Consider the following 144,179-nt stretch of genomic DNA (forward strand, 5'->3'; position numbering starts at 1 on the left):
TTTGTAAATATGTCAGCAATTTCATCATGAGTCGGGACATACTGAATAAGTAAAGATTTTTGAGCCACTTTCTCCCTAACAAAGTGGAAATCAATCTCAATATGTTTTGTTAGAGCGTGAAACACTGGATTTGCAGAGAGAAATGTTGCACCGATATTATCACACCACAAAGTCGGTGGATGGATTGATGAAATTCGTAATTCACTCAAAAGAGATTGAAGCCAACAAAGTTCGGCAGTGGCATGAGCTAAGGCTCGAAATTCAGATTCAGTACTTGATCGAGCAACAACATGCTGCTTTTTGGAGCTCCACGAGATGAGGTTATTACCAAGAAAGATACAATAACCTGTAGTGGATCGGCGATCATCAGGACAACCTGCCCAATCAGCATCAGAATAGGCCTCAAGGGAGAGGGATGCCGATGGACGAAAAACAAGCCCATAGTGTGGAGTATGACGAAGATATCGTAATATACGTTTGACCGCAATCCAATGGGTAGATGTTGGAGCGTGCATGGATTGACAAGCACGATTGACCGCAAATTCTAATTCAAGACGAGTGAGAGTTAATATTGTAGAGCTCCCACAATACTTCTATATAAGAAGGGATCAGAAAGGGGATCACCATCATATTTAGAAAGTGAAGAACTAGTAGAAACGGGGAGAATTAAGTGGTTGGAGTATTACATGTCAGCCCCTAATAAGAAGGTCCTGAATATATTGTGACTGACTCAAAAGAGCCCATCAGATGAGCGAGAAGCTTCAACACCGAGAAAATAATGGAGTTGTCCAAGGTCTTTAAGTGGGAAGTTGTCTTGTAGGCGAGAAATGATTGTAGACAGATGTGAGGCTGAGTTTCCCGTAAAGATAATGTCATCTACGTACACAAGGATATATGCAGTGATTGTAGATGTATGATAGAGGAATAAGGAGGAGTCATACTTAGCTTCAAAGAATCCAAGCGACAAGAGTGAGGATCGTAGCGTAGAGTACCATTCACGAGGTGCTTGTTTTAGACCATATAGGGCTTTATGGAGCTGACACACATGATTAGGGAATTCAGGATGAACAAAACCAGGAGGTTGAGTCATATATACCTCGTTGTGTAATTTTCCATGAAGAAAGGCGTTGCTAACATCAAGTTGGTGAATAGGCCAATTTCGGGACACAGCAAGTGCAAGAATGGTCCTTATTGTTGTTGGCTTAATAACTGGACTAAAAGTCTCAACATAGTCAACACCAAGTTGTTGATGAAAGCCTTTCGCCACAAGACGAGCTTTATGATGCTCAATTGAGCCATCCGCTTTTCGTTTGAGTTTGTAAACCCATTTGCAACCCACAATATTTTGTCCAGATTTAGGAGGAACTAGAGACCATGTCTGATTTTGAATAAGAGCAGTATATTCGGAGGTCATGGCTGAACGCCAAGAGAGATCTTTATTGGCAGAGGAGAAGCATGTCGGCTCAAGGGTGATGGCTGTGAAAAGGGCGGAAGAAAAAGGGAAGATGGACTTGGCACGAGTGCGCATAGGATGATTGGAGCAAGTAGGGGATTTGAGGATTGGAGTATGACGTTGATTGATGATGGGTGAGGGGGGGTAGTAGGTGGTGAAGAATATGAAGTGGGCGATGAAACATTTGAAGTAGAGGGTGAATTGCTTGGGTTAGGTGAAGGTGGAGGTGATGAAAAGGGTGAACCGCTTGGGTTAGGTGAAGATGGAGGTGATGAAGTGGGTGAACCGCTTGGGTTAGGTGAAGGTAGAGGTGATGAAGAGGGTGATGTGGTTTCTGGTGGACTAGTGTGTTCAGGTGGACTAGGGAAAGTAGATGTGATAGGTAATAAAGAATGAGGATTTGTTGTTGGTGATGTATATATAGGTTGTGGGTTTTGTGGGGGGAGAGATGAGTTGTAGGGAAATGTGGTTTCATAAAAAATGACATGGCGTGAAATAAATATGTGTCCCGTGGGGATGTGAAAACATCGATAGCCTTTATGTGAGGGACTATAACCCAAAAACAAGCACTTTTGGGATCGAAAGTCAAGTTTGTGTTTGTTGTAAGCTCGAATAAGAGGATAGCAATGGCATCCAAAAGTGCGCAAAAAGTTGTAATTGGGAGTTTGAATGAACAATACTTCATAGGGAGATCGATTACCCAAGACAGGAGTAGGTAATCGATTGATAAGATAGGTACTTGTGGAGAAGGCTTCATCCCAAAAATACAGGGGCATAGATGCATGAGCAAGTAGAGTAAGAGATGTTTCAGTAAGATGACGAATTTTTCCGCTCGGCTACCCCATTTTGCTCGCTTGTATGAGGGCATGTGAGTCTATGATGTATACCATTAAGAGAGGTAATATGTCCAAAGGTACGATATTCGCCTCCCCCCATCAGTTTGTAGAGTTTTTATCTTTTTACTGAATTGGTTTTCAACTAATGCTTTAAATTGAATAAATACTGTCAACACATCAGATTTGCGTTTGAGCGGATAGAGCCAAGTAAATCGACTATAATCATCAATAAAAATAATAAAGTACCGAAAACCATTAGAGGAAAAAATTGGAGCAGGTCCCCAAACATCTGAGTGAATAAGCTCTAAAGGTGCAGAAGATCACGTTTTGGATGATACAAAAGGAAGTTTATGAGCTTTCCCAAATTGACAAGCATCACAAAATTCAATATGCATATTACCTAACAAAGGTAACTTAAAATGAGACATAACATAAGTAGAAGTTGCAGGAGACGGGTGACCCAACGAGAGGTCCAAACTGATGCAGTTGATCGGGAACTAATAAATGCTTGTTTGGGTGCACTATTTGGACTAAGTAGTCGATATAATCCATTATGCAAGGTTCCTCGAAGAATTTCCTTCTTCGTGACCTGATCCAGTAAATGACGAATGTCCAATATTAGAAATATTTAGTCCATTTCCATTCCCAACTAGAATTTGTTGCTCACCATTGTAAGGAGAATGAATGGAGAGATTGTCCAAGTTAGCAGTCAAATGATCAGTTGCTCCAGAATCAGGGTACCAAGCTGAGTCAAATACAATAGATGGAGTTGTCATCATAGCTGCCGATGAGGAAGATGAACAAAAGTTCTGGTCGAATCTGCGTCGACAAGTTCCTACAGAATGTCCTGGAATATTACAAAGTTGACAAATTAAACCAGAACGACACATATTAGAGAGATGTCCAAAACGACCACAGTTTGACATTTAGGCCGATTTTGATTTTGAGAACCACGATAGGGACGATGAGGGCTGAGATGGACCAGTCCTTGAATTAAAGAAATTTGATGGCTGGCCTAAAATAGAAGATGTAGTAGAGGCACTCTGTTGTGAGTGAAAAGAGCCACCTGGTGTCGATGGACGAGTAGCAAATCCAAAAGAGGGAGAAAATACACCTTTATTAGTATGATTCGTAGTCGCTGAAGTTCCGCGACGGCTATATACAACATTAGCAGTTGGCGAGTTGGCATAGAGAGACTCAAGTCTGATTTCATGTGTGAGGAAGTAATCCAGAAAGATCGTCGACATTAATAGAATCTGGACGTGTAGTAACTGCGACTAGAAGGGATTCATACTCGGGTCCAAGGGCCACCAAGAACGTAGAGAATAAGATCTTCGTCTGCAACTTTTTGCCCCGGCAACCGCAAGGTTATCAGTTATGACCTTGATAGCTTGGAGATAAGACTCCATGGATAATTCTCCTTTTTGTAGTTTGAAGTTGAAGGCGGAGCTGCATTAGTCTAGCTTTGGATTGAGTAGCGAAACGTCGTTCAAGTGTTTCCCAGAGGTATGAGATGAAATACAGTTTTCACCTGCGACCTGTTGCAAAACACTGATTCAGATAGTGTTCCGAGTAGCCAACTTAACAAACGTTGATCTTGTTGTTCCCAGGCCTGAAGCTCAGTGGAAGTCGATGCTTCTTCGGTTTTAATAGGAGCTGGGAGATCTCCATTGACAAATCCAAGAATCCGTATCCTTTGAGAGCAGGTACATCTTGAGAACTTGAGTTTCGGTTGAGTGTAATCGAGTTCTAATTCAGTCTTCCTTTTACTAATGTAGTAAATAGTCATTTCGAGTTTATCCTTGTTTTTTTGAGCCAACAGGCTTCCCATGGTTTTTTTGTTACCTAAAGGTATAAAATGAGAGGGATGTCGGGTCTAGACAGCATGAGTATGGAAGAGATTTTAAATAATCTTTTATTTTGTCAAACGCTTGTTGACAATTGTCATCGCATACGAATTTCCGGATTCATGGCTCGAAGGGTTTTGCTCGAACATTGGAGGATGTATAAATGTCAAAGATTTAAAGATTTCCGGATTAAAAAGTCATGATTGCCATATTTTACTATAGTATCTTATTTCGCTTGCGACACGTGGTTTACTTGAGGATAATGTATATGAAGCTATTGTGGGCCTTTCAAAATTCTTTCAAAAGTTGTGTTCAAAATCACTATTAAAAGCCGACTTAGAACAACTTCAGAATAATATTGTTGTAACATTGTGCAAGTTCGAAAAAATATTTTTTCTCGGATGTTTTGACATTATGATACATTTGCCTATTCATTTAGCAATGGAGACTTTGATTGGAGAGCCGGTTCAATAGAGATGGATGTATCCGGTAGAATAATATATGGAAACTTTGAAAGGATATTTTAGAAATAAATATCATTCTGAAGCATCAATTAGTGAGAGTTATCTGGTAAATGAAAGTATCAGCTTGTGTGCTACATATTTTCAAGATTCCTCGGTCCACATGTCCCCAACCACCGAGCTCTCTTACCATATTTTCATCTTTTGAGGAATTATTATTAGGGAGAACTTACATTTACGAATCAGATGAACGAGAATTGGCTCATTCATATGTGTTAATAGTGATTTTGAACACAACTTTTGAAAGAATTTTGAAAGGCCCACAATAGCTTCATATACATTATCCTCAAGTAAACCACGTGTCGCAAGCGAAATAAGATACTATAGTAAAATATGGCAATCATGACTTTTTAATCCGGAAATCTTTAAATCTTTGACATTTATACATCCTCCAATGTTCGAGCAAAACCCTTCGAGCCATGAATCCGTAAATTCGTATGCGATGACAATTGTCAACAAGCGTTTGAAAAAATAAAAGATAATTTAAAATCTCTTCCATATCATGCTGTCTTGACCCGACATCCCTCTCATTTTATACCTTTAGGTAACAAAAAAACCATGGGAAGCCTGTTGGCTAAAAAAAACAAGGATAAACTCTAAATGACTGTTTACTACATTAGTAAAAGGAAGACTGAATTAGAACTCGATTACACTTTAACCGAAAAAATATGTTGGGCAATAATATGGGTCACCAAAAGGTTGAGACATAACATTCCATTCCATCAAGTTGGTATCAAGGTTGGATCCAATCCATTTCTTTTCCAACGAAACTCTTCTATCGCCTAGACCAGCCAAGAGGATGATGATGATATCCGAATACAATATAGCCTATACGATACATAAATATATCAAAGGAAGCATTGTTGTAGAGTTCCTAACTGACCAACCCATCATCGTTGAGTCAAAAGATGAACTCGAATTCTCCGATGACAAAATTATTAGTATCATCCCATCCCCGATCAACTAACACTACATTTGTTGAATCGCAACAAAGCTCACGGAACGCAACAGAACCGCGATGAAATGCTAATGGATCACTCCCCGTCCACGTTCTCACCCAAAACAATATTGTTTCGTCCCTCAATCATATTCTTCACGCGATCGTTAGAATAATAAGAACAACCGTCATTTTTTATTTTTCAAAGTTGGAACTCGGCTGTTTTTCAACCTTTTCGACTAATTCGAAAGGTGAAATGATCATCCTACTTCAGTGATCATTTTTCCTACACATCTATGCATAATCACTACATATTCCGGTAAGTTGATCCAAGAACAACCAAAATGTCATTAATGGCTCAATTCATTTGGATGGATTAACCGACTATAAATAGCCTCCCTCAACAATTCCAAAGCCGAGAGAATCTATCTCCGGCTTCCAATCAAAAGATTTCAAAAATCTGCCATTGTAGCTGAAAGCTTTTCATTTTTCGAAATTTCTGTATAAGGCTCTGAAACTTAGATCTAGGCATCCCAAAAGTTTCTCTAAAGCCTAAGAAGTGTTATTCAATCTCTTTTATGCTTATAATCAATCTTTAATTCGTACTACTAATTTTGAATTTGAAATTTTATATTTATGTTTTCATAAGCTTGTATGTTGCATGGTTGTTGAATCTTTTGATTTGAAATCGATCATAGGATCATCTATAAGCTTTCTGTGAAATCCAAGATCGATAAAACGATCTCAAATAAAAAAAAAACTAAATTTGAATTTTAAGAAAAAAATATGAGTTTTCTGTTCTTGGGCTAATCCTTAAGAAAAACAACTTAAAAAGCTTCCCAGCATATTTCTAATGATATTGGACAACTATTTGGATCATTTTGATACATCCTAATCATGTTTGATCAAAATCATAAATTTCAAAATAATTAAAAATTTCGAGTTCTTGAATTGGTCCAAACGAATAACCAATGTTCATATTTTGGTACCAATCATTTATATGAATTATAAGAAAGCTATGGGCAAGCTCCTTAAACTTCAAAACAACTTTAAAACCAAAAACCCAATTTTTGATCATAAAATGTTTTGAATGAATTGATCATCACCTAGGTCGATTGATACATTGGGATGATGTTCTAAATATTCATGGGAGCTTTGTGAAGCTATATAGGCCCTTGGATCAAAGAATCCAAGCCTCCATCAAAATTGCAGGCTTTGCAATTTTGATGTTCTTAAGAACCTAGAGGTCTGACCGAGAAATTTAACCTAGGACTAAGAGACCCGACAAAGGCTTTTCAGCTAGGATCGAGAGGTTTGACCGATGCTCTTCATCTTGGACCAAGAGGTCTAACCGATGATTTTTACATCCGACCGAGGAGTTAAACTTATGACCGAGGATTCTCGCATCCGACCGAGAACTCCCAAACCTAGAACCGATGACTTCATCCAAGACCGAGAGGTTCAAATAAGAAGTATGACCTAAGACAAGGAGTCCCACACCCGAACCGAGAACTCCGGAACCCCAAGACCGGTGACTTCCACTTAAGACTGAGGTGTTCGACCAAGAAATCTAGCACCCGACCAAGAATTCTAGCCAAGGACCAAGAGGTCTTAGCACCCCGACCGAGGGACTTCTACAGCCCGACTGAGGGACTTCTACACCTCGACCAAGGATCCTAAATCAAGACCGAGGGGTCTCCAAACAGGACCGAGGGCCTTTTATCCTCGACCAATAAAATGAACCTAGGACCTAAGACACCGGTCCTAAGACCTGTTTGGTTCTGATTTTCAAATTCAAAATTATTTTTATAATTTTTGAAACCTTGAACCATTCTCTAAAAATTCTAAAAATTAGGAAAATGATTTCAAAATATTTTTGGGATATTTTCATAAAAATTATTTCGACAAAGGCATGTTTAGAATTTATTTTTAAACCATAATGCCTTTTAACTGATTGTTCTTTAGATATTTTTCCTCCATAGTCGTCATCCATAACAAGTACCACATATATATTTGTTCAAATGTTAACCTACTAAATTAAAAAAAAAGAAATAAAAAATATCAATATATTAATTTTTTAAATAATAAAATAGTTATATATTCAACACCATTGTAAACAATAAACTAATAAGACATTTATTTGAAAACATTGAAAACACAAATATTGAAATTACAATTTGAAATAAAAATATAGTGAAATTGAGAATATAAAATTACATTGGGTTAAAATTCAATTGAAATTCAAATATAATTTCAATTCTTAATCTTAGATGGTCTACCAAACTTAAGAATTAAAATTTGACTCCCCAATTCTAATTACAATTCTAATTTCAGGGTTACCAAACATCGAGTGATTAAGATAACCCTTTCAAATTTATTTATTATTCTAATAAATAAAATTATGTAAATTTAGAATTGACTCAAAATTTAGAGAGAAAATATCAATTATCATATATTTTTTATTTAATTATTATATTTAGGCTATTTTGGATCTAAGGAGGCTTTAAACAATTTTTTAAAATCTGAAACAAATAGAAAATAATCTAGAATATTTTTCTACATTTTATAGCATTCGAATATTTTGGTTAGGGGTAATTTGATCATTTAACCCAACATTGTTTATCACATTTGGATGGAGACGAACGCTAGAGCCTTCTCAGGAGTCCGCAACAATATGGATACAGTCTGGAACAATATTATCACCAACAACAACTCCTTCATGTAAACGTGGAGGCGTATTCCCACATGCAAGAAAAATTAGTTAATTTGTAAAAATTGAAACATCGCTTACGAGAAAGTCACATTAACCATTGATTTCATTGCACTATAATTCTCAATTCTTATTTGTCATCTTTTATCTTTTTTTTGTACTTCATTCAGTTTTTTTTTACTCGGATTTCCTTTAAACTCGTGTAACTCATTTCCTTTTTATGGCTTTTATTTTATTAACGCTACGTCGTCTTTCACAAAAAAAAAACTTGTGCTAAAAGTGTCCGAAAAATATGAGAAAAATTCTAGGATGATTTTGAATTATTTATAAATTTTTGATGTACTAACATTAATTTTTGAACACATCGTAGGTTTAAGTCATTTCTGACCCGAATTATTTATCGGTTTTTGTTTCATATCTTATCACCTATGCTACATGTACTTTTACTCAACTGAAATGAAATCTTACTACAAAAATGTCTTATTCTAAATGCATTTTATAAATGGAAAGAGTGTAAAAAGATTAGGTTATTCATTTAAATAAAATAAAATATGTGTAACTTGTAATGATAAAACAGAAAAGCCAAATTTATTTCGTAATAGATACTGTCCATTTGGATGGGTATGTGGGACATAGCGTCGAAAGATCTTTTCCCACATTAACTAATCACCGAGCCCTAAAGAATTTCTGACTTTTTTCTTTCTTAGTTTCTCTCAAATTAAATTAAGTGACGAATCTTAAAATGATCCAAAAGTATGTCTAACTATTTCTAAGTTTTATTTTCGGTTCATCATCTTATTTTACGAGATTCAAAAGGAAGGTAAACCATGAAACTTAATATGTAATGAACTAAAAATATTTTCTAAGAAGTGCACCGATCGAGTTTACAATTTCAGTTCTTCATCCCGCTTGAGATTCGAGATAAAGGAAAAGCATGAGGCCGACCAAATTCTGATCACATGAACTGCCCTTAAAAACGAAGTTTAAAAATTGAATGGAGAAAAAAACGAAAAATGGCGTACAATTATATTATATCATATTATATGAAAATTAATAATAAGTATTAGAAGGTATTTAATAGTAATATTAATAAAAATGTTCAAAAAAAAGAATAAGATAACTTAATAATAAATCAGATTAATGTTTTAAAAATTAAATAAAGTAAGTTAATTGAGAAAATTAAAAGTAAGTTAATTTAGAAAATTTGAGAAAGAAATTGGAGAAATTTATGTGACTAAATATTGAGAGAACATGTTTTAAAGAAATATTTGAAATTTAATTGTAATGTCACATATATTAGAAAAAATAATGTGAATGTATCAAAACTATATATTACTATAAGAACTTATATAGTGTTTTGATACTTTTATTAATTAATTAAAAAAACTTTTATAAACTTTTTTTTATAAAAATATAATACTTTTTCTAAACAGATCCAATCTAATAAATTATATATATATATATATATATATATATATATATATATATATATATATATATATATATATATATTTGTATGTGTTTTGAAAAAGTAATTATATTTTTATAAAATAAAAAAAAGTTAAAAATCATTTACTTTTTTAAGTATTATAATATTTTTTAATTAATTACTAAAAAGTAATATATATATATATATATATATATATATATATATATATATATATATATATATATATATATATATATATATATATATATATATATATATATATATATATATATATATATATATATATATATATATATAAATAAGTACAGGCATAGACTTTTTTTTTTTTTTTTTAAATGTTTGATTTTAAAATATATTATTACTTCAAACTTAATGGACTAAATTAAATGATTTAACTTTTTTATAAAAATATAATTACTTTTTTCAAAACACATCAAAAATATATAATTTATTATATTGCATAAAAAATTAATTTGAAAAGTATAAAGAAAAATTATTTAAGTTGTTATATTATGACTTTTTTTGAATGTTTGATTTTAAATTTATATTTATTAGTATATATTATATATAAATATATATATATATATAATTAATAAATATATTTAAAATAAAAATATAATTTTAAATGTAATAATTATTAATAACTTTCTAATTTGATGAAATGAACGTAACATAATAATAATAATTTATATATATATATATATATATAAATATACTCTTTTTTATTATAAAAATAAATAATATTTACATTGATAAAAATAAAATAATATTTACAATGTTACAACTTGAAGAACATGAAAAGAAATACTGGGTTAAACATGGCAGACGCACATGGCAACACGTACACTTCTTTGGTTGAGTTGATGACTCCCGGATATTGGAGAATGATGATTTTAAATCATAAACAATAATATGTCACGGGTATAGTTGTGGAATTCTAGTGAACTATGGATTGTTCGCATATATTCATTAGAGTAAATCTGCTTGAAGAAAAAAACAAAATTAATTTCAAGACTTAGTTAAATAATTGGCATTAATTTGTTCAAAACAATAAGAAGAAAACTTGCCTTGCATTGAATCTAGTAAGAGTCCAACAAGTTTGTTAGTCATAATCACTATTTCTCAACTCTAATCTCCGACAAACTCCAATGGGGAGAATACCTATAATAAATCATCCATAATAAAAATTGAGTTACAAGAGTATTAATATAGAAAAAATATTGAAAAAATATTGAAAAATCAAAATTTTAAAATCATGGACCTTTCAATTTTTTCATAATGAATCATTTAAACGTTAATTAAAGAGTGCACAACATTTTATACCTTCTATCGTTTGATTTAGTCTTGAGTGTGAAAAGCTTACGTAGATTTTGAAAAAGCGGCGATGTGTTAAACAACTCATAAATCTTTCATATCTTAGATTTATCATCAAAATCATGATACATCTAACTGTATCCATGTGAAACCTCAAGTATCAAACATTAATACATGAGAATCTTGCTAGCACGACGGTGATAACTTGTGGTTATGACTTCTTCACTATTGAGTGTGTAGGAGAAATAAGTTGGTAAGCCTTAGAGAGGCGGCGTTGGTGGTGAATGGGTGATTGTACTTAACATAAGTTAAACACCTATTTATATACCATATTAGGGTTTTCTTTCCCAATATGTGTATTAGCTAATTCAGCCCAACACTAGGCGCATGGGTCTTTTCGGCCCAACACTAGGCGCATGGGTCTATTTTGCCCAACTTTTGGGTTTAAGTTCCATTAACTATATTTTTTCTCTTTTATACTATTCATATATTTAAACTTATTTAAATGGGAGAAAATGCTTAGGAGGCTACATGTTTAAAGGGTGTAAGTTACATTTTATGCGTAATCCAGAAAAACTATGTTGCCCAATAAGGTTGTTATATAAATATTTTCAATATAAAGAAGTAGTTGAAGAATAGTATAAAATTTGTTCTCTAAATCTTTTCAATACAAAATATTTTAAGAATAAAATATTGTATTTATTACCCAAACTAGACTAAAAAAGAAGGTGGAAATATTTAATTGTGATTTAATCATGATTTATGTTTAATAATGACTTAAGACAATTATAAATAAAATACCCCAAAATTTCCAATAATACCAAAAAATAAATTATGATCATAATTGTTATTATGATTTCATAAATTTTTTTTGTGAAATTTTTGGTGAAGAAATGGATTTTAAAAGGATTAAAAATCGATTTTTAATAACCTTTTAAATAAAAATTAAATTGTATAATCCTGTGTAGCATAAATTTTGTTAAATCTTTGCAGCAGGATTCTGGACCATCAGATGAGCGCCCAGATCTCATCCAACGACCTAGTAATCGTCAGACCCCCGCTACACTAGATTCAACGCGCAACCGCCCACACCGGATCAACTAACGGGACAGACTAACCACGTTAGTCAACTAGGCTGACCGTAGACATAACCAAACAGAACTTCGACGTTCCGTTACTCAAAACGACGTTGTTTCTTCGTCTTCTTCACTGGAATGCAGGCCTCACTGGAATCGCGACCTCGTCGGCGTCCACAGGAAATCAAATCCCTTGATTTTTTCGGCCACGTGCTCCTCTCGTCAGCGCCTACGATACCCCTCTATCAAGAAGCCTTATCCTGCCCTGAGTAAGGCTGTCAACTTCCGGATATGATTTTAGGGATAAGCTCATCGGAGGTTAAAATTGTTTGAAATTAACCATTCTCAACTGACCTTCCCCTACTATAAATATCCCCTTACCCCTCCACTACCAAATCATCAAACAATAACTCATCAATCACCGGATTTCATCACTTGAAATCAAGATTTGAAGATTTCGGCGAACTGGTTTTTGTCAAACACATGTTCCGACGATTCAAGTTTCAATTCAAGCTCTTGAATAGCTGCCAATACACCCCATGACCATGAATGTTCTCCAACTGTTGGTATGCATCTATTTCGTTTGTATCACGATTTGTGATTGAAAACTTTGAATTTTTTCAAATTTTCTTGTTTGATCAGTTTGATCATGTTCTTATGTTTGAGTATGTGATTTCTTTGTTGAGAATCATTATATATATCATGTATGAACTTTCTGTTGAAAGAGAATCGATCAATTCAACCTGAATCAAATATTTTGAAAATCTTTGTGTTCTTGGTTTAAATCTGGATTTTTTGTTAAAACTGATTTTTTAAAATCTTTGTGTTCTTGGTTTAAATCTGGATTTTTTTATCCAGATAGTTGCTATACATGTTTATTAACATGTTTGAATAATTTCTAAGCAATTATAATAATGTTTGATCAAACTAAAATTTTAAAAATAAAGCTTGAAAATTGGATTTTTTAAATTCTATATTCTTGCTTTTAATTCAGATTTTTTGATCCAAATAGTTGTTATACATGTTTGTTAACATGTTAGGATGAATTCCAGCAACTATTTCATCACTTTGACCGTGTTTGATCAAATCTTGTTTTTTAAAATTTTGGGTTTTAATTCAATCTTCAAAACATATTCTAATGATGTTATGATGTTATTGTTTTAGTTTAGATCAACTATATTCATCATTTCAAAGTTAATGGAACGAAAATTATGCTTTGAAATGGCCTAATTTAAAAGATTCCAAAATTTGACCTAAAAGTGGTGAAGAAGAAGATCGAGAAAGAGACAAAGACAGAGACAGAAAATAAAGGTTGGAAAAGGAAAAGGTTGATAATGAAAGGTTGAAAGAGGTTACTAAAGAATTAGTATTAAGTATGTAGAAGGATCAAGATAAGGAAGGAAATTCAGAACAGGGTTTTAAAGAACAGGGGAAGGAAGATAGAGTGGTAAGAGATTCAAAATCAAAGGCTGAGAATGAATAGGTAACAAAGAAACTTGAACTGAAAGCAAGAATCAATACCGAAGAGGTTGTGGAAAGGGAAAGCGTAGGAGAAAGCAAGAAAGGGGAAGTGGGTGAAGGAAATGTGAAAGATAAAGAAGAGGCAGCTGAATCAGTTGAAACTATACAATCTTCAATTCAAAAGAAAGTTGACCAGAGAAACACAAAAATCCCAAAACAACAAGGTAAACAAATTAAGGAAAATACAATTCCTTATAGCTCTGCTATATGGGAAAAATAGAAAGGAAGAAAAAGTAAAGGAAGGGGAAGTAAAGTTGGAACATCTTTTTTTCATTAATGAACTTAATGACATGGAATATAGAGGGTTAAATGACCCTATAAAAAGAAGAGAGGTTAGAAGAATAGCATAAAGGAATGAAATCACAGTATTTGGAATTATTGAAACAAAAGTCAGACAAAGTCAAATAGAGAATGTTGCCTAAGGTTGCTTCAAAGAAGAATGAGAATTTATTCATAACTCTGATGGGGTTAAAAGTAGAATCTGGGTAGGATGGGATAAAAGAAGGGTTGAAAACAAGAAATTTTTTAAAGCAAGCAAGTTATTTTGACAGAGGTTATCAATCTGGTGACAAGGGTAAAAATATTCTTTGCGATAGTCTACACAAGCAACTCTGGGATAGAGAGGAAGACACTTTAGAATGATTTGAGAAGAAGCATTACGGACGACAAACTATGGGTTATTATGGAGATTTTAACGTTACAAGATTCAGAAATGAAAGAGAGCCTGAGACAAACATAACACAAGACATGTAGGATTTCAATGAATGCATTCGAGACATAAGCTGCATTGAACCATCTTCCTCGGGTAATATATTTTCATGGTCAACTACAAGAGGGGTGGACAACATGAGAAAGATAAGAATTGATAGAGGCCTATTGAATGAAAAATGGATGGAATTTTACCCAAGAAGCCAAATTCAGGTTTTGCAACCTGGTATCTCTGATCACTGCCCTTTGAAATTCTTTTGGGAGAAAGAGAAAAAACAGAAAAGACCATTTAAGTTCTTCAACTTCTGGATTAAAGATGAAGAAATTAATGAAATCCTTGATGAAACTTGGAACATCATAATTAATGGAACAAAGATGTTCTGAGTTTGTGAGAAACTAAGATTACTGAAAGGGAAGCTAGACCAGAAAAAATATAGTGGGATTTCTAATAGAGTAGAGGAAGCCAGAACGAAACTGGAGGAAATACAAAGCAAGGCACTAAGAGCCCCAAATCTACCTTATAACAGGGAAGAGGAAAAAGAGGCTCTTACACGATTCAAAGACTTATGTTCTAAAGAGAAAGTTTTGCTAAGGAAAAATCTAGAGAAAATTGGCTTTCATTAGGAGACAATAATACTTCTTTATTTTATAAAAAATGTTCATCAAGAAAATTCAGAAATCAGGTCATAAGGCTCACAAACTCAAATGGATATGTTTTACGGGGACAAAAGGCAGTTCATGAGGAAGCAATAAGTTTCTACAAAGAGCTAATTGGAACAGAAACGAGCACAATAATAGTGGACAGCCGAAGATTGCTTCAGCAGATTGTGCAAAAGAAAATCAGTGAAGAAAGTGGTAACCAATTGATTACAAGAGTCAGTATGGAAGAAGTCAAAAAAGTTGTGTTTTCGATGAAAGGGGATAAAAGCCCAGGGCCAGATGGTTTCAACGCGAACTTCTTCAAAGAAAATTGAGAAATAGTGGGTAAAGATGTAAGCGAAGGGGTTTTGGAATTCTTCCAAAACAGGAAAATGTTGAAGCAATGAAACGTCACAATGTTGAATTTGATTCCTAAGAATTCAATTCTGGAAAAAATTCAGGACTTTCGTCCTATTTCATGCTGCAATGTTATTTACAAAATTATTTCGCAACGTTTGAAAACAGTTATTGATAAGCTTGTAAGATTAGGGCAATCAACATTTATTTTTAAACGCTCTATTTCCCGTAACATCCTACTCATGGAGAGCTTATTGAATGGATATGGCAAGAAAAACATATCGCCACGTGTGGCTTTCAAAATTGACATTAAAAAAGCTTTTGACTCGATCAGATGGGGATCAATCCACGAATTCCTCATTGCTGCAGGTTTTCCAATTATTTTCATTGATTGGATTATGCAATGTGTTTCCACTCCTCACTTTGTTATGAGCGTGAATGGTATTCATGGAGGCTTTTTCATGGGTGAAAGGGGAGTAAGGCAAGGAGACCCTATATCTCCTTACATATTCGTCTTAATAATGGAAATTCTTGACTGCATTTTAAAAATGCTTATGAGAAGTCATCATTTCAAATTTGAACCGTACTGCAAAGAAGAAGCAATAACCCATATATGTTTTGCATATGATCTATTTTTTGTGGCTTATGCGGATGTTGAATCTGTTAGTATAATCAAAGAAGCTCTAACAATCTTTTCGAGTATTACAGGTTTATACATCAATGAGGACAAAAGTCAGGCTTTCTATGGAGGGGTTAATGAAGAAAGGAAAGAAAACATATTCAATATTATGGGAATCAAGGAAGGTGAACTACCAGTGAAATACCTTGGAGTACCTATGTCATCAAAACAACTCTGATACAATCACTTCAGATAACTGGTAGAAAAGGTTAGAAATTCTGTCTTGGGTTGGGCTACGAAAAATTGTCTTTTGCAGGTAGAATCGAGCTCATTAAAAGAGTTATCTTTGGAATCATTGGCTATTGGGCACAACAGATAGTCATCCCAAAGAAAGTAATGGTTGAACTCAATAGAATTATGAGAAACTACATTTGGGGAACACAAGGCAGGGGAGGAAAAAGTCAAATGGGAGGATGTTTGCACTCTCATAGAAGAAGGCGGGCTAGGAATAAAAAGTTGTGTTGAATGGAACAAAGCCCTCACTATCAAGAGCTTATGGGAGTTAGAGCAAAAAGTGGACTCCCTATGGGTCAAATGGGTGCATACAAGATTTATGAAAGAAGAGCAGAGTATCTGGACACGAAGCATCAATGAAAGAATGGCATGGTCATTGAAGAAAATCCTAAAAACAAGAAAATATGCATTTCAAATGGTAAAAACCACAATTGGAAATGGAAGAGGGGTACTATTCTGGCATGATCCTTGGCTAGATAATATTCCCATTATATTCAAAGAAGAAATGTAAGGAAACAAAGTTAGAAGAGAATACATCAAGTATTCATTTAGAGACGTCTATGAAGGTAAATGTGATTCACTTTTGAAACGTATTACAAAAGGTGATAGAATCATAAACCTAATGAGGCAGAAACAACTCAATGAAAGTAATGATAAAATATGCTGGAAACAGAAAACAATGAGAATTTTATTACAAGAAAGGCATGGGAAATGGTTAGAACAAGAGGACAGGAGGTAGATTGGCATAATGTGGTATGGTCTCTAAAGATTATTCATCGTCACCAATTTATTCTTTGGCTGGTATACAGGAAAAGGTTGACAACAAAAGACAGAATTCGAAAATACACAAAATTCTTGATATCAATTGTGTCCTATGTTCAGGAGTTGAGGAAAGCATAAACCATTTATTTGGGAATGATCTTTTGTAATATAAATTTGGAGGATGTATGCTGCAAACATGAACATCATCAACTTTCTAGAAATATGGGAAGAAATCCAAGAGTGGATGAAGAATAAAGCAAAAGGAAGATCCTTTTATGTAAGTATGTTGAAATGCTACTTTGGAGCAGTAATCTACAATATCTGAAAAGAAAGAAATTCAAGAACTCACAGTGGAAGAAGTAGAACCGCTGAAGATATTTGGAGAGATGTAACTTTAGATGGAAATGCACTCATTCAATCCTAGAGAGGAAACGAAAGGAATGAAGAGAATAGAAAGTTCTGTCAGATATGAGATATTTCGTTTGAGAAGGTCATAAGTAGAATAAAAATAAAAATATTGTAGGTGTTAATTGATTGTTTGTTGTCTGTAATTCAATTATTGTTTTATTGTGAAAAATCTAGAAATTGTCTATATCTGATCTTAAACTTTTGTATTTTTTTTCTCTCTTTTGAGTTTTTTTTTAATGAAATGGCACTAAGCTGTTTTCCAAATTAAAAAAAATAGTGTTTTAAAATTGATCATTGTAAGGACTTCAAAGTCGTGATTTATGTCAGAGCTTTTGTTCTTCATGATTATATGAACTTATTGTAGCTTACGGGTCATGATTTAACGATCCCAATCAAAAATTATGGATTTCTGAAATTTTGGACCAAAATAAGAACACTGGTCTTAAGGTTTTAGCCTAAGACCGAGAAAATAGACCCTGGACTGTGGGTCAAGACCAGTGATTTTCTACCAGGACTTTGGAGCAGGACCGGTGATTTTTTTCCATGATCGTAGAGCAGGATTGGTGTTCTTTAGCCAGGACTGAGGGCTAGGATCGAGGGCTAAGACCGAGCACTCTAACCTTAGGACCAAGGACTAGGAGCGATAAACCTAACCCTAGGACTAAGCATTCACTTAGCCTAGGACTAGTAAACCTAACCCTATAATCGAGGACTAGGATCGAGCTTCCTAACCTTAGGATCGAGCCTTCACTTAGCCTAGGACCAATAAACCTAACCCTTGTACTGACCCCTCACTTGACCTAGGACTGATAGCTACCTAACCTTATGACCGAGTACCTAGACCAGTAGACATGACCTGGGACCGAGCCTCCCCGGTCTTCGACTGAGCCACTTAAGTTAGGGTTCGAGCCTCCCGAGCCATGGTTCAAACCACACCGGTCTTGATTAAGCCCGACCGAGCCTAGATCGGTCAAACCGAACCCAGACCCTAGGACTTTGATCCTAAGGCCTGTTTGGTTCCCTTTTCAAAATCTAAAATTATTTTTGTAATTTTGGAACCCGAACCCATTTTCAAATAATCCCGAAAGATCATAAAATGATATTTTTATATTTTCGGGATATTTCCTAAATCAATGTTTTGGATAAGGACCCGTTTGGAATTTATTTTTATATTATGACATTCTCCTTTGATATTTTCAGGTTTTGTTAAATCTGAACATCGACGCAACAGGTACACACACCTTTTAAATAATTATTTTTAAATAATTTTGTACAATTATTTAAAGTCTATCCTCATTTAGGACCCCTAGACTACGTACTAATTAAAGATAAAGAATTTTATAATTGGATTTATGAAAGCAAGACTTTGTTTATTTTAGAAGAATTTTGAAAATCGTCCTTAGGCGGGCGTGGAGGACATAGCGCGAAAGCCCTTTCTCGAGCGTAAACAGACAATGAACCACCTTTTTTTCTTGAGCGTAAACACTTAGTTGATTTTGATTTTTTTAAAGAGATTAAAGCCGAAAGATATAGTCTATATCTTTCGGTATTCACCCTTCAAAAAAGATTGTTTTTTTGAAGTATTCAAAGTCGAAAGATAGAAGATATATCTTTCGGTATTGTGTTCTAATACTGGAAGATATATAGAACCTATCGGCATCTTTTCTCATCTGCGACAGATTTCTTCCTTTCGGCATCTCTACCGACAGATATATAAATTTGTCGGGGAAATCTTTCGGTAAAACCCCATTTTTTTACTTGTGGAAACTCTGGTATAAATATATTTGTACGTGTATCATTTTATTGATTTTCATAAAATCTCTTGGCGACTCTGATTTTCAAATAAATAATTTTTAAATTAATTATGTTTAATTAATATATTTATATATATATATATATATATATATATATATATATATATATATATATATATATATATATATATATATATATATATATATATATATATAATGTTTAATTATTTATTATAGGAGTGAGACCTATTTTGTGAAAATAAACGTGTTAGATTGTAAACTTGCGGTTTAACCTATCCACAAATTTAAAAGAGGTAAATCACAAAAATAATATTAAAAAAATTAGATATATATATATATATAGGTATTCCATTTGACAATATTAATTATAAACCATAAAGGAACCAGTAATTAGAGTTTGAATTAGGTTAAATTTAACATAATCAATTATATAATATATATATATATATATATATATTAAAAGTTGACTATATATATTATAATATTCTTATTTAAAAAAAAAAAAAAAAACTCATCTACATCCTTAACTAAATCTGGTTTAATATAAAAGGTCAAATAATCAGTAAAAAAATCATCATTCATTTTTTTAAAGTCAAGTAAGGCTCCTCAATAATAGTGATAGAAATAAAATGTCAAAATAAGATGATCAATTTAATCCACTTAACATAATTAATTGATCAAACCATCATTTATTAAACTGACGATTCTAATTTTAAAATTTTCTACTCGAAATTTGATGAGAACGTATAAGATAAGAATAGGCAGTCTGTAGACAATATTTTATTTGGTCAGGTTAAGAGACATCATTCCATACAAACTCATGTTCTTCTTTAACCTATTGAATGACGGATCGCACGTGAATGTCAGTTTTCTAATGAACCGGCTGATATACAAGATCTTACCGAGGAACCCTCTAACCTCTTTTTTTATTTTGGCGTACTAGAATGGTTGTAATTGCCTCGATTTTAGCCAGATCTTCCTCAATCCCTCGTTGAGTGATAAGAACATCTGAAAATATAAGCCCATTTGGCCGAAAACTTAACATGTTTTCAACTTTACATAGTCATAACTTCCAAATCGCCTATCCAAAAATATATGAAATTGATATAATAGTTATCACAAAAATATTTCCAAACCAGATGTGGATTTTCAATTTTTTCTGGGCAATTTGATTTTTTCTGACTTTTTCCAATATGACTTCATGAACGTTTTGAGATGTTAAAATTCAAATACATGTTTATGTATGTAAATGTATTATTCTATACTATATATTGTAACTATTTACTTATATATCTTGATTTGTCACAACATAAAAAAAATGTGTACTAAAATTGGAATCTATAGGGACGTAATTTAGCGAGGGTATAATATTATCATCGCTATTGAATGGAATACATTGAGGATTGTGGGCAACCAGTGTTTTATACCGTGACTAAGTTATGAAAGAAAACTAATTAATACTAATATTAAAAAAAAAACTTAGATCAAATCAATTCTATTTATTTAAAAGAAAAGTAAGAACCCTCATTCATCTAATCTAACTTGACCTAGATTAACTTCTAAGGGTGAAAGTAGACTTTATCTCTCAAAAAGAGGACGACGTCAACTCCATCTAGAGATAAAGTGAACTCAGCCGCATCATCGAGGATCTGGACACTCGTGATCATCCTCCACAGCTTCACTTTCGACGCCTCCAAATTCACCGATCTAACCAACTTCTTCACCTTTGTATCTGATATTCTAAATTGTAATGACTATGCATTTAGTATATGAATTAATATCAACAATTAAGTGTATATGATTTATATTAGTTTCCGTTACATCACCAATTCTCTATGACTACATTTCTTGTTTATTAAAGTTAGGTGTTTACCTTTCTTGTAATATGCATATAAATAGTGGTAGTCTATTTAATTTGTAGTCTTGTTTTTCATTTTGGTAATCTAATGCCATCAATATATTAATCTCTCTCTTCATATATTCTTTCATGTATTAGTAATTTTTCATATATTTATTATTGATCATCGTTTTCTTTCATTCTGCACAACAATATTTGGTATTAGAGCGGTTAAATTCAATCAGTTAATTAATATTTGTTATCTGGAAAGAAGATGTCTTCAATAAATCTGAAAATTGAAATTTCACAGAAAGAAACAGTTATGGTCTGTGGCAGGCATATTAATACTCTCATAGGGTTTGGGTAGCTTCACAATGCTCTCAGAAATATGTTGATAAATCATCTTAATGTATCAATCAACCTGGATAATAATCAAATCGTTCAAAAAGAGTTTATGATCAAAATTTGGATTTGGATTTTAAAAATGTTTTGTGGAGAAATGAGTTATCCAATAGTTTTTTTGTATCTCATATACTTGATTGATACCAAAACAAGAATATTGGCGGTTCGTTTTGACTAAATTAAAAACTCAAAATTTTCAAATATTTTGAAATTTTTGATTTTGATCAAACAAGATGGGAATGGACCAAACAGTTGTCCAACATGATTACAATCATGTTGGGAAGCTTTCTAGGCTGTTATTAAAGAGAATTAGTCCAAGAACAGCTAATACGTTTTTTTGATTTTTTAAATTCAAATTTGGGCTTTTCTGTTTTAGGTTGACTTATTGTTTATAACCTATCTAGAAAGTTTATAAATGATCCTATGATCGATTTTTAATCATAAAGCACCATAAATAGTAAGAATATAAGCTTATATAATTTGAAATATAAAATTTTCAAATTCAAACTATAAATATTAATTGGAGGGTAATTGAAACTTTACCAAGGATTGGAGAACACTCCTAGATCCTTATGAAAACTTTTGGTATTCTCATATCCAACCTTTAGAGCCTTAAACATAAAAATTGAAAAATTCGAAAGCGTGAAGCTTTAATGGCGGATTTTTGATTTTCTTCGATTTAAAGGTGGAGAGTGCATCTCTTGCCTTGAGAATCACTCAGGGGGAGTATTTATAGCATCCCTAGGTCAGTTGAGGCTTCAAGTAGATCGAATCAGTCAAAAGCCATTAATGGCCTTTTGGCTATTCTTTAGTCAAATTGGCGAAATATGGATAAATCATCCTTATTGAAATAGAAGAAATGATCGTCGAAGTAGGGTGATCATTTCAGCTTTTAAATCAACAACAAAGATGGACTGTGAAAAAAGTTTCATCTTTGAAAAATCAAAGATGAGTCTTTGATGTTTATACCTCTAACGATTGCGATGAAGACGGAGGTGGCGCATGAAACGACATCATTTCATGCACGTTTGGGCATTCTGTCAGTGGTTCGTCCAATGTCGTTGGCGTTTGGGAGTTCCATTACCGATTCAGCTAACGGGCGTTAACCGATTTGGTGCCTCATGAGCCCGTACTCCTTCCGCTAAAACAGGATACGTGGGCGCGCCTAGAGCATTGAATTAGAATCCAGCGTTGATCCAATAATGTTTCAGTTGTAGAATTCCTTTCGGATTTCGGCTATACCCGATTACTGATTTTATTTTATATTTAAAACCTTAAGGGATTGTGTAACCCCCGGAAAAACCCTTTGCATCGGTTTCCGTGAAAAGCTCAAGGTTCGAGAAATTAAACATCGGTTATGTGTCATAAATTTTCTTTTAAAATATAACTGTTGGATTAAGTTAAAGAAAGAAAAATTAAAAATCAATTAAATTAAGATTAAAGAAGAAATCTTTAATTATGGTGAATTAAGAAAACGCTTTAATTGATTAAAATAAACTTAGGATAATAAAATAAATACGACATAGTTTTGATGATGCGTTGATAATTGAATAAAACTAATTTCTACAAATGTTAAAATGCGAATGTAAAGCTGAAGACGCGTTGGCAACAGACTTGCTCCAATAGTAGAGTTGTCTTCAGCACGTTGGCAACAGACTTGCTTCAACAGTAGAGCTGAAGAAGCACTGGCAAGAGACTTGCTTCAACATCAGAGCTGAAGAAACGCTGGCAGCAGACTTATTTCAACAACAGAGCTGAAGAAATGTTGGCAGCAGACTTGCTTCAATGGTAGCAACCTTGCTTCAGCAGCAGCCGGAAAAAGCACGCTGACAACAGTCTTGCTTCAACAGCAGCCTAAAAAAGCACCAGCAGCAGCCTTGTTTCAGAAGCAGCCTGAAGAAGCGCCAACAACATCCTTGCTTCAGCAGCAATTTGAAGAAGCGTTAACAGCAATCTTGCTTCAGTAGTAGTCTAAAGAAGCGTTAACATCATAGTAGCTAATAGCAGCCTTGCCCCTTTAGCCCAGCTGTGTTGCGCTAACCGTATATTGTCACTTGGCATTCAACCATTGACACGTATCTACGAACGAGAGTTGACCATTGATATGTTTAAATATAAAAGGACAACAAAGTACAACGTCGAATCCCTGGATATTTGAACGAATTATCCCTTGATTTATGGACGGCAGATCCCTGAATATCTGGCCTCTCGGTCAAATCACGTATCCAAGAATCGGATTCGACCATTTTTTCGACTCCAATATAAAATAGTAGAGTACAACGAAAAAACAGTTAGACCGTCTTCTGCAATTCTTGATCTCAAAACTCTCGATCAATTTACTCTCTCTCTATAGCTCATCTTTCATAAGTGCATCTCTATATTTAATTACGCCAAGTTGGGAGATAATTTACTGTAATATCTGAGAGTATATTCAGCATTATAAATTGAACATAACGCTAAAACCTAGAAGCATGACTAGGAGTTCAGAATAGGCAGTTGTTAAGTCCTGAGTTTTGACTGGGTTTGTGTAGACGTTATACAAATCAAAGTCTTCTAGTGGAATCCTTTTGGAAACATAAGAAGGGGTGACGTAGAAGTTTTATTACCAAACATCCATAAAACTCTTGTGTTATTTCCTTTCTGCAACTCTTAGTCCGTTATCTGCCGCTTCAAATCTAACAAGTATTTCCGTACTTGAATCCGTTCAAGAGTTTGCAACGATTTGTTGAAGAATAGAAACATATTTTAATCTCAAACAAGATTAAAATCGCATTAAAAGTACTAATTAACTCAACAATATTCAACCCCTCTTCTATTGTTGAAGTCGATCCTAACGATTACATTATTTTTAAAAGATTTCATTGATTCTTGACAACTTTTGAAATTAATTAAAAATAATTAATTTCAGAGTTCAATTTTAAATAATACGGGGATTTACGGTAATTAAATCATAATTTGATTTTTTAGAAATTATTTAGTTTAAATTAATTAAACATAATTAAACTAAAAGATTATTTATTTTGAAACAGGGTCGCCAATTGATTTTTGAAAATTAATAAAAGTTGGCATACATATACAAACTTATTGATTAGAGTTTCTTTTAGTTCGTAGTTTGGTGATACTCGGGAAAGAGTTTTCTGCAAGCTTCCTCCTCCGTACCCATTATAAAAATGGTCTCTACTTATAAAGTTGGGTTTTGAAAATCGGTTGTATAACGTTGAGTTTAAACCAATTATTCGTCAGTCCTAGTCATGCTTCTAGGTTTTAGCGTTATTAAAAATATTGAAACAACAATATTTAAAATGTTGGTACATATTGTTAATGATAACTAGGGAGGATTATACCTGAAGAATATCGGTCATTTTAAGGGTGTTAAGGTTTAGAAATAAACACCAAACAGGCCTTAGTCAAACTATTTTTTGGTGGAAATATCCCAAAAATATTTCAAAATCATTTTCAATTTTTCGGGATTTTTTGAAAATGGTTTAGGTCCTAAAATTACAAAATTAATTTTGAGTTTTGAAAATGGAACCAAACAGGCCTTAGGATAGGAGTCTTAAGCCTTGGGTTCGTTTTTTATTGGTCGGGGTTCGAAGACCCTCGGTCTGGGTGTTAAGGACTCTCGGTTTTAGGCTAAGATTACTGGTCTGGGTGTATAAATCCATCGGTCCTAGGCTAGCTTTAGGCTATGTCCCTCGGTCGAGGTGTATAAACCTCACGGTCTTGGGCTAACTCTAGGGTAAGCCCCTCTGTCCTGGGTTTAGGAATTCTAGGTCCCAAGTCCGGGATTCTCGGTCCTTAAGAACACCGAAAGTTACTTTTTTTTAAATTCATTTATTAACTTGGATTCTTTGATTCAATGGTTTGAGTAGTTTCACAAAGCTATCAGGAACATGTTGATCGTCATCTCAAGGTATCAATCGACATAGATGATGATCAATTTGCTCAAAATATTTGTGAAAAAAATAGAGTTTTTGATTTTAAAGTTGTTTTGAAGTGTAAGGAGTTATCCAATAGTTTCTTTATACTACGTATACTTGATTGGTACCAAAACAATAACTCTGGTTGCTTGATTGAACAAATTCAAGAACTCAAAATTTTCAATTATTTTGAAAATTTTATTTTGATCAAACATTATTGGGATGATAAAATATGATCCAGACAGTTTCCCAACATCATTACAATCATGTTAGGAAGTTTTTTGGTCTGTGATTTAACAGAATTTTAGCCCAAGAACGGCAAACCCAATTTTTGGATTTAAAAAATTCAGATTTGAGTTTTTATTATTAAGATCTATTGATTGGTTCTATCTTATCCAGATAATTTCTAAATGATCATATGATCATTATTCAACCATGAAACACCATAAACAACAAGCATACAAGCTTGTGAAATTTGAAATATAAAAATTTCAAATTCAAACTATAAATATGAATTAGAAGGTGATTGGACCTTAGGGAAGTTGTTGGGATGTACAGATCTGAGCTTTAAGGCCTTATCTAAAGTTTTCAAAAAAAATCCTAAAGCTTGAAGCTTTAATGGCAGATTTCTTAAAATCGAAGATTGAAATATGGAGAGTGGATCTCTTGCCTTCGGATCAACTTAAGGCTATTTATAGCTGCCCAAGGTCGGTTGATCCATCCAAGTGGACTAAATCGGCCAAAATCCATTTATGGTATTTTGGTTGTTCTTCCTCAAGTTGGTCGGAATATGGATGAATCATCCCTATTCTTGTAGGAGAAATGATCACCATCGTAGGGTGATCATTTCAAGCTTTAAATCATCTGAATGGTTGACTAACGAATGAGTTCCAAGTTGGCAAAATCAAAACGGATCTTCATTCTTATCTTTAAGGAATCACGATGAAAAAGAAGCTCGGAGGCCAAAACAGTGTCGTTTTGTGCGCGTTTAGTGTTCGTGAGGCATTCCGTTAGCGATCCGTCAAGGTCTAGTGTTCCGTTAGCGTACAGATGGACAGAGCTAACGTCCGTGTTAGCTGATCTCCTACGGATCGGGCGTGCGTTGCTTCCGCTACAACGGTCTACGCGTGTTGTTGATGGGCATTGGATGTAAATCCGATGTTCATCTGATGGTTGTGGTTTCAGCGGTAGCCATTCAACAGAATTTCGGTTACACCCGATTACTAATTTAATTTTATCTTAAAACCTTAAGGATTTGTTTGAAATTGATTTTTCTTTCACCTTTTTGCCTTTAACTTTGATCTTTTCAAATACATAAAATAATAAAATAAATATGGCAAATATTTTACCAATTTATTTTATTTATTTTTTATATTTTACGGTTAATTAAATAATTTGGGGGATGAAATGGGTACCTCATTTCATCCTAAATTATTTATTTTAATCCCTTAATTTTTTCTAAAATTATTTTAAGATAAATGAGTACAACATTTATTCTAAATAATTTTATTTTTTATTTTGATAATTTTTCCTTATTATTTAGGTTTTAATTATCACAATAATTAGTCTAATTAATTATTATAATTGGGTTTTGGCTATGGGATTAATTATTTTGCTTTTATTTATTCAAAAATAAATAAAAATAATTATTTTAATTTTATAAATTGATGTCTAGATTTTTAGTGCGTACAAAAGGATTCTACATTGCTTAAATATCAACCTTCGTCTAAATCTAACCAAAGCTTATAGTCATCTTTAAGTGAGAAATATGGCCAATCCCTTAGATTAGACATAGGGTTAAGATATACACAAGCAAAAGAATTTTGAACTTAGAATACAATGTGTAACGAACCTTCACAAACAATTGACCAACTACATTCGAGTAGTGACTATCCATCAGGATAGACGCATAGGACATAGCTGCTCCAGCCATTTCCTAATGTGTAATCAAGCATCAACCCTTAATCCATGAATACTCTGTTTTCTTTTTTTTAGTTTCTTTGTGAAGAAATATAAAGTGGTGACTCTTAAAGTCAATTATCTTACTACGCTTCCACGCGTATTAATCTAAAACATGTACAGGTCAATCCCAAAAGTCTATGATATAGAACTCCACTTTAGTTAATCATCTCAAAAGATAGGACAACGTCCTATACGAATAGTCTTCTTATCTACTTTTTGTGAGATTCGAGAGAAAGGTAAGTCAATGGGTTTTATAGCATAACTTCTGTAGAAACATCTTTTTCTAAACAAGTGCATGGGTTGCATCTACCATCGAGGTCCTTCGTTGTGTTCCCTCCATAGGCGAGCACACAAACGGATAGGTAAGACATGGGTCCAACCAACTTCGGATGGCACAAATAGTCCTGGAAAATGGGGCATTTTGAATGGATAAATGAACATAGATCTTAGGGTAACACTTCATTCCTTTCCATGTTCAAAATCCGGAGGAAGCGTTGCATTTCTGCGTGTTAGGAAAAGAGAATCGTCGAGACCGAAGTCCTTCGCTCAAAGGGACCATAAAAACATCGTACAACCCCTAAGCAAATCATTAGGCCACCACAACCCAAACTCAAAAGGTACCCATGATGGGACGGATCTACATAGGGGCTCGGGTGGGCTAAAGTCTACCTCGAAAAAAATTACAGTTCAAATTTGATAATACCTGCTAATTTCTTAAAAATTTCAATATAATTCACTGTTTGTTTATTTAATTAATAAAAAAATTGTAAAATTTACATTTATCCAGTCATTTTATTTAGAATTTTCTCGTTATTTTATTAAGCTCGCTCCAACCCTACTCCTAGGTCCATCCCTGCCCATGAAGGTATTTATAATCTATTAATATCACTCTTATAAGAAGTTCATATTTAAGATGAAGTTGAGACTTAAGAAAGATAATAAAAAGCAACAAGCAAAAGAATGATTTATATTATTATTGATGTGCGTTGAGAATTAATGACCAATCTATTTATATGCATGAATTTAGAAATAACCTTAATTAGAATATATATATATATATATATATATATATATATATAAATTGTCCTAATATTTCAATAAAATAGTTCCTAAATAGATAATGTCATAATATTACTATTTTCATAAATATATAAATAATAGTTATTATTTTATAATTTTAAAATTTATTATGTATTTTAGTCCTCTTAAATTAGTTAAACATCTAAAATTTTAAATCTATGATCTTATAATTTTATGATTCTACAAGATTTTATAATAAAAAAATATATTTATATTTATAAATTAATTTGTAAATATGATTTTTTTTAGTGTAACTTTTTATTATTAATTTTATGTTTAATTATATATAAAAAAAATAATAATATATAATTAATATTCTTTAAAATAAATTGTTAAATTTTAAATAAATTCTTGATTTTACTAATTTAAAATTGTGAACAATTTTTAATAAAATTTTTGTTTTAGTCCACTTAAATATGGACTAATAATTTGAGATCATACGTGCCAAATTAAAATAATTATATATTGTAATTTGATATATACATATAAAAAAAAGTTGTAATTTGATTATAGAAAAAAAAATGTTATATTATACAATAAAGCACGATCGTGTTTATTTATATTTTATTTTAAAAACACGTTCAGGTAGAAAATAAAATGTGATCTTTATCATAAAGGGCATGCTCGAAACTATTTATATTTTATTTTAAAAAATATTAAGTAGTCTAAACCATTTCTTAAATAATTCAAATACATAAATGAAAATTGTTGTAATTTGAACCTAGGCCAAATTCACATTCAATCCTGTTTGAAAACAAGTTTTTGTTAAATGAAGCTAATTTAGATGGGTCCAATTACAATTACAATGGACAAAAATATTTTACTTTTAATATATATATATATTAAGTTTTTAAAAAACAAATTTCCACAAAATTTATTTGTTGCCAAACTAGACCATTTTTTATTTTTGTCAGTTTTGCTTTTCCAATTATTTTAAATAAGTATATTGACATATTTGATGTACTTTTGATAATTAATCTTCAAATTACTTTTTTTTTTTTTATTTACAATTATAAGTTTGGATTTGTCAAAAAGATAGAGAAAATCACTTTGCTTTTTATTTTAAAGCGTTTTAAACTCCGTTGTGGGGTTGTTTTTTTTTTTTTCATTTTGTTGGTTCATTCTTTTTTTTTTAAATCTGTTTAAATTTTAAATTCTTGTAATCATTTACCCCTTTTAGTCTTTTTATTTAACGACACACTATGTTGTTTTCTAAAAAAAATTGAGTTTGATCGGTTGATTTTAATTTTTTTATTTTTTGAATTTCATAGTTTTTAATACAATGAATTTCAAAAAAAAATAATTAAGAATTAAATATTTTAAAAATTAATTTTTGTTTAAAATTATTAGTTAATTATAAAAATGGTATGTTTATATAATACTTTTTTAAATAAATTGGGCATCTAAATCATAATATTAATGACACAATATTTTCAAAAGTATATATATACAAGAAAAATAAACATTATTTAATAAAGTTATACCAGATTAGAAAAAGAGTGTTATATAAATATTATCCTTTTGTTATTGATATATTATGGATATATTGAATAGAGTAATACAAAATAAAATAATAATAGTCTAAAATGAGTAATAGAAAAATAAGTATATTTAAACTAAAAAATCATGTTTAAAGTTATTTATGTCTCATTCAATTACACTGTTTATACTAAATGTAACTGAAAACATATTCAAAAATTATTTTTGGATTTTTCAACAAATCTAACTCCAACTTAAAATTTAAAGGTGTTTCAATAGTACTCCTACCCTTCAATTAAAACTTGATACTATTATGTTCCAAACAAGTGTCAAAACTATATAATTTGTCCACTCAATAAAGATTAAACATTGAACACATTAAGTACACAAGTTTGCCAAGAAAATGCAAATTTGAAGTTGAAACTATATGAAAACACTCCAAAATAAGTAATTTTCCAAGGTATGCCACCACTTTACTAGTAACATGAGTACAATCATATTGTATAACATGAGTTACAAGAATCAATAGGGTAAATTAAAATTGTATATATTCCTTCTCTCCATTCATTTGATTAATTTAAGATGTCAAATTGGATTCAAAAGTGTTGAATCCCATCATTTCCGGAGTTACAAGAAGATGAACAATATTCGGCATTGGGATCCTCATTGACAATGAACTGCATCCATGAATCGTCTTTGTCTTCTAAATCTTGTGGTTGTTGATCAACCACTGCTTCTACTTCGTCTTCTATGAAGCTGTAATTGTTAACGTTATAGTTGGGATGTGAAAATGTTAATAGAGACGTTGAGGGTCCTGTAAGTGGGAGATCATAATTGTTGGGGGTGTACAAAAGAGAGGGTGAGTTGGAGGTCTCATCGTTTTCGTAATTGATCATGGCATTCGCAACTAATTGTTGAGTGTTGCATGGAGAAGGGGCATTGTCAGTTGATGCATGCTCAGTGCTTGCGATGTTGTTTTTCTTCATGACGCGACATAACGCGTAAGAGTCCTACATATCAAAAGTAATATCGAGATTTCTTAATTGGATTTTGATCATCCTTTTCTTTTAAAGAAAATGTTGTTGGGAGGGTTAATTGTTTTTACTCTAGTGGGATAGGATGAGGGGCAAATAAGTTACAATTAGTAAGGATAGATACTATATGTATAGTTTTAAGTTCAAATCTAAAGGTTAAAATTTGATCTCAATTTGATTACTCCTATGGTTATTTTATATAAATAAATTTTAGTTTTTAGAAAAATAATTCCTATTTTTGAGTGTTTGAGTGAACATTGTACAAAATATTGAATTAATTTGTAGAAAGTAAAAAGTAGACACTTTTGTTCTTATAAAAAAAATTGAGAACAATGATATTTTCCATTGAAAATAAAACATCTTTAAGAGCATAAATATAATATTTATGTAATTGTTAGTAAACTATTAATTTTATAATCTATCATTTAGTAAAAAAAAAAGAATAATACTAAATGAAAATAATTTATAAAAGCAATAGTTCTGTTAAAAGTAATATAAAATAATAAACCTAACAAGTCATAAAAGTACAATTTGATCCCCCAACTAAAGTGAGTGAGCCAAAAGAATCTAATAAGATGATGATTATACTTTTGTCTCAATACAAAAAAATAGGCAAAGGTGGAGCCCACTTAACTTTGTCTCATACAACTATAAAGAATTGAACAAGAAAGGAATATTTATGTTTCACCATATTATATAAATATATATATATAGTTTTATTATAGAAATATCAAATATGGATAATAAAATTTACATGTATTATATCAAATAATTTAAAATTTAATCTATATACAAAATGAAGTAAGAAGTTACCTAATTTAAATCATCAAATAAATTAATTTTATAACAAATAAATAAAACCACATTATTCTATAAAATAATTTGAAGACTAATTTCAATATAACTTTAAAAACTTCATAATTAAACATATAACTTAATAGGTTAAGAAATAGCAATAGCTTGTATATTTATACTTTCTTTCTCCACACTATATTAAAATGTTTTTTATTTAATTTTATTATTATTTTATTTCAAATTTAATGATTGTATTTGTAGAGTCTCTAGTGAATTTAATTTGTAATAATATAAAATTGTATTTTGTATTATTAAAAGTATACATAATAATGAAATGTTTTACCCTTTAAATGTAAATATATCATTATAACTACAACATGTTAAATATTCATAAAACAAGGTCTAAATTTTAAATAAATAAAATTATAAAATAAGTGTAAGAACATTAAGTTGTATATTTGTGATATTATAAATTTTATTATATGAGGATATATGATCCTTTTAGTGTTGATTAAAATAATTCAAGAAAATTTCAATTTACCATTCTAACCAATATAAGTAAATATTGGAATATTATTATATCATAAAATTGGGTAGTCTAATTTCTTTATAAAAGTCACAATTAAAATAAAATGGAGTCCAAACAAGATACAACTTAAACTTCATGATAGTTAACAAACAAATCAAAGAGAAGGAGTAGTACTAATGTTTGGGTTATTTATGTAAAAGATAGTGATTTTTTTCTTATTTTTGTGAATTTCCAACATCAAATTATCCTTAAAGTGAAAAGAAAAGAGGGAAAAGAAAGATAACCCTAAAAAAAGAAATTGGTGCCTTTCTTGATTATCATTATAGCATGTGATCAAGTAAAATTGTTAACTTTGCTTTAGTTTCTTCCTTTCTTTAGCTTTATGTTGCTTTTAAGTTTTAGGTTAAGTTATAAACTAATTCATATTAGGGAAAAGAAATTGCAATGAAGTTATAATTAGACTCCTATTATTACATAATAATAATTGAAATGAAGTTATTTTAATAAAACCTAATAGTTTAAATTAATAAATTCACTTTATGTTACAATTGAGTTGAGTTATACCCCTAATTAAAGAAATATTATATTTAAAACAATTAAATATAATTAGTTATTTATATATTGTCCATTCCATCAATTAAGCATCAATTGGTTTTTTTTTTCACATGAACTTTTTTTTTTTGTTGTAATTTTTTAAATAATCTCAACTTAGTAAATCATTTTTTTCACCTTCTCACATCAACTCATCACTTAATTAATTAATCAAAATATTAAAATATTTTTTTTCTTTTAAAAATATTAAACAAACATTTTTATACAAAATATCACACCTTAAAATCATCACTTATTGACCAATAAATTAATGTGGGTCTTTATATATTATTCTTATCAAATTAATTGGTTTCAAATAACAATTGATTTTTACATAAAATTTTCTTTTCATTGTTATGATCCCACAATTATTAGTTTTGAAAAAATTATATGGGGGTATCATTTATATATATAGAAAGCATTGGGAATCTAACTTCACATCTTTTATGTTTTAAGTAAAAGAATTATCCCTTAAATATTTTAACTATTTATATATTATTTACATCAAATTACTTATGACAAGCAACAATTATCTTTTTCTATGCTAAAAACTACTTTTTAAGTAAAATAATTTATATTATAAATAGTCTAGCAAATTAAAATTGAATTATAATCCTAAATATTTTTATTTTTTTTATCTATAAGGTCTATACACATTAATCCCCTCTTAGAATACATTGTCCATTATTCCATCAACTTTTTCACTTGTTGTAATAAACAAAAACAACATTATCAATGTATTATCTTTTAATCATTGCTTACTTTTATGAAATAACTAATTAAAGACATGAATGAGATCAAATATACCTGAATTCCAGATGCATCTTGATCACATTCCTTATCATCAAGTCTATATTCATGCATAACCCAATCTGTTCTTATTCCTTGAGGAGCTCTTCCTCTATAATATACAAGTGTTTTCTTCATTCCAATTGCTTTACTTTGCTGACCTTGCAAATTACACATTACCCTTCTATCCTTTCCAGTCGACTTCCAATACCCGGCTCGAGTTGCCCTATTCGTTCTGAATCCGTTTGGATATTTTCGGTCTCTTGGTCCGAAGAAATACCATTCGGGGTCTCTACTTGGTAAGAACGACTTCTCTACACGGTTTACAAAGAAAAAGATCACAAATGTTATGACACAAGAAATAGAAACTATTACTAGTAGTGAAAGACATTATAATATGAACCTGATAACTCCCATGGTTCGCATTTGTAGAGATCAACTTCGGGGATGATGTCGAGTTCGATTTCTAGGCCATGAATTTTGCGTTTGAGATAGTAACTTACGAGTTCTTCGTCGGTGGGATGGAATCTGAAACCGGGGGGGAGTCCGACAGGTGACATTGTTTGATATTTTGTTTATTTTTTTCTAAACAAGGCTGTCATGATCCATTAAATGCATGTGGGTATTCTCTAAGAATGACAAATTGTTTGATCATAGATGAAAGGATTCTCAAAGGGGAAGTATTGGGTGTGATTTTGCTTTACACTTTCTCTTTTTTAGATTCCCGGACAAACGTTTCTTTCAAGCCCTTTCAATTACTAGCTATTAGTGTTACTATTTTATAATAACTCTTATACATATATATGATATGTCTACATCATTAACTCTTTTTGTACTAGAAAAAATGGTTGTAATAAACTATTTTGAGCACTCTTTTTTAGAATGGGTGGTTAGTTTATGTTGCTAGAAAAAAATGAGAAAGAAGACTCGGTGTAAAATTCTATTATTGATAAAATATAATAAACTAAATGTGAAATCCTATATAGTTTTTTCTTTTTTCTATGTGTACCAAAAATTGTCGGGTTTAAAATTAATTTTTTACGATTTTATTTTGTAAATTTGAAAGGGGAAAATTTTGGTCGTTATTATTTATAAAGAATTTGATAACTTGTTGCTATCTTCCAAACTCTTTATTGCTTTGTCATCATTTTTATATTTTTTTATATAATGTTTTGTTTTTTTCTAAAGATAATTCAAATTATTGTCATACTTTTAGTATTATTTGATAGGAAAATGATAGAGATCGGGAAAGATAGGACAAGAATTTGTAGGAAAATGAAGTGGCATGTAATCTGACAATTCTCTCACCTATTTGATTTAAAGATTATTTTGTAAAAAAAATAGCTAAATCTATAAATTAGATGAGTGTGATTTTTAACTAATATAACATTTTTCATGAAAATAAATAAATACATACCCAAACAATCTATTATGATCCCATTATACTATGATTTAAATATTTTGGTTTCTTATCTAATATAGTTTTATTTCATTCTAAACAAAAATAAGTAACTAATTATTTTCATCTCTTAATTTTCTAAACTTTTAACCCATAACACTTTTGTAGCAAAATATATATTTTTTAATTTAAAATATTAACACGACTTGTAAATAAGTAGAAAAATATGGAATTTCATAAGGAAAATTGAATCCAAGGACAACTGCTGTACAAATCAACAAGACTATTTTTCATTTTTTTTGAAGATGAGAAGAATATAAATTTATCATTAGCTTAATCAAATATAAGATAGATTGACTATATTTGTTACACCTTTTTTTATCATAAAAAAATATATCATATTTGAATATTGATCTAAAAAGTAACTAGATACTTGCCCTAAAAAATAAATCAATGATCAAGAAAAATATTCTATACTAAAGCAAACCAAAAAAAAACACTAACTTGAATAATGAACTATACAATAATTTTATACCCAATAAAGTATTAAAAATCACACTATAATCTAATTTATAATATCAATAATAATAAAATAAAAAACCACTATTAGTGACTTTTTAATACAATCATTCATAGGAAAATTATGACAAAATACTAATTCTCTCAATTGACCTAGCATCCACAACAATAAAAGACCAATCTCCAATTAATGGCATATTAAGAAACCTTATTCAATAGTTAAGATTAGCACACTAAGATTGCAAGTTTTCGGAGGGCAACCGAGGAGGCGTAGGAACTCAAAAAATAAAAATTAGTCGTTGAACATAACCTAACTTTCGGCCCGATAAGGAACAATGGTACAACCTATAATATAAGAAAATAGCAATTTTATGAAAGAAAAGTGGTAGCTTATATGATTCATTAGCCTTCCTTTCTTCCATACTTGCATTTCACTTCTTCACCTTCTATAAGCCTCTCAACTGCATCTAGAGGTAAGCCAATCATCTCCATTGTCTTGTCCCACACTTTGTATGAAGTGTTTAAATTGTGTGCTTCTTCCGAAGGATTGGTGGGCCGACAATCATGAGATATAAAGGCACAAACGGGCCATTCATCTGTTTTCAACAATTCACAGTATTCCGGTACTTGAGGATCTGTGGCTGCAAAAAGTGTGCTTCTAGAACCTGCATATTATCAAACACCATCACATTACAAGATTGTGAAAGTTAAAACTCAAACTGATTTTTCTTTTAAATTAGGGTTTATTCCCAACAGGAAACTGGCACGACCCCTAGAGCCATGAACCCCCACTTCAAAATGGGCGTTCTTAGTAGAGGGCAACTTCATTTGGTATAAATATTATTTTTTGGATCATGGTTCAATAATTGTGTGATATTTTTGGCTTCATTTGATATATAATACTTAAGTGGAAAAAGGAGGATTGTGATTGGTATACTAATTAATAATAATTAGTTATGTAACAATGGATTAAAAAATATGCGACAAAAGTACCCAACAAGTGAAAATGGTTAACAGTGTTGTAAGACTTACCTTCTTGAGCATTAAAGATAAAATAAGGTATCAGGTTATAACCAGCTTGAACTATTTTCGGAAGATCCCTTGCCTGTATTAAAAATTGGCAAACAATATTATCTCAAGATGAAACAAAAACTTTAGTGACAAAGAAAAAGTAAACTGTCAATTAATCATTAACAAACATAACTTCACAACTGTTCATAATACTTCAATTTAAATAACCATTAACTTCTATAAAAAAATAAAAAATAAAAACAAGTCCTAATAAAGATGTACTTGTGTCATTTATGAAGGAATCAAAATGGAAGCACCCCATTAGTGCATAACCTTTCAAGTTGCTTCATAAGTAGTACTTCATTCTCACATTATGAAGGAACCAAAAGAGATAGTTAGGTATAAGAAAAGTTATCAAATGAAGAATATGAATCTTGGCCTCTCACATTCCATTCTCAATTAACAGTCATCTACCATTCTCTTTTGACTCTCACCTCAACTTACAACCCTAAAGATTGTAACAAAATGTCAATGAACTCTAATCAATGAGAGATCGTCTTTTCCTTTTCTGGAGACGACGAACATTAATACTAACTGGAAACATTGTAGAAAGTTGATTTCATTCAGTTTGAGGCTTGTGAAGGGAATGGAGATATATTTTGGAATAATTTGAGACTTTAATGTTAAATGAGATGAGATCTCTCAAGAAGAAAATGTTTGAAATGCTTCTCCATACTTAGTCATGATCAAACAGGAAGATTGGAACGAATTTCTGGAGTCTGAAACAAATGGCTGAGAGAATAATGTTGAATGAATTCCACTTAAGGATGATTTTAAAAGTTGAATTTGATGAGAGCTCATATGGAAATTGAGAGAAAAGAAAGATGACTTCTTCTGTTTTGGTTAAATGTTAAGGTTTGTATTAGAGTTGTAAAGAATGTGACTTCTAAAATATTACAAACAACATATATATCCAGTCTTCAATGAATACATGACCAATTGACCATTCATTGAACAACTCAACCATCAAGTTACAATGAGTTCTACTAGATAACAAATGTTTTTTTTTCAAAGGATCCACAATACTAGGAAAGTCGCAGTTATTGTGGGGCAAAACCCAAAACAAACCATACACAATCCAAGTCATGACATCAAGTGCCATAAATTAATTAAAAAAATGTCGGAAAGAAAAAGCAACACCATAAATCAGAAACTCGAACCAAAACACATCATATAAGCTGAAAAATAAACTAAATGTTTTATAAACCAATTAGTGGTGCCTAGTGAGTCTATAAACCAATAGTTTTACATCACATGAAAGAAAAGAAGAATCAGCATATTGGTGAATAGTAGCAGCTTAATAACTTACAACATTGGTATGCACAATTCCAGGAGATGCACATAGTACATTTATGGAAGCTTCAGCAGGAAGCCGCTTGTGAAGAACACTGCTGAACATAATCTGCAATTTAAATATTACCTCAGTACTGCAAAAGATTATATTTGGTTCTTTCCTCTTTCCATAATAAAACCAAGCACAAAGCACAGAATCATGAACAAAATGATACTTATTAGGGTATAAGGGTATTTAGTAAATAGTGATGAGGTTGAATTGCAATTAGTGTTAGTAGGGGAAGTTAGAGAATTGTAATAACATAAATATAGTTGTAAAATGAGATGTATGACAGTTATGAAACAAATGAATTGGTATTCTCTGGTTCTCTTATCTAAGGGGGTCGGTCATTCTCTTCCCATCTCATCTCAATTTTCTTCTCCTCACCGAAATCTAATTACAGATTTGGTATATAACACAAAACATCAATTTCCCAATATGAGATGCACTTTTCACATGGTGATTGGTGAGATGTTGGCAACCCAAACATGTCAGAATGGGTTTAGGGGAACATGATTGAGTTCGTGGTATCAATCCAGCATCATAGAATTGCAAATGAACAATATAATATGATGCAATGTATTATTGCATAGCAAAAAAGAACAATAGAAAGGACATGTAAAAAGCACATAGTTTCGAGAATGGAGCCATTTTTTTTATTTTCCAGTAGCCTTGCAACAATTCTGACACCATTAAAAATACCATTCTTATAAAGACATCTTGGAAGAGTATCTCATCATACTACTAATAAAACAAGCATGACTATATGTAGTCAGACAACCATAATTTCATAGTGAATGTCTCCAGTAGCCCAAAGATCTTGGAATCATCCTATCATAAAACACAATCCAGAAAATTGATTTCTTCCTGGAAATAGATTTTAAAAATTTTAAATAAGTTTTACATTTCATTCATTCTGAATCTAATGGCCCAAATGTACTTACTGTCTAAAACAATTATTGCTTTCCTATTTTATATTATATGTATAACTCTATCTTCATCATAAAACCACAACCAAACTCCAAAATCTTTTTGGAACAAGGCCATGATCTTATTATAAGTAATGCCATCAAGAAGCTTAAGGTAAAAGGCAAGAACCAAATATATCTTCAAATAGTTGTCACTTGGAAAAGTTTACTAAAACATAATCAAAGCAATATTCAACAAGGGACAAACAAATCTTTAAATCCAACAAAGAACAGACAAGGAATTTGCAATGAGATGGTGAAAAAAAAATAGATGACCACAACTTAATCAATAAAAGAACAACACCACAAGCATATCAGAAGTGTGACCTGTTTATCAAATCTGGAAATATGATACTCTCCAACTCAAAAAATATACATTTGACTGCGACACTGCTAATAGAGTAATCGTGCCTAGACAAGGTGGTGGAAATCTCTGATTTAACAAAGGGGAATAAGAACATAAAATATGTTCCATGAAAGTAAATCTAAGGACATGGCTTTCCTAGTTTGGCTACTAACTTCATTCATCCATTCACACTAAAACATGGTTGAGATGATGAGAAAGTGGCTGAGGGAGTTTTTGTTAGAAATTAGATTTGGGAAGAGAGGGATTAGCATTTAGAAGAAAACTCTTTCTTATTTTATTTCTTTTCTATCCTTACAATGGTGGGGTTACATCCCTATTTATACATAAACTTATAGTTTCTAGAAATCTCTTTAGAGTTCCATATATATCTATGATTTCTAGAACTCTATGAAATCCTAAAGTGTTCTACTTAAGATTTCTCTAGAATCTTCTAGAGTGTTCTAGATAAGATTTCTCTAGAATCTTCTAGAGATTATATATAAGGATATTTGAGCTATATAATATTAATGAGCCCAAATTTATACTAACCCAAAACATCAAAATCCAAATCAAGTTTATATTTCAACAGTTTTCTGACTAAGGCGACTAGAGCTTAATTAGCTAAACAATAAACTACGTTTATAGGAGGCAGCAGAAGACGGTGGTTTCAATGTAGATAAAAAGATTTTTGCTATATTGTTTCTCATAATAGGTTACACCAATTTATACAAATATTAAAGCTCATTTCCCTCAATTATTATCAGCCTTATTTATTATAATATATATCTAGGGAATAAATAAAATCAAGGAGATAATTAAGCATAGATTGCTATTTTTCACAACTAGGGGTTGGAGAGGGAACTATACCTGTGCCAATTTGCTACTTGAATAGCCAATCAAACTTGTGAATTTTCTTTTCCCAGAAACAACATTCATGTCTTCTGCGTCAACGAATCCAACATAATGCATCTGCATATATAACAAATATATTACTAAGATTTCTTTCTTATTTCCAGATAAATAGAATAGTGTAAATAAGAGATGTGCATATATTTCATAACAAGGAATATGTCATGATCATTGATTATTTATTAGAGACTCAATTCAGAAGATTTAATTTGAGCTATTATCAATATGAAAATCTAGCTGCAGGATATGGTAACATTTGTAGACAGAAAAAAAAGACATTAACTTCTGTTTAACAGGCTATCAAAGCTACTTGTTAGGTATGAATTAAGAGGGCTAACTTTAGTCTTATCTCATAGATCCTGAGCAAATGGAGGAAGGAACCAGAGGCACACCAAATACAAATGGTTGGGAAGAAATGGAGAAATCTTAATCCAAATTCAATTCCTTCTGAGCCTAGAAAACGTACAGTATAGAGATGAATTTTCACTCATGACTATGTAGCACAGAAGTCTGTCAATTAGTGAAAATTTTATGTTTTTATTTATCTGAAAACCAGGGTTTCTTCCCTCAAGGAAGCTAGCACGAACTCCCCCCACAGCCATTACTTCTCACTTCCATTCAAGGCGTTCATAGTGAAAATTCTATGTAAGAAGTAAATAAATATCTTTGATGCTTAAATAACAGTTTTTATCTTTTCATTCTAATGAAGGAACATATTGACTATCTAGGGAACAAGGATAAATTATCTGAAACAGCTAAAGGGCAACAGTATTCACTTTGTGAGAATTTATGGAGACAGCACTCGTCAACAAAAGACAGAAGAACAGTTAATCTCGGTTCTAACCAAAACTTAAAGATTAATTACACTTACAATTGAATTGAGGTTAACTATCCGGCTGGGAGAACCTTTGAGAAGTGATGGCAAAAGTAGTAATGAAAGCAATGCTGGAGCAAGGTGATTCACTTGCATGTGTTCTTCATAACCATCTTTAGAAAACTTTTGTGGTTCTGCATAAAAGTAAAACTGAAGTCATAATACAGACAAGGATCGAAGAAAAAAAATCCAAAATGGTTCTATCAACAGCAAGCTAGCTGGTATCAATACAATGGAATGCATGGAAAAACTGAGAACAACACTTTACTAGTCCATAATTTCCTTCACTTGCAGTTCAGAATAACCAAAGGGTGACAAATAGAAGCCAAATCCTACATTCCTCATCACAAGCATCTGAAGATTGAGGATCTTAGCCTCAAAGCTACGTTAAAAATTTAAAATAGAGGGGAATAGGTCAAGTATCTCTATTATGTGCTAGCAAAACACAAAGTGTAGTATCGTCTTCCCAAAAAACTGACAACTATACATTTGCCGCATTGCATAGCTGGAATGTATAAATAAATAACCCTGTGGAAATATTAAACTAGACTTTATTCCAAACAACTCCTTTGCCTTTCCAAGAGACATTAACTCCAATTGCATGGAGTTGTGTCTTCCCAACAAAAACCTCATTTGTTTGTTCCATACTTTATTTACTCTCTTCTTGTATTGTCTATAAATAGTCTCCCATTGTAATATTTTAATAATTCTAAATATACGAAGAAATCTCATTCCTCTTCAAATTTTTTCATCGAATTAGCGCTCTAGGTCTCTTTCATGTAGTATTCCTCTGCTTCCGCCAATGGATGGTGTAGTCATTGGTGATGTTACTTCACGTCCTTGTAGGCTCACCTTCGTCGTCAGAATCGTGTTTGGCTTTCATCTCTTCGGCCATGGTTTATTTTGTTCTAGTTAAAACAAATATGGTTACTTATTTCAGGACTCCCATAGATCCAGAAGAAGAAATCGTGTTTTCTGTGGCCAAGTATTAGTAACCGAAGTTTTGATATCGACCCGATGTTCAGCGTTTGTCTCCCATGTTTGACATCGACCCACTGTGCCCCGTTTGTGTCCAATGTTTAAAATCAACCCACTGATTGGCGTTTGCCTCCAATACCAATTTTTGTTGAATCATGATCTTCCAGGTCTCCTTGTTTTGGCTGGAATTTACTGCCTAGTTTGAGGGGGAGTGTAGAAATATCAAACTAGGCCTTATTCCAAACTACTCCTTTTGTCTATCAATAAATGTTAACTCCAAGTGTTTTCCCAACAAAATACTCATTTATGCAATATCTTGGAAATTGTTCCATAATTTATTTTCTTGTATTGCCTATAAATTGGTCTCCCATTGTAATAGTTTAATAATGCTAAATATATGAAGAAATCTCATTCCAATTCGAAACCCCAATAACTACATTCAGTCTAACACTTACATGAAAGTAAAAACAATCAGAAAAAATTGTTCAGTCACCCCCATAAAAGAATTTTTACATATTGCTATCCCAACAAAGTTAGACAAGGTGGAGCTTGAACATTTTGTTAACACCAAACAGTGGGGTTCCTGGTAGAACGCCGAGACTAAATGCTCAAATCAACTCCTCAAAGGCTTTCAATTCTTATGATTGAGGTTATGTTTATGAATGTAGATGCAAAATAGTGTTTGTAATACGATTAGGATTAAGGGTACTTGAGTCTTTTGTGTATGTCAAAATAAAGACACTGAAAAATAGCATCCTTCTAGGAAAGGCATGTCAGGTGGAACTTTAAAGTCATACTAACCCAAACCTTGAAATGAATGAAGAATGCCTAACCTCCAATAGAATATATCCCAGCATTATTTATGAGAACATGCACTGGTGCTGCACGTGCATTCCATTCTTCTGCAAATTCCGCGACAGAATCCAAGGAAAGAAGATCTACCTTCATAACCTTAAATCACAATTTGGAGCATTCAGAAAAATCAAAACAAACCATTAGTGGTTGAAACATAATAACGAGAACTAAATTAAGCATATAAATTTGAGGGATTGCCAAGAGATAATTAAAGCTTACATATTTCCTAATCATTTGCATGATTATACCTCAATATTAAGTGGAATACCCATTCCTGATCCTTCCTCCTGCCACTTTCGTATCAACTCATGAGCTGCTTTAGGGTTTCTCACAGCCATTATAACATGAGCACCATTTTCTGCCAATTGCCTATCAAGATTCCAAAACAATGAACAATCATATCACAAACCTGCATAAACAATTGGAGTGCCAACATTTCCACAACAGTAAGGGATTCAAATGGAGAGGAAACTTCTTTCAATCAGACTGAACCAAAAGGTGAGTTGGATTCAAGTAAGATGTTTAGTAAAATTGAGCGATCAGATATATATAACACATCAATCGGAAGCAAAGAAGAAAGAAGCGGATTTAACAAGATAAAGGAATCAAATAAAGAAAAGAATAACCTGGCAGTTTCTTGGCCAATACCGCTGGTAGATCCAGTGACAATGCAGGTTATATCATGAAGAGAAGGAAGAGGCATCGGATTGTGCAAGTGGCTGGCGGTAATCCTCTGGAATAGCATCTCATAAGCAAGGTATAGCCAACCACGGAGCCATTCCATCCATCCTAATGCCTCCTTTTTCTTCATTTCTGCCTTGTCGATGGAAGAAGTTAACGATGCCGATGAGTCTGAATTCGAAGCCATTTCTCTCTCTTTGAAAATCCGTCCTCAATGTAACTGTGAAGAACGAAGTGGTTGTTTAGTTCAGAATTTCAGATGTAGAAGATTCCCTTTTGCTGCTATGTGTTGAATGAGCTGGATGATTGGAAGAATCAAAATCAGGTTTTGGATCTTCTTCAGATTTCTCCAACCCGCTCTCTTATGTATGAATACTCTTCATCAGACTGTGAGCTGCCAACTATATCAAGTCAAAATCTGATTTTCCAGTGAGACTGATATTTTTTTTTTTTGGGATTCTGTTTATTTTTGAATGATAAAATAATGAAATTATGAAATAATTTATCCTGCAAAAATCATTTTTAAGACATTTTTAGTGGGATCGAAACTTAATATTTTATTCTCGTTTCTTTTTTCATTACTTAGATTTGAATTGGTGTTATATTTTATTCGGGTTTGAATCATGTTTAGTAAGACTGGATTTTATGTCTCAATTTTTTGTAATTCAAATAGTATATACTAAATTGTTAGTGGATCGTTTGCTACTCATACTCTTCAATTGTGTTGGTCATCATTTCTCGAATCTGTGTTCGTCCCCTTCTACATTATCCTATTATAATTTGTACGTGTTTCTTATTATTTTGGTCATATATGTAAATGATCAATTATCATTAGGCATGACTTTTTTCAGCGTTATTTATCAACTCTCTATTAAAGATAATTTAAATTACGCTCCTAATATTTTGTAGAGATTTTTTTTGACATTTTTCGTTGATTCGTCCGACTTTATCTACTTCAACCCTCATTGTTTATGAACTCAATTATGTTTGTCTTTTGATTTGAGCAACCAATTGTATAATCGTTAAATCTTTTCCATTGCGAATTTATTTTTTATAAGTTATTCGTACAATTTCACATTTAGATTATTATTGTTTATTTTGATTTGATAAATATTATCTTGTATTATTTATTAATCAATTATATATAACTCATAATTAAATTTAACAATAATTAATTTCTTATAAAATATTAAAAAAATATATAAATTTAAAATTATATTTAACTTTATTAACAGGGAAATTTGACGAAATAACCCTGATAATAGGGTTATTTCCAAATTTAGCATAGGCATGATAAATTTTGAAAAAGTAACATTTTGCCATAGGAAAAAGACACTTCTACCCTTAATTAAAATTTTGGGTTATTTTCGTTTCTTTTTCCTCCATCTCCTCATTCCCTTTCAATTTCTCCCCCGACCGACCCTTTGGTTCCCTTTCTCTTATTTCAGTCTCCCCCGACGATCCAAGTGAAGCAACGAAATGAAAGAAGTTGATCGATCAACTCCCCGAGGCAACGCCGGAATGCCTTCATCATTTCAGGTGAGTTATGCCCGTTTTTCCGTCGTTTTCCTTGCATGCATACTGAAATGAAAGAATGGTTTAGGATTTTAGCGTTTGGTTTAGGGTTTTAGGGGGTGGTTGAATGGTTTAGGTTTAATATGCATCTGTTGTAGACGAAAAATGCATTTGTCACCTACGAAAAATGCATTTGTCGCCTTTAAGACTTCGTGATTATGATAGGATTTAATCCTTTGTCATGATTCTCATTTACATTCAAGTATGCATCTCTTTTCTTATCTGGTAACAATATAATATTGTTTCCTTATGTCATCTCTAATTACTGTGTGGATAATTCAACTTTTAGATTGGTTGTGCATTGGTTGGATCTGTGGGAGCATTGTCCAACGAAGTTTCGTTGATCAATTTAGCAATTGGACTATTTACACTTGTTGCAATTGAAAGTAGTAGTCAAACCCTAGCTATGCAGAACCTATGATGTTCTTTTATTCTTCTTAATCCTACTCGACGTAGTCTGGTTCACGCTTTTTGCTCATGACATTTGATAAGTTTGTTATGTTCTGCTTGTAAGGTGTTTCTGATTGGATTGTGAAGTTTGTATGCTTGAGTTTGCTGGAACATTTTTTCTGAAATTTATGGGGTCCTGCAGTATTTTCAGTGAAGCTGACCTTATTGATGCAGATTATATGGATTGTTTGTTAGACTGTCTTTATCATTTTTATGGGTTCAAGTGTATAGATTGGGTGTTTCTGGTGTAGATCGAGTTGATGGTGAATTTGATGTTCGAAATAGTTTTCTTAGTCCTGTAACTCCTGTTATAGGTAGACATACATATGGTTCAGATGATTCTCTAGGAAGGTTTGTCTATGATCCAACTTATTATTCTTCCCTCTTTGAAGATGTTAATAATTCATAAGTGGTGGTATGTATACTATGTTTTATTCTTAAACTTATTTTATTCTTAAAATTTTGTATAAAAATAATAATGGTTAGTTGTATTCTTCCTCTGGTCTTTAGAGTGACACAAATGGCTTAATCAAAGGATTGTCGGTTGTACAATTGTGTTAGAAATAAAACTCTAATGACGAAAAAAAGTAATCATAATCATGTAAGGTATAACAACCCAAAATGAGTAAAATTGTGTTTTTTTAGTAACTAGTTGTAACAAAAATTTTAACCAAAACACATGCAAAATGTCTAAACACAACACAAACAGAAAAAAAAGATCTAAACAAGTGGTCGCGCTTTAACTTATCAGAAAAGTGGATTTCATCTCAAAGTCCTAAGCAAAGGAGAACAACCGATTTCCTAGCACTTCTTTTTGCTTCTTTTAGCACCACCAGACTTTGATGGGGTCACAATCAGGTATACAAATAAACCCACAAAATAGATCAACGAAATCAAAGACCCATATTTAACCAACAATCTTTGCAAGATTAGCCAAGTGAAAGAATGTTAAGAAAGTTAAATGACCTCACAGCGCAAAAATACATTTTTCGCAGGCGATTTTTTTTTCGCCTCCAAAAATGCATTTGCGTAGATGGTTTCAAACCATTCACAAAACAATCTTCTCCCTACAACCTAAACATAAACCCTAAAATTATTTCTACTGAACACTCATGTTAAAGATAAACGACAGAAAAACTCACTTGAAATGATGGGAGTTGTTGCCTGCGTTGATCGAGGAGTTGCTGCCTGCATTGATCGGGGAGTTGCTTGGTCGATCGACTTGTTGGTTGTGGGAAAAGAAGAGAGAAAGAAGAGGGAAAAGGTCGGAGAGAAGAAGAGAGGAGAGAAGAAGAGTGAAAGAAAAGAAATGAAATGGAGAGAAAAAAAGAAAAAGAAGAGAAAATGTATTAAAGGGTATATTGGTCTTTTGTCATGGACAAAAGGTTAGTTTTGAAAAAATTAGCTTGTCTCTGTTATTTTTGGAAATAACCCTGTTATCAGGGTTATTTTGTCAAATTTCCCTATCAACATATTAAAATTACCTAACAATATATTTTTACAAACAAAAATATGTATTCTAACATATGAAAATTACAAATCTGGAGGATGTATGCTGCAAACATGAACATCATCAACTTTCCAAGAATATGGGAAGAAATCCAAGAGTGGATGAAGAATAAAGCAAAAGGAATATCCTTCTATGTAAGTATGTTGAAATGCTACTTTGGAGCAGTAATCTACAATATGTGGAAAGAAAGAAATTCAAGAACTCACAGTGGAAGAAGTAGAACCGCTGAAAATATTTGGAGAGATATAACTTCAGATGGAAATGCACTCATTCAATCCTGGAGAGGAATCGAAAGGAATGAAGAGAATAGAAAGTTCTGCCATATATGGGATATTTCGTTTAAGAATGTCACAAGTAGAATAAAAGTAAAAACGTTGTAGGCGCTAATTGATTATTGTTATTGTCTGTAATTCAATTATTGTTTCATTGTCAAATCTAGAAATTGTCTAGATCTGATTTTAAACTTTTGTATTTTTTCCCTCTTTTGGGTTTTTTTAATGAAATGGCACTAAGCTGTTTTCCAAAAAAAAAACATATGAAAATTACAATAAATAATGTAAAATACTTCAATAACTTGTTTAAATTAAAAAAAATATCATCAAAATTCATAATTTCATAAATTCAAACTACAAATCAAGAATTCTTAAGTTCATTCTCAATTCTATACATGATTTATTTTTCAATGAATGAAGATACACAAAAACAATAATCTCAAATTATTCAGATATGCTTCTCTTTTAATATGATGCAATTTGAACCTTAAGATCAATTAAATACAAAAACATAGATCAAAGTTGTTCACATATTTTCTTATATTTCTTTTTTTTTTTTGACTTAAAGTACTATTCTCCATCTCAATTTTCTAACAATAGTGTAATTTAAAATTTTGAGTTTGTACTTTTGAAACTATAATTCTTAATACTTTGATTCAATTTAGCTTAACTTTTTTGAGATGAATTTCATTTCAAAATACTTACTCAAACATTTAATAAGGATACATATAAAAGTATAACTAATTCAAGTTAATCCATAAGATCAAATACCGTAAACTTACAGGTTCAATCAATTAGCAAGAGTTCTGCAGGTTGATAAAAAGAACCTAGTGCGGAAAGAGTTCCTTTCAGTTTTAGTGTTATATTTATAAGCTATCAATATTCATTCAACCAGGCAAAAAAAAAAGAGGAAAGAGACACGAGCTTTAGCGTGAAAAACCCTTCAACAAGAATAAAAAACAACGGGACTATTAAGCTGCTTAAACCATTCACTATAATATCGTTTATAACAAATAATACAGAGTTCTTATAAAATAAGATTTACAATATGAAATATTGTCTAAATCTTTAAAACTATCTAGAAAGAGAAGTGAAAATAATTGAAGAAAAATGAGTTTTTTTTTAACGCATGTCTTCGTCTTGCTCTTTCTGTCTTGTTTCCCTCAAACTTGTGTGTTGTGACTAAAAACTCTTGATGTCTATTATATAGTATAGAATATTATATAATAATATAGAATACTATATAATAATATAGAATATATCATTAAAATATAATATAACATATAATATATCATTATAATATAATATATTATTAATCTAAGCCCAATGGGTCGGATATCCCAACAAACTCCCCCTCCGGCTCATATAGTGGGCTCCAATAGGCCTGTTCTTTGTCGACAAGCTTCAAGCTTTTCACTCGACAAAGTCTTCGTTAACATGTCCGATCCATTTTTACTAGTGTGCACTTTTGCCAAGTGCAATTGCTTTATTTCAAGCATGTCTCGAATCCAGTGGTATCACACATCAACATGCTTTGATCTGGAATAAATGACGAGTTCTTGGAGAGGTGGATAGCGTTCTGGCTATCGCTAAACACAACAAATTTCTTTCGGTTACAACCCAACTTTTCGAGAAGTTTATTCATCCACAAAGCTTTTTTCAACCCTCAGTGATTGCAATGTACTCAACTCTAATGGTGGACAATGTAACACATTTTTACAGCTTTGATTGCAATGAAATATCACCCCCTACAAAAGTTATCAAAAATCATGAAATAAACTTCCTAGAATCAACATCACTTGTCATATCTGAATCTATATACCCAACTAGCATAGGATCACTACTGTCAAAACACAAATACACTTTGTAAGTACCTCTTAGATATATTAATATCCACTTCACAGCTTCACAGTACTTTTTACCAGGATTTGAGAGAAACCGACTAACTATTCCAACAGAATAAGCAATATCAGACCGAGTGCAAATCACGGCGTACATCAAACTGTCGACAACAAACGAATAAGAAACTCTGCTCATATCTTCTTCCTCCTCACTCTTAGGACATTACTCAAAAGTGAGCTTAAAATGACATGCAAGTGGAGAATAACCCGTCTTGGCCTTACTCATGTTGAATCTTTCAATAATTTTATCGATGTAGTTTTTTTAGATAACCAAAGTCTCCCATTTTTCTATCACGAGAAATATGCATGTTGAGTATCTTCTTCGTCGATCCTAAATCTTTCATCGGAAAAGATTTGCTCAACTCTCTCTTCAGCATATCAATCTTGGTAGTATCATGGCCGATGATTAACATGTCGTCAACATATAAAAGAAGTATAATGAAGTCATCTTTCGAGTACATTTTAATAAACACGTAATGATCTAACGATGTGTTATTGTACCCATGACTCATCATAAAAGAGTCAAACTTCTTGTATCATTGTCTTGGAGTTTATTTGAGACCATGCAAGCTCTTTTTCAATTTGCACACAAGATGTTATTTTCCCTTGACTTTGAATCCCTCTAACTGCTCCATATAAATTTCATCTTCCAAATAAACATAAAAAAATGCAGTTTTCACATCAAGTTGTTCAATCTTTATGTTCAAACATGTTGCTATACCAAGAGCAACTCGGATCGAGAACATTTTCACAACTAAAGAGAATATCTTTTCAAAGTCAATACCTTTCTTTTGACCAAACCCTTGAATAACCAACCGAGCCTTGTATCTTGGTTGTGAATTGTTATTTTTGATCTTAATCTTGTAAATCCATATGTTCTTGAGAGTCTTCTTGCATTGTAGAAACTTTACCAAGTCATAAGTGTGGTTCTTATGAAGTGATTGCATCTCATCTTCCATAGTTTTCAACCACGACCTTTTCTCATTAACAGAAATTTCCTTTTGGTAGGTTTCTAGCTCCCCTACATATGTGAGCATCACATACTCACCTAAAGGGTACCTCGTCGAGGGACGACACTCCCTAACAGATCTTCTCAAAGAAGGTTCAACTTGTTCATCTTGAACTTCTTCATCAACATTTTTAGTTGGATCAATGTTTGGTGGAATTTCATCATTAGTGATACCATCACTATCATTTGACACATCTCCCTCATGATTAGAATGCGCTGCATGTGTAGGAATTGGATCTATCTCGATAGAATCATCGTTATTCTTCTCAACTACTTATATTTTATCAATATATGTAATGTTCTGGTTTTCGATAAACATAACATCTCGACTTCTAATGAGTTTTTTCCGAATTGGATCATAGAATCTGAAACCAAACTCATCCAATCCATAACCGGTGAATACACATTGTCCCGTCTTTACATCAAGCTTAGATCGTTCATCTTTTGGATTATGAACAAAAGCTTTACAACTAAAAACTGGTAGATGATCATAAGAAATTTCCTTTCCCGGCATATCTTGTCTGGCACCTCAAAATCTAAAGGAACGCATGGCATGAGATTCAAAACATGTACCACTGTATTCAAAGTCTCACTCCAAAAGGATTTCTGAAGATGTAATTGCGAAAGCAAACATCTCACTCTTTCAACTAGTATTCGGTTCATCCTATTAGCTAAACCATTTAAATGAGGTGTCTTTGAAGGTGTTTTTTGATGTCGAATTCCTTGTTTCCTACAATACTCATCAAAAAGACCACAATACTTACTACCATTATCTGTGCGAACACACTTAAGTTTGTGCTAGTATGTCTTTCCACAAGAGCATGGAACTGTTTGAAAACTTATAACACTTGATCTTTGGAGTTTAAAGTATACACTCAATTCTTTCTTGATTTTTCGTTAATAAAAGTCACAAAATATAAGGCACCACCAAGTGTCCTTGTTTTCATATGACTTCACACATCATAATATACTAAATCAAGTATACCTGGTTTTCGCAAGTGAAGAACATTTTTTAAGGCAACTCTAGTCAGCTTCCCCGCTAAACGAATGAGTACACTTCTTTAAAGAATCATTCTTCACTCTAGAGAGAAGGCTTTTCTTAGTCAATATCATCAAGCTTTTTTCACTCATATGACTAAATCTGTTGTGGAAAAGCTCAACGTTTTCTTCATCATCAAATGTATTGACTGAAGAATCTGTAATCGTTGCCCGTATCAAATACAATGAGGAGCACTTTTCTCCCTTTTCCAATATCAATGATCTTTTAGTTAGCTTCCATTTCCCGTCACGAAAGGTATTGCAAAAGCCTTCATCATCAAGCTTACTAGTGGAGATCAAATTTATACGGATGTCAGGGATGTGTTTCACATTCTTTAAAACCAACGTGTTGTCATATTCAAGCTTTAGGCACACGTTTCCAAAACCAATAACTTTGGTAGTGCCATCATTATTAATTCTAACACTTCCACAATCACTAGAAGTGTAGGATGTGAAAAATCCCTCTACAATGTGGCATTGTATTGAAGCGCCGCTATCAATCACCCAATTAAGGGTGTTCAATATTTGGTTTGAATTGAATATTCGATTAAATTCAAATTCAATAAATTCGAATAAAATGAATTTGAATTATATTTTCAGTTTTCGAATCGAATTCTAAACCGATTCGAATTCAAATACGGTTTTCGTTTTGGTTTTCGAGTTTATGTTTCAACTCGGAAACCAAACTGAATACCGAATTAATTTTTATTATATATTATATAGTTTATTATATATTATATATTAAATTATCACGGATCTCCTACTAGATCTCTAATATTCAACCCAATAATTCAGTAAATTCTCTACTTATTTATTTTATTAATTATTTTAATAAAATTTCTTTCATCTTATAGGTAGGTGATGTTCAATATTTTGTCTAAATCGAATATACGATCGAATTTGAACCGAATTCAAATTCACCGAATTCGAATAAATCAAATTTGAATTTATTTAAATCAGTTCAGTTTTCAAATTTGCTTAAAAAAATAAAAATTCGAAGTACTCGAACCAAAAACTCGAATAACCCGAAAATTGAACTGATGAACACCCTACACCTAGTTAGTCTCTTGGCAAGCGAGATTAACATCATCATCATACAAACTAAAGAAATCATCGGTGGTAACATTGACTTTTTCATGTTTTTCACCGTCATCAAATTTCCTTTCTTCATCATTTGTATTTTTTTTCTCTCTTAGGAACGTTCGACAAAATTTCTTAATGTGCCCCTTTTTGTCACAATGATAACACTCATTATTAGAATAGGTACCAGATCTGCTTTTTCTTCTACTCTTCTCATTCAGGCCTCTACTCTTAGTCCTTCCTCTTCTTTCAGTAAGTAGGACATCAAAATACAAAGAAGAACCTTGAGATTTTCTTATCATCTCTTCATTGAGGACGCTACTCTTCACCACCTCTATAGTACAAATACCATTTGTCGTTGAGTTAGACAATGACATTTTGAACGTATCCCATGAGTCTGGTAAATGTATCAAAAATCCATAACTCTTGCACTTTATCATCGAGTTTGATACCCATTCCAGCTAGTTAATTAATAATCTCCTAAAATGTATTCAAGTAATCGGACATGATGTTTCCATGATGGTACTTCAAGCCCATCATTTATTTGATCAAAAACAATTTGTTGTTAACAGTCTTCCGAGCATATAACTCTTCGAGTTTTTCTATAGACCCTTCACGTGTATCTCTTCATTGACATGGTTGAGAACATTATCATCCACCCATTGTCTAATGTAGCCACACACCTGACGATGATTCAAGATCCATTGCTCATCAGTTTTATTTTCTAGTTTTCATCAACAAACATAGGTAAATAATAATCTTTGACGTAAAGAAGATCTTACATCTTCATTTTCCATGCATAAAAGTTAGAGCCATTAAGAGTAATCATTCTACTCACATTGCTCTCCATTATTATAAACAACAATACAACCCGCTTTGATACCACTTGTTGATAAAAAGAACCTAAAGCAGAAAGGGTTTCTTTTAGTTTTAATGCTCTGTTTATAAGCTATCAATATTCATTCAACAAAATAGACAAAAAATGAAAGAGGCACGAGTTTTAGCGTGAAAAATCCTTCAACAAGAGTAAAAAACACGGGACCCTTAGGCCACTTAAACCATCCACTGTAATATCGTTTATTATGGTAATACAGAGTTATTACAAAATAAGGTTTATAATCTGAAAGATTACCTAAACATTTAAGAACTATCTAGAAAGAGAAATGAAAGTAGTTGAAGAAAAATAAGTTTTTTTCCTAACGTCTGCTTTCATCTTGCTCTCTTCGTCTTTTCTCAAACTTGTGTGTTGTGACGGGAAACTCTTGATGTCTATTATATAGTATTATATTATATAGTATAGAATACTATATAATAATATATAATATATAATATATAATATATAATATATAATATATAATATAATAATATATATTATTAGTCCAAGCCCAATGAGTCGGACACCCTAACAGTGCACGCCTTAAATTACGCCTTAAATTGAAATTGTAAGAATCGACTCCTATTTTATTTGATGTTTCGTAGCCCACTTTTGTTAAGTTAGGCTAACTTTTTTAATTAAAAAAATGATTAAATGTCACAATCCATTAAAGTAGTTCGAGTGACCATGTGTTTTACTTTGTGTGTAGTTCAAGTGACCATGTGTCTTACTTTGTGCACCACGGGTCTTATGTTCGATTTCTACTGACAACACTCTAATTAAGAAATCGTAATATTAAATATACATATGTGCCTATTTAAAAATTTGAGCTTCAAATTCAATACAAATGTATAAACATAACAGTTGTTCCAAACACATTTTCTTATTTTTCATTTTTCTATTCAAAGCTTAACTTCTAACTCAATTTTCTAGAAAGCGTCAATTATATTGGACTCCAATTCATACATTTTAGTTATTTGTATTATTCAAACCACACCTCTTCACTTTGATTCAATTCAACTTCACATTTTTAGATTTTTTTTAGCTGAATTACATTCTAAATTATTTACTCAAAAAAATTAATAAACATACCCATGAAATTATAACTCATTCAAGATGATCCATAAACTGGGCCATAACTGTAGGAAATTATTCTAGTCATTCTTGAATAAATCCAATTCAAAAATAATAATACTCAGATGACTAGAATAATCTCTAAACCATGAATAAAAAATAACTCTATATCTGGAAACTTTTTTTTTCTGCTAAAAATGAGATGAACACTAAATCTAATAAATTATATACATTTTCAACCATAGCAAGTTTACTCATTGAATTACAAACAGAGAAAGCCATTTCTTCCAATGTTGTACTCTTTTAATCTCATACTAACATATCTCTATCATTAACCCCTAATTTTACCTGATGATTTAAAGGTAATTTCATTGTATATAAAGTAAATTCACCCATAAATTGATAGATAAACACAAAAATGAAAGAGCATATTTAATTTTAGAAAAAATTATAAAAAAATGGTGTGTTATATAGCTGAATAGCCAACTATCTAGCATTTGGTGCATAAATTATTTTGTTAGTGGAAATTATGTATCAGTCTTTATGAATATATGGAAAATAAAAATCACCTTTTAAAAGGGGTAAGTCCAATCATTGGAAATCATGTGTTTTAAGAGAGGTTTGATGATGTTTACCAAACATGGAGCATTGATGTACATACTATAACAAATGGAAGGTTTTGAAGAGATTAAAATATTTGATGAATAGTAAGGTTTAAATAGTTGTGACTTAATTTAATTTTTTATCATAAAAGTAAGAGAATGAAGATGTGATTCGATTACGTTTAGGGAATGACTTTGATTACTTAGTTCGTCTAAATATGTGATGGAAATGCACCACAACAGTAAACAACAAATGCGGAATTTATCCTACGTTTGGCAACACTTTCCCAAACCGTTTAAACTTGTGAGGAAGCTAACAAATAGGTATGCAAAATGCAATCAACACAGCCCTAAAACAGTGAGTAACACACCAAGCAAGCACACACAAACAACACAGAATTTTAGCGTGGAAAACCCCTCAATGGGTAAAAACCACGGGACACCTAGTGCCGCTTAAAATCCACTATCACCAGTAAGAGAGCAATACAAAAGTCTTCTCTAGACAATACTAGAGGCATAAAAATTCATAATACCCTTGGAAACATGCACATCAAGGATATAGAAACAATCAAAGAACAAGAAAGGAAGAATATCACCAAAAACAACTGCTACTGTTCCGGCAATGAAACTCCGACCTCCAGACCTCAGAATCCGATCTCCACCGTCCAGAATGTTGGCCCAGAAGTTTTGAAGCTGCTGTCCAAAAATTAGAACGATCCAACGATGCAAACTCCGGCAATCATCAAAATACTAAGGCTGCTGAAATTGAAGTTTTTCCCCTCTTTTCTTTCTTGATTTTCTCTCTCTTTCTTTTGCTCTTATTTCTTGCAAAAGAAGATTTCTCCCCTTTTATATTGCTCCCAAATAAGTGAATAAAATGGGGCCCAAATGGGCCTATTTGCTGGGCTTTTCCTCATAGACTAAGGAAACAAAAAACCCAACAAATCTCCCCCTTTTCCTGACTATGAGGAAGGGTTCGCCATCCCGGCGATCGAACAACACACCTTCAACTTTTCCCTTGCCAATGCCTTTGTCAACATATCGGAACCATTATCATCAGTGTGAACTTTATGAAGTTCAAACAACCCATCTTCAAGAGATTCTCTAATCCAATGATACCGCACATCAATATGTTTCGTTCGCTTATGAAACATGGAATTCTTAGCAAGGTGTATTGCACTTTGATTATCACAAAGAACCACGTAGCGCTGTTGCTTGAAGTCAAGCTCCTGCAGAAATCTTTTCAACCACAATAGTTCTTTGCAAGCTTCCGTTGCTGCCATATACTCAGCCTCTGTTGTCGATAAGGCCACACACTTTTGCAATCTTGATTTCCATGAAACAGCTCCCCCTGCAAATGTCATCAAATATTCAGAAGTGGATTTCATGTTATCCTTATTTCCAGCCATATCAGAATCTGTGTATCCCATAAGCACCGGCTTTTCATTTCCAAATGTGATACCCAGTTTGGAAGTACCGCGCAGATATCTGAGAATCCATTTAACTGCTTCCCAATGCTTCCTGCCAGGATTTGACAGAAACCGACTAACAACACCAACTGCATGAGCTATATCCGGCCTTGTGCATACCATAACATACATCAAGCTACCAACCGCTGAGGCATATGGAACCTTATCCATATCTTTAATGTCCTCCTTTGAAGTAGGACAATCTTTACCTGTTAGATTAAAGTTGGCAGTAAGAGGAGAACTAACCACTTTAGCTTTGTCCATGTTGAACCTACAAAGCACCTTCTCAATGTATCGCTCTTGTGACATATGCAACTTCTTGGCAGCTCTATCTCGAGTGATCCGTACCCCAAGAATCTGTTTCACTGGCCCCAAGTCTTTCATTGCAAAAGACTTGCTCAACTGTTGTTTCAACTTAGCAATTCTTCCTGCATTCTTGCCAACGATAAGCATGTCATCAACATAAAGCAATAAAATGATGAAATCATCATCACCAAACTTCTGAAAGAAAACGCAATGATCTGAAGTAGTCTTTCGGTAGCCTTGCTCCCCCATAACAGACTCAAACTTCTTATACCACTGTCTCGGTGCCTGCTTCAGCCCATATAGACTTTTCTGAAGTCTACACACATAGTCTTCTTTACCTTCTACCTGAAAACCTTCAGGCTGCTCCATGTAGATTTCCTTATCCAATTCACCGTGAAGGAAAGCAGTCTTGACATCCATCTGCTCAATCTCAAGATCAAGACTGACCGCTAAACCGAGAACCACCCGAATAGAACCCATCTTCACAACTGGAGAGAAAATCTCATCGAAATCAATACCCTTTTTCTGGCTGAATCCTTTGACCACCAATCTAGCTTTATATCTGGGTTGTGAGGTGAACTCATCAGTCTTCACCTTATAAACCCACTTGTTCTTCAATGCTCTCTTGCCTTTAGGCAACTTCACCAACTCATAAGTATTGTTCTTATACAAGGAATCCATCTCATCTTGAATAGCTTCAACCCATTCTTTCTTGTACTCATCTTCTATAACTTCTGCATAACACTCAGGCTCCCCCTCATCAGTGAGAAGAACATACTCATTTGCAGAATAACGTACAGAAGGATGACGATCTCTCGTAGACCATCTGAGTGGAACACATGGTGGCATGTCTGGAACTGGTAACTCTGGATGAACAACTTCATCTACATCTTGCTCTTGAGCATCAACATCATCAGCACTATGGTCATCAATAGGAACATCATCTCCAACCTGTGTGTCAACATGTTGTAGAGGAACTGGACCCAAATCAATAAGATCATCACTATGTCGAGGAACTGTCTCTATCTTCTCAACATCCTTCAAAATCTGATCTTCAATAAACACAACATCCCGACTTCGAACAAGATTCTTCTGAACTGGATCATAAAGCCTGTATCCAAACACATCATCGCCATAGCCGAGGAACGCACAAAGCTTAGACTTCACATCAAGCTTTGACCTTTCATCTTTGGGAATATGCACAAATGCCTTGCATCCAAAGACTCGCAAGTGACTGTAAGAAACATCTTTGCCGCTCCAAACCCTATTAGGAACATCAAACTGCAAAGGAACACAAGGGGTTAGATTAATAACATGTACCGTCGTATTCAACGCTTCACCCCAAAAGGAACGCGGCAACCTTGAATGTGAAAGCAAACATCTGACTCTCTCAACCAATGTTCTGTTCATCCGCTCTGCTAAGCCATTCAACTGTGGTGTCTTTGGAGGAGTCTTTTGATGCCGAATACCATGCTCTCTACAGTAAGCATCAAATGGCCCAATGTATTCACCTCCATTGTCTGTCCGAATACACTTGAGCTTTTTTCCAGTCTCTCTCTCTCAACTGAGGCATGAAACTGCTTAAACACATCTAAAACTTGATCTTTAGACTTCAAAGTATAAAGCCATACCTTCCGGGAGTGATCATCAATGAATGTGACAAAATATGAGCAACCACCAAGTGTTTTTGTCTTCATAGGACCACAAACATCAGAATGAACAAGATCAAGTATGTTCTCTCTTCTGTAGGGAGGATGGCTCTTGAAGGAAACTCTGTTTTGTTTACCTGCAAGACAATGAGAACACCTCTTCAACTGGACATCATTTACACCTGATAACACTTCCTTCTTTGACAACAAAGCCATGCCTTTTTCACTCACATGACCAAGTCTCTTATGCCATATCTCAGTCATGTCAGCATTCTCCACAGCATTAACAATTCTCTTGGAGATCTTTGGTTGTACCATATACAACTTTGAGCACCTTTTACCTCTTGCCACGATCAAAGAACCACGAGTGAGTTTCCACAAACTATTACCAAAGTAGTTGTTGTACCCATCATCATCAAGTAAACCTGTAGAAATCAAATTTAATCTCATATCCGGGACATGTTTTACATTTTGTAAAACCAACTCCATCCCAGTATCAAATTTCAAACAGACTTCTCCAATACCAACAACCTTTGATAGCCCACTATTACCCATCTTGACATCCCCAAAATCACCTGGAGTGTAAGATGAATAAAAATCTCTTCGTGATGTAACATGACACGAAGCTCCACTGTCAATCACCCAACTCGCCTCATCATGTGCAAAGTTCACCAAATTATCATCACAACAAACAAAGAAATCATTAGTGATAGTATTCACTTCAACCTTGTCACTACCATCGTCATCTTTCCTTTGATTGTTGTTTTGGTTGTTGTAGTTTTTCTTCTTGTTCTCTTTCTTTGCCTGTCTGCAGAACTTTACTGTGTGCCCCTTTTTACCACAATAGTAACACTCAATATTAGCATACTTCCCTTTACCGAAGCTGCTAGTACCACGCTGATTTCCTTTGTTACCCGGACCTCTACTCTGACTTCTCCCTCGCTTTTCAAAGACCAAGACATCTGATTGTGAAGAGGAACCCTGTGACTTTCTTCTCATCTCTTCATTCATAACACTGCCCTTAGCCAATTCCATGGTGATAATACCATCCGGTGCAGAGTTGGACAAGGATGCCCTAAAAGTCTCCCAAGAATCCGGTAATGTACCAAGAAGCCATAGACCTTGAATCTCATCATCAAACTTGATACCCATTCCTGAAAGCTGATTCACAATGCCCTGAAATGCATTTAAGTGATCTGTAACAGGAGTGCCATCTTTGTACTGTAACTTGATCAATTGCTTAATCAAGAACAGTTTATTGTTCCCAGTCTTCCGAGCATACAACTGTTCAAGCTTGTTCCACAAAGTACGAGCATGTGTCTCCCCAATAATATGATTCAGCACATTATCCTCCACCCATTGCCGAATATATCCACAAACCTGTCTATGCAAAATAGTCCATTCTGCATCTGTTTTATTCTCAGGTTTATCAGTAGCAAAAACAGGTAAGTAATAATCTTTCACATATAGGAGATCTTCCATTTTTGCCTTCCAAACATGATAATTTGAACCATTCAAATTAATCATCCTACTTGTATTAGTTTCCATCGTTCAAACAGTTCAATTCACAAATAAGCAACCAAGGCTCTGATACCACTTTGATGGAAATGCACCACAACAGTAAACAACAAATGCGGAATTTATCCTACGTTTGGCAACACTTTCCCAAACCGTTTAAACTTGTGAGGAAGCTAACAAATAGGTATGCAAAATGCAATCAACACAGCCCTAAAACAGTGAGTAACACACCAAGCAAGCACACACAAACAACACAGAATTTTAGCGTGGAAAACCCCTCAATGGGTAAAAACCACGGGACAACTAGTGCCGCTTAAAATCCACTATCACCAGTAAGAGAGCAATACAAAAGTCTTCTCTAGACAATAATAGAGGCATAAAAATTCATAATACCCTTGGAAACATGCACATCAAGGATATAGAAACAATCAAAGAACAAGAAAGGAAGAATATCACCAAAAACAACTGCTACTGTTCCGGCAATGAAACTCTGACCTCCAGACCTCAGAATCCGATCTCCACCGTCCAGAATGTTGGCCCAGAAGTTTTGAAGCTGCTGTCCAAAAATTAGAACGATCCAACGGTGCAAACTCCGGCAATCATCAAAATACTAAGGCTGCTGAAATTGAAGTTTTTCCCCTCTTTTCTTTCTTGATTTTCTCTCTTTCTTTTGCTCTTATTTCTTGCAAAAGAAGATTTCTCCCCTTTTATATTGCTCCCAAATAAGTGAATAAAGTGGGGCCCAAATGGGCCTATTTGCTGGGCTTTTCCTCATAGACTAAAGAAACAAAAAACCCAACAATATGCACCTTAATCGTCCGTTTTAAGATAGTTTCTACCTGTGAAGTAAAATTTGATTTAAAACATTAATGTACTTTCGACTTAAAATCTTGTGCCATTGACTATTTCGTTTTATCTTTGTATTTTTTAAATATTTATAAAGAAAAGAGAAAGAGAATAGATGAGGTGATAAATAAAAATAAGCTACTTCGCATTTTATAATTATTCTTTACTATATGTACATTGGTTTCAAAATGAAGAGACCTTAAATTTGATGAATTTAAATATTTTTTAAGGGACTAAATGCATAAATGATTTATTTTAAGAATTTGGTAAATAGTCTATGTATAAATTATATAGGTTATATGTGTTTGGTTGGATATATAAAAGAGGTATAAATTGTATATAATTTATAATTTTGTGTTTGGTTAGTAGTATAAAAAAAAATAAAAAAATAATAAAAGACTTTTTTACCCTTTATTTATATAAACTATTTTAATTATTATTTTAATATTTATCTTATTTAGTTTTTATTATTAATTATATTTAAATTAATAAAATAATATTTTAATGAGTAAAAATAATATTTATTTATCATATAAATGTTTTAAAATCAATAATATTATTATATATTATATATTTGTTTTATTCTTATTCTTATTTTTTTTTAAGAATTTGTACCAATGAAATTTAATTATCGAAATATAAAATATGGTAATGATTTTTCCGAAAATAAAATTTTCTCAATGTTAGCCCATAATTTATATAGTGGTATAATTAGTCATTCTATTAACACTTTTAAAATTGAATTTTAAGTATATTTTCTACATTTTGATGTACTTAAAATGCAACTTAATGGAAATTTTTTAATATAAGTAATCTCATCAAATGAAACAAAACACAATCTTTTGTTTTGTTAGTGTACATAACTTGTTTTCATATGCTTCAACTTTTCAGATTTATTAAAAAAAAAAAAAAAAAACATTTGCTCGATACTAATAATATGCAACTAAGTTAATTACCACCAACTCTCCTCATCATTTTTTAATGACTGTAGTTTGGGGTGATGCAAGTATTCCACTATACTTCATTTCCATAGGAATGTTTATGAGAACTTTCTGAACCAATTCCTATAGCTTCTTATAGCTTCTTATAGCTTCTCCCCTGAACTAATTCCTGCAACTTCTCCCATATCTACTTTTCTCTCAACTTCATTTTCATCAATCTCTCAATTCGGTTAAGAACCCCTATCCATATATTTACAAAAACTTGAACTACCACAAATCTTCCACGAACTGCGCACAGTTCTCCACATATTTGCAAAAATTTGAACTACCGGAAATCCTCTTGAAATTGCAGTCTGCAAGAACTGTATCAACACTTCAGATATTAATTTCATCAACAATGAAAGAGATGTTTTCATATCTCTGTAATCTTTCAGAATCTGTTCTTCCACACTTTCTAACAATTAATTTAAATATCACCGGATCAAAACAATCCAATATACCTCTCCCTAAAGAGATGAATCACATATGTTCTAATCTTCATCTTGGATTTTCACTTTAGGTTAAAGAAGAAGAAATGGATAATTAAGAATAAAGAGAGATAAAATAAAACATAAAAATGAAAGAGTATGTTGAGAAAAGCAATTTATATGTAAGGTTAAAAACGGAAAAAAAATAATTAACACCTTATACCTACTCATATCAGTTATAATATTATACTGAGTTTGCTATATAAATTATACTGAATTTAAAACTGTAATAGATAATTTCATAACTAAACAATCAATTAAATTTACTATATTTATATCTATACCTATACCTATACTTATACCTATACTTATACCTATACCTATACCTATACCTATACCTATACCTATACCTATACCTATACCTATACCTATACCTATACCTATACCTATACCTATACTTATATACCTATATCAAACGAAGGCCTATAATACTGATAAGAGGTAAATTTTATTAATACATCATAAATTTCAATTTGATGAGTTTGTCAAAATATTTTATATCATTCACTGAAATTTTTAATCAAAATAAAAAATTAAAGTGGATGTGTGATGTATAAGACAAAGTGGATAGTTTATTAAAAATTAAAATATACTCAACTTATAATGACTAAATTACTAATTTATTAGTTAATTAAATTTTTATTAAAATTTAGAATTATTTTTGAGAATATTATTACAAAACAAAAAATCATTTTGTCTAATAACATGATATAAATCTATAATTTTATTATTGACAAAAACAATTAAGATGTACCTAACATCGAGTGATTTAGAAAAGAAAAGAAAAAAATATAACATAATTGTCCAATTTAGAAACGTTTAGTTTGAGTTTTTTTTTATATTTTATTGGAATATTGATTTAGATGAATTAAAATTTTGAAATATATTTTAGTTACGTACTATATATATTAACAAATTTAATAATATTTGACTATTTAAGTATTTTTTAAACTCACCTAATAATTTTATTGAAATAATAAACATGATTGGGGAGAAAACGAAAAAACGGGAGTTATGACCTTAAAACAATCATCTTCTTTTAATATTAACACCGAATTATCCATTACCATGTCACTAATTAACTTATTTAGTACATGGTGTTTTTTACTTCAAACAAAATATCATATTTCAAAAATAAATCAAATTCAGTTTACTATTCAATTACTCTCCTATATATATGTTACTTTTTTCGGTCTTTCCTAAATAATATGTTTAGGCAAGTTTTTGAAGAATTAAAAAAAAAAAAATGTTTTTTTCTGTAGCATAATGTAAAAAGTTTATTAAAAAATATATTTTTTTCATCCAAATAAATTTTATCTAATTTAATCACATATTTTGTATAAGATAAAAAAATTACTTTCACTTTTTTTAAGCTAATACCATCACAAAGTTTTCTATATGTACTTATTTTAATATATTTAATTTATAAAATAATTAAGAAACTATAAAAATAATAAAAAAAGTATTTCTAATTTTATTTGATTGTTATTCAACAAAAAAATTATTTCACTACATTTTTTCATATAAAATGCAAATTAAATTTTATTTTAATAATTTTTAATTCATAATAAATTTAAAATTTATTCAAAATATAAAAAAATTACTTTTATTTATTATCATTTTGATAATTAGTTTGAAAGAGTGCTTATTAGTGTCATATTTGATTCCCATTATTTAGATTTTTTTTTTTAATTTTGACTAAAAATTGTTACAATATAAAAAAATCCACCAAAAATGACTCCCCAAAATAAACCAGCTATTTTATTTTATTATTGTTGATTTTAGAATAGAAATTTACTTTTGACAAAATAACATTGAGATTTTTATGTCATAGTTGGTTAGTAGTTTATGTTTTATTTCATATTCAATGAGTGAAAGGAAACAAAGCACCAATTTTCACAGTTGATCTTATCAAAATAAATAGTGAACCGATGTAAAATAAAAATATTTGAACTTAATAGGTTAATAATTACAATTTCATTAAAAAAAAGTTAATTTAAAAAAAAAATAAAGTCCTTATTAAAAATTGTTAATTTATAAAATAAAAGACTTCAAAAATTTCGGTTTAAATTTATAAAAATAATAAAATGAGTTAAAACCAAATATTTTATTTGGTTTAAATTTATAAGAATAATAAAATGATATTTTATTTGTAATTAATCGAGTCATAATAGTTAGATTCTGAAACAATAATTTTGGATTACATAGATATCCAATTATTTGAGACAGGTTTGGGTCACCCGATATTCAAAATTTTAACGTGTTTGTTTAAAACTTTAAATGTCACGGGTTTGATTCTCGTGTTTAAAGTTTAGTTGAAGTTAGATAAAACAATAAATATTGTGTTAATCTCTTAAATTAAAATAAAATGAATTAATTTGGTATATAATTTTTTTCATTTAAAAAAATTAAACAAATTGAAATTATATTTTATTTATTTATTTATTTTTTTATCATGAATGATAATTATTATTTTTGCTGATATTTGATTTCCATCGAAAGAAAAAAAAATAATTCACACTAAAAATGTTAAAATATAAAATTATTTCCTAAAAAAAAAAGAAATAAAATGGGTTCCCAAAAAAATAAACCATATTTTATTAAAAATATAATTATCATTTTTCATTTTAGAAAATGAACTTTTTACTTTTTATTACAAAATAACAACATTTTTTATATAGTTTGTTGCATATTTGTTTATTTAATTTTTTTTCCCATTTTTTTCACCTATGATTCTGATCTCTGCATTTTCGTATCATAGTTGATTTAGCAGCTTGTGTTTTACTCCAAATTCAACGAGTGAAGGAATCAAATCACCAATTTTCACCGGTTTTCTTTCACAGGAGCCAAGATCTGGAGTTCAGATCCTAATGTTCGATCAATTCTCACCTTACTGACCTAGCTGACAACATCCATCTACAATACGAAAGCTTTGCGAAGTCGAATGTTGTATCAAAGTTTTTGAACAATATCTAAAGACCCATCTCCAAAACAGATAGATCTCACGGATCATCAATGGAAGCCTCACAGGTTGGACCAGAAAGAGAGAAGTCTAATTCTTCATCTTCCGCTCCAGTCTCTGTCATCGCCAACTTCTGGAAAGGTACAGTAGTCCAAATTGCGCAATAGAATGTGCCCCATTTAATGTTTTAGTGTAATGGTGTTACCAACTAGTTTAATTCATAGGCTTCAACATATCAATGTTTCATTATAAAACTGGGGTCTGTCACTTTTTCTGGGTTAGCTTCTAATTGATTGCAGCTTCCATCTGCAGTATTGATTAAAAATATAACGAAATAGATTCACTATTTATAAGATCAAGTTATGCTGTGTGAGTTGCCCTTTGTTACATAAACCTTAAATACTAGAGTTACTTTCATCTGGCCATTTGTTCACCGAATTTGTTCAGATAATGTTGTTCAAACTCATGATGTGCGTCTTGAAGCTAGAATTAGTTGGTTTGGAAGATAAAACCCTTTAGATATGAGTGGGACACCATTTGAGATGGTAGATACCCCATGAAGTTATAGAAGTAAGGTTAGGTAAAAGAAACCATTGTCGGGTTACTATGCCAACTTTTGAAGTAAAAGATAACTTCAAGGGTTCAGTCTTGAATAAATGCTTAGAAAGGATGTCTTAATGTTAAGGTTGATATAGATATTGTCGAGGTTATTGTTGGAGATGTACTATATAAGATGATATTGGAAACTTATGGGAAAAACTTTCTTAGAGTTGAGTTGCTACTTGCATATGACTTCATAGAAATATTGGGTTACTGATAGGTCTTCCTGGTCGAGTTGCTTCAACTTGAAACAGTTCAACTGCATTATATGATTTGAACTCTCCTCTTTTAGCATAGGAGAAAATTTTCTCATATTTCACTGATTGTTGAATTGATCAGCCATGAAACAAACACCTGTAGACATTGATTATTCTTTTTGGGATAATTTTTTCAGAGCTTTCTTTAATAATATCAGGGCTGAAAATGACTCTACACAAGATGTGATACAACCTTGGCTCTAATGTGAATTTTCGGAATAATAATTTGTGTAATTTTATTTCATGGGTAGTCCCTTTAAATAGACTTTATATGATTTTTTCTTAAGATAATTCTTACTCAAATCATTTATCTTTTAGTTGAGTTACTGGAGTATAGATGATTACTCCACTTTACTTTGAGATAGTTATCTCCCTATTTATACGAATACATTAAACATAACAATAAATAATTGTATTAGGATATTCTACATTCTATTGGATATTCTCTACATGTTCCTACCCATTTAATGTTATAGTATAAACAAAGGGAAAAATCTTCATAGCTTTCTGAGAACCTTTTTGTTGCTTTTTTTATAACTGTTGGACGATGCAAGTTCATCTTGATATTTTTTGGAAAGCCAAAAATATATTAAACATTGCGAACGCCACTCCCATATTTCACCATCCTATGTGCAATGGCAGATGAAAAATTAGACTATTTATAATGCTTATCCAAATGCAACATTAGTTAGCTGACTTAGACCCACAATATATATCATTAGGTAACCCCCATCCTACTTATCATTTTATTACAGAAATATTTACAAGATTTTTTGATTTGATGAGGTATCACCATTTAGTTTCTCATTTTGTTATTTCTTATATTTTGTGCTATTAGCAGATTGCTCACTTGTTGACATGTAACCATGGGTTATAAATGAGAGGGAGGGTTGATTATACCCATCTCCTAATTTCACTATTCTGTCTAGGCTGCATTCATCATTTAATTGTCAAAGAAGAATGAAAAAGAGAGTTGACATTACGGAAAAGTTTGTTGCTATGAGAAGCAAAGTGTTTTTTTGCTCAATGTATTTGTTCTTTTGTAACCTATACATATTTTGTACCTGCACTTAACCCTTACATTTGACTTTGATACCACAATAGCATTACTGGATGTCTCGGCCCACTGATAATATCTTATTTGTCGATCTTTATTCAGCAATAGAATATATCCCTTGTATATCATGATATATTGTGTGATATATTCATCTGGGATCAGCATGTCTGGATTTCTATATTTCATTTAGTTTTCTTATCATTCATACCCAGTTGTCACATATTCACATAAACTCCAACCCAGTTCCTGTTGCAGGCTATTGATAATCCTATGGTGTGTGGTTTTAGTAGCGAACCATCTCATCAAATTGTTCAATTTTAAAATAAAGAAAGAATTCTTATGACATGGTCTTGTTCTGTTTCTTTTGTTAGATTTTGATCTAGAGAAGGAAAAAAGTATATTGGATGAACAAGGGCTAAAGATAGCTGAAAATCAGGAAAACAGCCAGAAAAACAGGCGAAAACTTGCAGAGAGCACCAGAGGTATGTGACGATCTTTCTCTAGTCTGATAGCAATTTTTTTTTGCTATTTCTGACATAATTACTTCTAGCATCTGACTATTGTCGGGGGATGAAAGGTTTATTCCCCATTGGCATCTGACAGTTAACTGAGTATTGATTTTTCCCAATTCACCGGCTATGGTTCTCACCCTAATTTCACTTTTTTGTATCAGATTTCAAGAAGGCTTCTGCAGAAGAAAAGTTAGGTTTGTTTAATTCTTTACTTAAAGGCTATCAGGAAGAGGTTGACAATCTTACCAAGAGGGCAAAGTTTGGAGAAAATGCATTCCTTAACATTTATCAGAAGCTTTATGAAGCTCCTGATCCATACCAAGTCCTTGCTTCAATTTCTGTGAGTTTTACATTCAACTTTTGGTGTAAATTGCTTTGTAGGTACCTCGGTTCAACCAATAGGCTAATCCTCTAAACTGCAGACCATATCTGAGTTCAAATTGGTCTGAACTCATTTGACACACGCTTTAAGAGTAGCTATATTTGATATGCTAATTTGATTTTCCAAAGTAGATGACATCATGACAAGACTAATCGATCTTGAAAAATCCATATGAAATGTAAGAACTGTAGGTTTCAAAAAGATTTTGGGAAAAAATTATTTGTTGGTTTGGCTTATTTTTTAAAGATCTTTTAAGTACAATATATATATATATATATATATATATATATATATATATATATATATATATATATATATATATATATATATATATATTAGTGTCTAATTCAGTTTGATGGATGAGAGACTTGGTTGGTGTACACACTGTTTGTATTACTAGATTTCTCCTTCGCAGTAACACTATCAATATGAACTTTAACATTTTAAAAAATTAACTTGTAGATATTGTAATACAATAAAGTGCTCTGAACAAGATATTCAAATAGTTGGCAATTGATTGTGGAGTTCTGATCGGCAAAAACAACGAAGGATAGTAATCTTACAAGCTATTTGGCTCTCTCCAAGCCTATCCAACAACACTTGTACTTTTGGCTTAGCACCATCCTTGACTTGTACTCTCCTCTGGTTTACATTAGACAAGTTTCTATTCATTTTCCAATAACATTCACTTTCTCTATCTCAAATTGTGTTGATTAAGCCAGTGCATTGATAAATATATTTCTCTATAAAAGAAATGAAATTTTATGATTTTGCCAGATAATTACGATATCTCGCTCTTCTGCAGGATAAGGACTCCAGATTGTCTGAACTGGAGTCAGAAAACCGAAAGATGAAACTTGAACTTGAAGAGTTTAGGACAGAAGCAGCTCATCTGAAGAATCAACAAGCAACAATCAGAAGGCTAGAAGAGCGAACTCGCCAGTTAGAACAACAGGTCAGTTTTGTATGTGTTGCTGCATTTATACATCTTCTGATTCGCAATTAACATTGATCTTGGTTTTATTCTTGCCATCTCTTCCTTCTTGCTTATGGAAATAAACCATGCTACTTTCTGTAGTTAAACTGAGTGTGCAAATGCAAATGATGTTTCACAACATGTGCTTCGGTTTTGGAGAAAACAGAACATCCTGCCGTAAATGGTCTTTGATGCTTTGTGTTTTTATTTTCTTAGGGGCCAGAGACCTTATCTGGATCATTGCTTACCTAGATTAATTTTAGAATTTGGAACATAAAAAATTGGCACTATGAACTAACATATGTAATGATGATGAATTTTATTATTCAATTATAATATTCAATGTAAACACATTAAGTACCAAGGAGGTAGCCTTTGAAACACTTTTTCTAACATACATACTAGAAAATGTTCTTATCTTCTCTCATAGTAAAAATAGAACCTTAAATCAAATTAATGAAGAGTGAGTTATTGTGAAAGAAAAACTTATAACCAAATAATACATAGCATTGGACAAATAAATTTATTTTCCTTGTGTGATGCCCTTTAAAGTAAAAGAGAATAAAATGTGATGGTTTTATTCCATGGGTCATGATGCCCTTTAAATACATAATAAAATGAGTTTCTAGGATAGAATTACTTCCTAGAATTATGGGATAATAGTTTAGGATAATTATCTTTTAACCACTTATAGATAAATATTGAGTAGATAATTATACAATATAGTAATAGTCCTTATTTGATTCCCACTTAGAACGCCTTAAATGGAAGTGAAAGTCATGACTGTGGGGGTCATGCTAACTTTCTACATTAAAAAAAAATGAAAAGGAAAGTAATAGTCCTTATCTTGCCAGATTAAATTTGTTTCATTGAACAGTTTCATGGAATTTAGTATCTATTACTACACTATATTTATGGTTCTTCATTGCATTATCTGAATGGTAACAGATGGAGGAGAAGGTAAAAGAAATTGTGGAGATAAAACAGCGAAGTTTGGCAGAAGAGAACCAGAAAACTCTTGATGTCTTGAAAGAAAGGTACACTCTTATGGGGCTTATTTTGTTCTTTTGCTTCTTTATATATATATTTTTATTTTTATATCCGGTGTCCTTTATTGGGCTTCATTAGGTTCAATCCAGTGTCCTGTATAAGCTTGGAAGTGATTCAATTTTATCCATGTGTCTAATTACACCTAAATTATATTTTAATTATAGGTTTTTCACTTACCAATTCATAGTCATAGTAGCATTGTGCTGGCACCTAGAAATTGACTGTATAATTAGGGAAATTCAATGTTTCATGCATAAGCTGGTTAATTTCTTTGTATAGTGTGATGCATTCCTAATCCAATGGTCCGGTAGTTTAGTAATTTAATAAGAATCAGACAATGGGATTTTAAAAGAATGCAGAAAAAGCTCCAAAGCTGGAAATCATTGCTCTTATCTTCCTCAACTAAGTCCATACTTTATCAAGCATGTTGTCCAATCTATACCTGCTTATGGAACACGACTCATCTATTCCCAAAAACATGGAAAACAAATTGGTGTACAACTACAATATAACCGAACCCATTACCCCAACTGTACATAACTTGCCGGTTATTCTACACATTGTATAGAACAATTCATTGTCAAGTTTAAATTAGTAAACTTGCATGCTTCAACATCCAAAACTAGAATCAATGGACTTTCAATTAGAATTAGGTGAGTTTCCAACAATTCCTTCCCAAACAGCCTTACACTTGAATCGTGTCCTAAATCCTAGCAGGCTTTGATCCTTTGTCCTCTTTCTAATAATAAGATCAGCATTAGTCCCATACTTGCTACTGTGGCTTCGTGAGATGAGTAAACAAGCATGCAAGTTTTGGAAAAATCTTATTTCTTTTAGTTATGTTCAATCCTTGAGAGAGAACTTATATAGAAAGGACCTTGATCTAAAATATGCATGTGCTTACTTTTTGTGTTTTTATTTCCTTTTTTATCTGAGTTCTACTAGGTTTATTCCAGGTTACTTGAATGCCCTTGGCATTGTTGTATGCTGCTTTATTTGTGCAATGTTAGTATGTTACTTACGTGTTACTCTGGTGCCTAGGGAACAATTGCTGCAGGATCAATTACGACATGCTAAAGAAAGTGTTTCAAATATGCAAAAGCTACATGAACTGGCACAAAGTCAAATGTTTGAGCTTCGTGCTCAATCAGGTAAACTAATAGTCAACATGAAGTTTGATGTTATTCAATTTTGTTGTATTCAAATTGACAACTTTTAAACATCCATATCAGATGAAGATAGAGCAACAAAACAATCAGAGGTCACTCTCTTAATGGATGAAGTTGAAAGGGCTCAAAGCCGTCTTCTTAGCCTAGAAAGGGAGAAGGTATGTCAAATTGTCAATTTACACATTCAAGAGTGAGCATTAAGCTAGTATATTTTGTGCATTAGAGGACGTTGAGAAATATTATATTTATTTGGAATGGATTAGTAGATTAGTTTAACTATTAATGATGTTAATATATGAGGGAACAGTAGCTATAACAATAAAGTCTTCTAGAGTAGCTTAATTTATTTTCTTTCCTTGTAATGTAAAATTGTATGCCGTTGTTGGTACGTTTGAATCATCTGTCACTTTTATTTCACTATCGTAGAAACAAAACTTGTTTGTTTTCTACCATATTTTCTCCCTTTTTTAATTTATTTATAAAACAACCCAAGTCGTTTTTCCCCAAAAGAAAAACTATAACAATAGATTTTCTTGTGAATTTAGAGAGAGAGAGGGAGTAAGCAAAATGCTTTCTATATAGAGGATTATTGTTTCAATTCTAAGATTTTTTTGTTAGTGGATTCTGTTGCAATACACACTCTGTAAGAAGCCTAGGGGTGCAGCCCAGTCATGTGATAGTCCCAATGGATAGAAGAGGCTGATAAGTTAAAAGCCTCTTTTTGGACAGACGAAGTTTAGTATGAATACACTGAAGAATAACTGCTGGTAGATATTAAGTCTTTATTTTTTATAAAAATTAATATTACTAGAAAACAATTACTATATAATTACCAGTTGTACTATGTAATATTCAAAATGCTTCTCGCATTTTTTTCAATAAAAGTTCTTTTAAAAAAAAAAAAACTATGGAGTCCAGGGGCCTTAAATGCCTTCTGTAGTCCAAATAGTTTGTTAGGAGCATAACATATTATCCAGTCTACACTGTTGGTGTACACTTTGTCCTTAGTAAGACCAAGCAATTGAAGACTGAACAGAGTAAAATATCAAGTTTGTTTTCTGATAATCCAATGCTTATGTGGAGCTTCTTTTATGCACTTTTATTGCATTTTTTAAGAACATTATGTTGTACATTTAATCCAAGATCCTAGATCATACTTTATGTCTACAGTTCTAAAATTTCCAGAAGTGTCAATTTATTGTCCTACTCCAAGGTTTCGGGTTCAGCTATCCAATGAATGTGCCAAAATGATAATATATTTCTTTCCTTCGTTGTCTCTCTTGTTGATTCTCTCAAACTTATTGGACTTTGGACAGGGACTCTTGCGATCCCAGTTACAAACAGCAAATGAAGACAGTGAAAACAAGAGGTGATTTCCTAATTTAATGTTGTAATTATTCTTTCCTATTTGTTCTATGCTGTGATTCTTCCCCTGCATTAAAATATTTGTGTTTAGGGTCAAGTATGTACATTTATACCATAGTGAAGAGGGAGTGATATTAGTGCTTCTTCACTTTCTTGAATGTTTAATATGCCTTTCTACTCTTAGCATCTATAATCAGTCACCCTACTTCTCCTTTATTTTGTGGGTGATAAGGTAATTTTGACAACTGCACTTACTCTTGTTTTTGGCCAAATATGCTGTCTTCTGATGATCACTTACCTGAAGCACATCTATTAGATATATTCTTTTACAGTTCAATTTCCTAAGACTTATAGGAACTTCTCTTACTTTCAAAAAAATCATTAAATGTGTTTTTTTTATAATGTGTATGTGTGTGTCATATTTGTTGTCTTTTCCCTTTGAAAATGCCAACATGATTTGATGTATAACGTTTTCTTCTGAAGTATTGGTATTATTCCCAAAAGCATCAAGAAGCGATGCAATAATTTCTTTAATTCACAAGTATGTGCGAGGGTCGCATATTTGTGATGAAACAACAAACCCGACAAAAAGAATTTTATAACTTTTTCTTATTATACCTTCATGTCTAGAAATCACAAAATTGTTTGATACTTTCCATTTTATATGGTACTTATATTGTAGAATTATCTTCAAATATGGAAAGTCAGTAGCAAATAAATCAATTAGACTAATTGATTTACTACTGATAACATTTCATTTTTAGTCAATTAGCAAATCAATTAGTCTAATTGATTGATTTGCTATTGACTTTCCATATTTGATAATTCTACACTTCCCTTCAAGTTGGGTAATAGATGTTGAGATTGCTCAACTTGCCACATACTTCCTCAAATCGACTTGGAAGAGCTTTGATGAGAATGTTAGCCACCTAATAGGAAAGGCCTTGGGAAACTATGAGAGTAGAGAGGATGTTGTCGAGGAGATGAAAATGTTGATGACATTCTTTCAAGTTGACTGATTCAAATTCATGATTCACTTAGTTAGAGGAGTGGCTCTTTGCACTTGGTTCTTGACTCTTGGCTTAGCTCTTGAAGTGAAAACTGATAATTTTTGGACATATGAAATGTTGGAAGAAATCTGTCGAGACATTAAGACGGTGCTTGCAAAAAAAAAGAGAAAAAATAAATCAATCGAGACACGAAGACGATGCTCGATATAGATTCGACTGAACTATGAAATAAAACACTGGGATTTGTGATAAATAGTTTTAGAGAAAAATATGAGATTATAAAATCATTTGAGTTCTCCTCCAATGGCTATTTCCACCATTGGAGGAGGCAGCGGAAAATTGTGAACAAGTTCCTTCAAGAAGGAAAAACCTGCTCTGATACCATGTAGAATTTTGAGAGAGGAAAATAATATTTTATTGTTTGTGTTTTTGTTGTGTTTGTTAAATAAGAAGTCAGTGCTTAAATAGTGAAAATTACATTTACAGAAAATAAAATAATTTAAACAATAAAATCATATAATTGATTTGATAGCAAATTTTCAATCAATTAGCAAATCAATTAGTGTAATTGATTTACTACTGATCACATTTCATTCTCGGTCAATTAACAAATAAATTAGTCTACTTGATTGATTTGCTACTAACTTTCCATATTTGAAGATAATTCTACATATATATTTTTGAACATGTTATTAATAGTTAATTAAGTGTTTTTTATTGCATGTGCCACTTTCGGTTAATTTTTCAATATTGTTTGCATGCATTTTCTAGCCTTTTCACTGACTAGATACTTTCATAAAGCATATTTGTGACCTTCGGTAATAAAATATCCATTACCAATGTAGCGACTCAGTGGTTAGAGTGTTCGCTCTTTTGAGCGGAGGTTGAGGGTTCGATCCCTACTTGGTGTTTCACCCTTTCAAAGAAAAAGAAAATCCATTACTCCATTAAATTCTCATGTTTCCTTCTCCCCACCTTATTCTTTGTTTGACTAATCCAGTTTTCTATTTATATGATTGCAGTGATAATGTTGATTCTACTAGCATCCTCGAGAATTCTCTGAGTGCCAAGGAGAAGATAATATCTGAACTGAACGTGGAACTTCACAATTTAGAATCCACATTGTCAAATGAGCGGGGGCAGCATATCCATGAGATGAAGAAATTAAATGCACTATTAAATGAAAAGGTATTCTTCTTATCTAGTGATGATAATTATATGCTACATTTGTGCTTGAATTGGTATGGCTTAACGCTGAGCCATTGTGTGAGAAGTCCTTAAATGGTTAAGGAAGCCAATACAACATGATTTTATATCAGTACACTGGAAATACATTCTATGATACAATATTTGTTTTTACTTCAGGAAGCTGTTCTTGAGGATATCAAGAAGGAACTGCAAGGAAGGCCCACCGAAAAACTAGTTGATGATTTGCGAAAAAAAATTAAAATTCTGCAGGTGATTACCTAGAATTGCACTTGGTGCAAGAATAGTATATATAAATCACAATCACTAAGAATTACATAGCTTTTGTGATGTTGATTGGGCTGTTTGCTTGTTATCATTGGTCAATTATGGGATATCATCTTTCCGTGGAAGTATGATCAAGTACTAAAGCATAATAATTTTATGGCCCAGTTGACTTGTAAGCTCACGTCGATATGACAGTTCCATATTGAGTGAGGATTTCAACAAACACAATTGACATCATATCCTACCTTGTATTTTGTGATGGAACAAAACATATAGAAGGTGACTGGTTTTTATTCAGTAAAAGCTTGGATCTAGGTCGTATCTCTACAAGATATCATACAATTTTCTATAGTTTGGCATAATTGACTTTTTTCTACAACACGAGGGGATAGTGTTAAGATATGCAAGATAATATATATATGATAGTCACTTAAAATACAATACATATGATAGTATAGTGTAAGGGATTTTAAGAACAAAAAAATACAATACTTTTTCATGTTTTTTTCTTTGTATAACGTATTGTAACCTCCATTGTAAAATACAACAGAATTGAGTATTCCTCTATTACTGTTTCCAGACAGAAATTAGACAGAAATTTGACAGAAACCAAGTTTAGTAAGCAATAGTGTTTTAAGATTATGTTAGTGCCTCACTTTTTATGCATTATCATTGATGTGATAGGCTGTCGGGTACAATTCAATTGAGGCTGAAGACTGGGAAGTAGCTACCACTGGGGAAGAAATGAGCAAACTCGAGTCTCTTCTTCTTGATAAAAACAGGAGAATGGAGCATGAGCTCACACAGTTAAAGGTGTGGCCTACACATAATTTTTTATCCCTTAAGAAATCTGATGCTTTTTGCAGTTATTTAATGAATGTGATTGAGAAACTAGATATTTTATAGCATTTTCTAAATATTTCATGGCTATTCAATGTTTCAGGTCAAGCTTTCTGAAAAGACTTCATTGTTGGAAGCAGCTGAAGGAAAGATCCTTGAACTCACAGCGAAAGTTAGCGAACAACAGAGATTGAATCAAAAGCTAGAAGATGATATACAAAAGGTTAGCATGAGAAAATTCAAGTTCAGGCAGTGCCTGTGATATCATTGCTTAGTGTGTTCTATAGTGCGAGTGATACTGCTGTTGATGGGAAGTTTCGTCGAAGTATGGAGCCAGAAATTTGGCTATGACATGAAATTAATCTGAATAAATAGGCCTTCTCTTTTGTGCTATTGTGGTGCAGGGCTATAGTTCCAAGGATCGTAAGGGAGCTTTATTTGATGATTGGGATCTTTCAGAATCAGCTACAATAAATGCATCCGAAGTATGTCTTCTTCCACCTCTTGTGCTGTATTTTCTTTTCCATTTGTTAAAGTTATCCAAAGCATCTCGACAGAGCAGACCTCTTAAGCCATGTTAATGATTTGCCAATCAATACATACATATTTTTAAATAATGAAAAAGGAAACCATGTTTGACGATTGAGATTCTGATAGCAATGGTGGTTGGCTGATGTATGTTGCTAGCCCAAGTAATGTGAAAGGGGAAGGTCAGAAAATTCAGACCTATGGCTATTACTAAAGTATAGAACCTAGTATAGTTTCCAAGTTGATTCCAAAAGAAAGTTATGCAGGCATGCATCATATAGAAGGAAAATGAGAATGAAAACAAGAAGGGGTCATAGATGCATTGAAGAGAACAATATAAGATTATAATAAATCTGAATTCTATCATTATAAGAAATAAATAGTGTTCCCACTAGATATCATTGTGTTGTAAGGTGTTGTAAGATGTCGTTATTTACATCTTACAAGGCCAATGGGCTATTTTAATGATTGTTTTATGAGGCCCATTAAGATATTATAAAGTATATATATAAGGAGTAAAGATTAGGGTTAGGTTTATGAAATGAAAGGAATAGAATCTGTCTGTATCCCCATCCCCTCTTGGCTATGTTCTCATTCTCTTTCTTCTAAGTCTCATCCCAATTCTCTGATTTCCCATCTCATTCTTGTTATCTAAACATTCTACTTGTACATAAGATGAGTGAAAAAATCAACATATCATGCATACCAAGAATGGTCAATAGTTCATTTTTTTTTTACCTAAAACACTCTCAAATTTCCCTTTTTCCAATTACTTAAAATCTGTCCTACTACTATCAGCATAGTTTTTTGTGTAGGAGACTGAGTTTAGATACTTTCAGAGAGATTATACAGAAATATTGAGACTGAATTTTCAGTATAGTGAATTAAATGAGTAATGAACAATAATTATACAAACATATCAAATAATGGGCTGTTTCCAACTTGTAACTGCACCCACTGACACCACTAACTCTACCACTCACTACTTTCAGTAATTCTACAGACACTTTAGACAATCTCTCCTAAATCACTAGAATATCCTATCAATTTGGAACATAAATTTATGCAATTCTCCATTCATTCTATGGACATAGGGAGTAGCTAACAGGGTACTAAGAGTTACTGCAAAGATGAGAGAAAGAGTAACCTCTTTTATGTCTGAATAATTAAAACTAGAATACATACCTTTATTTATACATTCTACATCCCATACTAAAGGGAATAAAACTTAATCAAATATATCAAGTTTGCATTCTAATCCTGCTAATTGGATCTCCAATAAATTATAACTTTTGACAGATTGTACAAGTACAGATTTCCCAAACAAATAGAAAAATGGCCTGGAAATTTTTGATAATTCGAAATATCATATTATCCTCTAAAATGGCCGGAAAATTGGGTTCAGTTCTTGTTAAGTGACAATTCTGCTTTGTTATAGAAATTGTATATGGTTTGTCTCTTTTAGATGGTTTATGATTATATAGAACTAGGTGCTATAGCTGTCACATTGTCTAATGTATTATCACTGTAGGGAATTTCCCTCCTAATCAATCAAAGAACTAAGAAATATATCAGCAAGAAACCAATAAAACAACACAAGATTTGATATCGGAGTTCGACCCAAAAAAGATGGTCTACGTCTCCGTCGAGCTCTGTTACGAACTCGATTCCACTATCACAATTAAACGTTTCAGTTACACCTCGTTCTTTATATATATCACTCACACCTCTAAAATCTCTAACCCTCTTGTGTGAATTACTCATATATATATAAACAACTTGTCCTAACTAACTTAACAAACTTAACAAACTTAAGCCTTTAACACTTTATTTAATTGGGCCTGACCCATCAACTCAATTTCAACAATCACTTTACAAGAATACTCCCTTTACTTGTGTGCTTGAAATTTATCACCATTTGCTGAGAACACTACCCATTCTGGCTTAGTTTTCACCCTTGGGCATGAGTCACCCCCTTATTTGGTCACATGAAAGAATAGAAGTATGTAAATGTGGTTGATAGCATTCTTGTAAATAAAGACATGGTTGAATTGTAAATAGTGTGTAGAGAAGGCATTATATAATAGTCTTAGATCTTCTTGTAGAAGATCAGTTGAATCAGTTCTGTTCTCATCTTCCAATTTTCTCTGTTTTTATTTGTTTATCATCTATGTATCGGCCAATTCTGTCTCCTACCGAACTTCCCTAATTCTAAATTTGGAAACGGCTTGAAATCTGAATAGTGATCCAAAAACATTTCTGGATATGGGAGGTGTCCAGGCATAGCTGTTTCTGCCTGGCCAGATTCAGAAACAGGTTCCACAAAGAAAAAAAAAATATTTTTATTATGTTATAGGGGACAAACGAAATGTCAAAAATCTGTGAATTTGCTTTCAATCATAATTGCCATGGAGTGGCTTTTAACTGATTTAGTATTTTTTTGGTTTGTCTATTCTTTACAAAATATATGAGTTCTAGCAATTTTTTCTAAATTTTGTTTCAGGTCATTTATGTGTTTTTTTTAAAAGGTCAGCTTTTCATTAGAAATAAAACTTATCTTGGAATTACAGATTGAAGAGAGAAGATAAACAAAAACAAAAAGAACAGAAGGAAGCTAAATGTCAATAAGATAAAAAAATTTCTCAACCCGTACAAAAACCCCTTTTATTGGATAGAAGCAAATGCATGGAGCATAAAGCATATACATAAAACAATACAATTTACAAGAAAAAGAGTAAACTTAAAATTAAATATGCATAAAAGTACCATGAAAAATTACAATATATATATGTATCCAGCCACACTTTTCATACAAGCTTATCTGGATCTAGATCCAATTTATTTTTCTTGGTTTCTTAGCCAGATTCAGATTCAGCTACACAAGTTCTTTCAAGTGGCCCAGTATTGTGATTGTCTTGCTGCATTCTATTGCTTTTATGGACAATCTTTGCATCTCATGTCAACTTCCTTTGTGGTCCAGTGCATGATATTCACTTGGTGGCACCTTATTGTCTTACATTTCTCTGATCTCCCTTTTTTTAATTCTATTTCCAAACTCTTTATGTTTCAGAATGCTGATGCAAAAAAAAGTTTTTCTGAACAAGATCAAAGCTCAATGCTTAAAGTTATCTGCAGCCAGCGAGATCGTTTTAGGAAACGCTTGCGAGAGACAGAAGAGGTGTGTGTATAATTTCATTTCTGTTGTTTTCTCCCCTTTTTACTGTTAATATGAGAATTGGTTTGCAAAGAGTTTGTATCGATATCACCTTTTTTTCCACATGAAGTGAAATAATCAACTTCTGATTGTATTTCCAGGAGGTAAGACAGTTAAAGGAGAAGTTAGGCATTCTGACAGCAGAACTGGAGAAAACAAAGGCAGATAATGTCAAGCTTTATGGGAAGATTCGTTATGTACAGGATTACAATAACGAAAAAGTAGTTTCTAGAGGATCGAAGAAGGTTATCATTGCAATTTCCAATTTTTTTTCTGTATTTTGGTTAATATCCTCTTACCCATAATTTTCTGTTGTATTCTCAGCAAGCAGAAGATTTGGAAAGCGGCTTTCACTCAGATGTAGAGTCGAAGTATAGGAAGATATATGAGGACGATATAAACCCATTTGCAGCATTTTCGAAAAAGGTTTGTATATCTTAATTTTCTTAATTTATTGAGATGATTTATAGTTTAAAACATTTTCATTTGGTGATTTATGAGCTTGAGCAAAGATATTGGATTTGGACAACAGCAAAAAAGATGTAATTGTTGATAACAAAATTTCTAAATCAAACTCCTTTTGCATCAATATGATATCTGTTAGAGAACTGTGTATTCTCAGTTAAAATGCTTAGTCTCTCAGGATACAATATCCTCTGAAGTTATCTGTATAATCATTTTCCCAGTTGATCTTAACAATACAAACTTTTATTGATGTGACAGATGATTCTAAATAGTGTTGCTTGTACTTTTAATACGAAGACTAAGGTGCATTTGATCAAACTTAATTTTATGTGTGAATGAGTCCAACTCTCTAAAAAGTAGATGTTGAACAAACTAAATGAAAATACTTCCTATTTTAAGTACTTGACATGTAAGTTGGTTTGATAAAATGTGGAACCAATATCGGGAAAGTACTTAAAGACTATTTTACCCTTATAAAGACGTTATTTAATTAATGCATGGGTTAAAGTTGTCTTTTAGATGCTCTTACTAGATTACCGAGTTAACTCATTCATCACTTATCGAATTAAGCTAGATTTTGTAGGTTGATATGAGCTGATTTTAAATAACAATTATGAAATCAACTTAATTGATATAATATCACTTAATTATTCAGATTAAGTGATAAACTGTGATATCAAACACTGCTTAAGGATCTACAATAAATATGCCGCCACATGTCATTATTTCATTTTTATTTGGACTAACTTTAATGCCTTTTTCTTATATCTTGATTGCTATTCTTTCAATTGCATGTGATTAGGAAAGGGATCAAAGGTACAAGGAATTGGGTTTACGGGATAAAATTACGCTTAGCAGTGGGCGGTTTCTTCTTGGCAACAAGTATGCTTTCTTGATCACTAATTTGACGCAGTACTAAAATTGAAATATTTCCAGTTACATATGCTATTTTCCCTTTAATTTCTCCAATCGGATACTTTGCTAAACTGATTGGAATGTTGAGTCACATTTTACTCTAGGTGTCTTATTGATATTTTCTTTCGGAAGCTACCTCATTTGGAATACCTGGATCTAGAAACATAAATAACTTTTTTAATCAATCTCTGACTAAGCTCTGTATCGTTCCAATTTTATCGGATGTCCCTGAAGGGACATCTCTGACTAAGCTTAACTTAGTTTTCAAACGTTTTTGTATCTGGATCCAGAAATCAAAATTGTTTCCAATTGAGGCTTGTGCCTTAATCAAACACATGAAGGACTATTGAAGAAGAAACATAAAATCAATATTCATAAACAAAGAGTGTTTGGAAACACCTGGATATGAAAATTCTGGATCCAGAAACGAATTTGGATGGATTATGTATTCAGGATTGATTGTTGATTGGTTTTTCATCTGAATCCATATTTGGATACCAAAACAAAATTATAAGTGTTTCCAAATGGGGGACAACTTAGTTATAGTTTATAAAACTCAACTTCTTCCTTATTTATCTTTGTAAGGATTTTTCCTGCTCACGACTTGACTTGGTAAAGGAATGTAAAAGCTATAAATTGCACTCTTAAATTGCCAACATTTTTTATTCAGCTTAAAGATGTGTGTTAGGAAAGTTCAAACAGAAATTACTGAACCATTCTCATTTTTATTTTATTTTTTAATATTATTAATGCAATATCAAGATGTTATTTGGAAAAAAAAGAGATGTATGAAACTCCACTTTCCCAAAGGTAGTTTGTCTAATCTGGTTAAGAGCATTTTGTCCAAAACCATCCAAGTTATTTTTAATGGATGGATTAATTTATAAACATGTTAAATGATATTAATAAGGAAGCTACTACACCCTTGTTTGTTACTCTTCCTTTTATATAAGTTGATTGACCCACTCTGGGGGAGGGGATACTGTCTGCAATTGAGCCACTCTGGGGGAGGGATCAGTTGTCTGCGACAATGTTCCCTCCCGGTCCCATGTGTAAAAAATATAGTTTTATAAATAAATATTTATTTTTATTATATTTTTAAGTGTGATTTTTCAAATGGGACAGAGAGGGGACACTGTCTGAGACATCTCATCCTCCCCTCTCCCTGGGTAGCTCAGTAGCAAGAGGTTTGGATTATAAGAGACTTAGAGCTTGTTTGATGTTGGTTATTTGGGATTTTGTCAAAAACATTTTTGATAAAAAAAAGTAGGTTATTTGGGTTTTTAATTGGTTGAATTACTATCATGTCCTTTTATATTTAAAATTTAAATTTTTAAAAAAATGGGACAAAGGATTAAGCACATAGCCCCCAAACACACTTAATCATTTAACCAGACACAAAACTTGCCACCTGACGGGCTCGAACCCACTCTTGTTGCCGTTAGGCTAGAAGAGGGGATAAAAAAATGTAAGTTTTGTAATAAGGGTATTTTAGTATTTTGTTGATGAAATGAGTGATTTGATGGTTAAAATGATTCTGATGTGATAGAGAGAATTTATAAAAAACTGGACACAAAAAAAATAAAATTCAAAACACCTGTATCAAAGAGCTCTTACATGTCTCAGATTCGATTCTCACTAAAATCGTCATATTAAACTGAGAATTGATGTGCTTGAAAAAAAAGCTGGTTACCAAAAAAATAACAATCAGCTAACAAGTGGCCATCTTTAGAATTTCAAAAGTTTGAATTCAATGAAAAGGATGAATATTCTTTGTTCCAATGCAATGTTGTTCTATGTAGCTGATTTCATGTGTGTTCTTGTACTCAAAATTTAATATTCCCAAAAGAAAGTGGATATTATCATAATTATTCTTTTCTTCTTGAATGTTGTAGTAGATTTTATCACTTTTAGCAATTCTTACTACTAATAACAATTTTATTTTTTTAAAACAATCTCGTGTTGCAGATATGCGCGGACTTTTGCCTTCTTCTATACCATAGGATTGCATATTCTTGTATTCACATGTTTGTATAGAATGTCAGCTCTGAGTTATCTAAGGTAACCGTTTTGTTTTTGTTTTTTTAAGAGAATTGTTTTCCTTTTTCTTTCTAACTGACCTAAACGATGAATTTTTACAGCCATGGGTCGGAGGAATCTCTTATTGGTGAGAAAATCACAAATCTTCCACATGCCTTGTGAGTTCAATTCCCTACATTGAAAGTCAGGTGGTGTTCTTGTTTACCCTTCTACATATCAAAGGCGAAAACTATGCATACAGATTACATACAAAGCCACACTATGTTCATAGCAAAAGATTGATGTATGTTGAGCCTATTTGGAAAATTGTATTTTGTCGATCACACTTAAATTGAAAAATCGCAAAAGTTGAAATTTAAAGTGATTTTGTTTTTCAATGTTTGGTACAAGACTTTTCTTTAGATAATGATTCAAGTTATAGTGTATTTTATTTTTGGTTTTACATGTATATAAATTATTTTTAAATGATGATCAAACTATGCATGTATATTTCAAAACATGTTATTTTTAAAATTGTTTTGATTTTCTTTTGAAAAAAGACATACAACTCAGCTTTGGTATTTTTTTGATTTATTTCTTTGAAATTTTATGCATGTTCTATTCTTTTTGACATACTCGAGAAAGATTAGGTCCATGGGGAGTTAATTAATGATTAATTTAATTTAAGATTAAACCTTAATAAGCTCTTAAAACATTTGTTCTCTTATCAAAGAAATAATTTATTATTTATCAAGACCAACCTTTCTTAATCTTATTGTATTCCTACTTAATCTTGTATGCACATAATAGGGGATTAAAATTAACCCACAATTTTTCTTAGTTTCTTTACTTGGAATTATTATTGGAATAAAAGTTATTTAAAGGATATTCTTATAAATCTATTTAGTTATTAAATATATTTACAAGCATATAAACAATTTGGAATTTTAGGTTCTAATAACAATCAGCCCTCCCTTAAAGTTTAATAGCAATGCTCTCTTTAATCTGAAGGTTCATTAAAATTTAATTGTAATGTACAATGTTTATAGTTACAAAAAGTTGTGAATTTGAATTTCACAATAATTTTCAAATTAAGAAAATACTTCATCTCGAAGTATAGAACAATCCACTATTTCTCAACAATCCTTCTATATTTCTATGAGTACTCCAAGTTGTTTCATGACCCTTCATTTAAGGTAATGCCACAAATTCGTGACATCCTTACACTCACATTTTCTCTAACAAACTAGTCTAATTGTGTTTTTAGAAGTCGTCATTTTAGCCTGCAAATTATGAAAGTTCTCCATGTACATACAATCAACCTACTAGGGTAAAAGTTTTAAATGGGAGAATACAAGGAAAATAATATAAGTAAAGGTAGATAATATTGGAGGGATGGTATTCACATAAGAGGATAGCCACATTTAAGAACATATAACATAATCTCGAATTCAATACATGAAAATCCATATGAGAAAACATCATAGATACAACTATTACAAAAGTTATTGATTTCCTTGAAACGGGGATGCAAGTGAAATCGAGGATGTAGGTGAAACTAATATTCATAGCTTCCGCCACTTTATATGGTTTTGAAATAGATTGAAATCTCTCCACACATGTAGTCCTTGAATATTTTCAAACAATTTACATATTCAACCTCAAACTTGAAATGCTGTTTAATTCATAATTAAACTAACTAAAAATGTATTGATTCTTATAATAAATAAATAAATAAATAAGATTAGTTTTCAAATAAATAAATAAAAAAGCTCAAACTTTTATAATAAAAGATAACTAGTCAAACAACTTAATTTATTCCTTCCAAACTTTTTTAAGTTTTGAATTAAACTCTTTTGATTTTTCTTCTTAAGAATTAAATGCAAATGGTTGAGCCTTTTTACAAAAATAAAATAAATATAGTTGAGTGTAGGGATGAGCAAATGGGTAAAATCAATCCATTTTGTCCGATTCGTATTAAATCCAAACTAAGTTTATCCAATCCGTAATCCAAACAATTTTACTAATTAATACGGATCGGATACGGATTGGATTGAAAATGGTTTGGATAATCCAAACTAAAAAAATATTTATATATATCAGTATGAAATTAGTCAACAATTTTTTTTTTTAATTTTTTTTTAAATTTTTTTTTTTAAAAAAAAATCGAATTTTTTATTATTATTAAATTTGAATCTGAAAAAAATAATAAAAAATAATAATTAAAAAAATAATTAAAAAAATAATTAAAAAAAAATAAATATCGTTGTCAAGTAATAGTGACAGTGATGATAAGTAAAATATATATTATATTGAAATGAAATTTAATTTAAAGAAAATTAATTAAAAAATATATTTTTATTTAGATAGTTTGGAAAATTTGGATAATCCTAATCCAATCCGATTTAATTCAATTCGAACTCAATCAGATCCAATACTCACCCCTACGTTTACCTATAAACCCAATATCCCTCTCATCTACCTATAAATAAATGAGAAAAAAATACAATAATTTACGTTATTGAGAGAAGTAACATGATGAGTTTTGTAAAATTTATGATAATATTTGTGATGGTTTCTTCCATGGGCTCCATTGATGGGGTGAAGGCTAGTGTTCCTGCTTGTTGTTTCCATGACGCTGATTGTTGTGAACGTGAGCTTCAGATAATTGCAGCTGGTGTTGCAGTTGAGAACCCCTATTATCAAAATCTTCCTGTGCCCTCCCAGGAAGGGCTAAGAACGTAATTTTTTTATATTTTTTTTTAATTATTCCTTCTGGTGCTGGAAGTGTGGTAAACTGTAAAGGCATATTATAATGTCTAATTAACCATTTTCAATTAGGATTTGGTTAAATAAATAAGAACTATTTTCTTGTTAGACATACAGTATTTTCTTAATGTGAAAAGAAAGTTCATTGATTAGGTTGTTTTGTCCATTGCAAGTTATATTATGTTCTTATTTGATGCTTGAATTTGGACCGTTTTTAATAGACGAGATTTGAACTTTGAATTGTGTCGCATGAGATTTAAACTATTAAAATTTTAACAATTACATTTTTTTATTAAATTAATGGATTATTATAACACACAATTTTCGTTTTTTTAACTAATTCGGCACGTTTGTATATGAAATTATATTTTATAAATGTTTTAGACATATTATTTTTAATTAAATAGAGTATTTTAATGAGGTCTACTTATTCTATTTGGTTCGGGTGGTTTGAGTAATCTAAGAAAATATTTGAAAAAATTTAAACAGAGATAATATTTAGTATTTATTTTTTTTACATAACTTTAAAACGAAATCACTCTCTGCCTAGTTCACCAATTTGGATACATTTGTGTTTTAATTTGAATATTTTTTTGAGATACATGCATGCGTTCAAACTATAAAATGCGGTTTAAAATATTTAAAAAAATGTGCACGAAAATAATTGAAAAATAATAAAAAATATAATTGTTATTGTTTTACAAATGTCATTAGTTAAAAAAAGAAAAGAAAAATACTACTTTAAAGTAAGAAGACGGACGAGTTTGTTTATTTGGGAAAAACCTCAAATGACTAAAATTATGATAAAAAAATGGGACAACGAATTAAGCACATAGCCCACAAACACATTTAATTATTTAACTAGAAGTAAAATTTGTCCTGACTGACTCAATCCCAGGATCTCAAGAAGATTGAGAATATTCGCCGCTTGTTGCTGTTAAGTTAGTTATATAGGGATACTAAAATTGTGATAATTTGATCCCATATGGTATAACTCAAATTCGAGTTTCAATTATTGAAAAACAATCTAAATTTGAGTATCAAATAATAATTATTAAAAAGATGGAGTAAACATAAAAAATTGATGTATTAGATTCTCACTTAAAAAATATAAAAATTACTATGACTTAAAAGGAGTGATTAGTTATCCAAGAATAAACATGGTCACATTAAATTAAAAGGAATTTATGATTATGATTTGTATTCTAAAATACATACTTCTAACATTTGTAAACACGATGAGTATTTTATTTTTAGTTTTAAATATATGCATATTTATATGCCCTAAAAAAATAGTTACATGTAAGGTGAGGTTTGTTCTATCTTTTCAATTAATTAATTATATATAATAATAATAATAATTAATTTGAATTTTTTAATTTATCAGATCGAGAGTAGGATCGTGAGTTAACCATCATATAAACTTGTACATATGTTTTGAACTTGCAACATAACAAAAACAAGTACAACACTTTAACCAACTAAACTAATAAGACTTTTTATTTTAAATTCAACACCAAATTTGATGAACGTGAACCATTTTTAACAATATAAGTTAAAACCTTTAAATTAACTAATATATATATATATATATATAATAATAATATTATTAATAATAATGCTTAATTTGAATTTGATTGATTTGTCGTGTTGAGAACTGTGATTAATTTGGATATATATGTGAGAGTAAATGAATATTTGGTCCGGATAGTGGTTGACCCGCCCATAAACTTGAAATGGTTAAAAATAAATTATAAATGATATATTTATGTTTTGAACTTAGAACATAAAAAACAAGTACACCTTTTTAACTAACTTAATTAATAAAGGGTTGCTTGGTTCAATTAAGGGAATATAAATAGGAATGAGATTGATAGATGTGTAAAATGAGAATATATATAATTGATGGAAGTGTAGTGTTTAGTTAGAAGAATTAATCATTCTCATTTTTATTGATGATGTTTGGATCTATAAAAAAAATTATTATTATTTTGTCAGTAAAACTAGTATTAATATCTCAATTTTATTTTTTATTATATTTTATTTAATTAAAAATATAAATATATTATTATTTTTATGTCATAATTATTTAAAATATATAAAAATATTTAAGTTGGTCATAATTTAATAAAATATAAACATTTAATATTTATCATATTAATTATATTTTTTCAAAAAAATAGTTATAACAAAAAAAAGTTGAATGATTCTAATTTTTTATTAATTAAATAAAAAAATTAGTTATTAAACATAAATAATATAAAAAAAGTCTTTTAAATATTATATATTAATAGTGGATAATTTTTTTTTGATAAATATAATGTTTTATTTAATAATATATAGCATGGTATAATGTTTTTAAGAACAATTTTATTTAAATATTTTATATTTAAATTTTATAATATTATTTAAATAATTTTTTATATAAATTTTTTATTTTATTTTTATTTTTTATATTTTATATTTTAATTAATTTATTATAATTTTCTTATTAATATATAATATTTAAAATTAATTATATAAAAATATTATATTATTATTAGTTATTGTAGTTATTATTAAAATTTTATTTATTAATTATATTTTAAATAATTTATTAATATTATTTAAACAATTGAAATCATTTCTTTTGATAAATAAATTAAAAAATTATTATTATTTTAATTATAAAAAGAACGTATAATATAATTATAAAAATAAAAATATATATAATATTATAATCATAATTATGAGAAAGAGTAAAAATAGGAGAGTGAAGATAATGAGAGAGAAAGTGGACCTCACGGGAATAAGCTTCATTCCTCCTAATTTGGATTTGGAGAGGAATGGATGACTTAAGTATCCGGAAATCAAATCAATATCCGAGAATCAAAACCATTAACCAAACAATTCATTTTATTCCCTTTCCCCGAGTTGAAAAACCACGTACCAAGCATTCCTTAATACTTTATATTTTAAATTAAATACCAAATTTAATAAACGTGAAACATTCTTAATAATATAAGTTCAGCGTTTTAACTAATATATATATAATAATAATGCTTAATTTGAATTTGTTTGGTTTGCGGGGTTGAGAGCTATGATTGATTTAAATATATATGTGAGAGTAAATGAATATTTGGGTCGGATCGTGGGTTGACCCGTCCATTTATTTTAAAACAACTTTGATTTTCACCGATTGATTTTCTCTCTCGAGTATTAGCTTTCGTAATTGTGAATTGACCGGTCATTGCTCTTTAATAATACATTTATTGATTGAGTGTTCCTAATTATCTATTCGAGCATTAGTAAGAAAGTTAAATTTTAATTGGAATTATATTTAGTCATTGGTCGTTGTTCTTGAGCTTCGACTCAAAAACTATGACCTCATTTATGATTCTATAAGTCTAACTGATATGAAACCTCTAAAGTTGATAGTTTGAAAGTTCGGGATAAATAACTATAACAATAAAGTTGTATGAATTCATAGAGACTTAATGGACAAAAAAAATTAAAATTATTTTAAGAATTAAATAAATAATATTTTGACTAAGAATATTGTGAGAATGTTGTATAAACAAAATTTTCTATTATTTTCAATGTATACACACAAACTTTTCAATTTCATTGATATAAATAAACAAAAGAGGCGTATCATCTGATAAAGTATGAGTGTTATAAGTATAATTGTGTCCATAAGTTGTCTTTAATTCATCTTCTTTTACAATGCTCGTTTTCATAGCTTCTTCATTCTTAATTTTTTGTGTTGATTGAAGTAAACATAATTAACATCTTCTCCATTCTTATCTTTCATATGATACCTTTTCATATAGTATATATAGTTCACTTTTATTTACTAAGAGGATAAAATGCTTGAATATTAGATATATGAATTATAAAAAATATAATAAATTGAAAATAACCAAACATGATGCATGCCCAATGTGAAGAACCAAGCATATGCAAACACATATCACTATATTTATACGTTCATAACAAACAAATAAATAAATATTCCCTCATTAAATCTCTAAAGTAATAACAAAAAAGAATAGGTGGGGACATTATATGTAAAAAATAGTATCACAAAAAGATGCTCAAACAACTTAGCTATTAAATCACCCATCAACTCAAGAAATTTTTTAGCTTAATCAACTATGATACTACGACATAAGTCAGAAAAACATATAGAATATGACAGATATTGTTGACCAAATACTGCATTTTTTTAATAAAAATATTTTTTCGAACTATTACTAAAGATGTCAAATAGAAAAGTTTTTGACTATGGGATGAGATATCTCATCTAAGATAAAAATACTTTCAATACGGCCAACTAATTAACTGGGAGCAACACTTTGCAATCGCATCTACAATATTTTTAATGGAATCTTACATCATATTGAAAATTTGAAGAAAAAAATAGATTCAATAAAATGGAAGCATCATTAAAACACATATAGTTCATTTAAATTTTCACTCATATATACTACCATCATACTATCCCTTCAAATCCATATAATTTGTTCAAATTACCCTCACATATACCACCAATACAATATATCTTCAAACACATATAATTCATTCAAATTTGCACCCACATATACAACCATCACACTATCCCCTCAAACACATATAATTCATTCAAATTTGCACCCACATATACAACCATCACCAATTCCAACCATATTTTCACATGTCTCGTATCCCTCGACAAACTAACCACCAGTCTTAATCATATTTTCAAATGCCTCTTGTTTCTTGAAAAATCAACTACCAATATCAATCACAATTACACACACTTTTTATCCTTCAACAAACCAACCATCAATCTCAATCAACCTTTAATCGCGTGACCTCACAATCCTTTGTTACTAACCTCTTATCTCTCGACAACCACATTCCAATCACACTTTCACATGTCTTTTATCTTTAGGAAAAAAACACCAATCTCAATTGACATTTAACCTCGTGACCTCACACTTTAGTCAATCAAATATTTGATTCATATTTTTTAACAAATCTCAATTGTTACCGATTTATTATCCCTCTACAAGTCACATCTCAAACACACTTGATTAAATGATGTACTTGTTTGGCTGATAACAATGACATTGACTGTCCATTGTCGGTGAGCGAATAGACAGTAGGGAGGGGTCTATATTCACAGCTGATAGTGCTCTCCTCAAGGGACAAGGCCCACGAGCAGAACACTAGAGATGCACGTGGGGAGAGGAATGTGGGAAAGAGGGTTCCTCTCACCTATGCTTACTTCCATTTTAGAAGTAAGATTGGATTTTATGCCAAAAAAGTAAAAAAAGGAAAATAAATAAAGTGACCCTTCTCATTATCTATCTATAATTTGGCATTTTTGAATATAAAATTTTAGCAATCCGAACAGGTCTCCAATCCTGGCACACACTCCATAATGATATGATTCAACTTACCAACTCGACTGTGTCTCCGAGGGACAATTGAATGAGCGACTCATGAATATTGTCGGGTCAAACGTCGGAGCTAGAATAATTGCGAAAGCGGATGAATTAAGATCCGCGGAAAACAAAAGGACTCGGGCCTCTCTAGTCATGACTCTCGAGGGGAGCACAAAACAAATGATTGGACAAACACGTCCTATTTAAAAAATCCTCCCGAAGGCTTTAACAAGAAAGATTGGGTTAAGTTTCCTCCCCTACTTAGGTGGGCCTATAGGATTACGAGAATCGAGACGGCCAATCAGGACATATAGCATTTTTATTTTTATTTTTAACCGTTTCAAGTTTATGGGAAGATCAACCCACGATCCGTCCCAAATATCCATTTACTCTCACATATATATCCAAATTAACAACTCTCGACCCGAAAAACCAAACAAATTAAAATTAATCATTATTATATATATATATATATATATATATATATATATATATATATATATATTAGTTAGTTAAAAAGTTGAACTTATTTTTGTTAAGAATATCCCACGTTTATCAAATTTGGTATTAAATTTATAATATAAAGTCTTATTAGTTTAGTTGGTTAAAAAATTGTACTTGTTTTGTTATGATGCAAGTTCAAAATATACATATAACATTTTTTATTTTATTTTTAACCGTTTCAAGTTTATAGGCATGTCAAGCACGATCCGACTCAAATATCTATTTACTCTCACATATATATTCAAATTAATCACAACTCTCGACCCGACAAACCAAACAAATTCGTATTAAGCATTATTATTATTGTTATTGTTATTATTATTATTATATATTTATATATATATATTAGTTAGTAAAAAAGTTGAACTTATTTTGTTAAGAATGTCCCACGTTGATCAAGTTTGGTGTTGAATTTAAAATATAAAAACTTATTATCTTAGTTGGTTAAAAAATTGTATTTGTTTTGTTATGTTGCAAGTTCAAAACATATGTATAATATTTTTAATTTTATTTTTAATCGTTTCAAATTTATGGGCGGGTCAACCCACGATCCGACTCAAGTATTCATTTACTCTCACATGTATATCCAAATTAATCACAGTTTTCAACCCGGTAAACCAGACAAATTCAAAGTAACATTATTATTATATATATATTAGTTAAAATGTTGAACTTATATTGTTAAGAATGTCTCACCTTCATCAAATTTGGTGTTTAATTTAAAATATAAAGTTTTATTAGTTTAGTTGGTTAAAAACGTGTACTTATTTTATTATGTTCTAAGTTCAAAACATAAATATATCATTTTTAATTTATTTTTAACCGTTTCAAGTTTATGGGTGGGTCAACCACGATCCGACTCAATTATCTATTTACTCTCATATATATTCAAATTAACCACAATTCTCGATCCGACAACCCAAGCAAATTCAAATTAAGCATTATTATTATTGTTATATATATATATTAGTTACTTAATAAGTGTAACTAATATTGTTAAGAAAAAATCTCACGTTCATCAAATTTGGTGTTAAATTTAAAATATAAAATCTTATTATCTTGTTGGTTAAAAAGTTGTATTTTGTTTTGTTATGTTGCAAATTCAAAACATATGTATAATATTTTTAATTTTATTTTTAACCGTTTCAAGTTTATTTGAACTTGCAAACATGTGAAAAAGTTCTCTACAAACTTTAAAGACATTCCTAGAGCTTCAAAATACAATAAGCGACAAAAAGTGTAAGAGGTTGACCACGTGGTCGGACAAAATGTCCTTAATAAGGTTATGAGGTGGACAAAGAAAAACAATTCAGATTTTACTTACTTTTTAAGTTTAGAGTTATGTTTTTGTTTAAAAACTAACTCGCTATCGCTATCGCTATCTTTATATTATGAATATTATAATCTAATAAAATAAGTTGATTGAGAAAAAATGTCTAACCATGATGATTTCATATATATAATAACAATGTTTTATCATAATTCTATTTAGTAAAATATTTATATTTTTATTAATTTATATTATTTAAAATTATATTTTTATAATAAATTATATTATAGAGTGATTAACGTTGTAAAATTTTGTTTATATATATATATATATATATTGGGTATAAAACGTACTGTAAGTAAGATAATTGAGTTGTATAAATTTGATATTTATAATTGGCCTATGACTAGACCGAAAGATTGATTTAGTAAAAGATTCGGTTAGTTATTATTAAATTAGTTAGTGAGTTTGTTTTACAAAATTACCAGGAAAAATGTCTAGAAGTTTATCATGAGAGATAATTTTTTTTTTTAATAATAATATAAAATTAAAATTTGAATATTGATTAACTAAAATATTTAAAAATTAAAAATTAATTAATTAATAAAATAAAATATATAAAAATATTTAATATCTAAGTTAATTTGATAATATCTTTAAAACAATAGTAAGACCATGTATTATTCTATATTAATTATATTAGTTAATAAACTTATTAAATTATATAATTTGATATATTTAATATTAAATAAAAAATAATTAAAATAAAATAATTATATTTTTTTTTAAACTGATATATTAGATAATTACTTTATAATTTATTCACCATCAACAATATCCAACCCAAAAACTCATTTTTAAACTCAAAATGTAATAAATATAATATCAAACAATAATTTATCTTCAATCATAAAACTTATTTTTAAACTCAAAAGAATATTATAAGAATATTTCTTTTTATACCATTTTTTTTTAACATTTTCAATAACTACCTATATATTTATTAAATTTATAAATTAAACTCCAATATTTGTTCAAACTTATATTATTAAAGAAAATTATGATAAATTAATTATAAATTAATAATTATTTATATTGTAATTTTTAAATATGGTAGAAAATGTAATTTTTATTTGTAAGTATTTAGTTTACCGTAATTTAAAGATTTATTTTTTATTTTTAAACTTGTAATGGATTATTATTTTATTTTTTAAAATTTTGTGTTTTATTTTAATAAAAATTTTTTTGTTATTTTTTAGTTTTTTTTATTAATATTATTCATTATTTTGAATTTATAAATTTATAATATTTAAAAAATAAAATATTAGTAAAAAAATATATGATAAAAAAATAAAAATTAAACTTATAAAAAATTGTATAAAAATTCTAAATATATAAAATTAACATATATAATAAATTGGATCAATTTATAATTTCAAAAATATTTTGGATAAATGACAAGTGGATAGCAAATATGAGTTTATAAAAAAGAGAAAAGGTGGAACTTATTTTGGGTTTGGGTTTAGATTTAGGGTTGAAATACTCATTTTTTTGATAATTTGGATGTGGGTTGTGAATATATTCCTCCTTAATCTATTTTCATTCTATTTCATAACTCTTTGGATCAGATTTTTAAAGGAATGAGCGTAGTTCATTGAGGTCGAGATCAAGGTTATTCTTATGGTGGCGGTCGAGGACGTGATAGAAAAAATCCAAACGTTGAGAGAGTAAATGATGAAAATCCTTGAGTAAATCCAAGAGGTAGAGGAAGAGAAAGAGGACACATGCAAGGACAAGGAAGTGACATATATGAGAAGGGATACAAAAAGTCGTGTGTTGAGTGCTACAATTATCACAAATTGCTCATTATGCTCGTGAATGCTGGTATTATCACAAATCCAAATTGAAGGAAAATATATCATTTTAATTCGGTTGAAAAATGGTACACACAAAATTATTTCTAATGTGTATTATGTCCACAAATTAAAGAGTAAAATTTTGAATTTGGGGCAACTCATGAAAAGAGGCTACCATATTTTAATAAAGAATCGTAATCTTTAGCTACGAGACGGAAGCTCTAACATAATTGTGATGGTGACGATATCGAAGAATAGGATGTGTTCGCTCCCTATTCAAACCGAAGGGCCAAATTGCTTGCAAGTGTCTGTGACAGATCCAGCGTGGTGTTGGCACATGAGGATGAGACATCTCAATTTTGGTGGCCTAAAAATGATGTTTAAAAAGAAAATGGTGAAGGGGATGTCTTTGATCAATCATCCAAATTAAATTTGTGAAGCGTGTCTTCTAGAAAAACATGCAAGAGAATGCTTTCTGAAGGAAGCAACGTCAAGAGCAACGAATCCGCTTGAATTAATTTATGATGTATGTGGCTGATCAAAACCATCGTCTTATGGTAAAAGTAATTATTTCTTACTTTCCATCGATGATTTTATCCGGTAGACTTGGGTTTATTTCTTGAAAAAAAAATCTAAGAATTTTGATAGTTTTAAGAATTTCAAAACTTTGGTGGAGAAAGAATCTAGCTATATGATTTGGGCGTTAAGAACGATAGAGGTGGAGAATTTACTTCTAATGATTTAACTGTTTTTGTGAAGAAAATGGTATTAGACGTTTCCTCACAACTTCAAAATTACCATAGGAAAATGGAGTGGCTGAAAGGAAGAATCAGTCCATCCTCAACATGGCTCGGCGCATTATGAAATATAAGAAGATGACAAAAGAATTTTGGGCGGAAGTAGTGGCTTGTGTAGTGTATCTCTTTAATCGTTGTCCGACCAAAAGCGTGAAACGCCTAACACCAATTGAAGCTTGAAACGGAAATAAGACATATGTATCTCACCTAAGGATGTTTGGGAGTATTGCTTATAAGCATGTTCTAGAGCAAGAGAGAACCAAACTTGATGTTAGAAGCGAGAAGTTTATGTTCATCGGCTATGATGGAAAATCAAAGGGATGTGAAGTTTGATGAAGATGCTTAATAGAATTGAGAAGTTAATGAAGATTCTGTCAATGAATTTTTCTCATTCTTCGATGAGAAAAATCAAAGAGAAGAAACATGACAGCCCATAATTCTTACGATGACAACGAACACATATATGGTGCATCTTCATTAAGTGGAAGCCCTAATGAAGGATCACGAAGGATGAGAACCATCCAAGAACTTTATGAGAATGCGGAGGAGGTAATGAATGATGGCTCAATAGACCAAAAAGTTATGGGTTCGATCTCATCTGAAAGCGATTTGAGTTTAAGCGAGAGGTCATGACTGTTGGGTGTCATGCTAGTTCTCCTTTAATTAAAAAAAAAGAGAATAATTCGTCACATCCTTACACTCACATTTTCTCTAACAAACTAGCCTAATTGTGTTTTTAGAAGTCATCATTTTAGCCTGCAAATTATGGAAGTTCTCCATGTATAGACAATCAACATACTAGGGTAAAAGTTTCAAATGGGAGAATGTAAGGAAAATAATATAAGTAAAGGTAGATAATATTGGAGGATGATATTCACATAGGAGGATAGCTACATTTAAGAACATAACATAATCTCAAATTCGATACATAAAAATCCATATGAGAAAACATCATAGATACAACTATTACAAAAGTTATTGATTTCCTTGAAACGGAGATGCAAGTGAAATCGTGGATGTAGGTGAAACGAATATTCATCATAACTTCTGCCACTTTATATGATTTTGAAACATATTGAAATCTCTCCACTCCTTGAATATTTTCAAAAAAAATTCATATTCAACCTCAAACTTGAAATGCTGTTTAATTCATAATTAAACTAATTAAAAATGTATTAATTCTTGTAATAAATAAATATAAATGATTAGTTTCAAATAAATAAATAAAAAAGCTCAAACTTTTATAATAAAAGATAACTAGTCAAACAACTTTATTCCTTCCAAACTTCTTTTTAAGTTTAGAATTAAATTCTCTTGCATTTTCTTCTTAAGAATTAATTGCACATGGTTGAGCCTTTATACAAAAAAAAAAAAAAAAAAACATAAAAATATATAGTTGAGTTTAATTATGCTTCAATAAACATTGAAACCCAATATCCCTCTCATTTACCTATAAATAAATGAGAAAAAATACAATAATTTACATCATTGAGAGAAGTAGCATGATGAGTTTTGTAAAATTTATGATCAAGTTGATGATAATATTTGTGATGGTTTCTTCCATGGGCTCCATTAATGGGGTGAAGGATAGTGTTCCTGCTTGTTGTTTCCATCACCCTGATTGTTGTGAACGTGAGCTTCAGATAATTGCAGCTGGTGGTGATGCAGTTGAGATCCCCTATTATCAAAATCTTCCTGTGCCCTCCCCTTATAGGGAGGGGTAAAAATGTAATTTTTTTAATCATTACCCTTCCTATGAGAGGGTATTGTTAACAGAGAATCTCAGTTTGCTGATGTTGGAGGTGTGATAAACTGTAAAGGCATATTATAATGTCTAATTAACCATTTTCAATTAGGATTTGGTTAAATAAATAAGAACTATTTTCTTGTTAGACATACAGTATTTTCTTAATGTGCAAAGAAAGTTCATTGATTAGGTTATTTTGTCCATTGCAATCTCTATTAGGTTCTTATTTGATGTTTGAATTTGGACCGTTTTCATTAAACGAGATTTGAACTTTGAATGGTGTCGTACGCTACTTAAACTATCCAAATTTTAACAATTTAAGAATTTTTATCAAATGGACACAACATTTGTTTTCTTATTATAACACATTATTTCCGTTTTTCTAACTAATTCCGCACGTTATAAATAAAATGATATTTATAAATGTTTTGGACGTACTATTTTTAAATGAAGTATTTTTTCGAGATCTACTTATTCTATTTGGTTGAAGGTGGTTTGAGTGTTTTAAAAAAATATTTTTAAAAATTCGAATAGAGATATATTTAGTTTTTGTTTTAAAGAACTTTGAAACGACAACATTTTTTGTCCAATTTATCAATTTTGTCGAAGGTGTGTTTTAAATTGAGTACTTTTTTAAGATACATGTGTTTCAAACTATCAAATGCAGTTTGAATGTTTATAAAATGTGTGTGAAAATAATTGAAAATTTTAAAAAAGATATAATTGTTATTTTTTGTTACAAATGTCGTAAATTAGATATAAAAAAAGATAAATACTAAGTTAAATAAGAAGACGAAAAATTTGGTTCATTTAGAGCGCATATGGTATAACTCAAAATTCGAGTCTCAATTAGTGAACTAAGACCTAAATTTGAACATAAATAATAATTATTTAAGTAGATGGAGTAAGCTTAAAAACTCTAATTTAAAATGGTTAATTATCCGAGAATAAACATGGGTCACAATAAACTTTAATAAGCTCTTAAAACATTTGTTAACTCTTATCAACAATATTAAAGAAATAATTTATTATTTATCAAGACAAACCATTCTATTACTCTTATTGTATTCCTACTTAATCTTGTATGCACATAATATGGGTTTAAAATTAACCCACAATTTTTCTTAGTTTCTTTACATGGAATTTTTATTAGAATAAAAGTTATTTAAAGGGTAACCTTATAAATCTATTTAGTTATTAAATATATTTACAAGCATATAATCAATTTGGAATTTTAGTTTCTAATAACAATCAGCCCTCCCTTAAAGTTTAATAGCAATGCTGTTTTTACTTTATTTTGAAGGCTTTAAAATTTAATTGTAATGTGCATTGTTATAGTTACAAAAACTTGTGAATATAATTTTCAAATTAAGAAAATATTTCATCTCTAAGTATAGAACAATCCAAATATAAATATAAATATGAATATAAATATAAATATGAATATAAATATATATATATATATATATATATATATATATATATATATATATATATAAATAAAAGTTGTATTGGGTAAATTTGTATATGGGTATTAAGATGTATAAATTATATAGATTATTAGTGTTTGGATGTAATAATAAAATATGTATAAATTATATAGATTTTATAATTTTGTGTTTTGTTAGTGGAATAAAAAAATAGTAAAAATAATTAAAGACTATTTTATACTTGTTTTTATATTAATTATTTTAATATTTATTATTAAAGACTCTACAATTAAAGAGCAACACACTTAAGTCTCTTCGTTTTTATATTCCAACTATTAAGTGTATTTAAAATCTTTACATATTCTGACTTTCTAGTTTTCTTTATTTTTGTATAAATTTATATTCTTATAATTGTAATAACACACTAAAATACATTCTTAATCTATAGCAAGTTCGTGCTTACTTATCTTCTCTTACTTGGTATCAGAGTTATTATTCAATTTCAACCACTCATCTCTTTCACAATCTCACATCCACTAAACTCGATCACAAAAACTTTCTTCTTTAGAAATCTCAAATTTTACCTTTCCTAAAAGGTTATGACCTCTATCCATATGTTACTGGAACTAATTCTGCTCCTGAAGCCTTTCTCCAAGCCGATGTTGTTTCTTTTACCATATAGGAAGAACAAGATCAGATAATCCTTTCATGGCTTCTCTCCAACCTTTTAGAATGCATCCTAGTCCAAGTGGTTGGTGAATCTTGCACCACATCTAAAGCTCTTTGTCCTGCTTTAGAACGCACATTCGCATCTTAATCTCAAGCTCGTCTAATACAGCTTCGTCTCTAGCTTCAAACAATAAAGTTGGGATCACTCTCGATGGCTGAATATTTGCAGAAAATAAAATCACATCGATAGTCTCGCTGGTGCTGGGCAAAACATATCTTAACAAGATTTCATCCTTTATGCTTTGAGAGGACTCGGTCCTGAATACGAATCTCTTACTGTAGTGGTAACCACTCGCCCAACCCCATCGCCATCGAAGACCTCCAATGAATACTTCTTACATATGAGATTCAACTTGAATCACTCCACTCTAACTCTCCAACTACTAATCTTGATTTTGGATCGAGAGGGATTTCAAAACCATCCCACTTCCAACGATCGCGACGTTCGGTTTCCTCTTTGAGTGATTATAGTATAGAAAATGAAACTATCAATAGATTGAGTTCCCATAATTCTAATGGATATCAAATAAATGGTCCTTCAAGTTCATCTAAATTTTCACACTCCGACCGGGCTTCTACTATTGGGTTAGGGTGTCTTTTTACTAATGGGCCTTATATTTTGGGTCTTGGGCCCAATATAAATAAAATACAATGTCAATTGTGTGTTCGTTTTGGTCACGCAGATAATGTTTGTCGATCGGGTCTGTTTTGTAATATTTGCAACTTTACAGGTCATTCGATTGAAACTTATCGAAACCAAAATTCAGCGACACACTTTTCTATGATGGCTACACCTTCTTCTATTTATGCTTCGACCTAGTATCCCGACTCTAGTGCTACAGACCATCTCACGACGAATCTTGACAACCTTAACATCTCAACTCTATATAATGGTACATAAACTATTAAAATGGGCGAGGGTAACCCTCTTCCAATTTTTAATATTGGGCAATCAGTCATTCCATGTTCCAATAAAAACTTTCATCTACGTAATATATTACATGTCCCATTAATAATCAAAATTCTTGTAAGTGTTTCCACATTTTATGCCGATAATAATAATTTTTTTGAATTTCACCCAAATTATTGTATTGTCAAGGATCATGTCACGTAGAGGGAACTCCTTCGTGACACACTTAAAAATGGGATATATCGCCTAAACTCAATCGTCAACCCTCCGTCCACTCATCAAACTCTTATTGGAACTCGTTCATTTGCCAACTCTTGACATCATCGTCTTGGACACCCTTCATCATCAACATCAACCTTTATTATATATTCTTTTTATTTATTTATTATTGCCAACAAGAAATTATATTTTTGTAAATATTGTTAATATGGAAAATCACACAAAATTCATTTTCCTATTTCTCAATCTCGTTGTAAGTCTCCATTAAAATTAATACATTCTGACGTTTGGGGTCCTGCTCCTCTTTTCTCTACTAACGGTTTTCGATATTTTGTCCATTTTATCAATGACTACAATCGCTTTACTTGGCTATATCCTATCTATAGAAAATCTAATGTCTTGCCAACTTTTATAAAATTTAAGACACTTGTTGAAAATTAATTCAACACATCTATCAAAGCTCTACAATCTGATTGGGGAGACAAATATAGGAGTCTGAAATCTTATCTTGAAACTCATGGCATCCAACACCGCCTATCATGCCCTCATACAAGTGAACAAAATGGTGTTACTGAATGCAAGATTCGTCACCTTACAGAAATGAGTCTCACTCTTCTTGCTCATACTTTTATGCCTCTATCTTATTGGGATGATGCATTTTTGACAAATACGTATCTCATTAATCGTCTTCCTTCAAATGGTAAGCCTCGTCAATCTCCCTTTTAAATTCTTTTTAATCGTCCTACTAACTATCTATTCCTTAAAACTTTTGGATGATATTGGTTTCCGCTCACTCGACCATATAACTCTCACAAAATTGATCTTCGAACTTTAAAATGTATTTTTCTTGGCCATAGTCCAAATCACAAAGGCTATCGTTTTTTACACCTTCCTTCCGAAAAAATATATATTTCTTGTCACGTCACTTTTGATGAACAAACATTTCCATTTAAAAGTACATTATCAAAATCTACCAATCTTTCTACACCATCAGTCTCTTCAAAATTGTATTTTCATCACCTCCAATCTTCCCAATATTAACATCACAAATCCCTGATCTACCATCTTCTTTAACATCCGAACACTCATTATCATCATCATCAAATTCCAACCATCCATCTTCACCAACCAACTCGCCAACACCAAACTCCTATCAACCATCATCAGCAACCAACTCATCTTCAATCAATACTCCTACTCCCATACACGCACTTTTCACTGTTATACATACTTCTGAATATTCCTCTCATCATCTGATCACACGTGCCAAAACTCGAGCCCTTCACAACGCCAACATTGCCACCATCTCCACTTCTCCACCCACATGTTTCTCCACTACCAATAAAGATACTCAATGGCCTTCCACCATGGCAAATGAGTTTAATTCTATAATTCAAAATAAGACGTGGTCTTTTATTCCTTGATCCTCACAGAATATCGTGGGTTGCAAATGAGTTTTCTAAATAATAAAAAGAGCTGATGGTTCCATTGAACGTCACAAGACTCGTTTAGTTGCAAATGGATTTCATCAACAAGAAGGCATTGACTATCTTGAAACATTCAGCCTAGTTGTGAAACATACTACCATCCAAACCATCCTCTCACTTGTTGTCACTCGTCAATGGCATATTCATCAACTCAACAATGCCTTTCTATATGGAACTCTACATGAGGAAGTTTTTATGTCTCAACCGCCTAGGTTCACTCATCCTAGTTATAATAATCATGTGTGTAAACTTCACAAAGCACTCTATGGACTCAAACAAGCTCCCCGTGAATGGTATACTACCTTAAAATATGCTCTTATTTCCATTGGTTTTCAATAATCCAAATATGATTCTTCTTTATTCATGTACCACTCTCCACAAATCACATCGTTATTTATTATCTACGTGGATGATATTATATTCACTAGCAATACTTCCTCTCACATCACCTCAATCATCTCTCAACTTAACCACATTTTCTCCCTTAAATATTTAGGTCCACTACACTCTGTTCTTGGAATTGAAGCTCATCGATCTACCTTAGGTATTTTTTTTCTTTGAATCGAAATATATCAATGACATTCTTATCCAAGCCAATATGAGTGACTCAAAACCTCTTATTATTCCAATCTCTTCTAGGTCATTTTTATCTTGTCATGATGGCGACACTTTTTTTGAACCATTTATGTATCGCAACATTGTTGGTGCTCTCTAATATTTGACGCATACTCGACCTGAACTAGCCTTTTCAGTCAATCGTGCCTGCTAATTCATGTAGTCTCCTACCACCACTCATTGGTCTGTAGTAAAAAGAATGCTCTGTTATCTTCGTCCTACTCCTCATCATGGACTTCTTATTCGTCCATCATCTTCTCACGATCTATCTGCCTTTTTTGACTCCAACTGAGATGGTTGTCCGGACGATCGTCGGTCCACAACTAGCTATTGCATATTTCTTGGTAACAATATTATCTCTTAGAATTCAAAAAAACAACAAGTCGTTGCTCGACCTAGTACCAAGTATGAGTATCGAGATCTATCACATGCCACTTCTGAACTTATCTAACTCCAATCCTTGATACATGAACTTTGCATATTCCCACTTCAACCTCCCACTTTATGGTGTGACAACATTGGTGCTGTATTTCTGTCGGACAATCCAGTTTTTCATGCTCGTACGAAACATATAAAGATTGATTTTCACTTCGTTCGTGAACGTGTTTCTTAGAAATCTCTTTTCATCTGATACATACCTATTGATGATCAAATTGCCGACATCCTCACCAAAGGACTTGCGTCAAACCGATTTGCTTTATTATGTAACAAATTCACAGTGTGTGCCACCCCGTTTCGTTTGAGGGAAGATATTAAAGACTCTACAATTAAATAGCAACAAACTTAAGTCTATTGGTATTAATATTCCAATTATTGAGTGAATTTAAAATCTCTACATATTCTAACTTTTTAGTTTCCTTTATTTTTGTATAAATTCATATTCTTATAATTGTAATAACACACTAAAATACATTCTTAATCTACAACAAGTTATTACTTACTTATCTTCTCTTACTATTATTAATTATATTTACACTAATAAAATATATTTAATTATTATATAAAGATTTTTTAAAATAAATAATAATTCTATATGATAATATATTTTCTTTATAGATATATTTTATTTCTTATAATTAAATAAATATTTATATCAATAATTAATATTATTAAATATATAATAACAAAATCACAAATAAATTAATGAACATGAATAATTTGTTGAAGCTTACTTCTTTTTGAAATATATTATTCTATGATGTAGAGGCTTAATAAGAATTTAAGTACCTACCAAGATGAAAATAATAATTTGTTCTATTACTTGAAAATAAGACTAACTAAAACAAAACCGACCAATCTCACTTTGTAAGCATAAAAATTTGACATACCCCAATTTATGATAATATTTTGAATTTTTATATTAAAATAATCCAAAGAAATGATTAAGAACTTGATTTGAATCAAATTAGGGTTAACTATTGTGATAATTAAACCCTGATTAGAAAATTATTTGAAAATCTAAAAATAATTTGAGGTTAAAATATTATATTTATTTTACCCAAATTAAATCCAAAAATAGATTAAAATTATTTATTTATAATTTAACATGAATTATGTCTAATTCATGGTTTAAAACAATTAAAAAAATCCACAAAATCCACAAAATTCCCAAAAATATCAAAAATAATTAAAATATGAACATAATTTTTATTATGTTTCTAGAAATATTTTTTGTGAAATTTTTGGTGAAGAAAAACGCAAAAATATGATTAAAATTCGATTTCAAATAACTCTTTTATTAAACTGATAATCTAGTCTAGCCAAAATTATGTTTAATAGGTTGCAGCATTATTCTTAACCATCAGATCAGCGTTGGATTTTTTTTTTTGAGAACACTGGGTTCCGCTACTCCTATGGAGTGCGACTAATCCCCGCGGGTTAAGTACATAGCCCGCAAACATACTTAACCAATTAACCAGGCGCAGAACATGCCGCCTGACGGGCTCGAACCCAGGACCTCATGGATTCCTGGAGGATATCCACCTCTTGTTACCACTAGGCTAGAAGAGGGGATGCGTTGGATTTTCATTTAGTGCCTAAGGATCAACTAATGGAATGGCTAACTCCGTTATCCCAAACGTTGACGGACGCGGACGGAATGTCTAATGGCACCGCGAAACAACGTTGTTTTTAGGTCGTCATCTTCACTAGGCCAAATGCTCGCTAGAATCGCGAATGATCGACACGTTTTTTCTAGAAGGTCTAGCACCTTCATTTCTTATCATCGGGTGTGTACATAGATTATTATCCTCTTTCTTTTTATTTTCATCTGCCCTAGGCTATCCGAGTTCACAGGTCTAGTTGCGTGTACTTATTTTCATCGAGTTGGTCTGAAGCATGGAGGTACCGCTTTACTAGGGCTCTACGCCCGTTCTAACGAGTTAGCCAATCCACTTCTTGTCTGAACTTTGGTAGGCCAAGGTGTAAACGAACATAGATAAGCTAACGCACTCGGTAACAAGAGCTCTTTGAAAGGTAACTAAATGCCTATCCGCCGCTAGGAGAAGGCAATGAAAAAAAATTAGACATTACTGTTTCGTTCAAGTAACGGACTCTAACCAATTGAAAGGATCTTCTGATCAATCCAGAGATCCTTTGGATTCCATTAGTAATGAGGATTCGGAATATCACACATTGATCAATCAAAGAGAGATTCAACAACTAAAAGAAAGATTGATTCTTTGGGATCCTTCCTTTCTTCAAACGGAACGAACAGAGATAGAAATAGAATCAGACCTATTCCCGAAACACCTTTCTGGATATTCCTCAATGTCCCCGCTATTCACGGAACGTGAGAAGCGGATGATTAATCATCCGCTTCCGGAAGAAATCGAAGAATTTCTTGGGAATCCTCCAAGATCCATTCGTTCCAAGAATCACTCCTTTTCGAAATCCACCACCCTAAACCTGCCTTTCGCTTGCCACATATTCTGTATTCAGGAGCACAAAGTCATATACCCAATAGAACGTCCCAACAATCGTATTATCAATGACTTATCCATGGATTTAACAAATAGCTCATGAATTCTCTTAGATTCTTTGACTCGAATTACGACCGTAACGGATGTTAGCTCAATCCGAAGGAAATTATGCGGAAGCTTTACAAAATTATTATGAAGCTGCAAGCGGAACGTAGGCGCTTTAGGTGTGTGTTGATCATGCACTCTCGCGTCGTCTAATGTCGTATGTATTCTAGAGGTGGTGTGGTGATTGACTTCAATGCTAATGATTATCCCCAAGGTTCAACGAATGAATTCAGGCATGATCCGGATAGAGATGCTTGTCTTCCTCTTCTATCTCCAAGCCGGCCATAAAAGAATAGATAGGCAAAGCAGCCAATAGCAGTTATCGATAGATAGGATGTTGCTTCCATAAACCCTACATATTCAAATTCAAATATTCAAAAGGGGAAATTTTTTGGTTCAAAAAACCCAAAGTCTAGTCTAGAGAAGTTGAAGGATGGGAATCAAAAAAATTCAGTTTAAATACAGTACAAATCCCATTCCCTTTCATTTCATTGTATTTTCCTTTCTATTTGTTTTTCATTCCCTCCTACATGACTTTCTAGAACCCGGTTAAGTGACGACAAGTCAACTGCCTTAGTCTCATTGGTGCTTGGCTTACAGCCATGTGGCCAAAGGCCATAATCCGCTTCCACATAAAGTCTAGTCTAGAGAAGTTGAAGGATGGGAATCAAAAAAATTCAGTTTAAATACAGTACAAATCCCATTCCCTTTCATTTCATTGTATTTTCCTTTCTATTTGTTTTTCATTCCCTCCTACATGACTTTCTAGAACCCGGTTAAGTGACGACAAGTCAACTGCCTTAGTCTCATTGGTGCTTGGCTTACAGCCATGTGGCCAAAGGCCATAATCCGCTTCCACATAACGTAGTCCCTGCGCCTCCACTTGTTCTTACAGAGAGAGTGGCCATCTTATCTTCTCCATAGTGGAGTTTTGGCATGCCTCCTTTTCCTTTGCTTGTTTATCCATCCAAGCATTGAGTGAGCCAAGAATCTATCATTCTTGCAATGGGTAAAGAGTCAAATGTTTTGGTAATTCCTCATGAGGGGATGAATCAAGAGAATCCACCAAAGGCCTCCCGCGCTCTGTAAGAAGACTGAAAAGTGCATATAATTAGGGATAAGAATGGAGATCAACGAATTGAACTTGAATTCAACTACCTCAACTGACCTTAGGCTAGTATAAATACTCTAAGGGTTTCTTTACCAAGACATAAAACAATTCACTCATATTATAGTAAGAATCAAAGTTTTAAAATCCGACCAAAAACTAGTTTTTGTAAAAATCATCTCCGACGATCCCAGCTTTGATCCAGGCTTCTAGTAAGCTTCCAACACATCCAATGAGTGTTCTCCATCTGTTGGTATGAATCTAGAACCTCTGTAAATCGATTTGTGATTGAATATTTGAATTTTTTTCAAAATTTTCAAGTTTAATTAGTTTGATTTGTTTTAGGACTTAGTTATGTGTGTTCTTTTTTTAGAATCACTCCCTATATCATGTATGAACTTTTGTTGAAAGAAAATTGATCAAATCAATCTAAATAAAAAAATTCAAAAAATTAGTTCAAAAATCTGAATTTTTTAATATTCATGTTCTTGAGCTTTAATCTTGATTTTTTTATTCAAATAACTGCTAAATATGTTTGTAAACATGTTGGGATGAATTTCCAATGACTGTAACATTGTTTTGATCATGCTTGATCAAACTTTGTTTTTAAAATTTTTGGACCTCGAGCCTCCCTGCGATATTCCTCCTAATGCAACGTGTCCATGACACGTGCTAAGCTACGGAAGGGAGCAATTCCCATAGTTTTACAACTTAGTTGGCGATTCTGTTAGGGATAAAGTTAAGAATGCTACGGAAGGGAGCGATTCTTGAAGGTTTATAGACTTATTTAATGTAATCTGGCATAATAAAAAATTTTGAAAAAGTAGTATTAGACGTTTGCACCGAAGAAATAACTAACTAATTATTTTAACTTATAATAACTTATTATCTCTAGTTTTTATTTCCTGTTAAACATTCCTTAAATAAATCAATCATTTTTATTTTTGACCTTTCTATTTTACATTTTAGATATTATTGGTCAAGATGATGAAAAATTAAAAAAATGAAAGGATAGCTTTCACTAATGGAATAATTTTCTCTTTGGATGAAAAAGACAATAATTTAGGTTAAAGACAAGAATGAGTTTAAAGACAAGAAGAAAAACCCAAATGTTAAAGAAAAAAGAAAAATTATAAATTAATAAGGTTAGAAAAGGAAAGAAAAAATTATAAAATTTTATACCCAGGTATACATTTTACAATTTTATACCTCATTTTAAGTATAAATTATACCCTTAACAACATTGTATATACAATTTATTTTAACCAACCATCAGTTGTAGATATCGTTATCCTATATCTAGGGTAGCAAATCATATAGAGTATAAGTTGTATAAAAATATAAATTGTAATGATGTATAAATAATGAGAAATGATAGAGAGTGGAAAAGACTTAACAGGAATACGTAGGGAAATATGTGTCATCTCTCCATTGGATTGAAAATATTAAAATTCTCTCTCCTATTACATTTTCAATCCAATGGAGAGATGACACATCATTTCCCTACATATTTCTGTCAATTCTTTTCCGCTCTCTGTCTTTTCCCATAAATAATATAGGGTATTATAAGTTGTATAGGTTATTAATGTTTGAAATTAATTATAAAAAATTGTATAAATTGTATATGGTTTATAATTTTGTGTTTGGAATATAATATATAATATAAAATTGTAGTATAAGTTATATAAATATTAATTTAAAATTACAATTATTATTATTATTATTTATATTTAGTTATATTATAAATAATTTTATTTATTGTATTGTTATTATTTAATAATTGATGTAATTTTAATTAAAATATTAAAAGTTAATTATAATATAAACTGTAAATTATATTTATTTAATTTTAATATTATTTTAATAAAATAAACTTAATATATAAAATAAACAATATTATTATAATATAAATAAATATAGAAAATAATATTTAACAAAATTAACGTTATAAAGATAAATAAATATTTTTTTAATAAAATATTGAATTATTTTAAAAAATATATTAAAAATGATTATATATATATAATAATAATATTAAAACTAAATAAAATATATTTAATATATTATATTAATAAAGGTATAAGAAATAAAAAATTAAGTGATATAAGAATAATGTTTTACTTAGGGGACTAGTTACTATTTTATATCAAATATGTGGTATAAATTATTTAAAAGTATAAATTTATATTATAATAAAAATGTAACCAAAACCAAACAAATATTCCTCTTTGAACCACTAACAAATATCTTCAACCAAACAGATAAATTAAAGGGTAATGCCCCAAAAATTCATCACATCCTTGCACTCACATTTTCTCTAACAAACTAGTCTAATTGTGTTTTTAGAACTCATCATTTTAGCTTGCAAATTATATATACAATCAAAATACTAAGGTAAAAGTTTCAAATGGGAGAATGTAATTAGTAAAGGTAGATAATATTGGAGGATGATATTCACATAGGAGGATAGCCACATTTAATTATAATAAGAGAAAACTAGTCAAACAACTTTATTCATTCCAAACTTCTTTTTAAGTTTAGAATTAAATTCTTTTGCATTTTCTTCCTAAGAATTAAATGCAAATGGTTGAGCCTTTATACAAAAAATATATATAGTTGAGTTATTAATTATGCTTCAATAAATATTGAAACCCAATATCCTTCTCATTTACCTATAAATAAATGAGAAAAAATACAATAATTTACATCATTGAGAGAAGTAACATGATGAGTTTTGTAAAATTTATGATCAAGTTGATGATAATATTTGTAATGGTTTCTTCCATGGGCTCCATTGATGGGGTGAAGGCTTGTGTTCCTAAGTGTTGTTTCCATGACGCTGATTGTTGTCAACGTGAGCTTAAGAGAATTGCTGCCGGTGTTGAAGGGATCCCCTGTTACGAAAATCCGTCATCCTCTTATGGGGAGGAGTAAAAATGTATTTTTTTTAATCATTACCCGACCAAATGAGGTTCGGTAATAGAGGATCCGGCTGCTGGTGTGATAACCTATAAAGACATATTATAATGTCTAATTAACCTTTTTCAATTAGGATTTGGTTAAATAAATAAGAACTATTTTCTTGTTATACATTTAGTATTTTCTTAAAGTGAAAAGAAAGTTCATTGATTAGGTTTTTTTGTCCATTGCATGCTCTGTTATTTAATGACCCGGTTCTTATATGATGCTTGAATTTGGATCGTTTTCATTAACGAGATTTGAACTTTGAATTCTGTTGTAGGAGATTTAAACTATAAAATTTTAACAATTTAATATTTTTTATTAAATGGACACAACGGTTGTCTTATTATAAGATATCATTTTGTTTTTCTAACTAATTCGGCACGTTTGTAAATTAAATAATATTTATAAATGTTTTGGACGTATTATTTTTAAATGGAGTATATTTTTGTCGAGGTCTACTTATTATATTTGGTTGAAGGTTGGTTCGAGTGATCTAAGAAAATATTTGAAAAAAATCTGAATAGAGATATATTTAATATTTATTTTTTACTGAATTTCAAATTTACATCATTTTTTTTTTTGTTCAATTTACCTATTTGGACGTATTTGTGTTTTTAATTGAGTATTTTTTCGAGATATATGCGTTTGAAACTATTAAATGCAGTTTGAATGTTTAAAAATGTGCACGAAAATAATTGAAAAATTAAAAAATATATATAATTATTATTGTTTTACAAATATCGTAAATTAGTTAAAAAGGAAATTAATAATACTACGTTAAAATAAGACGACGGACAAGTTTGTTCATTTAGAGAAAAAAAATAAAAGAACTAAAATTGTGATAATTAAAACCCCTTATGATATTACTCAAAATTGAGAAAATACCTAAATTTGAGTATCAAATAATTATTATTAAGTAGATGGAGTAAGCTTGAATTAAAGTTTTCAATTCTCACCTACAAAAGTATAAAAAAATTAAATACTGATTTCAAAGGAGGGTTAGTTATCGAGAATAAACATATGGTCACTATCAATTAAAAGGAATTTATGATTAAGATTTGTTTTATGAAAATTCTTACATTTAACATTTGTAAACATGATAACTCATTGTAAATTATATTTTTTTAATTAAATTAATATTAAATTTAATTATTTTTATAAATATAATATATATATATTAATTTATAAATATTAGTATGGTATAACTTGATATACCAAAATATTGAAATCTTATATTTTTAAGTATCAAAATTTTTGATATCGGTATCTTAAACAATGAGCCCATAGAGAGTATTATGGGTATGTTTTAATTTTTTATTAGAAAGTAAAATATAATTAAAAAATATATATATGATTAGGCTCGAAAAAGTTCGACGAGCCATCAAGCGCGCGAGTCTTACCTAAATTCGAATTCGGTTCGAATCTTAAACGATCTTGGATCGAATTCGATTTTGACCGAACTCGAATCGAGCTTTGACCGAACGACTCACGAGCGGCTCCACTCATTTACACACTAACTATGAGTATTTATTTTTTGTTTTTAAATAATGCATATTTATATGCCATAAAAAAATATTTGCATGTAAGATGAGGTTTGGTTCTATCTTTTTCAATTAATTAATTTATTAGAGATAACTGAGTTGTATAAATTTGATATTTATAATTGGCCTATAAAACCGAATGATTGATTTTGAAAAAGATTCGGTTAGTCCATTATTAAATTAGTTTGGTTGTTTAACAAAATTATAAGGAAAAATGTCTAGAAATTTATTATGAGAGATTAATTTTTTTTTTTTTGTTAAAATAAAATTAAAATCTGAATACTGATTCACTTAAATATCTAAAAATAAAAAATTAATTAATTAAATAAACTATCTAAACTTTAAATATTTAATATCTAAGTTAATTTGATAATATCTTAAAAAATATTAAGACTATCCTACCATTTGTATATTAAATATATTAGTTAATAAACTTATTAAATTATATAATTTGATATATTTAATATCAAATAAAAAATAATTAAAATAAAATACTTATATTTTTTTTAAACTGGTATATTAGACAATTACTTTATAATTTATTCACCATCTTAGTGAATATATTACTCTTTTATCTATTCTCTTTCAATTTCATAACCCTTTGGAATGGATAATTTTTTTTAATTGTGACATGCAGAATTTTGTGCATCATAATAAATAAATAAAAAAAGGTGTGTTGTAAAGGGAAAAATATGTTAAACATAATACAATTTTATATATAAGAATAATTTTATTAAATTTAGAATGATAAAGATTATTATAGTGTTTTAGAAACTTATTCAGTTTTTTCCTAATTTAAAATAACTTAGACATTCTAAATTTTTATATTTAGCACATGGTTCACTTAAATCTAAAAAATTAAACAAATGTTTATAAATATTTGTATAAAATAAACTTATTAAATAAGTTCATAATATATTGAATTAAGTGATAAGTTATCATATTAAATGTTGTTTAAGTTAAAATTTTAATTAAAAAGTGAGTTTACATAAATTTATAAAATATATTTTTTATTTTTTTTCAAAATAACATTAAACAAATTATAAATAAAGATATAAGCATACTAGACAAACTAAACTAAGAATTTTGAAAGAAAGAAATTGATAACGATCGAGAACTTTGTAAAGGTAAGATTTTTGTAATGACTATTTTATATTAGGAATTCAAATTCATCAAGATTGTGCTAAGTAGGTGAGTTATCACAAAAATTGATCAATAAAATTTTAAAAAACATTGGCGATGGTAAATTAAGTGACGATTTTGAATTAGTGGAGACAAATTTTGTGTATCACTTAAAATAAATAAATAAATATAAGGGTGTGTTTGATGAGGAGGAATTGGAATTGACATTGGAATTCTAATTCCAATTCCATGAGAATTGGCATTGAATTACAATTCAATTCCTATGTTTGGGAAAATCATAGAATTGTAATTCAATTCCAATTCTTATGTTTGGGAAAATCATAGAATTGTAATTAAATTTCAATTCCTATGTTTGGGAAAATGATAGAATTGATAGAATTGTAATTCAATTCCAATTTCTATGTTGGTAAAATAAAATATCGGTTCAAAATGTTAACTTCTTAAATATATTTTCACGTTTTTGGCACGTTTAATACGTTTTTGACATGTTTAACACATTTAACTTGTTTTTGACATGTTTAACACGTTTAACACGTTTTTGACACGTTTTCACACTTAAAACACATTTTCACACGTTTAACATGTTTTTCACGTTTTTGTTATGTTTAACACATTTTTGACATTTTTAATACGTTTAATATGTTTTTCAAACATTTTGACAAGTTTAACACGTTTTTCACGTTTTTTACATCTTTAACACATTTTTCTCACGTTTAATATTTTTCACGTTTTTGGCACGTTAAACACGTTTTTGGCATATTTAACATGTTTTCATACATTTTACACATTTGACACGTTTAACACATTTTTCTCACATTTTGGCATGTTTAATACGTTTTTCACGTTTAACACGTTTTTCACGTTTTTCACACGTTTAACATGTTTTTCTCACGTTTTTCACGTTTTTGCATGTTTAATACGTTTAACACGTTTTTCACACGTTTACCACGTTTTTCTCACATTTTCACGTTTTGGCATGCTTAACACGTTTTCTCACGTTTTTCACGTTTTAGCATATTTAACACGTTTTTCACGTTTTTCATTTTTAATACGTTTTTCACACGTTTAACACGTTTTCTCACATTTTGGCATGTTTAACACGTTTTTCACGTTTAACGCGTTTTTAACACGTTTTTCACGTTTTCGCGTTTTTCACGTTTTCACGTTTTTGGAACACTTAACACGTTTTCACGTTTTGGCACGTTTCATACATTTTTCACGTTTTGGCACATTTCATATGTTTTCACGTTTTGGCACATTTCATACGTTTTTCACGTTTTTGGAACATTTAACACGTTTTTCACGTTTTGGCACGTTTATACATTTTTCACGTTTTAGCACGTTTAACACGTTTTTCACTTTAAAACGTGAAAAACGTGTTAAACGTGCCAAAACATGAAAAATGTATAAAACGTGCCAAAACGTGTTAAATGTTCAAAAAACGTGAAAACGTAAAAAATGTGAAAATGTGTTAAACATGCCAAAATGTGAGAAAAACGTTAAACGTGTCAAATGTGTAAAACGTGTGAAAAACTTATTAAATATGCCAAAACGTGTTTAACGTGCCAAAAACGTGAAAAAATGTTAAACGTGTAAAAAATATGTTAAACATGCCAAAACATGAAAAACGTGTGAAAAACGTGTTAAATATGTCAAAAATGTGTTAAAAATGTGTCAAACGTGTCAAAAACGTAAAAGAAAGATGTGAAACGTGTCAACAACGTGTTAAACGTGTCAAAAATATGATAAACGTGTTTAATGTGTTACAAACGTTTTAAACGTATTAAAATATGAAAACATGTCAAAAATGTGAAAAACTTATTAAACGTGCCAAAACGTGAAAAACGTGTCAAAATATGATAAACGTGTCAAAAACTTAAAAAACCTGTTAAACGTGTCAAAAACGTGTTAAACGTGCCAAAAACATGATAAACGTGTTTAATGTGTTAAAAACGTGTTAAATGTGTCAAAAACGTGAAAACGTGTTAAACGTGTCAAAAACGTGTTAAACGTGCCAAATATGTGAAAATTTGTTAAATGTGTCAAAATATGCAAAATATGTCAAAATGTGAAAACGTGTTAAACGTGTCAAAAACGTGAAAATCGTGTTAAACGTGTCAAAAACGTGTTTAACGTATCAAGGACGTGAAAAACGTGTTAAATGTGTCTAAAACGTGTTAAACATGCCAAAAACGTGTTAAACGTACCAAAAACGTGTTAAACGTGTGAAAACATGTTAAAACGTGTTACGTGACATAAACGTGATAAACGTGTTTAATGTGTGAAAAACGTGTTAAACATTTTAAAAACGTAAAAAATGTGTTAATTTGGAATTACAATTCCGACCTAAAAAGATTGGAATTGAGAACTATCAAATTACACTATATTGAATTTCATTGGAATTCTAATTTCAATTCTAATTCTTAATATTAAAGTGTCTAATAAACATAAGAATTGAAATTGGTCCCTCCAATTTCAATTTCAATGCCAATTCCAGGGTTATCAAACGCACCCTAAAAGATTAATCATGTAAGAGTTAATATATGCGTCAAATATTATGTACACTGTTTAAATGTTTGACAAACTCTTAAAAGATCCTATTTTATATCACTAAAAAATAACCAAACAAAATATTACATACCCACGTCATGAAATTGAATCATTTGGTGTTTTATTTATATTTTATAGAAGGTTAAAACAATCAAAATTTGTGCCAAACAATTTAGTTTTTTTTTTAATTCCTGTTTGGAGTGGTTAAAAAGACACCTGGCCTCTTTTAAGATGGTTATACAATTTCTTTCAAAATGGTTATAAAATTTAATAAGTGTTGTTGACATCCAATTAAATAATATAATTATGAAATTTTGTCACTATGGTCTTGTACATAGAATTGGACTGCCTCGTCCCCATGTAAAAACATGTGGAAAAATAATTATTGCCCTAATTTTAGTTTTAAAAAAATAATTTTGGAGAGATTTGAATCATAACCAAATAAAGTGTTTTTCTCATCTTCAACTTATAATAAATTTAACTAAAATCTTATATATTTTTATTAAATGGCCTGTCCTAAACTGTGAACTTATGGGGGCCTTACTCTAGGGCCGACTCTGCAGTTGTACTTTAAGAGTAACATGAGAGTTTGATTAAGTTGAAACATTTAAAAATAAGTTTCTAACGGTTAAATAAAGAGTTCATAAATTAAGCATGTTTGAACAAACTATGTAATTAAGGATACGTCCTCTAAATAAATTATATTCGAGGTCTTTTATGAGTTTATTACACATATATTTATTACATATTTAGATGATATACAATTTTAGTAAAAAATTATATAATTATGATGGTATAGATATATTTGATATTATGTGCACATTAAAGATATTTTGTCTATAAAGTAGTCAATATTTTAAAGTTATTCTTATTGATAACATATTTGTAAGATATTATCACAATATGATAAATTATGATAATATCAATATTATATTAGTTTCCTTATAAATCTATTTTAATGTCTATATATTAGACATAACCTATGTAACTCTAAATATAATTCAATACAATTTCTCTTTATTCTAACATGGAATCAGAATTAAAATTTTGTTATTGAGCTACAAAATCTAGTTTTCCGATGTCTCCATCAATGGTTACTTTAGTCATTGATGAAGGACTCTAATAAAGCTCTATTAATTATTATTAGTATATTTTTTAATAATATTTTTTCTTTTAGATAATTCAGTTAATTTTCTTAATTTATTCGGCAATCATATTCTTTGAGTTTTGTTTTCAGTGGTTATTTTATTCCAGTAATTAATTCTCATATTTTTATTGGTCTTAATCCAATTAAATGTGTTTCTTTACTATTTATTTAGTCAACACAATGTCATTCTTTTGTTAGGATGAGTTTCTTTTCAGGTGTTGTTTCACCCTAGCATTTTATGCTCATGTGATTCTACCTTTTTCGATAGTTTTCTTTTATGCAAATACATTGTCATGTTGACGTTGGATGGATCTCGAGACTCACGAGTAACTTCTGAATTCATTTGTTTATTTTTCACTCCATCATTCAATTCTCATGATATTCTACCTCTTCGTTGGTTTATCAATTAACACACTGTCATCTTATAACTAGATGGAGCTCACGAGTTTCTAAAGCTTGAAGAATACATCATCAATATATCAACATCTCGCTTTCAACCTCAAGTTATTAAATTCATTTTCCATATTGAGTTTGAGGAGAGATATTATAATATAAAGATAATATATTTGTAAGATATTATCATAATATGATAAATTATGATAATATTCATATTATATTATATTATTATATTAATTTATCACCATTTATAATAATATAATATAATATTGATATTATCACAATTTATCATATTGTGATAATATCTTTATCTTATCTTTATATTATAATATTCCTTCTCAAACTCAAGATGGAAAATACTTGAACAATTTGAGGTTGAAGACAAGATGTTAAAATAATGATGATATATTCTTCAAGCTTCAGAAATTCGTGAACTCCATCCAGTTACAGGATGACAATGTGTTGACTGGTAAATCAGCGAAGAGGTAAAATCTCATGGGCATTAAATACTGTAGTGAAACAATAACCGAATAAACTCTAAAGTTACTCGTGAGTCTCGAGATCCATCCAACGACGGAATGACAATGTATTGCATAAAGAAAACCAATGAAAAAAGGTAGAATTCCATGGGCATAGATAGAATGTTAGGGTGTAACAACACTTGAAAAGAAACGCATCCTAACGAAGTGATTACAGTGTGTTGACTAAAATAACTAGTAAGAATCACATATGATTGGATTAAGACCAATAAAAATATGTGCATTTACTACTAAAATACAGAAACAACTGAAAATAAAACTCATAAAATATGATTATCGAAGAGAATAAGAAAATTAACATAATTATTTAAGAGAAAAAAATATTATTAAAAATATAATAATAATTAATAGAGCTTTATTTGAGTCAGCGATCAATGACTAAAATAACTAATGATGGAGACAGCAGAAGACTAGTTCAATAACAAAATTTTGGCTCTAATACCATGTTAGAATAAAGAAAAATTGTATTGAATTATATTTAGAGTTACATAGGTTATGTCTAATATATAGATATTAAATTAGAGTTATAAAAAAACTAATATAATATAATATTAATATTATCACAATTTATTATATTGTGATAATATCTCACAAATATATTATTTTTATATTATAATAGATATTAATAAAGAATTTTGAGAATAATTTGATATTAGACATGCTATAGTCACACTAAATGTTAATCCATACTACAAACCCACATTCTATATAATTTGATTGTTTTAACTATATGATGATGATTTATTTTTATTTTTTTGAGAAATGGCTTACGCCATTAATTAAAAAGATCCGAAAATAGTAAAAGGAGTACAAAAGCTGAAATTGAGCTTACAACAATTTGTTCAAAGTTAACACATGGTGGCCATGAAGAATTCACAGTTGGCCTAAGAAACGCACACGGACATGAAATCAAAATGCAAAAGTGAATAAGAAATGAAACTAGCAATCAATCAACTAAAACAAGACGATAGGAGTTGATTTCCTCAAACTCGTCTCTCTTGTCTTTGCCCTTGTTCTTTCTTTCCTTCTTTCTTGTCTCCCTTAGGTCTTTTTGGAATATATTTCCGGATAGAGTTTCGGCTTCGTCGTCTTCGCTAGCTTCTCTTGTCACTTTTTTCCTTTGGGGCTTGAGTTTGGAGTTGAGCGTATGAGTTGTTTCCCTTAAGGTGGTGTCTTTGACAACGTTGCGGCTTTCTTTGGTTTTAGAGCTCATGGTTTTCGAGATGCTTTGTATTTCTCTATCATCCACATCGATGTTGGGCTTTTCGAACCTAATTAGTGGGAAAAGGGCTTTGGTTTCAGGCTCGGTGGGATCGGGATCGGTTTGGTTCTCATTCACGTGTTCGTTGTGGCTTTCATTTTCTTTGAGGATTTCGATATAGGATTTCTTGACCACCTTGACATTCTCTTGTTTAGGGGTGGCCACGGGCTTCTTTTGCTTTTCCCCGTCCTCTTTATCCGGTTGCTCGTACATGACCTCAATGGTGGCCATGTTTCCATTCCGGCATCTTAGCTCAATTTTTTCCGGTTTTGTACTCGTTGAGTTGATCTCAATGCAAATGTGGGCAAACATAACTCGTTCAAACGAGTCAAAGTTGGGATCGAGCTTAAGCGACTTTCCATGAGTCCAGTGAGGTAGGCAAGTACTTTGACATTACAAAGGTGCGGTGGGATGTTTCTCAGTCTCACCCACACTTGTTCGGATTGTGGTGGTTTGCTATTGATATCAATTTTTTCATTCCATTTGGCGAGCTTGAAACATAAGTTGAACATGAAGGTGAAATCTGAGTCGGTAATGACTTGGGCTTCGGACTCCATGCCAAAAGTGAGGAAGAAATAGTCAAAGTCATTGAAATATAAGAAACTCATACCAAAAAAAATAAGAAACTTATACAAAAAACTCATACCAAAAAAATAAGAAACTCATAAAATGCAATGATACATATAAAAGGGTCTTGAATCGGAAAATCAGTTACAATAACTCTTTATTAAAAATGTAGACACTCATTTTTACACTATCCAAATTTATAACTTTTAAAAATTTCGAGCCTATTTTAGAAATATATTTATCTAAGATTCATAAACAGACTTATTGCACGAGAATAAAAATAAATAAATAATTTAAAAAACGATGTTGTTTTGACCAATTTTCGAATTAATTAAAATATAGAATTTTTTTAAAATAAAACCAAAGTTAACATAGATAAATAAACCAAATATTGGATCGTTGTTCTCAAGCTGTTTAAAAAAACGATCCAAAAATATTGTAAAAAATGTTTTGAAACAGAAGAGAATAGGTATTTGTTAAAACATAGATTTTGGTTATTTGACAGACCTTAGTCAACTGGAAATTTATTTTAACTTCAATTGATCTGAAATTTTGACACAACCTAGATGATTTGTATATCTATAACTTTGTGTAAACACGTTTTTGATCCATTCTAACTTTATACAAGTCATATGGAGCCAATAGTAAGGTTCATAAATCAAAAATTTCTTAATATTTTCTGTCACATCTCGGAAGATTGTCAATCTTGCCTTAGATATTAATTCAAACTGACTAATATTTTTACATGGCATTTTGATCTGTATGTCTCCAATTGATTCTATATAGAAGTATAACTTATGATAATCACATTTAGTTCGAAATTCTGGTAAAATAAGAAAATATTTGGTGACATATTTTTATAAATTTAATAATAATTTGAATACTGTTCCAAATTACTTAATTAGGAATTCGATTTATCCATTTTTTCTACAAATTCCACGTTGCGATCATTTTTCAAGTCCGACTTCTATACAACCCATAATCTGTCTAAATTTTAAAGACCTATAAATCTGTCTAAATTTTAAGTTATATAGACTTCAATTTTAAGTAGATTTGATTGGTCTTCTTTCGAATTTAGAAAGTATCATGTCAAATTGATATTCTTTCAAAAATATTGTACATGTTTTTTTGAACGCGATTATGAGCAGTTTAGAAGTCGAGCTGGAAAAATAATCACAATATACAATATGTAATTAAATGAATGAATCAAATTCCTATTTAAAAATCAAGTCATTTGGAGTAGTATTCAAATTGTTATGGATTTTACGAAAGTATGTAATCAAATATTTATTTAGTTACCAAAATTTTAAACTTATTGTGTAAACATCATAAGTGGCATCTCTATATAGAATCAATTTGAGACATACGTATCAAAGTGGTAGATATATGTGTTGTGCATACTGTGTAAAAACATAAACCAATTTGAATTAGTATTCAATTCAATTTTACAATCTAAGGAAGATATAAAAAAAATATCAAGAAATTCATAATTTATGAACATTACTTTCCTATAGATACACAAAGCATTTAGGCGGTATCAAAATTTCAAATCAATTAACGTTAAAACGATTTTCAGTTGACTCTCTAAGAAAGTCTGTCAAATAACCAAAATCAAGTTTTATCAAAAACATATTTTTTTGTGTTCTTCCCTAACACAACTCAAACCGATTTTTATAGTGGATCGTCTTTCTCAAGCAAGACGAGGATCTAAATTTTCTTAATTTAAAATTAAATTTAGCCTAATTTACAATATATTAATGGAATGCAATTCAATAAAATGTTTTCAAATCATTTAAGGAACATATCTAAATCATCAAATTTAATAACATACTTTATAATAAATGTGAAACTCATATATGCAGAAATTGAAGTTCGTTTATAATACTATTACAAATGAGATGGAGATTTACAATTAATAAGAAAAACATTCATAAATACTTTTTCTCTTTACAAAATTCTTTTTAAAATCCTTATCATGATTTTAGGTCATCTTAACATATTTATGGAAGATCCAAGATATCCTTTCAATTAGAGTTCGCGGAATATTCAATTGACAACTCCACATCAAAATTTGTTTACTAAAACATAGATGGTTAAAAAGTCAAAAATTACCTTTAGGTTCTCTCTTCCAGAAAATTTTTGGGTGTTTATTTTTAAAAAAATTATCTTTATTTATAGATGCAAGAGAGCTTAGAGATTTGGTTGAAGATTAATTATTTTTCTAATATGGGACAAATGCATTTCCCTCTATTTATCTTTTATCTTTCGTTCACTCGTTTTTTCTTGTTTCAGTAATTCCAAGATGACAAAATATTTGTCAATTATGTGTCGGTCATGTTGGGTTGGTCGTGTCGATATGTGTTTGTCGTGCCGTGTTTGTTGATTTTTTATGCCCCATTTTGTTTTAAACTGCAAAATAAATAAATATAATATTATTATCAAACATCATATAAACTAGACTATTTGATTTATTTATTTATGTTTTATTTATTTTTTTCACTTTGGTTTTATTTAAAAAAATGTATGAATTTTATTTAATTCAAAAACGACACAACTTTACTTTATTTTTAATCTCGTGCAATGAGCCCCGTTTATGAATTTTAATATATTTTTAAAATAGGTTCGAAATTTCTTTTAAGTTATAAATTTGGATGGTGTAAAAAATGTGTGCTACATATAATAAGAAAAATAATTCTAAATTCGTTAACTTCATCTTATTTGCGACTATATAGATATAAAGGTTGGCAAAAGTTTTTTTCTTTTAATTTTTACTCACGCTTAATATGGGTTGGCATATAAGGGTCGCTGAAAGTATGTTTTGTTGTAGTGCTAAAACTTGACGTAGACAGACTCGAGAAACAATCACCAAGACAATTAGAACTATAAGTAGCAAACGATCCACCGACATCTGTAAATATTATCGAGATTATAAATATTCGGAATGACAAATTCAATATGAATCTAACTAAATATGATGTCTTATTGAACAAAACTAAATATCAACTCAAATATGAGTTGTGAAAAGAGAAACCAAACATCTTTGTTAGTTTTTTAAGGCCAATAAATAAAATGATTTTTGATCTCCTCTAGAATTATTTTTTAGAATACATGAAAAATTGTTATTTTATGTTTGAATTTAACTTAATTTTATTAAACAATGTTCAAATTTTGAATTGTTTTATATGAAGCTTGAATTATCACAATTTTAATAGGTGAGGTTTCTCCCCGAAGGAAAGAAGTTCATATCCTTATTTTAACGTATTATTTTTTCCTTTTTTAATTAATTTTAGTATATTCATATAAAAAATATTCTTTCTTTTTTAATTTTCTAAGCAAACCATATTTTTTAAACACTCAAGCTGCATTCGGCAATATAAAAGGCTAGATCTTGAAAAAATATTCAATTTAGAAAATAAATATCTCCAAAAGAAAACCCGTACCCAAAGTGATGTAGATATGTCATTTTGAGTTTGGAACAAAATAAATACTAAATCTCAATTTCTGAATTTCTAAAAATATTTCTCACATCACACGTTTTTAGGGATGCAATTGAGTCGAACTGAGCCGAACAGTGTCAGGCTCGTCTATTATATATTCGGGCTCGAGCTCGACTTGAGCTCATTTCGAGCTTTTACAATCGAGCTCGAACTCGGCTTGTATGAATTTAGTTGAGCTCATGAGCCCATCGTGCTCGGCTCGACTTGTTTAGAGCTCGTTTAGAAAGCTCAAACTCCTCTATAAAGCTCGTCTAAGATTATTCGTAACCACCGATTTCCACTTTCCACTGATACTTAGACGAGAGATTAACGAAAGAGAGGGAAAAAAAGAGTGTTGGAACCATGGTGAGCCGCAAAGGAGACGCACAACCTTGGCTAGACAAAAGGGAAAGAGTTTGGCTAATCAGATAGATCATTCTACTCTTGCAAAACAAAAATAACTTTAAAAATTATCTATTTATTAACCTTAAGTTTTATTATATTTTATTATTATATTAATATATAATATTAATTGTTTCAAAATATATATTTATAAATTATTTAAATATTTTTTTAATGATTATAAATTATATTTAAACGATATTATAAACGAACATGTTCGTGAGCCTATAAAACGAACATGCTCGCGAGTTTACGAGCCGAATATCGAGAAACTCAAGCTAAGCTCAGCTCATTTAAATTTTCGATTTTTTAAACGAGTTTAAGCCCGACTCGTTAAAACTAATGAACAAGCTCGAACGAGCTTTTTGGCCGAGCCGAGGTTCGAATAACTAACGAGCAGCTATGTTCATTTACATTCTTACACGTTTTTAAAGTCAGCCAAACTATCTTAGTTTAAAATACATAAATCTCAACAAAAATAAAACTCAATTTAAAAAATTATGACCAAAACGTTTATAAATATTTATATATTATTTATAGACTAGGCAAATTAATTAGAAACAAAAATATATCAAAAATAAGAAGATTGACGTTTTTTTCATCTATGACTAAATGGGAAATTTGATGAAATGGACCCCATAACAGGAGAAATTCTAAAAAGGGCCCCTGCTAATGTTGGCAAAAAGGGCCATTTTGCCCAGCGAAATGTCAGAAATACCTCTCGGGCGCCAGATTTTACGCTCATTGACGCGAATTACAATTCACGCGATTCAGATTAAATCACGTGATTTTATTCACGCGTTTTAGATGAAACGCGTGAATGGCAATTCGCGTTTTTCAATTTACGTGAATTCCCATCCACGCGTTTCATCTAAAATGCGTTGATCAACTCACGCGTTTTTAGATGAAACGCGTGGATGGGAATTCGCGTCTTTAATCTTATATATTACTTTTCGGCCCTAATTTAAAACAAAACCTCCCCGATTCTCCCTCCCACTCCGACTTCCAAAACCACGTCTTCTCAACTGTCGACTTCCTTCAACATAGATCAAGATCATCGTTCCTCAACATCGTTCCTCGTCCAACATCATCGACTTTCCACCGTCTATTCGACATCATCGTATTTTTCCGCCGTCTCTTCGACATATTCCGGTGAGTTTAGGGCTTTAAGGGTTAGGGTTAGGTTTTAGAAGTGTATTATGCCGTTTATATTGATTTATATTGATGTATTTAGGGTTTAGGGTTTGGTTCTGGTTTCGTTTATGTGTGTAAATGCTTTTAGGGTATATGACGAGTATTGTATCAATGTTCTTATTCTGCATGCATGCATTTCACGTTTATTCATTCATTTCTCGTTTAAGAAATGGCATTTCCATGTTTGTTATGTTCTTGTGAAGAAATGGTATTTTTGTGTTTTCTTTGACTGTGTAGGCTTAGGGTTTAACTTTTGCTGCTTTACTGCTTAATTTTCGTCTGTTCTTATTCTGCTTTACTGCTTTACGTTTAATAGAATGTCAATGAGACAGGATGAGTTGTTGATTTAAGAAATGACACATCATATGCTTAATGTATTTAGAACTGTCCATTACTGCACCTTAATGTATTACTGCACCTTTACTGCACCTTAATGTATTAAGAAATTTGCAAGCATTTCTCAATGGTTAATTCGATTTGCTTATTCCCATCTTCTTCCTTGTTTTGTAGATGGAGTCCACTATAATACCCGAGTTTGCTGGGAGGGTATCCTTGAAAACCAATATGGGAAATATTGCGGCCAAGTTTGCGAAGATGAATCTAACTGAAAGGGTAGAGGAAACCCAATTCAGATTCTTATTCAAAGGGAACCCGTTACTGCGTTTCTCAGGAACGATTATACACCACATGCTCCTCAGGAAGTCCAACTCAAATTCTATGGAGATGAAGTTCCTTGTGAATGGAGAAGAGTTGTGCTTCGGGATGAGGGAGTTTGCATTGGTTACAGGTCTCAATTTTGGGAGATTCCCTGCGGAGCAAACAATTTTCAACTAGGTTGAAGAATCTCCAACTTTGGTTCTTAAATATTTTAAACGTATTACACTTATTAGAATAGCAGACCTTCATTCAAAATTCCTGTCCTGCTCTGATAGGGAAGATGCATGGAAATTGGGGTTGGTATACCTTGTTTCCCATTATCTCTTTGCCCTTGACCCGAAGAGGATAATAAATATGAAACTCTTCAGCATGGTCGATGACATCGACACCTTCCTCAATTTTCCATGGGGAAAGGTGGCCTTTAGAGCAACCATGAAGGGTTTGACCAAAGACCTTGATCGCTACAGGAAGCTATATCTGCAGAAGAAGAATGCCGCCTCGGGGAAGAAGAACAAAGACAAAGACAAAGATGTCGATGTTTCTTATACCGTATATGGGTTCGCACTAGCCTTACAAGTGTGGACTTATGAGGTGATCCAAACGTTTGTCCCCAATCTTGCAATTAAAACGACGCTTCAAACGGAAGAGCCTGTCTGCCCAAGGATAATACAGTACAAATCAAAGAGGAAGAGAACTGCCTCTGATCTTCACACTGCCCTACAAGGCAAGATTGTTAAGAAAATGGAATTGTCTGAAGAAGAGAAGATCTTATATGCTGGGGATGACTTTGATGATATGGGAGGTAATGTTTATGATGTCTTTTTTGATCTTGACTGCAGAAAGATGAAATTTGGAGATATTAATGATGGAGTTCCTCATAAAAAAACTGTCATGAGGAAGAAAAGACAAATTACTCCAGCCAAAGTCAAACCTTCCACGAGAAGAACAACCCGCAACCCTACCCCTAGCACCAGCACCAGCACCAGCAGCTCTTATTCTGTCGAGAGCGCCACGAGTAGAAAAGACGAAGACGAAGACGAAGAATCCTCTCCCCCAACTCCAACAGCAACAACTCCCCAGGATAGATGTAGATTGGATGAACTTTCGAAGGAGCTAAATGAATTCAAAACTGAAATGAGAAACGAAATAACTCTAATCAAAACTGAAATGAGAAATGAAATAATTATCATTAAACGGATGTTTAACCAACTACAACAAGACTTTGGCATATTATCAGCCACACAAGGGGAGAAAAAGAAGGAGAATGATGAAGAAAAGGACGAGGAAGATTTTGAGGTGAACACTGAGGTATGAGCTTGAATGATGATAAATTTCGTGTATTTGACATTTCTTGCATTTGGTCTAATTAAAGGATTTATTCTTTTTTGTAGGATGGGAAGGGAGACAATGTTGTGCTGATTTTGGAGAAAGACAATGTTGGGCTTGTGGAGGAGAATGAAGTTGAGGTATGCATTTCTTGCATTTGGTGCATTTCTTGCATTTGGTGCATTTCTTGCATTTGGTGCATTTCTTGCATTTGGACTAATTGAAGGCTTTTCTGTTTTTTGTAGGATGGACAGGAGGAAGAAATTGTTGGGCTCTTGGAGAAAGACAATGTTGGGCTTGGGGAGGAGAATGAAGTTGAGGTATGTATTTCTTGCATTTCTTGCATTTCTTGCATTTCTTGCATTTGGTGCATTTCTTGCATTTGGTGCATTTCTTGCATTTGGTGCATTTCTTGCATTTGGACTAATTAAATACTTTTCTGTTTTTTGTAGGATGGACAGGAGGAAGAAATTGTTGGGCTCTTGGAGAAAAACAAAGTTGGGCTTGGGGAGGACAATGAAAATGAAGATCATGATTTGTTGAACGAAAAAATATCGAGGTATGCATTTCTTGCATTTGGTGCATTTCTTGCATTTGGTGCATTTCTTGCATTTGGTGCATTTCTTGCATTTGGTGCATTTCTTGCATTTGGACTAATTGAAGGCTTTTCCGTTTTTTGTAGGATGGGCCGTTGTTGGAGATGGACAATCTTGGGCCTGTGGAGGAGAAGACAGATGAAGATGGTAAATTGAATATCGAGGTATGCATTTCTTGCATTTGGTGCATTTCTTGCATTTGGTGCATTTCTCGCACTTTGCATATTTCTTGCATTTGGACTAATTGAAGGCTTTTTTGTTTTTTGTAGGATGGGCCGTTGTTGGAGATGGACAATGTTGGGACTTTGGAGGAGAAGACAGATGAAGATGGTGAATTGAATATCGAGGTATGCATTTCTTGCATTTGGTGCATTTCTCGCACTTTGCATATTTCTTGCATTTGGACTAATTGAAGGCTTTTCTGTTTTTTGTAGGATGGGACGTTGTTGGAGATGGACAATTTTGGGACTTTGGAGGAGAAGACAGATGAAGATGGTGAATTGAATATCGAGGATGGGCTTTTGTTGGAGATAGACCCTGGGAATGTTGAGGAAGCTGTGGAGGAGCAGGTGGAGAAGCAGGTGGATGAGCAGGTGGAAGAGAAGGTGGAAGAGAAGGTGGAGGATAATGAAGATGAGGTATGCATTTCTTGCATTTGGTGCATTTCTTGCAGTTTGCCTATTTCTTGCATTTGGACTAATTGAAGACTTTTCTGTTTTTTGTAGGATGGGCTTTTGTTGGAGAAAGACCCTGGGAATGTTGAGGAGGCTGATGGGAAATCCGATGCTGGGAATGTTGAAGAAGTTGTGGAGGAGAAGGTGGAAGAGAAGGTGGAGGATAATGAAGATGAGGTGGACGATGATTTCGTTGTGCAGAGGGGTAGGAAGGGGGTGCAAAGGGGTAGGAAGGGGGTGCAGAGGGGTAGTAAGGTGGTGCATAGGGATAGGAAGGTGGTGCAGAAGAAGGTGGACGATCATTTCGTTGTGCAGAAGAAGGTAGAGAAGAAGGAGGACAAGCAGATAGATGAGGATGTGGAGGTACTGGAAGATGCATCCCACGTCCTATTTAAGAGAAAGAGGACGGCGTCGAAAGCTGTACTTAGTCCCTACATCATCCCTCGTCCAAGAAAGAAGACGATTGTTGTCGATCCTATGTCGACTTGTAATGAGCAACTGAAGAAAGAGTTCAAGAAAGAATTTGCGAAAGGGGCTAAATTTAAAGACATCCAACTCTCTAATGGCACTGGAGACCTTAAGTTCTTCACTACAATTCTGAGGTTAAATAAGTGGCTAACTGATGTGGAGATGAATGCCGCAATTTGTCTGCTAAGAGCAAGAGCATTTGCCTACCCTAAGACGTACCCGGCAGATTTCACCATCTTAGATTGCCAGTTTGGCCCTTTGATTACTTCATACTATGACGATTTTGTTGCTAACTCGGTTGATCCAAAAAAACTAGCTGGCCATACTTTCGCTGAAATCATTTACCACTACTACTGGGGTAGAGAAGATAAACATAAGCCCGGTTGGAGCAGTGTTGATGTTATTTACTTCCCCCTCAACCTCAACAACCTACACTGGGTACTGTGTGTTATTCGATTGTAAGAATGGAGAATTGATGTTTATGATTGCGATCAGACAATTTACAATGACGTCGAATTTGGAAAATCCATGAAAGCCATTTGTGAGATGATTGCGATCAGACAAAATACTTCGATATACATAGGAAACAGAATAATATACATCAAAACCAAACCTTAAACCCTAAATACACCAATATTCATGAATATAAACGGTATAATATACATCAAAACATAACCCTAAACCTAAATACATCAATATATATATAGGAAACGGCATAAAATACATCAAAACCAAACCCTAAACCTAAATACATACATATCCATGAATATAAACAGTATAATATAAATCGAAACCTAAACCTAAACCTTAAGCCCTAAACTGACCTGATGATGTTGAAGAACGATGATGTTGGAAGGATCCCGATGATGTTGGAGGAATCCCGATGATGTTGAGGAACGATGATGTTGAGGAAGGATGATCTTGATCGATGTTGAAGGAAGTCGGAATGGAAAGTCGGCAGTCGGGGTGGGAGGGAGAATCAATCGCGGAGGTTTTGTTTTAAATTAGGGCAAAAAGTTATATATAAGATTAAAGACGCGAATTCACATCCACGCGTTTCATCTAAAAACGCGTGAGTTGATCAACGCGTTTTAGATGAAACGCGTGGATGGGAATTCACGTAAATTGAAAAACGCGAATTGTCATTCACGCGATTCATCTAAAACGCGTGAATGAAATCGCGCGATTTAATCTGAATCGCGTGAATTGTAATTCGCGTCAATGAGCGTAAAATCTGGCGCCCGAAGGGTATTTCTGACATTTCGCAGGGCAAAAGGGCCCTTTTTGCCAACATTAGCGGGCGCAGGTCTTTTTTGGAATTTCCCCTGTTATGGGGGCCATTTCATCAAATTTCCCGACTAAATTATGATTTTAAATCTCTTTAAGGATACAATTCAAAGTTAATTCAAAGTTGAGATGCTAAAATTCGAGTATCAAATTATTCCAACCAAACCAGATATACACACCCAAACTACTAATTAATTAACATATTAGGGATAGAGAATTTGTGAAAAGGAATGAGATAGGCTTGTTTTAAATGTTTTTTTTTTAATTAAATTTAGTTTTCTCTCTTTTTTTTCCTTTAATCATTCCAATCTTTTTCATTATTTTATTTTTTTATTTAAAATTTTATTTTATTTTTATTAATTTTTCTGAATTTTAAATTATTAAATTCTATTATTCAGCGACACTTCATAATTTTTAACAACAGTGAGGACTTAAATGTCTCAAAACTCATTCTACCTAAATAAATTTATCTATATTTTATACAGATTTTCTATCACTTTAACCAAAATAAATCAAATAAACCTATTTAAGACAGGTCAGTAATGTGACTAAAAAAAGAATATAAAGGGTGAGGAATTATCTCCCTAATTTCCTCTTTTAAATTTTAATCTCTCCATAATTTCTCTAAAATAATATACTAAATTAAATATTTATATTTGATTTTTTATATTTTACTAAACGAAATATATTTACATTAGATGTTTTTATGAACCCAACTTTAATTTATTTTTAATTTAATCAGCCTAATTTTTTTTCTTCTAAAAATATAACTTAATAAATGTCCATAAATAATGTTTATTTTAATAAATAAGACAGTAAAAAAAAAAGTATAAAAGTTAAATATAAATATAATTTCAAATAATACTTTTACTTAGTATTTTTTTAGTGTTCAGATCGAAATCTATTCTACAAAACTACCCAAAACTAAATATGTTAAATAATAATGACACGGAACTCTTTCATTTAGACTTTGTAAATGGGATACATACAAAGAGAAAAGGAAGAATAAATATGTCAGATTGATTAAGCTACAAGATCCTATCCTACATCTTATCACACCCTAATAGTTGAAAGATACTAAACCGAGGTTTCGTTTGTTTTGGATATCTCCGGGACCTCAGCAGGAGCTGGAGCGGGAGCAAGAGCCTCGGGTTCTAGGGCTTGTTTTGGGGGGATCGCCACACCGCTGTTCATTCTTGCTCGTGCCTCTGCAAACATTCTCTGTTGCTCGGCCAATGCTTGTTCTTCTGTCATATCTGCAACATTGTTCCATTTTCCACTTTTGACTGAATCTTGCTGCAATCCAAGAAGAAACAATCATCATCAGATTATATAACAAGTGAAGCAACAAAATCCGTGATTCAAAAAATAATTTGGATCATAATCCAAGCAATGTTATACACAAAACGAAAAAAAATATATATATATATCACGATTTTCACTTTGAGGCGATTGTGACAAAGATTGTTGACAAATACTAGTTTTCAAATAGGCTCTTTATGATATGGAAAAATTAAAATTTGTTATGTTTGCAAAAAAAAGCAGAATAATCAACTTCATTATTCAAAAAATAATCTTCAATCCAAATAAAGCTAGAAAACAATCATATACCAAACGAAAAAAGAAAAATTACTTCAATGAAGATTGTGATTGTGATAGAGATTATGACAAAATACCAATTTCAAAATAGGCTCGATATTTTCACAAAGATCCTTCCTGAATCCATCCATTATAATGTAATTATCATACAAGAATGTGGAGGAAAAGAAAATACCATTGTCTCAAGCTTATGTTGTTCATAAGCAGTATAAACCTCTTCAATGTATTCCCCAAAACCAAGAACCTAGCGAAAACCGACAGTAAAAAAGCTAGATATTGTTATGTATAACTTCCTCAAAGATTAAGATGATTGATGTTAAAAGGGTACAATTCTTTAGCATGAATGAAAGGAAGATATTTCATTTACCTCTAAAGCCTTGAGTACATGCTCTGGTGCAATTGTTTTTTTATCTCCTCTATTGCAGACATCATTGGACTCGGATGATATGAGATTTATAAACTCTACAACAGTATAAAAGAAAGACCTGGTCAACAATGATATACATTATTTCTGAGTTATTCTAAAAAATAGTATTTTCAACAACATAATGCGCCCATCTGTTATTGCTTTTTATCATCTCGAAAAATCTACATTGTTGTGTTTATGAAAAATCATGAAAATAATCTGGAGTATGATCCAAAAAATTATCTTTTGAATTTTTAATAATCTGGAGTATGATCCAAAAATTATCCAAAAAGTCTAGAAAATAATTTGAATTATGAACTAAAAAATCATCTTTATACCAAATGAAAGCCAAAAATCACAATATAATTATTATCATGATCCAGAAACACTTTTTTTTCTGTCAAATGTATCGTCTGTGAATGTAGATACAGATGAGATCACATTTGGAAACTGAACTTAGTCAAAATAAAAATAAAAATCATCTCCAATTTTAATTTTGGCAATTTTCAAAAAGTATAGTGATTGTGCAACTGCAAGAGATTTTGAGAAAATACCGATTTTCAAACAGGCTCAATAATCATCCTCGAGTTTAATCTAATAAGGAAAGCCTCAAATTGATAGATTAATAATCCATGAATGGTCAAGGTACTGAAATGGCATTCATTCATTTAAAGAACAAATTCAAAGTGCTTTACACCTACTCCTAGAAATGAAAAAACATAAACCTATAGAAGTCCAAAAACCATTGCTCAAAAAGGGAAATTGAAACACTGATGAAATTATGAAAATAAAAACTAACAAGTCATAACTATTGCTCACCTACACAACATTCAATTAGAAGATCTTGAGCATCTCTTGCTACACGAACATCAGGTGGCAGCATCTCCTTGATGATCTTAGTCATGGTAGCTGAAAAAAATATGAACTTGTTATCTGACTAGAAGATTTAAGTCCATGGATTGAATACTTCATACATGAAGAATATATACAGTTTTGAATAACCTATCTAAAGGCAGAACTGGTGTAGCTATAATATAATATGTTCAGCCAGAAATCCAGAATTACCTAAAGAAAAACTGATAATACGTGCAAGTGAAAACTTCTTTTCTTTTTCTCGAAACAAATAACATTTTCAAGACAAAGAAGTCAATAGAAACAACTAAAGATTCATCACAAATTAATTATTAAATTAATGATTAATATGAATCTAGTAAAATTATGTTGCAATTAAACTTTAGTTCATATTTGATTTCTAACAGAAAGATCAAAGAGAAATTTTGAAGGATTTAAGAATCACTAAATCAAAACTTGATTGGAAGATCATAAACATCAAAAGAGAACCCAAAGTTGTTATGATCCAATTTGTAAGTTAGGAAGGTCTTGAGGGACTGGTTTTAATGAACAATATATAAAGTGGTGATAACAATAAGAGAAGCAGATGAGACAACTTCATTAGAGTAAGAATGATGCAGAAAGTTCATTGTGGAAAAAGAAAATCAAAGCATGTCTCTTAAATTCACACCTCAGGGAGGTATAACTGCGAAAATTCAAATAGCATGGCTTTGTAAAACGAGTAGAGAACTAGCATGACACCCACAGTCATGGTCATCCGTTTCTATTCAAAGCTAACCCGTAACTTTTTGGTCTCTAAGGTTAGTCTTTCCACTGGGTCACCCTAGTGGGGGTTAAAACAAGTAGTTAAGTGTTGTGATGAACAATTCATGTTCATCATCTCCCAACACAGATGTCTGTAAAGAACTAAAGAGAAAATATGCATGGAAATCAAAACCAAAAATTCCAACTTTCATTTAACAGTTAACACTAACATAAACGAAAATAGTTTTGTTAAACCTTTGGGAAGTGAAGCATCTTCTTTTGTCTTCCCCACAATGTCCATTGGATCCATGGTTGACCTACAAAAGATATAAAAGAAAACAAGGAATATACATAAGAATCCGGCAACGAAGTTAATAAATCCAGACATGCACCGATCAATCATCCTATATTATACATCTTACAGTTACAGATCTATAAAATTTCGTTGACCTAAAAGATCGAAAAAGGAATAGCTAAAAATTAAACAAAATTGTTTACTTACCGATGCCGTATATGTACAAAATCTTGGATCTAACAAGAACAAAGACTAAGATGAATCAAATCAAACGATCAATCAGCAGAAGTATTCATAAATAAAGAAAATAAAGTAGCAAGGATTGGAACGGGAGTTTGCAGGCGATTAGGGCATTTTGTCTCCGCCGGGAGTTTCGCCATGGGCCCGCCTATTTCTGTGAAGTAAAAAGTGGAGGAATTTTTTTTATTTATTATTACTAAAATTAAATTAATCAATTCTGTTATTTAATTTATATATTTTAATATAATAACTAGGAAAATTCATACATATAAATAAAAATTTAAACAAAAAAAAATTTTAAAAATTATAATATATATTTTAATGTTTAAAATTCTTAATAAATTATAAATAATATATTAAAATAAAAAATAGAATACTCTCATTTCACATTTTATTCATTTCGATAAAACAACTTATTTTCTCACATATTTTTTTCAATGAACCTCTCATCTCGTTTCGGTTAATCAAATATTTGATATATATTTTTTTAACTACTCTCAATTATTACCGACTTATTATCCAAACCACATTTCAATCTCACTTGGTTAAAGTGTTATATTTGTTTATACATAACCGTTTTAAATTTATGGACGGGTCAACCCACAATCCGACCTAAGTATCAATTTACTCTCTCATATATATATATATATATATATATATATATATATTCAAATTAACTACAAGTCTCGACCCGACAATCTATATACTTTCAAAATTAAGCATCATTATTTATATATAGATTTGAAAAATATGTCATTGACAATCAGACACCACTTCAATTAAGGAAATTTGACGAATGACCCAGACAATGACAGACTCTTCTAAGGAAAAAACGCTTATAAAGTTTGCAAAAATGAACGAAAATATATGACCTGTTTGCAAAAATGATCTCGCGTGATGCAAATTTTTGCAAATATTATCAAGTCATGTGAGGTCATTTTTTCAAATATTATCAGTCACGCGAGGTAATTTTGTAAATATTATCGCGTCATGTGAGATCATTTTTACAAACATTATCAGGTTATACCTTCACGTCGCGCGAATGAGTATTTTCGTTTTTAGATAGGCCGAAAATGTCATTTTTTACAAAACTTTATTGGGCTTTGGTCATTCCCAACAAATAATTATTAGAGTTATTTCGTCAAATTTCCCTTCAATTATAGTGTAATAGTCATTTTGCAACCTCTGCACAAATTTCTTCATAATCAAAACTCTTGTGAATAACATTAGACAATAATTTGAGATTTATTCTTTTTCGATGTATCCATCAGATTGTTGTGTTCCCTCTGCCGACATCAAGTCTAAGGAAGAACGAAATTCGATCAAGGAGAAGAAAAAAAAAGGATCAAACTAGTGAAATGTCAATATATGGCACTATGTATAGGTGAATAGCAAATCCAAGCCAAGCCAAACCAAATAGTAACATTTAGGAATATCTCTATGGCATTCCACAATTTATTCACAAACTTTAACCCTAAACTCTTTATAGCCCAATTCGACCCATAACAAAAGTAAGTCTAGAGCCTCTACTTTCATGCACTATCATCTATACAAAACATAGTACACCTCTAACCACGCTTTATAGTAAGTAGCAAAGAAAGAGAACTCTTAATGACCATATATAATAATATTTAAAAAAAAACATATACATACAACAAACTACCAAAGAAAAACATGGATGTCAAATTATCAGCAAGATTTAATCAGAACAAATTTCTTTGGTATGATCCTTCTTCCTCGTCTTCGAGCTCTGCTTCTGCACAGACTTCTGGTTTGGCTCCACAAGATTCAACCGCGACATAACATAAGCCAACAACTCCTCCCGATGGGAGAAAGTAAAATCCAAATGCGCATACTCAAACTCATTATAAGTAACCTCCTGCACGCCTGCACTCTTCATCAAATCATGATGAAATTTCACCATCGATGGTCTCACAACCTTATCTTTCCGCCCAGCAACAAGATCAACAGGAAAATCAATCAGCCCATAATACTCCCCCAAATCCAAAGGTTCAGGCGATCCATAAGCCTTCATATTAGCAGATTTGCTTCCGTAATCGAACATTATAAACCTGCCAGCCCGTTTCATCTGAGCTAAATGATGAGCCACCTGAAACGAAACTCCTGGCATGTCGTTCATGTTATAGTGTGGCAATCCAATTACTCCAATCCAGTTCGAACTGTCGCCGCCAACGATATAACTGACTAAGGTTTGAACGAGTCCTCCTAAGGCAGGGTAGTTGTGGAAGTCGCGAGCCAACTTGTTTAGAAGCATCCGGAAGAATCTTGTGGGGATGTAGAAAGCCGGGACAATGGGTGCTATGATTGGGGTAATGAGGAGGAGGAGGTATTGGACGACAGTGAAGACTACTGTAGAATCGTGATGAAAACCTGCTGGAGAGAGTAGGATTAATCTCGCTAGCCTGTGAGGCTTTTCTTCTATTCGACGAGTGATGACATACATAAGCATGGCAGCCCCACCCAGGCTGTGACAAATGGCACAAAGTTTGTAAGGTTGTTTTTCGGTGTTGGTATCATCTTCTACTACTTGATCGGGATGTATCAACTTCAACTCTGCCGTCTTCACTTCGTGAATTTTCTCGATCATTGCTGGTACATCTTCTGTACCATGCTCGTTAATGGAGTAATGCCAATACCTGAGAATGTTTTTAGTTAAAACTAGAGTGGAGAATTGTAATGGAACTCTGCCTTACAAACTCGTTTTAATTCCTCAACTTTCATGAGACTCCTTTTGCTTCCTATACTTTTTAAAATGACTCAAACTACTCAATGCCTTGTTTTTTTATATACACAATTATTGCAAAAATATTCTCTGTTTCTAAATTGCATATCAAGATAATATTGGACCCATTTGGAAACTTTTCTGGATCTTCTAAACCTGGATGCAGATCTAGATTAGAAACCTTCACTATTTGACAGAAAAAATGTTTCTAAATAAATTTATTAACGGTTTCTTATCTAGATTTTGGAACCGCAGCCAGAAAGGTTTCCAAATGAAACATTAATAAAGTTAACCAAAAATACATGATGGCAAGAAGAGTCATTTTAAAAATACATGAAACCAGTTTTCAGCCCACATGTGTTTTGCTGCCATATGTTGAGGAAGCAAAATGATATTTTGATGCAACTATAAGCTTAGTGACATTTTAAAAGAAAATATATGTATATATACTTGTTATAGAGCAACTTACTGTCTTGAGGAGATATTTTTGTCAATATGTTCACGGGAAACCAAACCGCGTAAATTTCCAAGGAAAACATCGTATCCTATATCAAAACAGGGATGGATACATATAATGAACAAGAATTAGGCATGAAAGAAACTAGGAAACAGGAATTTCTGGAGAAAAGGAAACAAACCTTGATCAAATGCTGCAAAAACAGGTGAACCAACAACTCCTTTAGATACCCACCTGAATATGAAGTTGCAACAGACAAGTTTAATGAAAAAACGTTGCATTTGAAAACAATGTCTTGAACAAGTTGAAGAGCTCAACCATGCTGAACAACATCAATCATCAAGCAACAATAATTGGGAATGTTTTAGTTAATTTCCATTCAATCATTAATTTTCTAAATAAACCCAATGACCACCACACAAATCAAATCAAGTTGTAGTGATGACAAACATGTCTATTGACATTATCAAAAATTTCCTGTTCATGCAATATATAGTCTAGTGTGATTCATAAATGGATGTGGACCTGATGCATTAATAACAAAAGTATCAGTAAACACATTCCTAATATGGATCATTTGTAAACATATCAGTACCCAAGAACAATGCCCTCCCTTTTCTCCTACAGTTCTTTTATCAATTTTTATTTTTCTGAGGCCAGTTTTTCTCTCTCGGCGAGGTAGCACAAATCCCACAAATTTTGTAAGCATATTTAAGTGATGAAAATAAGATTAGAAACATATTAGTTAGTATAAAAAAAATGAAACATTTTTTAGGAGTTCAACCACTTGTCAGCTTCACATGTCTTGCATTTTTTATGATCTGATCTACATTTGTTATGTAGGTCAAAAATCACATTATAATCTCGATCATGACCCAAAACTAGAAAACAGTCCTTATACCAAACGAAAAAAATAAAATCGTGTTCAATTTTAGTTTGACAATTTTTATAATGGAATCATGATTGTGATAAAATACCAATTTTCATTTAGGCTTATTGTTTGGTGCCCTTTTTGGTTTTTGAGTAGTAATGTGTATAGTTCCTTTTTCCTTTTGTTGTTTTTATAATTGTGTATAATCATGTTTTTATTATGATCCAAGTTATAATTGACTGTTAATTAAGAAAATTTACATTACTCACCCCATAGATGAGTCGAGCACTCCATGTTGTAGATATATGGCTTTCCTGGAATCACGTCTGGAAAAACAGAAGAAGTTTATTAGCATCACAGAATAGTGTGAAAACAAAATCTTAAGACAATAGAACTTGCCTTGGAATTCTTTCTAACAATAGAATATACCCATCAGCTGTTACCACACGAATAGCCTCATAAGGATACCTATATAGATGCAACAGAAGAACATGAGGATTTGACATCATAACAGGCAAACTAAGATTTTCACATCCATCTTGAAATCAATCCAAGAAGGGCACAAATGGGGTCATTTTATCATGTTTTTTGTATCTTAGAAAAATATAATTGCCAAAAATAATTTGGAACATAATTCATAAAAGAATCTTTATAGCAATTGAAACCAAGAATCACATTTGGATCTTGATCCAAAAAATAATCTTATACCTAAAGAAACAAAAACTATAATATGGATCATAATCAAGAAAATAATTTGAATCACATTCAGAAAATAATCTTTGTGGCAAATATAGCCAAAAATCACACTATAATATGGATCATGATCTAAAAGAAAAAACAATTAGTAACATTCAAAAAATATTTTCTAGCAATTGAAGCCAAAAATCACTAATAATCTAGATCATTATCTGAAAATAAATTTTATACCAAATGAAACCAAAAATCAAACAATAATTTGGATTATGATCTATAAATAATTTGAATCACTGATTAGAAAACAATCTTATGCAAAAAGAGAAGAAAAAAAAATTAACTTTGAGGATTTTCCAATGGTAAAGTGATTATGCGTGTCATCCTCTAAAAAGGTGCACACAAAAATATATATTCCCAGAAAAAGATACCATTCCGAAAGTATGAGTTTACTCTTCTTAACATGCTGCTGCTGATAAATGAACTATCAACATACCCCAGTTCTGTTATGACATCTTGACAAGTTCGAGCATCGGTATTCAGGGAATTGTGCAGAGTCGTTTTCCTTTCAGTAACGGCCGCATCATTTTGTCCAAGGGTTGCAGTCATTACCGTAGCATCCACTGTGTCTGATTCCATAGCTTTGCTCCCTTTACTTCTAGAGGAGAACCAATGCAAAAGTTTCTTGAACGATTCCAATGGTGAAAAAACACAGTATGCTACCTTGTGGACGATATCAAATATGGCTTCTATTGCAATCTCTATACCTAGATGGAGATCCTGTGTCGTAAACAAATTAACATCCATAATGAAGATTGAGCAGAATTCAGATGCATAACCCAAAAAATAATACTTCATTCTTGTTTTTTGTGTTACGCATGCAGATATTTTCTTTTTTCTAATGTGAATGCCAATCATCAAGCCTTATTTGGAAAGTCGCTGCTTATAAAACAGAAAGTACATTAAGAGCTTGTTTGAAGTAACCAATATCCCATCATCAATCATCCTTAATCAAATCATCAAGAAAAATACCAAAATACCCTTACTTTATTTTTTCTAACATTTTAAAATATTTACTACCTAGGATATTTGGTCATTTGAACAAAATAAATCAATTTTCATCAAGCGTGATTCTTTTTAAAACAAATCCAGATCTAAGGTTACTCACTTAGCCATCTACAAAGGGAAATGGCCATGCCACGGTTTTTCCTTTCAACAATTATTCCTATCATATCTACCACTTCTAAAAAAACAAAAAAAAAATACCGAGAACATTTTAGTTAACTACTCCATTCAATTTGTGCAAGCATTTTCACAAAAGACATCCAAACTTATGTGAAACACAAGTCATAACATCACTTCATAACTTCTAATTATTACAGCTACCTTACTATCCTACTAACTTTAATCAATTCCTTGGAAATCTTCATTCTTTCACAGAAACACTGCACATTCATCTTTCTTCACTCAAAAGATGGGAGTCTCAAGTGCTATTTTTAATCATTAATGGATCCCAATTAGTAGGTAACAGGTAATAAAAACAACACACACAAGAAGAGACCGAGTTGAACAGGATAAATTTTACACCAATTCATTAAACTCCATCCCCTAAGGAAGTTTTCACAGAAACATGCACTAAGGAAGAAGTAGTACTAAAGTGTCAGATAAGCCAAAATAATAGAGCATTTAGAAACTGACCTCCACAACTCCCCTTCTCCGATCCGTAGCACTCTGAACAAAATGGTCCTTCATTGTGCTTGATTTCTTCCTAGAATGAGGACTTGGTGGATAACGATTTTCAGGTTTAGCCTGGACTGTTGAACTACTAGAATGTGTTATATTATACAGATACGATGGTATAATGAGAAGGATTCTCAAAGGAAAGAGAATCCACAAAATCAAGCATTTAATCCAGCCAGATGAATGCCTGTTGGGTTTGGAAAAACTACTAGCTCTAGAGAACCTAGAGCTATGAGATAAAGGAGATGCAGGAATTATGCCATCACTATCTTCGTCTGACATGTAATCTTCATTTGATGATGTATCAGAGTCCACAGACAGTTCATGGATGAACTTGTTGAAAGATGAAGCACCACTGAAATTATCAAAAGCAGAAATGAAGAAACACAATAGTAAGAATGGAACACCAATCTTAATCAAAGTTCGATGACACCCATCAAATTACTATCAGACTTAGATATTAGACAAAGCAATGATATTATCATGCATCATTCATTCTAAGCATGCAAAACCCACTTGAATTTGGACAGCTAACAAGTAACAAGTGAACAGATCGAAAAAATCATGGCTATACTTAACAATAAAACACCTATGAAAGGGGGTATTCATCAAACTCACAAAGAGAAAAGGAGGTGAGTTCCAAGAGAAGGAGTTCCCCTAATTCTATGAATTTTTCTAGAATATTATTTCCAAACTAGAAAGTTCAAAACAATTGGGATTTTTTTGGAAATTGGGCATCCTAAGAGAAACGGGTCATAATGTAAGAGGTGTCACCTAAAAGCTTAAGGTGCCAGAGAATGAAAACAACAATCGTACTAAACTAGTAATACTATCAACAAAAAATAAGATCATAGAACCTTGAAATAAATAATTAGCTTGTCTGAAGAATTTTTCTTCTTCTTATGACTAGGGCTTCTCGACAGATTGCGTGCAGCTTGACTAATCCCCTCGGGAAAGACAAGCACACCAACCCATCCTCATGAACCGAATTTCATTCTAGGTGCTTTAAATGGGTGCCCTTTAGTTTAATCTGTGTGAAGAATCTTAACATAAGGTATCTAAATATGATGCTGGAAGGAATGGATATAGCTAAACTGGAAGTTGTGATATGCCTCCATCCACCACCAAAACCTAACAAATGGGGAGAAAGAAAATGGCAGACCATTTATACATGTTGGGTCAAGTCAAGGTCATGGCATTGTGATATTTACATGAAGAATGTACAATTTAGCCCTTGACTGACTTATATAACCAATTACACGTATTTAGTATTCATGAGCTTCTACATGAAGAGTTTAAACAAATATGGTGCAATTTTCTTAGGCTTATTTTTACACATCCAGTCCCTCAAGAAAAAAGTAAATCAGTGAGATGATGATAAGCAGAACTTACTCTTCCATCCAACGTGGAAGCCGTGGCCCACGAAATGTTGGCCTAAGCTCCCATTCATGGATACCTTCAAGAATTAAACTCTTCCCAGGTAAGACAGCTAGCAGAAGTGCTGACATTCCATTGACAAGTCTCACAAAGTTGTTCAAAGCCTCATAAGTGAAAATTTTCACAGACCTGCTCCAAATAAATCCAAAAGGAAAATGAAATCAGTTGAATGATGGCTAGATACTAAATGCCAAAATTTTCTGCAAAAGTTACATTCAAACAGACAAGTGTTGGGCAGCATTTAAAATCATTCAAGAGTATGCAAGGAAATAGATCACAATTGTACAAGTCTACCCAAATACAGGAAACATACAAAACTAACTTGCCACCAAGATATCTAAATAAATTTATTCACTTGAAGTTCACAATAGAAATAGAAAATTTTACGTGATAAGCAGTTGACAACCAAATTATGCAAATCTGCAATTAGTAGGAAATTTATGGGTGAAATACAGATGTTGGATCTCAAACTTCGGATGATAAGTAGTTGACAAACCAAACAATAACAAACCTAATGTGGTGTTTTCTTAGTAGTTGTATGAAGATTTTTGTTATACCACCAATATGTACATCTGGCATACCATGAAGTTTGAAAACCTCCTTTTTTTCATTGTTCACATCTCCTCTTTCATGATATAATCTGTCTTTTTCTCCTTCCAACTGTATTGAGATAAGCAAAACTCAAATTTCTTCCCCAATTAAAAGACCAATCTATGTTTCTATCCTACTTACAACTCCACACATTTGTTTTGTTTGACCATCTTGATTTTTTGTACATCTCCTAAAACCTGCTTCAATTTCCTCTACCTCTCTTTCCCCCATCAGTTTCTAGAGCACCCAGTTGGAATGTTAATCTTCCTTGTCCTATCACATTTGAATACCTATCCTACTAAGCTTGTTCGCCATAAGAAATCTTCCTTACTAATTTTTCCATGAAAGCATTGAAGGCAAGACATTGGCCCCATTTGGAACACCTTTTTTTTTGTTTCTTGATTTACAAGTGTTTAGGAACTAAACTTAGTTGGAGACAGATTCCAAAATTTATTTTTGTAGCTAAATTTGGATCCAGATACAAAAAGAAATTCAAAAAGCGTTTCCAAATGGGGCCTTGTGTTTCTCAAACATCCAATAATCCTTTGAGAACTAATTCATGTGAAATAACTCTCTTAAAAGAGAAAACAACGAGGTTTATTATTATTGTTCGCAAAGAGACTACTCTTTCCATGAAAATTTACATTTATGTCGATTGGTGATTACACGCTAAGTTGGCAATTTTGCAAATATTAAAAGTTATCGAGTTCGGGTTTGGACGCCTAGGTTGGGCGTCTTCGGGATAATACTGAACCCGGGAAAATTTTCATATTTGTATCTCGAACCCCAACCCCAATTTTAATACCCGTCATGATTCATGACACATGTCTGCTGGGGTACCCATTGTTCATCTAATCATAATTCTTACTGAAAATCGCATCATAACTCATGGAATCCCCCTAAATTTAGCAGAACTTGCAACAACTCAAACGACATCCGAATATTTTAATCTCCTATTCTTTTAATACTCATTTTCCCACAAAACTCCTCATTTGTACAATAGTCAAGTTTCAATCTCATAACTTTTTCCAAGATAACCATTTAAAACCTATCCAAGATGAAAAATCATGGCGCAGACAGTCCAGAAGTATAAAAAAAAGAATAGCAGGTAAGGTTTGTCTCCAGAAACTAACAAGCAACACCAAACACAAGATTTGGACAAACCATAAAATCTCTATAAATCAATATCAGATGTCACTAGAGTTGACGCCATTAACCACCAGCTCTAGATAGGAAACACTAATGTACTAAGCATGACAGCAAACAACGAAAATAACCACCCAGATTGATTACAAACCCTAGGCGAATGACTTCTTTTTTATACCTTAATAAATTAAACAAATTTCAAATAATTTCCTTTCTCATCGTCAAACAGAGAAAGACAAAATCTTTCTGTAGGAAAAAAGTTCATAATTTAGCAGTAATCAGAAAAAACCCAAAACCCCTTTTTATTTTCTTAACAACCCATTAACCAATTCACTTCCTTTGTAGACAAGAATTGAACAAAATCACAAATTGTTCAAACATATAACAAAAACCCAACAAAAACGGAGCACCCATTTCATATTTGGTAACAAATTAAGGCAGATGGATATATCTGAGGAGAGATGACGAATTGAAATGCAAATAGAGGATCGAAAAGACTCACTCTTTGGTAACGGCGAGGACATTGTCAACGAGCCGTTGCATTATAGATGAATAAACTCTGGATCGTGGTTGTGAATAAAAATTGCAGGAGGAGCAAAATAAAGAAGAAATTGAAAAGATTTGTGTAAAATTGAGAAAGGTTTTTGATAGGATGGGCAACAATGGTGGGGGGAGCGTGAAAGCAACGACAAATCGAGGAGGATTCGAGAGAGAGGGAGAAGGGGCGTCTAGAGTGAGAAGAAGTAAGTAATTTGGAGCGAGAGAAAGCAACAATAAAACTTGGAATTTATCAACTAATAAAATACTAAAGGATAAGGACTATTATGTTTTTTCTTTTTTTTTTCTTTTTATTATAATAATTATAATTATTATTATTATTATTATTTTATCTTATTAGTATCTTAATAATGAGATTTGATTTATTTTTCTAAGTTTGTGATATTTTCTGATTTAGGTTCATTTTGAGATTGAAGTTTTTAAAAATAAACTTGATTATTTAAAAAAAAAAATGATGATAATTGCGAGGGTGTGAGATTTTTTTTAAATAAAAAGACTTAAAGAATAATAATATTTTATTGAATAAAAATTCATTTTATTTATATAAAATTAAAATAATTTATAAAATATAAAATCATGAGTTTACTTAAAATTACCAACGTTAAACTCGTATAAAATTATAAAACTACGTTATAGTTTAAGCACATAACATCTTTTATATTTATGATATAACTCTCTTCAATGTTTATTGATCAACATCTCAAGTTTGATGGAAGCAAATCAATTGGGTA

The 144,179-nt window shown here is 31.3% G+C and overlaps 6 protein-coding genes across 7 annotated transcripts; 2 read left to right on the forward strand and 4 right to left on the reverse strand.

Annotated features, from left to right (window-relative positions):
* Positions 1-30,234: 30,234 nt before the first annotated feature.
* LOC124942576 (NAC domain-containing protein 45-like) lies at positions 30,235-34,532 on the reverse strand. The gene is made up of 3 exons (XM_047483107.1): positions 34,049-34,532; positions 33,664-33,959; positions 30,235-30,917 (listed from the first exon to the last, which is right to left on the reverse strand). The coding sequence occupies exons 1-3, from the start codon at positions 34,203-34,205 to the stop codon at positions 30,504-30,506; spliced, it is 867 nt and encodes a 288-aa protein (XP_047339063.1). The 5' UTR covers positions 34,206-34,532; the 3' UTR covers positions 30,235-30,503.
* A 1,200-nt stretch (positions 34,533-35,732) lies between these two features.
* LOC124942445 (dehydrogenase/reductase SDR family member FEY-like) lies at positions 35,733-43,982 on the reverse strand. Its single transcript, XM_047482959.1, has 8 exons — positions 43,524-43,982; positions 43,146-43,266; positions 42,876-42,993; positions 41,062-41,198; positions 40,149-40,250; positions 37,944-38,036; positions 36,596-36,668; positions 35,733-36,228 (listed from the first exon to the last, which is right to left on the reverse strand). The coding sequence occupies exons 1-8, from the start codon at positions 43,763-43,765 to the stop codon at positions 35,966-35,968; spliced, it is 1,149 nt and encodes a 382-aa protein (XP_047338915.1). The 5' UTR covers positions 43,766-43,982; the 3' UTR covers positions 35,733-35,965.
* Positions 43,983-45,057: 1,075 nt separating this feature from the next.
* Positions 45,058-46,012, forward strand: LOC124943654. Its single transcript, XM_047484132.1, has 4 exons — positions 45,058-45,117; positions 45,443-45,539; positions 45,691-45,789; positions 45,855-46,012. Exons 1-4 carry the CDS (start codon positions 45,058-45,060, stop codon positions 46,010-46,012), a joined length of 414 nt encoding a protein of 137 aa, XP_047340088.1.
* Positions 46,013-64,986: 18,974 nt separating this feature from the next.
* On the forward strand, positions 64,987-83,411 carry LOC124941429 (protein CASP). The gene is made up of 19 exons (XM_047481755.1): positions 64,987-65,322; positions 67,467-67,577; positions 67,769-67,947; positions 68,795-68,944; positions 69,914-70,002; positions 71,057-71,166; positions 71,248-71,342; positions 72,501-72,553; positions 74,582-74,747; positions 74,925-75,017; positions 75,717-75,845; positions 75,976-76,095; positions 76,277-76,357; positions 79,471-79,578; positions 79,716-79,859; positions 79,939-80,040; positions 80,882-80,961; positions 82,963-83,055; positions 83,136-83,411. The coding sequence occupies exons 1-19, from the start codon at positions 65,235-65,237 to the stop codon at positions 83,194-83,196; spliced, it is 2,052 nt and encodes a 683-aa protein (XP_047337711.1). The 5' UTR covers positions 64,987-65,234; the 3' UTR covers positions 83,197-83,411.
* Positions 83,412-130,015: 46,604 nt separating this feature from the next.
* On the reverse strand, positions 130,016-133,336 carry LOC124941931 (protein Dr1 homolog). Of its 2 annotated transcripts, XM_047482315.1 has the most exons (6): positions 133,183-133,336; positions 132,936-132,997; positions 131,904-131,993; positions 131,046-131,140; positions 130,854-130,922; positions 130,016-130,375 (listed from the first exon to the last, which is right to left on the reverse strand). In XM_047482315.1, exons 2-6 carry the CDS (start codon positions 132,988-132,990, stop codon positions 130,157-130,159), a joined length of 528 nt encoding a protein of 175 aa, XP_047338271.1. In that variant the 5' UTR covers positions 132,991-132,997; positions 133,183-133,336; the 3' UTR covers positions 130,016-130,156. The 2 variants fall into 2 exon arrangements, with proteins under 2 accessions (XP_047338271.1, XP_047338270.1); XM_047482314.1 differs by lacking the exon at positions 133,183-133,336 and having other exon boundaries at positions 132,936-133,058.
* Positions 133,337-134,600: 1,264 nt separating this feature from the next.
* Positions 134,601-143,627, reverse strand: LOC124941332. Its single transcript, XM_047481634.1, has 9 exons — positions 143,393-143,627; positions 141,109-141,282; positions 139,675-140,071; positions 138,473-138,756; positions 137,686-137,754; positions 137,556-137,612; positions 136,597-136,649; positions 136,428-136,503; positions 134,601-135,872 (listed from the first exon to the last, which is right to left on the reverse strand). The coding sequence occupies exons 1-9, from the start codon at positions 143,431-143,433 to the stop codon at positions 134,915-134,917; spliced, it is 2,109 nt and encodes a 702-aa protein (XP_047337590.1). The 5' UTR covers positions 143,434-143,627; the 3' UTR covers positions 134,601-134,914.
* Between the last annotated feature and the right edge of the window lie 552 nt (positions 143,628-144,179).

The sequence above is a fragment of the Impatiens glandulifera genome, chromosome 6 (genome assembly GCF_907164915.1).
Source record: "Impatiens glandulifera chromosome 6, dImpGla2.1, whole genome shotgun sequence".
In the NCBI taxonomy this organism is placed as follows: domain Eukaryota; kingdom Viridiplantae; phylum Streptophyta; class Magnoliopsida; order Ericales; family Balsaminaceae; genus Impatiens; species Impatiens glandulifera.

Coding starts and splice junctions, on each gene's coding strand:
- LOC124942576 (XM_047483107.1), bottom strand. CDS start 34,205: ATGTCACCTGTCGGACTCCCCCCCGGTTTCAGATTCCATCCCACCGAC. Junction 33,960..34,048: donor CGAACCATGGGAGTTATCAG/GTTCATATTATA, acceptor TAAACCGTGTAG/AGAAGTCGTTCTTACCAAGT. Junction 30,918..33,663: donor AAGATGCATCTGGAATTCAG/GTATATTTGATC, acceptor TTTGATATGTAG/GACTCTTACGCGTTATGTCG.
- LOC124942445 (XM_047482959.1), bottom strand. CDS start 43,765: ATGGCTTCGAATTCAGACTCATCGGCATCGTTAACTTCTTCCATCGAC. Junction 41,199..42,875: donor TGGGATATATTCTATTGGAG/GTTAGGCATTCT, acceptor ACTTTTATGCAG/AACCACAAAAGTTTTCTAAA. Junction 38,037..40,148: donor CAAGTAGCAAATTGGCACAG/GTATAGTTCCCT, acceptor TTTAAATTGCAG/ATTATGTTCAGCAGTGTTCT.
- LOC124943654 (XM_047484132.1), top strand. CDS start 45,058: ATGAAAGAAGTTGATCGATCAACTCCCCGAGGCAACGCCGGAATGCCT. Junction 45,540..45,690: donor TACACTTGTTGCAATTGAAA/GTAGTAGTCAAA, acceptor TGGATTGTGAAG/TTTGTATGCTTGAGTTTGCT. Junction 45,790..45,854: donor TGATGCAGATTATATGGATT/GTTTGTTAGACT, acceptor TTTCTGGTGTAG/ATCGAGTTGATGGTGAATTT.
- LOC124941429 (XM_047481755.1), top strand. CDS start 65,235: ATGGAAGCCTCACAGGTTGGACCAGAAAGAGAGAAGTCTAATTCTTCA. Junction 67,948..68,794: donor AAGTCCTTGCTTCAATTTCT/GTGAGTTTTACA, acceptor GCTCTTCTGCAG/GATAAGGACTCCAGATTGTC. Junction 79,860..79,938: donor TTTCTAGAGGATCGAAGAAG/GTTATCATTGCA, acceptor TTGTATTCTCAG/CAAGCAGAAGATTTGGAAAG.
- LOC124941931 (XM_047482315.1), bottom strand. CDS start 132,990: ATGGATCCAATGGACATTGTGGGGAAGACAAAAGAAGATGCTTCACTT. Junction 131,994..132,935: donor AGATGCTTCACTTCCCAAAG/GTTTAACAAAAC, acceptor TATTTTTTTCAG/CTACCATGACTAAGATCATC. Junction 130,376..130,853: donor AACATAAGCTTGAGACAATG/GTATTTTCTTTT, acceptor CTTGGATTGCAG/CAAGATTCAGTCAAAAGTGG.
- LOC124941332 (XM_047481634.1), bottom strand. CDS start 143,433: ATGCAACGGCTCGTTGACAATGTCCTCGCCGTTACCAAAGA. Junction 138,757..139,674: donor GGAGAAGGGGAGTTGTGGAG/GTCAGTTTCTAA, acceptor TTTACGACACAG/GATCTCCATCTAGGTATAGA. Junction 136,650..137,555: donor GTGCTCGACTCATCTATGGG/GTGAGTAATGTA, acceptor CTTCATATTCAG/GTGGGTATCTAAAGGAGTTG.